Source organism: Grus americana, chromosome 1, assembly GCF_028858705.1.
Source record: "Grus americana isolate bGruAme1 chromosome 1, bGruAme1.mat, whole genome shotgun sequence".
NCBI lineage: Eukaryota > Metazoa > Chordata > Aves > Gruiformes > Gruidae > Grus > Grus americana.
In genome coordinates, this window is record NC_072852.1 from 58,990,481 (window position 1) to 59,103,701 (window position 113,221).

The window sequence follows — 113,221 nt, forward strand, 5'->3', positions numbered from 1 at the left end:
TTGCAACACTTTCAATCTATGTACCTACTGTGTACAGGATTTATACACGTTTTGTGTTAAGTAATCTGCATCACTAATCCTAATTTGGATTTACATCTTTCAAAATGATGGATAAATTTGGATTTAATTTAAACCCTCTGACACTTTGATTTCTCAGTCTGGTTTGTCAGCGTTTGGCAACATGTTTTTTGGACACGTCATCAAAAGCGCTGTTTGTACACACCAGTCAGAAAAGATCTCACTTGTTCAGAGTTTAGCATTTTTCAACTGAATATTAGAATGTTCTTTAAAATGCCTAATTTTCATTTGATATCTTTTTTAGTTGCAAGACATTATTCTTCATTATGTCAAACTTCAGTAATTTTCTCTTGAGCCTTTACAGATGACTGCCTTCCCTATTTGTCATTTTCCTCTCAGCTGATTATGTTAAACCCATAAACCACTCTCTCTGTATACCCTCTAATCCCTTTATCATCTTTGTTGCCCTTCTTGGGATTCCCTCCAGTCCGTCATTTTTAATGCTCTGAGGCACACACAACCGTGCAAAGTATTCTCATGTGTAACTGTTCCAAGGTTAGATGGAGTTAGGAGTTATAACCTCCTTGGGTAATACAGTATTCAGAGTGCGGTATGCCAGGCAGCTATTCACTGGGATACAAATGTGCCTTTTTCATGCTTTATCACCCTGCTGAAAGGCATTATGTATACCAAAGCATAAAATAACCCCAAACTGCAGATAGATACATTTATGTAAATATTATGGGTGTAACACTAATAAAAGCCATAGGGCAAAATCCTGGGCCCTCTGAGATCGCAGGAATGTTTCTCATTATCACCAATGTGGTCAAGATTGATAGGTAGGTTTGTGTCAGCCTTCTGTTTTCATAATCTGTCATTTTCAGTCAATTTGCCATTAAAAAATTGAGTTTAAATGTAATATATTTATAATATAGAGACATGAATACTCTGAAAGACTCATTAATGAGTTTCTTTGCCAAACTCTGATATAAAGGAAATTTATCTCACGGCAAAATTAAATTTCTAGTTCTTGCCTTCATCCCATTGAGAATTACAAAGGAATAACAGGGAACTAATCAAGTTCTTCAGATGAATAGTAGTGGACAGTCTTGACAGTCTGGCATGTATAGCATTTCTCCCTTACCCTCAAAAAATCCTTTCATTTCACAGTAAGAGTTCCCAAGTCATACCTTCCCTTTAATTAACTTGGATTTCTTTGTTCTTCTGTTACTGTGATCTTTCTGCTACACCAGTGACTCTGTAATCATTGTAATATGCTTCCTCCTTCTTTACATTTTCCTTTTTTAATATTTTCAAAAAATTTTTCCCTTCTCCAGAATTTGCAACTATGGTGGCTGAATCATAAAGGCTTTGACAAATGCAAACCCTTCACCCATCCTTCACTGCCCAATTCCAACCACCTCCTGCTGACTGCTTTGGCTCCTGTTCTATTTATTTATGTTATTTTATACTCCGGCTCTGTTCTCTCCAATCCTGCAACTCTGTAATTGTGCTGAAAGACACTGTTAAAATAATAAAGGTCACATCAATCTGGGCTTTATTCTCTCTCACTATAACTTGTTTCTTATTTCATGGAGGCTTGGCACACACTGAGAGAAAATTTTACTCTTTTTTGCTGACATCCCTGCTGCTTTATCCCTAGCTAGAGTAAAGTGGGAAGAAATTTAAAAAATTATTTGAGATAAAATATGCATATAATGAGTCATTCAGTCCAAGTTCTGAATTGTGGCAAAACTGACTGCATTATTTTTAAGCCATCCCTGCTAAATGGATGCATACTCATAGCCTGGAAAATCTAGTGATGGCAATTACCCAACTTCATTTGGCAGTTTGTTCTTTCGACTTAATCAGTGTTATAGCTAAAAAGTATTTCCTAATATTTAACCTACATCTCCCCTGCTGCATTTTGGTGATCAGTAAATCGATCCTGTCTGTATCATTTGTTAAATTTGCCTGGTGCAGGGGGATTTTTGAATAAAAGGTTTGACAGGAATATCAGTTGGTGCCAATCATGCATGGGGATAACTTCAAAAACTATTAAAAAGCGGTCACTTATGGAACACAGGATTTGTTTACTAGCAATGTTACACAACTATCTAGGACAGGAAGAACAGAATACTCACAAGAAACAACAGTATGAATTTCAGGAAAGGGGACACCAAGATTCAGGTGTGATGCTACTGTTGACACTCCCACTGTTAAAATAATATATTAAAAAAAAAATCCCATAAAACCCCATTTCTTCTAAAACTTTACCAGAGAAGTGAATATCTTCCACTGAGTTACAGATAGGTAACTGAGACTCAAGCTAAATAAATGACTAGCCAACAGTAAAGTTATGACAGAGCCAAGAGCTAAACACTTGTTTCCCAAATCCTGTTCAATAACCAGTAACTTTGGCACCAAGCTCATACTTTTTATTTTATTTTTTATTTTTTATTTTTAAAAGCAAAGATTAAAGCAGGAGGGGGGTGGGGGGGAATGATTTTTTAGGCAACATCTTCCTCACATCTTGACAGAACATTGATTGCAATAAGGAAGGAAGGATATTTGCCGTTTCTGTATTCCAAACTATTCCCTGCAGCACTAATACCTTATTCCATTCAGATTTAGTATCACTAATTTAGTATAAAGAAAAAGATAAGGCTGAAACCCTGTCACCATCACGTTGTACAGAATACCCTTCTCTGCCACAGCGATTACCCAATGCTACTCGGGAAGCCAATAGCGCTCCCTAAAGCCATTCTAGATTTTCACTCTGTAGTAACTTACAAGGAAGACTTTCTGCTGAAGCTGCTGTGCGTTCAAAAGAAATCCTTTAGTTTTGCACAATGTATATACAGATCTGAAGACTGTATTGATTTTTAAGTATTCTAAATAAAGCATATGAAAACCGATTGCAATGAAGCAAGACAGTTTATTTACTTCTTTTTCTCGGCGCTGCTGACCTCAAGTGGCAATAAAGCTAATTACAAGAGTATACAGGGCTACATGAAAAACATTAGGAACCCAGCCACGAATAAAGATCCATGGAATCAGAGGATCAACATACAAATCGCTATATCAACAAAGCCCTCTATAGTCTCTTTCTATTCTTTGAATCTGCAAGGATTTATATTTTAATGCTTCACTGGATGGCATGAAAGCTGATATTTTATCCAGGGTTTTAACAAAAAATAGCACAATAGAACAAATAGCAAATAAACACAGCCATTAATGAGTCTAAAAATTATTTATAGTACATTATGTGCAATAAAGTAAGTTACAGAAACATTAATGGGGATGTTTTACTGGCATAAAATTCTGAAGACCCCAATGATTCCTATATCGGTCTTTCTTCACATTATTCCCTCAATCACTCCTGAACAAGCAACACTGACTGCCTAATTTGGCCTGAAATTTTTCAGCTATATAGTAATGGCTAAGATGAAAAGAAATATCCTGTTACTTTCAAACTGAAAAAGTTACAACATGGGTACCACTTACAATGGGTAGAGACATCTCCAAAATACCATCTTTGCTTGCCATGGTGACAGTACCTGATATTCTAAACACGCATTTGGTCAGTTTATTCAAATATACAACTGGTATACTCAGAAACTATGTAATCAGAATTCTCATAAAATCTGTATTAAACCACTTTTTTCCTAACTGTATTTTAAATTCAAAGTTCAAATTTCAATATTTCATGCCTCTACCACTGAAGAAAAAAGGAAAAAAATTCAAATATGTGTGCAATATAAATAAATCTCTGCCTAATCATAAAATTACTGCTTTATCAATTATCATCAAACTATTACTTTTTTTCACTGCTGGCTTTTCAATGTTTATCTTAGATGCTTACTTTTCCCACCCAAATTCCTTCCAAACCTTCCCCAAATCTTGAATTGTTCCTTTTCCAATTAAGAAAAATTCTCAGAATTTTCCTGTTAGGTAGATGTTATCTAGTTGTGGCTCAAAATGCAGCAAACAAATGCACAATAAAATAGAAAATAAAACATTATACATACAATGTATTAAGTTATTCACTGTCATATCACTCTCATTTTAATGTCTTTAAGACTGTCACAGAAACTACTGTAAAGACTGCAGAAATAAAGAAAGCAGAATTTGCTACAAAATTTAATCAGGCTTTCAGCAGAGTGTGGATTATAGTACGTTTGACAAATACAAAAAATCCACATACCCTGCAATGTACTATTTCATCAAGAAAGCTGTTTTAATTTTCACATGCATAAGCAAAGTAGCAAAATTAAGTTTCTCCAAGAAACATTTACCTTAAATTTCTTAATTGACATCTTACATCTTCTTCTTTGTCCTGAACAGTAAGTTCCACAATTTTCTCCCCTGTTGTAATACAGTAGAAGTTACAAAAAAAAAAAAACCAAAACCCAAAAAACCAACAACTCCAGCCATCATGTTGAAGACAAAATTTTAAATAATCAATACACATCCTTTCCTTAGATTCATAGCCACTGGTTTGTAATGAGACACAACTGGATGATTTAAGATACGTATATTATGTTTACATATACAAAAAAAGACACTACTCGTTCACATTGGTATTATATATTGCTGGGAAAGAAATACAACTCTCTCTCAGCTGCAACTCAAAGGAAAAAGAGCCAAAACCCCAAGTCATAGACAAACTGTGATTTCCTGACAAATGACATTAGCATTTAACAAAAAGGGTTTGTACCAACAGACCATCACCAACTTTTAAAATTTCTCAGATCACCATTTACCATTACCAAACCCTTAACCAACAAATTCATAATTGTTTATGCTTTAAGGGTCTGCCAAGCTCTTAATGGAGTTTCATGGATCAGCAATTTTCCACATGTCTTATTTTGGGAATCAATGGACTGGAGGCCATAACACCTGTTCACTTTGCAGAAGCTGAGCTAGGATTTATATTTACAGTCTATCCACCAGTCCTGAGTTCATTACTGCCTAATGTCCTATGATTGCTTCCACTCTTTGTTCAATTCATCAAAGCTTCTTGTTTGCTTCTTTTGCCTTTTCTGACTTTGCATCTTTTGGGGGTAAGTAAGGACACTTTTCCATAGTTTCTGAATACTTTGGAAGATTGGAAATACAGTTCATGTTCTCCTTCCCAGCAACACACACATCATTTTATCAAAGCCTCTGTGCTATAGTATCTAAACATTAACAATATTCTGTCCAAAACAAAGTTAATATTGTTATTGAATTAAGAACTACAGCATTGCATAATATTTGCAACAAATTCTGCCTCAACAAAATAACATCAAAGATTATGAATTTATACAAGGTTCGCTGAAGACACAAATTACCCCATAAAATTTTTATTAATGAGTATAATGCACAAAGTATTTAATTTTATTCTAAAAATCCCAGATTGAGATTTAAGTGATCAGAGGATAGAGAACTCATTCTTTTATTTATAAAACAATTGCAAGTGAAAGAAAAATTATATGGTATGCATTAACACACCAAAATTCAGCTGTGTGGTTAGAGCATGTGCCGACATTCTTGTTCTAACACCACCCAGGAACCACGGGTAACACAAAAGCACAGGCTTTAGCAGATGCCAATGATTAAAATATCTCCTCTAGGTGCTGCACTCTCTCATTGCTAATGTGTGCTTGAACCTGAGCTGCTGCACCTTCATTCTGAGAGAGTATTTTGGCAGACTCTCTTTTCCAAACAGACACATCCCTTAGCCATCCCAACACTCTCTAGAGCTCCAACATTTAAAACAACTTTTCTCTTAAACAAGAGAGAGCGAAGCCAAATATGTCTAAAGACTGTAGGATCTCCTAATGTGGGATAATTACTTCACAAGGGAGGAAGTACATCTCTGGTTAGTGCTCTTCTGGTTACTAAAGTAACAAAGTTTACCAGAGGTTGCATACATTTTTAAAGACAGAAGCTGGTATGAAAACAAATATTAGAGTCTCTTCTCCAGCGACCAGAAAAATAGAAGGGACTCACTGCATGAGCTACAACAATAAATGGGTCAGAAGATCCAAATAAAAATACTGGAAGGCACTTAATAAGCATATGGACCATGAACATAAACATAAAAAAGATGGGTTTTTTTCATAAACTCATTCAGTCTTCCACCTAGGAAAATCTAAGTGAAAGGATCTTGTCAGTGCCTGAATTAGAATGTCCAACTCATATTGCAACAGTTTTTAATTCTAGGAGATGCTGGTCTGAGCAATTAATGGTTTATGTACAATAATACAGTTGGTTTCACTGGTGTTACAGTGGTACAACATGGGCATTAACAAATGGATACTTAGGCCTTCAGGTGGTAATAACACGGTAACTATCTATTAATTCCAACTTTGCCACTAGTGCTTCCAGACAAGTCAGAAGAGGTACAGGACGAGAGGTCAAATGCTTAATCGTTGATTCCTGGAGGGAAGGGCCATGGGTTGGTGAACAGCCAAATGATTCAGAAATATTTTCAGGTTTTGGAAACATTGCCTGGAAGGCTTTTATAAATTCTAACATTTTAATTGTTAATAAACTCCACTTCCTGCATTTTCACAATGCAAGGCAGTTTAAAAAATGTATCACTACAAAGATACGAAAATATATAGGTAACAGCAAATTATCAAGCACTTATTCCTGCTTTAATATAAAGAGGAATAAGAATGATGTGGCTGTGCTAATTTTATGCTTCCTTCTGCAGATGAATGAATATTTTCTGTCTTAAAACATTTGCATTCCCCCCCTTAAAGTAATTTTCAATTTTGCTGGATACAGCACAATTGCATCTACTCTTTCAGCTGCAATGGGCTGTTGAAATTGAGCTATTGCCCAGCACCTGCTCTTAGTCAGAGAGCTGAAATCAGAGGTTAGGGGAAAAAATAAAGATTTTATGTCATTGTAATGCAAGTCTCCTTTTAGCTTTGCGGCAGTCAGTGTTCAATTATGTTCTGTAACAATCTCCATTACTAGAGCCAGTGTTTTTCTGTTCCTTTCTGCATGCATTAACTTTCTTGTTCACACGTGATAGCCGCCTTAGCAAAGCAGAGGAGTCTTAAGAGGCATTTGTCCATAGATTTAATGAGCCTACATCTTGGTTGAGGATGTGTTCAAATGTATCTTCATTTTGAATGCTCCAAAGGAAGATAGCTGATATAATTTAAATTGTTTCTCACTGAAGGCCTGATAGGTCAAAATTAACCTGAAATTTCATCTAGTCTATTGAATACAAAACACACAGCATGTAACAATGAAGGGCTCCCATGTAATTTTTTTCCTGTTTGTATCCTATTTTTACAAGCTCAGGATCCTTCTCATTCAGAATTTTTATAAGTTCACTGTGTAGCCCAGATGTTTAAGACTTCATCAGAAGCAGGAACCAAGGCCCTACATCTGTAGGAAGAAAGCCACAAAGACTGACCAGCAACGCTCAGCAGCAAATGGGAAGGAAGTAGCTGGTATGAACAGCTACTGGGAAAGGAGGAGGAACTTTGCTTTTGAAGTAGGCGAGAGCAACAATACATGGACAGAGAGCTCTGAGACAGGGGCCAGAGGGTGAACAACACAGAAATTCAGGGTCTGGGACTTGGGGAAAAGGAAATCCAGAGCAGGAAGGACTGGAGATGATTAGAGGGAGGATTTGAAAAGCTTAGAGCACAAGAGGTTTTATTACAATATAAATACATTATAATAAACTGACCTTGAAAAGAAAGGACATGGATAAGGTGGAAAAGTTTACACCTAAAAATTAACCTGTTATAAAAGTGGAGATGATAGAAAACAGAGTGCTTTAAACTCTTGAAAATTTAATTAAGAGTCTCAAATATTTCTCTTCTCCTTCCTCCATTAAAGCTCCAGGTCCTAGAGTCACATGGTTGCCTCTCTGTTTTCAGAAAGGGGAAAAAAATTCTAGCTGTCATGCCTGCAGAGAAAACCTTGAACATTCAAACCCTAAAAACATAAATCTAAATATAACCTTTTATTTTTTAATAAATCTCATTATTTGAATGTAGTCTGTCTTGTTTTTTTTAACATAAGATATAGCATTAGTATAAACTTAGCAGCTGCTTTCTAAGCAGACACCAGCTAGAGATCCAAAAAGATTCCCAACTGGTATTATCATCATCACCACCACATAATGACTGGCATGCTGGAATTATGGGTAGCTCATTTAAAGATATCATATATTCTGTATTCGACAGATTAACCCCTTCCCCATGATGCAGAAGCATACTCAACACTCACTTACCAGCATCTAGTCACCCTGTGCAAAAGAGCACAGACAATGATTGCTCCAACAATAGCATACTCACACCTGAGAAAGGTTCAGGCCACACACAAGGCCACAGCAAGTCCTCAATCTGTCATAATACTCCCCCTTGCAGAGATCTATACAGCATTAAGACTTTCTGTATGAAGTTCCAGATCCCAGACCAACTATCTATGTCTAATGCTTTGGGTTATATTGCTAAAAAATAAATAAAGATTTAGGTTTTGTCACCAGCAGTTTTTCTAGCTTCCATGTGCAAGAACAAACAAATAAAGATTCAGGCTGGAAGTTTTCCAGACATATGCAGAATAATTATTCCCCCAAAACTCTCCTTATCTTTATCCTTGTGGATTTGAATGCATCCTTGAGAAATCTGTCCCTTATTCCATATTCATCAGAAGAGAGGACATAACAGTTACAATTAGCATACTCAAACCAAGTCTATAGCCTTGTTGAGGTACCTACCCTACATCTAATAATTTACCACTTTTCATTGATGCCACAACTGCCATTCATTTCTAACATCCACTTTCCCAATGTAGTAGATCAGAAACAAATGACAGATATGCCAGATCAGTCAAAAGCACTGTTGTAACTGCCAACAAATCCTTTGGCTGATTCAACCATTTCATAATCATCTTACATTTCAGTGCACCGAGTCTCAGCCAAAAAGCCTTCATATCCGTGTCTCAGCCCCTACCACAAAAGAGCAAAATCTGAAGACCTGGAACTATAATGCTGTTATCAACAGTGATATAGAAAGCATCCAAATTCATACTTCTGTGCTAATAGCCCCACTCGGAAGAGAAACAAAAGGCAATTTTGGGGGATGCCAAATGAAGTAGTCCCCAATATAGATGAAGTTTCTATTTATTGTACTACTTGGGGAAAGTGTAAAGAACAGAAATCTACAATAAAATTTACACATCCGTTCTTGCAGCTTTCAAAGCTCTCCAGACATATCAGTAAACACTTATAGTCCATTCTGTAAGAGTCTATACAGATTTAAAAAGCCGCATGAAGTCTGAATATTCATCCATTTGCAAGATACTTGTGATGTTGTTCTGTCACACTGTTTCCTTTTAGTAACATCAGATTTAAAAAAGAACTGATGAAACACTTTGTATTTAAGAGATTTCTTACAGAAAAATCTACTAATTCCTTTCCTCAACATTAACACCCTCCTGAAAAGCATTGCTTACTCCAACGAAAGCTACATTAGTTCCTCAGTAGCTTTTATTAGGCAGCATGTTCAAGTTACAGGTTGTAACCTGCTCAACTCAGAACGTATCTAGAATGTTTGCATCTATACATGAAGAACTATAAAAACAAGTCCTAGGAATATTTTTGAATTCTGCCTCACAAAAAAATCACCTTTTAACAGGTATATGTTGGGAAGGAGACAATTAAGTGATTTACATGGGGCCCGACAGAATCTGAAGCACAAGCCATACATCAGTCTAAAAGACTATATGACCTTGGTTTAATCCTCATTGTAAAGCCTTACCTTGCTTCTGAAATTCCTTGCCACTCCTACTGGAGCTGTAGTTCCACCATCGCTGCCTTCTGTGACCCAATGAAATGCAAGCTGCACATGGACACGTGCAGTTTATCTGCCATTTTGTGACCATTGCCTAAAGGAACGTGACTTCAAATTTCAGGGTCCTGTGCCTGTCAGGGCAACTTATCCTGCTCACATTAGAGAAAGGGCACTCCCCACTCATAGCAATCTTGCTTTATTTGAGGAAGAAATGAAATGTGTGAATAAAAAGAGTGCTTTATTTCTCTTAGCTGGTAAACAGAGGATTTAACCTAATAAACACTTCTGTAGGGTAAGGACATCATCCTCTGTTGTTGTTTCATTGTTTGTTTGTTGTTTTGGTTTTTTTTTTTTTAAATCCACAGGGTTTCTCTTCCCCTCTCCTTCTCACGTAATCAAGATGACAGAAGCTTCAGTGAGCACAGCTACCAGTATTCCAATTTATTCAGCAGCAACCCCTGTGGACTGCTAACAGCAGACCACGATTCTGCTTGGATTACAAGGTGTAGATAAGTAATTCCATCCTTAATCTATCACTGTCAATGCTGGTAAGGGAACAACTTTCACCTGCAAGAAGTCAGGCAGAAGAAAAGATTGAGACTGGGGGAAAAAAAGTGTGGAGCAAAAGGACAGCAGAAATAGAGAGGACACATGTCGATTAAGAGCTCCATGTGTAAGTGCATGCAGAGGTAAGTAGGAAATGAAGGAATGGGACGAAGGACCAGGGTGCTAACAGAAAAGTAGCAAACAGGAGGAGAAAGGAGATAGCCTGATTCCAAGCAGAATTTTTCAACAGCAACGAAAATCTCACTTCCAACATAATCTATGCCTTCTATTACACTGATCCTAGTGTAAAATGGTAGAGATGTTTGAGGCCTCAGTAAATGCTGATGGATACCGCTACATTACAACCACGATCAATAAATCTCAAGTACATCATAATGGAGCCTCAAAGCCTTCGCATACAGACCTGTCAGTAAACTGGGACAATATTACAAATAGACAACAAAGAATAATGCAAAGATTGCAAATATGGAACAACACAGAGACAAGTGAATTTCTTGGAGGATGGAGTGGAAGGCAGAAAAGATGAAAAAGGAGGTAAACTATTTAGACATAAGTGATGGAGAACATCAATAACCGCACACCTGTTTTATGTGATGGAAGATTCAGGAATAGAAAAGAAAACAGTGAAAGCAGTGATGAGACCTGGGATTAATTTTTCTTTTCCTTTTTAAAGGAACCCCTAGTAGTCATTCCATCACTATACTTCACTAGTCATCATCTATCATTAAAGTCTCTGCCCAGTCAGGCTAGAGAAGTCCCCTCTGTATTATCACAGAAACAATGGGGTTTACATCCATATAAAAGACTCCTTTGATTTTGCTATAGGTACTTATTATTTTTATGTTATTTGCTTGTCTGGCTAGATGTCTGGCAGATATATCACATAGTCCCAAACACATAAAATGGGTCATTGTTACTAGAAAAGACCAAAAAAACCTGCCTTCTAAGCAGGTACTACACTGAGGTTAAAAAAAAACTCAGAAAAATTTCTTTTCAACCAACTCTACTCTTGGAATGTCCAACCTTATAACCCAAATACACATGCATTATTGATTACTCTTTTCTTCCCAAGCTCACTTAGTGCTTTTCACAATAAGCAGATTCTGTGCTCCACAGTAAACCACCTAATGTGTAGCCAAACAAAGTTTATACACTGAAAAAAGTATTATTTGCTATTGATGACATGCTTTCTACCAGCGTAAGATCTTTCAAAGAGACTAGAAGGAGGGGAAAAAACAGGAAGCTTCACATTCAGCTTTTTCAGCTCTAACCCAAACCCATTACATTTGACTAGGACTGCTTAAGGAAGACAGAAATTCAGTTTAAAGATTAAGAATAGGGCACACAAATAGTTTAAGAGTAGTCAAGGGAGATCTTAGTAAAAATATTTGAAAAAGAAGAAAACTAATTAAGGAACCAACCTACTGCAGCATGAAAGATCACAAAACTAACAAAGAAAGTAAAAAAGGAACGAAAATCTGAGATGCTAACAAGAAAGCAACTAAAAAATTGTGAGCAAGAAGACAAGTCTCTCTGGGAGAACAGTAGTATAGTCAAAAGCAAGAAAAATCATGAATTGGAGGAAAGGATAACAGATCAAATTTGACCCAGGTTGAGAAGAAACATTGGTCAACTTCCACACTGGACACATAGGCCTCATAAAGCATCTATTTTAAATATGCTGATCCAACCCCCAACCAACATCATGAAATTCAGATTTGTGGCCAACTTCAAAGCAGCTGCATCAAAGAACAGAGTGGGGTGCAGACAGGAGCAGGGCACTTGCAATTCCTGCTCCAGTATGACTTCACCTCTGAGCCCTGAGAGAAAAGTGACCCAAATCAGGGGACTCCCACAGCCGGTGACAGGACACAGCCCCCTACCCCACAGCCGAACCCGCTCCTCAGCCTGTGTAGAAAACACCCACCCGCCGTTAACCACCCGCGCCTGCGCAGAGCGGGTGAGAAGTACAGCGCATCCCTGCGCCACAGGACGGGGGGGCGGGGGCGGGGGCGGGGGGGGAGGAGTAGAAAGACCAGCGTCCGATCGCGCGCATGCGCAGAAAGGCACTCAACCAGGCGTGAGAGTGAGGGCGCTTCGGCACAGAAGATGCCATTCCGTAGGATCACAGGGCCGGAAATGGAGGCTTGTCTCCCTCACTCTCGAGCCCCTGTTGCATAGTTCTTTGTTCGTCACTTTATTATTTTCTGCCCTGTCCCCAGTGGGTTAATTTCGAGTACATAGTACGGTCCCTTGTGTTCTACCCAATAACAAACCGGCTCCTGAAAACATACTTAGTTGCTGGGCAGAAACTCCCCCGTTAATACCGTAACACCACAGCGCCATTCGCTGAGGGCCCTGCCCCGCCTTAGATACTGGAAGGGGCGGGGAGTCGGGTTTGAATGACAGGACTCTTAGTGGGCGGGAAAAGACAAGAGAACCAATGACAACTCCAGGTAGCATTGATGAGCAGGGCTCACAGCCAACCGAGCTGGGCAGGCGGTCGCCCCATGAAGGAGGCGGGGCGTTCGGTTGCTAGGGCCGCGCTGTTGCTAGGGCCGCGGCAGAGCGTGGTAGCGGCAGCCGCTGCCCTCCTGGCCCACCACCGCCTTCCCCCGGGCCGGGGCGATGGTGAAGCTCGCTGCCAAGTGCCTTCTGGCAGGTGAGTCCGGCCCGTCCGGTCCCATCCGCCCCGCTGCGGATGGCTCCGTGTGGGTGGGGCGAGGCCAGCAGCGGGGCGGTGCAGGGACTCCCAGGCCCCCTGAGTGAGGAGGGAGCCCCGGGTAGGTGGTGGCAGGCCGCGCCGGGAGGAGGCGCGGAGGCGGCCTGGCTTCTCTCAACCCCTCCTCAGGGAATCGCCCCGACGGAGAAGAGGTGGGGGAAGAGGCGGCAGGAGAGGGGTGGGTGCCGCAGCTCCCTCGGGACGGGAAGGATGGAAATCACGTTTGTTGTTACCTACCCCGTGTTCTCTCCCTCCTACGACATGCGAAGAATTAAAAGCTGTGTTCAGGGAGGCTGTGAAGTGTAGTCAGACCAGCTGAAATGCGAGGACAGGATCTGAAAAATAGAAAAAAAGAGTATTTCTACAGCCTGGAAAGGTGGGCTGAGGATGGGGGAAGTGTGAAGGGAGCAGGGTAGACAACCGAGTCCTGCCTCTTGCAGAGGAAAAATTCATGTCAGAAATTGGGATGATTCTGAGAGTGTGATGGAAAGGCAGAGCCTTAGCAAAGAGTAGAAGGACGAAGAATGTGCACTTCACAGAGTCGTCTTTTTCCCCAAGCAAACTGGAGGTTAACCTGAAAAAAGTGAGGTGAAGACACCAGTTTATTTAGTCAGGATGGATTGCAGAGCTGTTGAAAGTAAGTACAGCTGACTGTTAACACTGCAGGAAGAAAACTTTCTCCTCCTTTTTCCCCTTCTACACTGAAGCTCTGTGCAGCCTCAGCAAGAAGCACAAATCCATAAAACCTTTGTGTGCAGACAACTCCCAGGTTTAACTATTTGCTCCAAACCTGTTTTCTTTTGTCCAGAATAAAATGCTTCCCTTTTTTAAACCTCAGAAGCAGCTAACCATCAACTCGCGCAAAGTTAGATGTGATCTTTGGCAAATGCAAAATGATTAATCTACCTCATGCCTCTGTTGATAGTTACTGTGGACAGCATGAGTATCTTGCCTGTCTTCTAGATTTGAAACTTACACATCATTTCCAGTTTGGAAGTTTCCTGGTCCCAGTGTAGGCTTTGCTTAAGTCTTTCAAGTTTAGTTTAGTTTTACCAAAGGTCAGTTCCATGACCATTTTAAATTCACATAGGTTTTCTTTGGATGACCCAGTTACGTGCTTAATGCTAATTGGGTCTGGAGCTGCCTTTTCAGTTCTGTTCACAACACAAACAACAGGAAGGTCCTGTCCTATATGTAGTGCTCCTAAGTGCTGCAGTAATAGTCATGTATTATTAAAAATAATAAAATAATGAAGCAGGCCAGGCAAAATAACTTCTCTCTTGCGGAAGAGACCAATATAGTGAAAGAGACATAAGAGATGAGTAACCACAACAACCTAAAGGGAACAAGAAAATGCAATTTCATAGGTAGGAGCAAAAATGTCAGAGATGGAACAGGGAACTCTTGTGTACCTAAGGAAATGGTTATGAAGAATAGAGTGGCTCGCAGTATTGGGAGCTGCACCAAGGTCAAAGAGAATAACAGGGGAAAAGGGCTTTTATTAGCAAAAGAGAGACTATTAACTTGACAATAGAAAGTGATTCCTGTGTTATCTCAAGGGTAATTTAGAGACACACAGTAAAAGCTATTGTTGTTGAGCTTACTGTGGAGACACTATGAAAAGGTTTTCATTGTAGAGACAGTTGGCAGTAGCAGGCGTTTTAGAGACACGCTACAGATTCTGGCAGAATAACAGAAATATGGATGGAATAAATACTGTGGGATGCAGTACTGGCAGATGAGACCAAACTAAATGAAAAGGGCAAGGAAACTTATTTTGAGAAAGAGTAGTGATGTAATGGGCTAAGAGGATGGCAAAGAATAGGAAGAGGGAAAGAACAACTGGGGCTGTCAAACTGAAGAAAGGCAACACATTAGTTAAGAATTTGCACTGGATGCTGCCTGCGCAGTTTGGAGCAATGTATGCTTCTCTATCTCATTTTACAAAGACAGATCTAATTGTCTATTGAAATACAGAATAGCTTGCACTCAGAACAGAGTGTTGTCTTCAGCACAAGCTTGAACTGATCAGGGAACAAACAAGCTGACTTACCAGATTTTCCTGTCTAAATATTATGAGCCCAACTCATCTCAAAGTAAGCAAGCATGCTAAAAATCTTTAAACAAGAACTACATTTGTTTAATGCATCTAGGAGCAATTGTCACTATCCAAAACACCCTTCCTCCTCTATGATATTATGTGAGCAGATAGCTTTCCCAATTTCCTTCAAAACACCATCTAGGAAGCTGTAATAGGGTCAAAATATACCCCTTTCTGGGTTTATTAACAACGTAACATAGAAGACTTGTATTCCAGGCTTGGCTGTCGTGAGTGTTTCTTTAAGGGTAAAGCTAGAACCACTGAGGTATTTAATTCCTGGTTCCTGTCCTTTGAACTATTCAGGCTGGTGAGACAATATGTGAAGAGAGGATAAGCCCTTTGGGAACATTAAGTTAAATCTTTGTTTTGCAAGGATTATGATATTTTTCATGGAGTGATATGGGCATATGTGAATTCTGCAGTTCTCTGCCATTGCTTTGGATCTTACAGAGTTTTGTAACAGCAGGCCAAAGCAGGCAGCTGCCAGGTTTGCCTGAAGTGTTGTGTAAGCCATACCAGAAATCCTTGGCTCTAGAAAAGCAAAAAATAAAGCCCCTTGGTTTTCCTTCCATGTATGGATGAATCAGCAGGCTCTTTCTCTCCAGCCAAGTGACATTTGCTTCTGTTATGGCCAGGATGCAACTAATGAGCCACCAGCAGCATTGAGTCACCAAGAGTTGCTCTCTTAGCAGGGTCAGCAAGAGGAGTTTATCGAGGAATGTTACCAGCTTAAGCAGCTTGGTAATATAAATGACCTGACTCTTCCCTAAATTCAGTATGTAACAAGGATTTGAATCTGGGCAAATGGGTAATCTAAGGAGAGGAAATAGTCTCCTATGCAGCCCAGTCTCCCTTTTCACATTGTGGTTTTCTCTACATGATAACATATCTGGGAAATTTTAATTCTTAGGTAAAGACTATAGGGTAGACGTGTATTTTAAAGAAACAGCAGTTCCACCCTACTCTGGGTCATTCATAAAGCAGAAATCTGATCTCATCACCAGTATGCATAATGGCAATATTCGTTTCTTCACTTGGGTATTACCTTTTAGATTGTTTTGTGCTTCTTGTGATAGTTGTATTCAGAGTTATAGCATCCAAGCTCTTATAGCACGTGATAGTAACAAAACCGAGGGAAAACAAGATTCTCTAAGATGAAACAAAAATCTTTTCTGTTTTTTGGTTTTGCAGGAGATCCAGCTGTAGGGAAGAGTGCTTTAGCCCAGATGTTCCGCAGCGATGGGGCTCATTTTCAGAAGAACTACACACTAGTAAGCATACGACAGGCTCAAACTGATATCTGACATTTTTCTAAGTTGCATGACAAAACTAAGAAGGTCTAGAACAAAATAAATAATATGATTTTAAGTTGAGGCATTCAAGGTGGGGTCTTACAGGGTTTTCTTTCTCTTACACCCTAGATTCTGAAGAGAAACCATTTAATATTCTGTAAGTCTTTACATTATGTGGGTGCTGGTTTTGAAACTTAAAGCAGAGTAATTTAGTTAATGTTATAATTTTCCTGCTGAACCAATGTTTTCACAAGCTTTTGTGGTGTTAGAGAGCTTCCCCCTTTAGGGAGTGCTCTATGAAAAAGCATTGCTGAAGGAGAAAGCTTTTAATTCCAGCTATTAAATGTGTGTGTGGACAGTGCGCTTATCACTATGCAAACACGAAGATGTGCTGCATAGCCCCAAGATAATTATAATCTAGAGAAACTGTTCCCAGATGAAGAGGATACAGTTTGTAGTCTTTCAGCGTGAGAATCAATGGTGATGACTAATCAGAAGCAGGATAAAAATAAAAGTAAATATAAGTAAAAAAAGGAAAATATGAATGTGGAGGAAAAAAACCCTAAAATATGTTAATTCATTGAAATAAAGATGGAAACCAGAAGTTAAGGATAGAAATAGAACAAACAAACAAGCTACAAAGCAAAATGAGATAAAAGGTGGAAGAGGCACAAATAACCTCAGTCCCATATGTTAGCTGATCACATGGTTGGTGCAAAACGTTCTAAGGCGCGCTTTAAAGCAGCAGTGTGATAGTGAACATAGCCCTGCAGATTTCAGCTAATACCCTTAGTTGTATATAAGCAAATCTCTGGACATTGATTCTTCTCTGTCTTTTTTCCCCATCAGAGCAAATCTACGTGGCTTTGACATGTAGGTGGGAGTATGTTAGGAGAGCTATGAGGAGTTCCCAGCTGTCTATGTTTGATAGGATTGTAATGATTCACAAGAATCGCCTCAATCCAATGCATAGTTACTATGCAGTCAGACAGGCTCTTAAAACTCTTCTGATCCTTGTTTTCCTGATTCTTCTTGACAGACAACGGGCATAGAACTGTTGGTGAAGGCTGTATCAGTTCCAGAGACAAGTGATAGTGTGGTGAGTTTTTCTGTGACATAAATTGGGTCAGAAAGAGGCATCCAGAGCTCAAACCTCACTTCAGTCTCATTCTGGTGGAAGATTGCTCTGCATGTTCATAAGGCCATTAAGTTGCATTAAGGAAACGAGGCTGATCATGTACAATTCCTGATACTCCAGGGGCAGTTTAATCTTAAAAATATAAATTTTACATACTTGTATTCAACATGACATCTTAAACGAAAGCTGTTGCCAGCTTTGTTAGGATTCTGTTCTGTCTTTTAGGGCACTCAGGTTTAGTTCATGTGTCTTAGAACTACAGAAGTTGGAACTTATCTGTTATTTTTTCTTAATGCCCTACACTCCCACTAGTGGAACGTGGAACGTGTGTATAATTTTGTATAAATAGTGCAGGTTATTGTCCCACTCTACATATTCTCTTTCCAGTAGGGATGGAAACCAGACTTGGGGCCTTGGAGGTAACCCTTTTATGGGTTATACACGAAAAATAGCTATTTCTTTTCTCATGCTACCTGAACTGGAGTATTCTCAGTGCAGGAAACTTGTCCCTTAGGGACATGACACTGCTGTACTGAACAAAATGCAGGAGTTACAAATTCCAGTATTTACTTCAAAAACTTTTCCTTACACTGCATTTTTCCTGGTGAGATCCTTCTTTCTGCTTCTGCTTTCAGGAATTCTTCATTTTTGACTCTGCAGGAAAAGATCTATTTTCTGAAATGCTGGAGAAACTGGTAAGTCTTATGTAACAGTCCTCTTCTTCCAAAGTGCTTTTGCTTTGAAGATCTGAACTCTCCAGTCTGGCAGATGTAGCAAACTTTGTCTTTAGTGTAAATGGGAGCAATTACCTCAGTTGCCAATGCATCCTGTTCTACCTCTCTAAAACTTGTACTAGAAGAAATACTTTCCAGAGGAAGTAAGTCAGATAGTCATTCAGTTTTCTTACAAAAGAAATAGGGATGTTTAACTAAGAATCACTGTGTACTTTTGGTTAAAGTTATTTTTATTTCTTAGAAAAACATCTATTTTGCTGCTACTCCAACAGTGGGGGTTTTTTGTGTTATAGTAAGGTGTTTGATCTGACAGGACTTATTCTTGTCCTTGAGCACAATACTGCCCTTGATTTTTTTCTTTCACACATTTGTGTCCTTCCCTGTACAGTTCTCCACTGTATTATCTCATTTTGAGACAGAGGATCAATTAATTGATGCGAGGTTTCATAAGATGACTAAGTCAACCTAATGGTTCATTGCTCTACAAGAGGCAATTCCACTTTTGCTCTTGCACTAGGTCTGATTTGCAAGGGACGCCTCTAGAAGCTGGCTCAGCTTCTCAAACTGGAAGAAAACCTTTATACTTTTTTCTCTAGGATTAATTTTGTGCTGATTCAGCATGAAGAATTGGCTTCCCCAGGGATCAGATGAAAGCCAGAGCCGATCCAAGTAAAGGAGCAGGACCGTGCAGACAGGAATGGGCAAAAAGAGCAAGACCACCTTTCCCAGTGCCAGCTATCCATTTAGTCAGCTCAACTGAAATGTGAAACCTCAGCCAGGGCATAGGATTCCTGTATGTTAGGCCTTTTATTTTTGTCTTAGCATCTGTGTTTGCTGTGTTTACAGACTGGCTGTTGACCACATCAGTTTCATTAGAGCTGACAATGTTCCTTTCTTGCTGTGCAGTGGGAGCAACCCAATGTCCTGTGCCTTGTGTATGATGTCACTAATGAGCAATCTTTCAACAACTGTGCTAAGTGGTTGGAGAAGGTGAAGGCTCAAGCAGTTGCAGTGCACATCCCAGGTAAGAAATGGGTGAGATTCTTGTTATCTGCTCCCCGTCTTGTGTGACAGCAGTTGTTCCTGTTGAAATGTAGCAAAGAGCATTTATTTTAAGCCAGGGACGGGCATGGCTTCCTCCAACTCATTTGCTTTTATCACAAAGCAGATAAGGCATGAATATGTTTCCTTTGTGGAACCTTTTCTAGGTAGTTGTAAACTGTTCTCCACGCCTCCAACTTTTTCAGCCACTTTTACAAATGTTCCAGCATTTATTGCTAACAAGTCAGCATTTCTGGGTGGTTGTTTTTGCTTTGTTTCATGCTTTTTTTTCTGTAGGTGTCTTAGTGGGGAATAAAACAGACCTGGTTGGTCGTCGAGTTGTGGAGCAGAAACAAGCACAGGAGTGGGCTGAGAAACATGGCCTGGAATACTGTGAGATGTCAGTGGTGAGTATCTGCTCTTTTCACCATCTGTGGAAGTGGGTATTTGTAAAGTTACCATCTCTTTCAGGTAAAGAAAGATAATCGGGGGCTCTCTTCCACTTGTTTGTGATCTAACTCACCCTCAGTTTTAATCTGTCTTTTGTGAAGCAGTAAGAGCAGAAATAGTCAAATGCGTATTCCATCTGTCATTCACAACTTTCTTATTTCTTTACAGAAGGAGATGAAAAATTTTGAGGCCCCTTTCCGCATCCTGGCAAAGTCATTCCACCAACTGTACAAAGAGAAAGTGGAAACTTTTCACTCACTAGCTTGAGGGCTGTGACTGGGATGACTTATTTATCCTCTAAGCGTCTTCTAGTGCCCAGAATCCTGCAGGATGGAATACAGAGAAAAGGAAAAAGATGAGCTCTTTGCTTCTTCATGGTCATCTTCTGGTAATTCAAAATAAACTAGAAATAAGCAAGAGGAAAGACACTCTTCTGAAGTTGCTACCTCAGCATTCCTTTCATGTCCTCTAACTTGGTTCTCTGCTCACTGAAAGTCTGCTAGGTTGAAGGAGGCGGGGAGTAAAAGGGGAGGGCAGAATGGAAATTGCCAGCTCTTTGCTTTGATATTGTCTTGTCTCTTGTCTGAATAGACTTCCCGCTGCTACAAGCAAGGATTTAGAGGTTTCGAGAAGGAGAGAGGAAGCTGACAGGATATTTTTCAACTTAAGCAACCAAGTCTTGCTACATATGTTGCAGGGCAGGACTGATTTGGCCCTGCCACTTGAAAAGCATTTTTGGTAGGAGGTCTATGCCCTAAAATCAACACATGGGGACTGAGATGTGTGGGGACCAAGCTGGATTTAGGTGTGTTTCTAGAAGTGCCCAGAGCAGAGACCTGTTTTAACAGTGTTACCCTTATCAGTTGTAGGACTGATATGCTGATGACTAATATGTGTTTCTGACTTATAGAATCTGGTTCTTTTCTTCAATGTGTTTCACTTGCACTGCCTGGTAGGAACTGTCTTGCATCTGTACCGCTCTCACTTGGTAACGCAGTGCCCTCTGCTGGTCCCAGGTCACAAGATTTCGCAAGAAGCTACCTCTCGAAGTGAGCAGGACTTCCTACAGGCACGTCCAAATTGGCTTTTCTGCAAACCGGGGTCAGATAGCAAGAATACTTCTTTTATTCTAAAGACAAGTCCAAAATTTAAAACTAATTATCTTTTCTTCTTCAAGTCGTTGTCATCTTATGTGTTTTTGTGTCATTTTGCTTTTTGTCAGCTGAACTTGGCAATACCATGTTCTCATTAGGTTCAGTTCTCAATCCCTTACTAGAATCAAAGTCCTCTTTGTTGTTAAACTTTCTCTACTTGTCCTTGAATTTTGGATTAAAGACCACGATTCTGATGTCACTAGTGGAAACAGGAGTCAGGAAATGAAAGACAGCCTGGCTGAGTTACTCTGACTCAGCTGTATCTGGCTGGAAGTTTTGTATCGGAAAAGGTAAAAGCCTAGAGAGAACTGCTCTTTTGTGTGGAGTACTGATGTTGCATATGTGAGAGCCTATTTGCTAAGGCAGTATGTGAAAGCATCCGTGGTAAGGTACTGCCTTGTAACTGAGCCTAACACCAAGGAGTTCAAAACTGTAACCTTCCTCTTCTCTCAGATTATGTTAGCCGCCCTTGGGCAAGGGAAGCTGAATTCTGTGGAGAGTAAGCACTGAGTGATTTTTCAGGCAGGCTTTTCAGGAATCTGTGTTTCAAGACTTTTATACGTGCGTTTTATAACCGTTTTTATGCCCAGTGCTAGGAAAAGTACATTGGATTGAACATAAGAAATATGGCTGCAGATGTTGTAGCTGAGTTTATGAAGCACTTCAAGAATCTGGAGAAGCAGCTGGGCTCATTTCACTGGCAACAGTGTGTTGATGTTGGGAATTAGCTGGGGAGCATGAATACCAGCTAAAGAGGTTAAGTAGAAGCTCAGCCCACAAGAAAAGAAAATGAATAGATTCTTTTGCTAGAAGTCACCTCAAAAAATGACAGAACCAGTTGGGAAAGCTCTTGCTTCTTCCAAAGAAGGAAGGACTCCTCCACGGGCTGAGGGTAACTAGAAGACTCACTCTTCTTTCAATTGGATTAGCATTACTGACATTTTTATCTTACATGGGTTGTCTTGTTAATCCTGAGGGGTGTCTGTTGATTTACATGGGCTGAGTAGAGTCTTGCCTGCAGGTGCTCATACCTCTGACTATTAATAATAAAAGTTATTTTGGATGCTGTGCTGATCTAGTTAAAGAATTAAAGAAGGTTGGTTTTGATTTGGTAGCTCATTTCCCCCTGGTTCTATTGATGATGTGATTACAACACAAGACAGATATTTTTTGATATTGAAAATAGCATGCCAGGTGTGTGTGCCACCTGTGACGTGGTGTATAGGGGGGATGAACACCTCGGGAATGGGTGATGGAATGAATCCTATGCAATCTTTAACCGAGGAGTTCAATCTCTTTGCACCAGAAGGACCTCCCATAACTTCAAATAAACAGTCTAAATGCACCAGTAAGATGAAGATTGGTGAACGCTGTTTTATTAAATGAATGCAAAAGCTGGAGGATCTCATTAAGGGAATGCTTGCAGTGGTGATTTGTGATTTATAGGGAAGCTGCTTTTGAGAGGTTAGTGAAGAAAAATGCATCCCATGCAGGGAAAGATATATTGCCTGAGAGAGGAAATGTATGATCTAATTAGCTAGCAGTAGGGATTCACCCACTGCCCCTTTCCCTCTTTCCACAGGCCATGACTAGAATTAGAAAAGAGGTTGTGTCTAAAGCATGTTGCCCAACTTCCTTTTTACAGGACTATTTCAAGCACTAATGTAGACACAATTTAATGTCCTTCAAAATGGTATGTTTGACAATAGCCATTTCAGTCCTTCCGAATGCATTTTAAAAGCATAACATATTGTCCTTCCTGGCTAACATGCTATATACTACCAGCATGATGCAGGGGATGCTTGTTGCTATTTTCCTAGCTTATTTGGGACCTTGGTTGTAGAAGCTAGTAGTGAAGAGTGGGTAAAGAACATGGGAGCCAGATACAGGAAGGCTGTGGAAAATACTTTTGTGTCTGTGTGAAGGAGTTTAGGGTGGTGAGTAGGTGTGCTGGACAAGGAGGATGAGTAAGTGTCTGAAGCCGTTATTAAGTTTCTCTTAGTATGTTCAGTAACTGCTGCTGTCACATCTGTAGGGTGAAGATGCATGTTTGCTGCTTACAGCCTTAGCATCACTCTGAATTACAAACACCGTGGAGAACAGTGGGAGGAAGGCAGAAGGCCTGTCTGCTGACCAGGAAGCTTGTTGTCTTCTTACAGCTCCCCTACTTTGTCCAACTGTGCAGTGCTCTAGGTGCTCAGCATGGGTGTTTACAAACCAGAAGAGACCCAGCTCAACCAGAACTGAAATTTCAAAAGGAGGAGGAGGAAACAAACAGGCCTTTAACTGTTTTTAAGAGATACGTAGTCCTTTTTTCTACTTGCTTGATTAGAAAAAAAAATCTTTCCTCCTTGGCGTCCCTCCTTCCTACCTTTCCCTTGGTCCTCATGATTCTGCTGCACAGAATCCTTGTTATACTTGTGCCCTGCTTTACTTAGCTTGATACATCACCAGCTGATTTTTTTTTATCCTTCTAATTTCTGCATTATCTATTCCCAAGGCTGCAAGACATCTCTTCTTAGAGAGATTAATAGACGAAAGAAAACAAAAGTGGAATTTTTAGTCAAATTGTCTTGGAAGAAAGAACATTAAGAAGCTGACTGACATTCTGAAATTTTACTGGAAATTCATTTGTGTAAAGTTCTCATATTAAAGATGCTTTAATGGTTTTATTTTGTCTTGCCAGACACATTCTACTGTGTAGTGAAATGCAGGATGTAAAATTCCAGAAAGATCAGGTTTTATTGTGGGAGTTAATAGGAGTTTCAAAGCTGATCATACCGTGATAAGATTTGTTCAGTCTTAACAAGGGAGTGGTCACTGCTGCTCATAATAAAGCATTAAATATATTGAAATGGGGCTGTCAGAACAGTTTCTTCTAGAGATTTGTTCATTTTAGAGACTTAAAACTTAAGAAAGGACATCTTTCAGAAAACCAATCTGATAAATGACACCATTTGGTCCAGGGTTATTTCTGATATAACTTCAGTGACTTAAAGGGCTGGATTTAGTCTTTTATGCCAATTGAATCCCCTGGGTAAGCTTCATTTCTTTACCCGCTATACATCTTGGACCGATCTGACCTGATAGCAAAAGACACATGATGTTGTTGAAAATGAAATACTGCCTTGGGGCAGAAGGATAAACTGTGTGGCCTCCTGAGGTCCTCCCAGCAATACTTTCTATAATTCTGTTAGATTAAGTGGGGAAAGAAGTAGCATGGAAAGCACAAAACAGGCTAAGTCATAAACTAGCAATTAAACTGGGAGCTAGGCTGGGCTACAGCAGAAAACGTACAATCTATCCCAATTAAGAGCTGTATCTCAAGAGAAACCAGGAGCCTGACGCAGGTGCTGACAGCAGGGAAAACACTGCATTTCTGTTTTGTAGGCAGCGACTGCTTTCTACTGGCGCTTACACAGATCCATGGGGGTCCATACCTCACTCAAGACTCTGTTCTGCTTTTAATAATTACTGTATCTATGATGTTCAGGTGGCAACTGCTTGCAGTTGTTGTCTCATCTGCCTGTATAAAGCCAGCAGTGTGGTGGCAGATTATCTGCTAGTAGGAAGAAGACATTCCTATTCTTGACACTATCTGTAATAGGATCCCCCTCTCCCCATGCATTCTCAGTCCTTCTTTTTCTATCTCATATCCACTTCTAGATGGAGAGTATCCACCTCTGCTTGTTCCTAGCAAGTAATTTTTCCATCTTGCAGATGGTATTCCATGGAAGCTGGGGCTAAGGTACTTCTAGGACCTTCTGCAGCAGAGGTGGAGTCTGAGCAGAAGCTCTTCAAGGGCCATGTTGGCCCTTGCAACATCTCAGCCTAAGGGCATATCATCTCTCTGCTTCTCACATCCTATTTCCTCCTCCTGCTGTCATCTTGCCTTGAGAACAATGTCTTCTGTGCCAGTTGCCCTTGGCTCTGCTGACCCGGAACAGCAATGCTTGGGGGAGGGAGAAAGAAGAGAGCTACTCAATCTCTAGTCTTTTCAGGGCTCTTTAGGTGTTGTGACTCCTTGTTGAAGTCACCTGAGAGATGGGGATATTGCTCAGTCTAGAGTGTAATTTCCTGGCAGGAGACCCCCAGCTGAGTCCTGGCAGCCACATCTTGGCTCTTCAGAGCTTGCCGCAGTGTAACTTTCACAGACACTGGCTGTTCTCATTCTGACTTGGAGTTTTTGTTTGTTGTTGGTTTGTTAGGTTTTTTTACTCCTTGGGGGTCTTTCTCTCATTCTTCTGTCACAGCTTCACATATTTCCTCCCCTAGAGCTGTTTGTCAAGAGAAGCCTGGAATTGCTCTCTTTCCTGGTCTCTGAGATCAAATTCAAATCTGGCAATGTTTAAAAGGGAAATGTGACAGACCCTACATGTCAAGATGGGGTCAGGGATGGGGTCAGTTTGATGAGTTTCCCTCCAGCCAGATATGCATCAATTGGAGAAATGTGGAGCCTGTAATCTTTCTGCACAAGTACTGGAAAAATACACTATATGAGGACTTTGAGTTAGGGAATGTGAGCAGAGTAGGTATATAGGCAGAACTGATCAGCAGCTGCGTCCCAAACACGGGAAATGCAGGAGCAGTAGGGGAGTAGGAATATGTAGGAAAGAGTGGGGTTTATATCCCTTCATGAAGTGCCCAAAGTATTTGCTGAGGGAGAGTGGGAGGGTTGGAATTAGGGATGGGAAGACCTAAGGCTTTTCCTGGCTTGTAGAATGATGTATGGAAACAAAGTGGGAGGAAGAGTAATTTTTGCATGAGCCATTGAGAGAAAATGAGGATACAGAGTAGAGCTGGATGACGCTGCAGGTGGGAGGGCAGGTGGTAAGAATAAATAACTGAACACAGATTTTCAGGGCCAAGATCTTGGGGCCATAGTCAGTTTGGGGAATTCAGAGCCATGATGAGTAAGGTCAGTAGTAGCCATCAGTTTAGGTTCAAGATGTAGGGCCTGCGTTAGAACAAGGCAGGACAAGTTAAAGTCTGCATGACAGGGTTGACGCTGGGGTTTGATAGGGCAATAGCAAGAATCCAGAATGATAAGCCTAGGAGTACTGCGGGGAGATAAGAACAGCAAGCTGTGATGCTGTGAGGAGCAGAGGCTGGAGACAGCATATCCAGGTGAGACCAGAAAAAATAAAGTAGGTAAGCTAAGGACACTCTCAGACTGAAAGGGTGGAAAAGTGTGAAGAGATGCTGGAAATTCAGACTGAGTACAGTTCTTCCAAGGGGATTTCTAAGTGGAGGGAAATAGACGCCCACAATGTTACCCACACATCTTTGTATCATTCGAAACACAAATTAATTCCAGCACTATCTCTATTTTCTGTTGCCAAAAAATGAAGTGATCTATTTGCTTAAGCCTTTTTTTTTTTTTTTCCTGAGGAGGGAGGGAACAACACATAAACCTATGCCTAATTGTGCTGCAGCATCCTGAATACATTATGTTAATCTCTTCAGGGAATGGAAAGAGAGCCTGCACCTCACCTAACCAAGCAGAAGTGCCCCCTACAACTTGAGCATTGACATCTCACAACAAAACCTTCGTGATCAGTTCATAGAGCAGAAGACCTCCTCGGAATATCAATATTTAACCTCAAAAATAGAAAAATGCAATGTGTGTGAGGTCAATGTAAAGCAGATAGAAATCACTCTGTTCATGAATAAAATTACTTACAATAAAAAATGCTTTCAGCTCTGCATGTGAGGAATTTCTTTTATTGTATTGGTTTCCCTTCTCTGCGTTTGCTAATTTATTTCGATTCCTGTGAAGCATCACTTTTTCTTGGTCTAACAGTTGTGCGCGGCCATTGTGTGCTATTTGTAGGGCTTTGTTTTTGTGATGTTGGGTGGCTTCAGCTTGGGGACTGTGAAACTGGAAGTTTTGAAATTCAGGTTGCAGTTGAAGCATCAGGCATAAAATCAGCTTGTAAGGACAGCAGAGCAGAGTATCTAGGAAAGATGTCTTACAGGGTTAAGATAATGCTTTTCAGTGCTATTGTCAGCAGAGAGACATCAGGCTGCAATAAACGTGAAAATGTTAGATGGGGAAGGAATGCTGGTGGGTTTGGAAATGGTAACCAGTGTGGGTTTCTTGTAGCTGAGGTAAATGCGAGGAAAGGCTGCTGCGAGTGTCTGGATGCAGATGTCTGGGGAGGTAGTGGAGGAGGTAAAGGAGACAATGTCATGAAACTGGGTAAGGGCAGGAGGACAGTTCTGATATGAGCAAAAGGAGAGTAATGCAGAGTAATCTCTGCAATTGTGATATACCTCCCATACCAACAGCCCTCCCCATTATCCTACGACCACTTAGATCCTCCTATGTACTTTTTTTTTCTAGGGTTATAAGCTGCCATCAGGAAAAAAACACCGGTCTTTCTATCCACTACCGCACTCTCCTACTCCTCTCCTCTCTGACTAGGGTAGAGCTTGTGCCTTGTTCGGCTGGCTAGCTCTGGCACGAAACTGGACTGGTATAGGAGCAAGAGAGCTGTGCCCATGTTGGTTGTGTGTCTCTGTGCGGGTGAGGGGCATCCAAGGCAGGAACCCTTTCCTCCTTTTATCAGACTGCGCTCATTTATTATACCATCTGTTTTCCCAGTGCTGGAGATGATGCTGGGGATATGTGACTTGGGGCACTCAGGCAGAAACTGGCCTGCACAAGGCCGGCCATGTGTTTGCCTCCTAGCAATGCAGCGGTCAGCAGCAAATTCTTTGCCACCGCCTCCTCTCAGTATGGGAGAGAGCAAGCGTGGGCCTGGGTGTGTAGGAGACACAAAGAGATGAAATGTGGAAGGGAGGGGGTTAGGGGGACAAGGGGAGAGAGGTGGACTGGGGTACATGTGTATCAGTGGGACAGAACTGTGGGAAGGAGGGACAGACAGACAGATGGGCAGAGTGGGGGAGAAGGAAAGAGGAATGGATTGTAGAGAGGGAAAGACAGAAGGGTTGGGTGGGGGGAGACCAAAAAATGGACTGGCTGAGGGACAGCGAGAGAAAGGCTGTGAAGCAAGGAAAGACTGGCAGATTTGGCAGGTGTGTGGTGTGGAGATAGATGGATAGTCTGTGGGAGAGAGAAGTGTGTCAGCTAGGTACTACAGTAATAGGTAAGTGGATAACTACAGAGATGGAGATAAAGTGTGTTTGTGTGTGTAGGTGTTTATATAGGCCTGTGTAAGATGAATGAGACAGTGAGGAAGAAGAGCCATAAGGAAAGAGGAGAGAGAGAAAGCAGAGGAACAAAAGAGCAAGGCTAGAGATGAACCGTGGGGAAAAGAAAGGCATGGGAAGAAAGGCAAGGCAGCCCTCAGAGTGCAAACCAGAACTGGGATCAGGCAGGGGGGAGGAAGGGGGTTCATATGAGAGGAAGGGGGACTAACAGCACTGGTGTGTGGGGCTGCGGTTTTCTTACTGGGACCTGAGAGAGGACGTAGGGCAGAGATCAGAGCACAATTCCTCAGTACTAAACAGAAGCATTTTTATGTATGCAGGGCTTGCTGCCAGTACACAGAGAGACCCAGTGGACCGGGGAGTGTAAATGCCACTGTGCTAGCGCAGACTGTTTCCTGCCTGCTGAACTGCAATGTGTACCTGAGCATTTGCAACCTGTGGACTGGCTGTTTCCAGTGTACCTGCTTGACTGGTAGGAGCTGTTTAAGGTGGTAGCTCAGGCATTTATTTATCTTTTTCTTCCCCCTCCTCATTTTCCTCACAGTGTACTCTCAATGGAAAAGGAGACAGGAAAAAACATGCCCAAATTCACAGGCACCTTCTTAATTCTTCCGCCTCATGTCATAGACACCACCTTGCTTTGCTGCCTGACTTGACCTCTCCCCCTTCCCTTCATCCAGTTCTTTTCTGTCCTTTCTTCTGTCTTTTTTCATCTCCTTCTTTCTCTCTTCCTTCAACTTTCTATCATTTTAAATTTTTACTCTTCCTTGCAGCTCCATCCCCCTTTCTCTGTTGTGTTCTAGACTCTTAGTTTACATGCCTTCTCTTGTTGCAGCTTATTCCTTTTGGTTGCCCTGTTTCTTTTCTTCTGCTTCTTTTTATCTCTCCCTGATTCCTCCGTCTCCTTCTGTCTGTGCCTGTCTGCCTGCTTTCTCTCACTCACTGTCTGTCTCTCTTGAACTGGGTTGTGAATTCTGTTGGCATCAGAGCGGGACAAACTGTAAAACCAAGGTTCCCGGAGGGCCAGGTTGTGATCATTTTATTTTTACAATGTCCTTGGATGTGTAAAGGTGTTTGTTTGAGGGGGAGGAGCAGTGCATGTGCTCCATGTGGGAGAAGAGAGAGGAGTGCAGGCCAGAACGAATGAAATTTATAACTAATATAGGTCAGTTGCAGAGAAGAGTCCCAATGGTCTGTGAAACAGAGAAGTGGTTTGTCGCTTCAGACTGGCGACTGGAAAGACGGCAACTGAACAGTTTTATGTAAAAGACGCAAGCAACCTGGAAAAGTGCCCTGTCAAAGAATGCAGTAGTGGTGAGCGTGGGAGGAGGACCAGCTCTGCCCAGGGGACTGCTCATCTTCCAGCCACCCCTTTGACCCGGGGAATAACTAGCCTGAGATTCCCTTTACCTGCTCTGAGCTGTGCACGGTCCTGTGTCCTTGATATGGAGGGGGGAGCATGGCTGAGCTACGCTTCCTTGTGCCCCGTTCCAGACTTGCTCACTGTGTCAAAGCGGACAGCGAACAAATCGGATAAGCACAAAGGAGAACCATACCCCCACACCCTTGGAAGATGGGCTGGAGTGTTTGGCCAGCCTCTACTGGGGTCTGTGCTGCCAAGGAGACGCACGTAGCCAGCGGAGAGGCATCGTCAAGGCCCTGAGCCTGGTCTGGTGGAGCTGGATGAGCCAAGTGCACTGCTGGGAATTGCTTTGCTCTGCAGCAGACTTCTCACTTCCCATGATGTGCCACAGTACAAGTAAACTCTGCTTTCAGACTATTCCTGGAAGTTTTTACAAGTGGTCAGAGGCTGCAGTGAATGACTGAAAGTGGCAAATCCTGATGAGCCCAGCATTTGGTCTTGGGACTTCTGATTTAATTTCTATTAAGAATTTTGTTGTTATACAAGGTCAAAGTTAATCTGCTAAGGTGACATTTAGACATCTAAACAGATACCCAGATTTTCAGAGGTATTTGGAGCCTCTACATGTCTGCAAAATCAATGTGAGATGCTGACTGCTCAGCACAACTGAAAATCAGGACAGTTCTTCGATGTCTAAACAGGGAGTTAGAAGCCTAAACAGACATATGTGTTTTGTTTTCTTTTTAAAATAGGCCTCTATTCCCGAGGCAGAGAATATCACCTCTCTACAATTTCTATCTGTGATATACTCTTCTGTGCATCACCACAATGCTCCAGTCTAGCATCTGACTGGCTTAATCTGATGTGTTTAACCTACTTCCTCTATAGGAATTCACATTGGGAATCCTAAACCATTACAATGGTAATATAAAACCAAATCCTAGAAATTCAAATAATGACTGTGCAGACACAATACACCAGCTGTCTTTCTCTGAAACAGTGTCTAAAGTACATGTACATCTCATGGGATGCCTCCCTGACTATGTGGGACTACAGAAAGAAACCCTTCTCACATTAAAATCAGTAGCCCGTTACTGACTTCAGTGGGACTTATTGATTTTGAATTTTCTCTCACTGAGCTCCAGAACAGGTGTTGGGATATGTGCTTCTCTTGCTTTGTCCATCTGAAAAGTTAGAGGGACTAAATAACATATCCCAGAGACTAACCATTTCTTTTGTTTTGCTTAGGATGTTCCTTCAAGAGTTTCTTGATTTATTACAGAGCATGAGAAAAACTAAAAGTTCAATATTCCTCCCACGATACCCTAAACCATCTGACAGAAGAAGAGTTAGGGATATCCTAAGGAAGACAAAAGTGCATATAGCTGGCTTGCAGAAGGGTTACCTGAATCAGTACCACCAGACCTAGGAGAGCAAGTCTGCCCAATACAGTAAGCCCCAGTGATACCTCTGTGGCTGCTGAGGACCAGATGGCAAAAGCTCATGTTTGGGCTGGATTGTGGCTTTAAATGATGATACTGAATAGATGAGGCTGCACAGAATCCTCTTCTTTGTCCCCATCTGTGCCCTTTACACTGGAAGAAAGCCTGATATCGCAGAATATCGATCAGTGTCAACATGAACCATCCTCACTGTAGGCCTCACCTTTCCCTCAACATTTATCATTGTGCTGATGCTTCCAGGAAGATTCTGAAAACCTTCAGTTCAGAAAAAACACAAGAAGGCCTTTCTCTTTCTTGCCTTATTCTTTGCAATTATCTGATTGCTGCTAGGTTCACACGAATACAGTACTTTTTCTTCTTTAAGAACTAAACAACAGCTGCTGCACATTTCCTAACCAGAGTTTCATGAACCCATTAGTCAAGAAATGATGACTTTTTTAGCTCATGGGTTCCGAAGTTGAGCAGAGGAGGCAATCCCTTACCGTGAGAGACAGATCAGGAGTGAGAGTCTGTTCTAGTTACAGTCAGTGGATGGGTGAACAAAGGCTTTATTGGGAGCAAGACAGTTACTTGTGCCCATATTTAATGCACAATGGGCAGCGACACCCATTGCTTCTCTGATCCATTCTGGCGATCCTTTTCCTGTGCCTCGACCTTAGAGCAGATTCTGATTACAAAACCTGTGACATAACCTTTTCACCAACTTTTTGTTTCTTGGAATATGCTTGCAGGGTTAGATGTACATGGATGTTGGTGGGAACTATCTGTGCCTGATTTTGAATATGAATGGGAAGAAAAAATATTTCCATGAAAGATCTGGGGATGCAACAAAGTAGAAGGAATGGCTGTATGCTTGTGAATAAGTGGGGCTCAAATTGGATTTCTATGGTGTATGGTTTATGGAGTAAGGATGTATAGAGACATGTATTTATTTACATACAAGATGGTCCAGCATGAAGGTAGTCTGGGATTATAGATCAGGTGTAGAAAAATGTGTGCTCTGGAGTGGAAAAGTATGAGAGACAGCATCTGGGTGGGGAGAACAGTGTCTCTAGTTTAACATAATTGTACAAATACATGGGGATAGAGATGCTGGTGGGATGGGGAATGTTCTCATAACTGATTTTCTCTGCTAGTCTTATTCAGTAAGTTTGTGTTTATACGTATGAATATATATCCTCACTGAGGATACTTTACCAAATACTGGAATTCCAGCTAGAGTGACTTGTTAGCAGTCTGCCCTCTGATAGACCTAATGGGTTGCAGGCATTGATTTTTTTTTTTTCTATTCCTATTGATTAGGAGGCTGCTGTACATACAAATCTCAGCACAACATGGAAGGAGAAAGAGAGGCAAAACTGTTCACATCCCAGCAATTCATCATGGTGGAAAATTCATCCTGGGAATCCCAGTCTTTTCCCACTATCTCTTTCAAGTAAAGAAAGAAGCCTTTACCTTTTTCAAGAAATCAACCCACAGGGCTCATGAGCTGACACTTTTTTTCTCCAACCATCTTCAAGTAGCAAACATTTCAAAGGTTACCATTCAATGGAAGAAAAGGTTGTGTGAGAAAAGGGAGTCTTGCATGGAAAGAACAGGAGTTCTAGCTTCAAGACTCAATCTGGAATGGATTTCTTGGGTATCCATAAGTACCCAACTCATTTATAACAGCACCCAGATCCCGCTAAAATCAGTGCAAATATTTTCCCTTTGGTGGGCTTTGCAATTATGCTCTGAATTTTTCAGGCCTTCACAAAGTAGTGAACATTATTTTGAAAGAGTGTTATCAGGCTAAATGAATTGTTTGCACAACATTTAGCTTGGAAGAGGATATAGGTCAGAAACTGAGGGAGTTATGTATTGCAGCCTTATAACCTCATACTTGGTCCCTGCCAGAGTTCCACTCCTGTCTAACACAGGAGTTTTTAATGCACTCTCAGGGCAGCACCAGCACCAGCACCGCTTTTGCATGGCAACCTACTCATTTTAATTGTTAGACCTCTGTACCCTGTATGTCCCTTTTTTTTTTTCTTCCTCTCTGGTCACAGTGTTACACTAGAGATTAATCTCCTGTAGTATTTGAATATTTGATGTTTAAACTGCCTTCTATGTTGATCTTCAAGTTATATGAACCTGAAGATAAGGAGAGAGGACCACAGAGGCTTTTCCCATCTGTATTTATCTCCCTATCTCTATCTTTATCTCATCTCCATCTCCATCTCTATCTCTGTATCTGTCTCTATCTCTATCATCTCCACCTGGGATTCTCTGGCAAAACCACAAATCTTCTTTCTTCAGTTTGTTAAATTGGTCTGAGAAAACCACCAGCATGCAGATATAATGTGAACAATGTTTCTTAAGAGCTTTGGGACCCTCAGCTTTGGATGCCAGTGATGACTGCTCCTCTGCTTGTCTAATCATATAGATATGTGACTTTTTTCAACTTTCTCCAGTGAAATCTCTTAAATATTAATTCTCTTTCTGCATCATATCTTGCTTTTATCTTCTCTGCCCCATTGGCTTCCAGTTCTATAATCGTCACCCTAACCCGAATTTCTTTTTCCTAACATCTCCTCTGCTGGTGCATTTGTCTATTAACACCTCTACTCTGCCTGCGAATACAGCTGCATCAACTCCATCTCTTTTACATCTCATTACAGCAGGTCCTTCTGAGCTGGCCTCCCCGGGATGAAGATTCTTAGACACCAGTTTTCATATACTATTGTGTCTGATTTTGTCCTGTGTGCTGAAAACTGCACACTCAATGCACAAGCACTCCATTCATTTCCATTACCATCCCATGGAGTTGCTTCTGACTTCCTGCCCTTCATCTCCCTTCCTGTATCTTTCCTGTGCCCCTTTTTTTTCCCTACAGCACTGCCCCTTCTCTCCACAAATAGCAGCACTCTTGGTTTGCCATTGGAAGCAGACTTCCTGCGGCTCCCTGTCTCATCAGCTTCTCATTTCAAGTAATTTAAAATGTAATTTAAAATCTCTCTATTTCCTCCAGACTATTAATTTCTCTCTCCTTACTCTTCTATAGATGTCATTCTGCGTTGCACTATTCAGTAAGATGCGACTGTTGTAAAAATCTGCCACAGTGTTTTTATTCTGTATTCTTGTTTTGTATTATCATTTTTAATGATTCTTTGTAGGAAAGATGAAGTCTCAGCACAGCATCTAGCCACAGCACAAGCAGTCACACAGGACATTCTGGCATTTGCATTGCCTTTGTTCCATTCTTCTCCTGTGGCATTTAGAACTGTAGAGGGATTATTGTGAATGGTCTAAGAGTGTATAAGTAGGGTAGCAGGAAGAGATTTATTTCTGGAAATTGGGAAGTGTGAGGCAGGAAGCCGTGTTTAGTCCTGATCCTGAGATGTACTGAGCCCTCATAGGTCTCACTCCTCTTAGCCAGAGATTAAAGAACTCCCCACGCTGCAAACCTGGCCTTCTTACACTGGCAGTTTCCCTGGGGAAAACATGCCCCTATCCTGTTGCTGTACTCACTTCAAACCATACTTATCAAAGCTGTAGAAATAAAGGCAGCAGTTCTGGACTGGTTTGAGGGTCTTTGTTTTGGCCCAGCTGCTGCTTCATCCTCTGTATCTGATTGGATTTGTTAAATGTAAAGATAAGTAATGCTGACATTTCAGCAATACTTTTCTTGTTATAGATGAAATCTGTCATTTCTCACAATGCTGGGGTCCCCTGCAAGCCCAAATACACAACTTCTGCAGTGAGTGATCACTCACCCTGCTAGTCTCACTAGACTCAAACACCAACAGAAGCAAGCTCCTCAACCTAGAGACAACCCCTGTCTGCACAGCCCAGCATACCCTTGACCCAAAGTTGCACTACCATTAGTAGCAGTAAAACAAACCACACGGGCTACACAGGTGAGCCCTAAGTGAAAACACATAGCATCATCCCTTCTCTCCCTCTCCTCTATGAATGACCCTGCTGTGTAAACATGGGTGAGCTTTCAAAGCGCCTGAGACCTTTTTGCTTCCACTCCAGCCAGGTTGCTTGCTGCACTACACTGTTTCAAGAATACAGAGTAACTGAGGAGCCCACCTTCCTTGGAGCTATGAGGTCCACAGATTTCCAGAGTGCCTTTCATGTCCACACATGTGATGTTGGTGCCTGATGGGTTTGAGTGCCAGAATAGCCAGCTGAACTTTTTTCCTCTTCAGGGTCTTTCAGGCTCCTGGCCCAGCTTCTCTACCTTCTTTTGAAGAATGAGAAGACTTGAATACTGGGGTGGGGATGGAGGGGCAAGACCACCAACACAAAAAGAAAATGGCTCAGAGTCCCAAAAATTACTTATTCCTCCTCCTTTATGCCTTCCCTCTTCAAGGCCCCTTCCTTCTTTCAGGGGATATGTCTCAAAAGGGAAGGAGAGGTCCTCGAGTGATCTTCTCTAGCTTCCCCAGTTAAGATGCTCACAGAGCCTTCTCCTCACCACAGGCCATCCCTGCAGAGCCATATCTTCTACCAGCTTAGGGGTCTTATCTGCATCTCTCTGCCTCTCAAATTCCTTTGAACCAAGAACAACAGTTCAGAGAGTCTGTCAACAGCTACCATCCTCCACACTCTTGCAACAGGTTGTACTCAGAGTGCTAAAGGTGCATTGTGGCCACCTCCTCCCTTGCCCATCCTCGTCACTTTAGCAGCTCAGTGAGTGCAGAAAGAGACCTCCAGCTCCTGTGGCAGAGGACAAGGCCAGGAGTTCCCCAGCCGAGGCTAGGGACTGTGGTTGGACTGCAGCCTGGTCTGTGCCCTCCAAATTGGGGAAATGATCAGTGGTCTGTAGGGCAGCCAGTGGTCCCCCTTGCTGCTTGCTATAGAGCCCTTCACGTCCAACAGTCCTGGGGGAGATTGTCCTGAAAGGGCGGTCTCAATCTGCGCCCAGAGAGAGAGAAAGGAGGAGAAATAAATGGAGTTACAAAATTGCAATGTGGCTGAAGCCCTCCAACTGGTTCAACTTCCCCGCAGCCCCTTCCCTCAGCCCCACTCCCCTGCACAGAACAGCAGTGAACCTAAAGCAGCTCTTCTGGTCTCTTTTTCGCTGAACAATGAATCTGATCAGAGAGAAACAAAATCGGTAGCATCAAGAATTAGATTATTTCTTTTCTTTATGATTGTTGCATTAATGAGCAGCTACATGTATAGAACCAGGAGGTGACTAATGTAATTAACCTGGTGTAATGATACTGCTGAGGAAGAGAGAGAGGATTATGACATACTTAGATGTCAGTATTGCACAATTTTGTATATGTTCCCAGTACTATTGGGTTGTGTCTGACACAGGAAACTTAAGCAGTGATAGATTTCAGTCTTCATCCATTCGGCTCATGCATCTTTCTGTGTAAAATGACAATATGAAAGGTGGATTGCTTTCTGGGGTTGGTGGTGGCGGTGGGATTCAGTTTGGTGGTTCCTTTCCTTAACAAAATAATAGTAATAATAATAAATCATCCGTTCTCATGAATAATCTTCCCAAAATGTCTGCTTCTTGGAGCAGGCATTGGGATTTTACAGAAAGCTATAAAGACAAAGTCAGAACGCAGGGATTCACACAACACTGGTCAGGGGGAGACAGAGGGACGGAAAACGAGCAACACCAAAACATATGCAACTTGCAGCGAACCTGAGAAGAGTGAAGAGCAAGCACTTAAAAATCATAACAACAGCAATGATAACAGTAATAAATGCTTATTTTTAAATTACCCTTCCACATTACATTTCACCCTTCTCCTGGGGAAAGAAACGGCTGACTGAAGTTTTGTGCGGGTCTAACTGCGGTGTGCGGGTTGCACTTGCAGCTCTGGGCACGTACGGCGGGGATGCGAAGGAGGCTGAGCTGGGGGGATGGGGGGGGAGGGGAGCGGAGGTGGGGGAAGAAAGGCAGAAAGCGAGAAAGAGGGAGAGCCCCAGCTACGCCTTCCTCTGGGCTCCGCGGCAGCCTGGGGGAGCAACCCTTCCCGGGGCTGGCAGCGGCGGGCTAGGCGCAGGGAGGGGGGAGGCTGCCCCCTCCGCCCCTCCCTGCCTGCCTGCCTGCCCGCGCAGAGCGGAGGAGGGCGGCTGCCGCCCGCGGATGCTGGGGCGCGGGCGGCGCGGGCAGGGCGGGCGGCGCGGGCAGGGGAGCTGTCCTTCAGCACCGCGGGCCGCGGAGCGCTCCTCCCGCACCGCCGCCCGGGGAGCTGTCCTGCAGCACCCGGGGGCCCGGGAGCGCTCCTCCCGCACCGCCGCCCGGAGAGCTGTCCTGCAGCACCGGGAGCCCCGGAGCGCTCCTCCCGCGCCTCCGGCCGCGGAGCTGTCCTTCAGCACCGGCGGCCACCGCCGCCTCTGGGGAGCCGTCCAGCGCCGCGCCGCCGCCGCCGCCGCCGCCTTGATGCAGTAGCGGGGCCCGGGAGTCGCCGGGGGCCGTCGCGGGGCAGGGGGTGCCGTAGCCGGGCTCCGCGCCCCCAGCCCGGGAGGGGCGCCGCGCCTGTCCCCCTCCTCCTCCCCCCCCCTTCCCCCCAGGAGCCCCCATCTCTCCTCGCCCACCTCCGCCGGGAGTGAGCGCCGCGGCTGTGCGGAAAAGCCATGGGAGGCAAGACCTCGGCACCTGTTCAGCTGAAATCAAGGGCTTACAGTATACTGGGCAGTCTGGCTTGGTGGTAGGAGCGAGCGAAAGGAAGGAGAAGCAAGCAAGAAAAAGTGAGAGAGGATTGGAGCGACTGCCGCTGCCGGGAAAAAAAAAATAAAAACCCAAGGAAGATAACTGGGAAGGAAAAGGATTTTCATGGCGCAGGCTGCAGAGCTAAGCAAGAAGACTGAAGGTTGCATCTCTGCTCTTACAGTCTCTAACTGTCTAGGTCCAGATAATGAGAGATTGTGTTGAGGATGCTGCTGCTGCTCCCCTGTTCACTGTGGAAGCCATCTCCAAATTAGCCATTACATATGGAAACTGGAGACCAGAATTTTAGAAAAAGGGATTAAGGCGTCTCGTTTTGGGGGGGGTTCTCTCTTTATTTGTTTGTTTTTTCTTGGTTCTTTTCTCTCTTTTATTTTTCTTTTTCCTTTTTCCTTTTTTTATATTTCAACCAGAACGTTTCCGATTTAAAAGGCAAGCCTCTTCCCGTGTGGTCTTTCTAATTTACACTCTTTTCCGTGGGCTTTCTTACCTCCCTTTTTTGATATCTATCTCTCTATATATACCCATTATATTATTAGGCGGAATTATTATTCTTTTATTTTATTAAACACACACACCCCAAGAATCAGAAGGCGGTTGGGTATTTGTATAATGAAGAATTATGGGGCTCTTTGACAGAGGTGTTCAGATGCTTTTAACCACCGTTGGTGCTTTCGCTGCCTTCAGCCTGATGACCATAGCTGTGGGGACCGACTACTGGCTTTACTCCAGAGGGGTTTGCAAGACTAAAACTGTCAGTGAGAACGAAACCAGCAAAAAGAACGAGGAAGTCATGACCCATTCTGGATTATGGAGAACCTGCTGCCTGGAAGGTATTTGATTCTGGATCTCCACCCCCCCAACCCCCCTTTCCTCTCCCACCACCCCATGTTTCTCCCCCCTCTAAATAAACCCCTCCACATTCCACCATTTTCTCACTTCATTCCTTTCACCACGGATCGAGAACGGTGGGCTCAGTTACTCAGGGCACAGAGGCAAGAAGACAGGCAAAACATTCTCTGCTCCGTTCCCTTCTCCCTTCCTCTTCCCCACCCTCCCACCTCCCCCACCTTCCCCAAAAATTCACTTCCCCACTCCACCTGGAATAATGTGTGTGTTACAAAAACACCGAGAGACCCTTTCTAAAAACAACTGTGCGGTCTGTCTGTCTTCAGCTTGTTTGTATTGCCTGGGAAAGCAATGCCAAAATGCTGTATTATTGCTGTGCTCCGGCTGTAACCACAGAGTGAAATAATTGCTCTCTTTGCAAATGGCTTATTTGCAAAGACAAGACTGGGAGCGAGGGGCAATGTGGGGAGGGGGTGACTGCAAAGCACTTTGGATGCAATTATTGGTTCACTTTAGGAGGGAAAAAGAGAGAAAGGGAAACAACCCTGTTATGTCCAAAATGCCTCCTACAGTAAATCTAACCATTCCAGTCATCTCGAGCAGAGTTCAGAGCATTTCGTAATGTCTGTAAGCAACCACATCTCACTGGGCTGGGTGCAGAGGGGTCTAGTTGGTGGCTGATTGCTTTGGTTTGCGGCTGGGATTTTTCCCCCATTTGGTTGTTGTTGGTGAGTGGGTTTTTGTTTGGGGCTTTTTTTTTTTTTTTAAGGTTTATGGTAAAGGCTAAAAATAAACAAGTCTCTGAATGGAAAAATCAGCCTAAGTCTGATGTGGTGAAACTGAACAGCAACTCAGTGACACGTCTGATGGCAGAAGAGACACCGCCGCAGCCAACTTCTGGAATCAGACGTTCCTAAGGGAGGGGGAAAGAAAAGAGGGGCCAGTGATTCGCTTTTAAATATGTGTTGCTCAGTACTGCTATTGGCGAACGTGTGGGCTGGGGAGGTGGTCTTCAGCCTGTGCTGGAGGGATAGGGGCAACCGATGTAAATGTGCGGTTTATGTTACACACGTAGCGAGGAGGAGAGAGCGAGAGCACAAGAGTGCACATTGCAGCCCATTGTAAAAGCCCTGTTTGTGAATCAGCTCCCAGCTGGAGGGTGGGCTGCCGGGGGTTTGTGGACATCCAGGGATAATGTCTGTGTCTGTCGGTGTCCACCAGAGCTGGGTGTGCCTGGAGCTCCCCGATGGGAGAGAACGGGGAGTGGGTACCGCAGAACTGATTTTCTAAGATTGGCACTGGGAGATGGAAGGCAGGGGGGAGGGGGAATAAACTATGTATGTCCTGATGTCTCTCACCAAAGCAAGCTAAAGCTGCTGTTTGGAAATGGTTGTGCCCGGGAAGAAGCGCGATTTTCCCCCCCGTTCTTGGTGCAAACGGTTGAGTGATGGCTGGACATGTTTTGAATAGCTAAGTGACTTCATTGAGCGATGGTCTATTTGACGCATACTGCATTTAGTGCCCTTTGTCAACCCAAACTGCTGCCTTTTAACATATCCTGCAGAGGAGCTCTATGCTGAATACTATATGCTGTCTCCACGCCAGAAAATCAATAGCAGTAAATTAATGGGGGATGTTTTAAACACATTCGCTCACACACACGCACACATTTCCTCTAAATAGATAAATATATACAGGTATATATTAATAAAAATGAAAAGCCTTTCACACAGCTATTTATTACAACTGGGGAAGGAGACATCTCCTTAATTAAAAATTAATGAGAGAGGGAAGGAAAAAAAAAAACCCCACAAAAGGAAGCCCAAATGCAAAGCCATGCAGGGAAGGGAGGCTGCGGGGAAGAACTCCCTTCCTGAGCCGTGTCCCCAACCTGGAGGGTGGAGGGAGGCTGGGGTGGAGACAGGAGGTATGAGGACCCTGGCTGGGAGAGGCAGTGAATTCAGATCATGTCTATCTGCCCACAGAGCCGTACCCAGAGGGACGCGGTCTGAGGGGGAGGAGGAAGGGGCGGGTGAGGTTTGTCAGATCGGAGGAGCTCAGGGCTCCTTCTCCTTTACATCTGACAGGACCCCACAGGCACTGTGGAGAAGTGGCTTGCATGGCAAAGGAAAGTGCCAGGATGCTTCCAATTAAAAGCTCTGAAGTGCCCCCAGCCCCCCCGACCCTGCGCTGCCAGCCCAGTCCCCCTGCCCTCCCTGCTGATGCTCTCCAGTGGGCTCAAACTGCAGCCCTGCACGAGGGGTGTGAAATTCAGCCCGAGCGCAAGCTGCACGGCCCTGGCAGGGTGCTCTCGCTCGCCCCAGCCGTTTGAGGGTTGGGCTGCCCTCTTCCCCCAGCCCCTGGACGCTGGGCAGAAGTGGCGAGCGGAGTAGGAGGGTGCAATGCACCACACAGGAGCTGAGCCCAGCTCTGAGTCCCTAGCCTGAGGGCACAGGTTGCACCAAAACTTGGATAAAGGCTCGGTAGCAAAAGCATCTCAGCGGGAGGCAAAACCGGCCCTGTGGCCACATGCTGAGCAGGGCCCGGGCACGGGTTTGCCTCATGGGGCGGCACGGCACAGGTCTGGCACCGCTGCTGCCGGGATTGCCTCCGCTTGGCTTCCCGCAGCCCCACAGCCTGCGTGGGCTGGTGTCTGGCACTCTCTTGTTCCCAGGACAGCACAGCTAAATATCCCCACCATCCCCTGGATGGCAGGCCTCTTACTGTCGCGTCTGATCACCTTAGAGGGGGTTACCTTCTTTCTCGGGTGAAGGAATCAGAAAGGTGTCCCTGGTTGACTCGCTCTCCCTTGTGAAAGCTGCCTGCTGGTGAGCAGGAGGGAGAAGGGTGCAGCAAAGGCTCCTTTCCCCCATGATGCAGAGGGTGTGCAGATTTGTGGAGGGAAGGGCTTGGTCGCAGGAGGTTGTAAAAAGGGCAAAACCCTTGGACTCTGCTCACACCCTGCCCACAGTGTGGCAAAGGCACCTGACAAAGAGTCTGGGGCAGACATGCTTCTGCTGCCCGGGGTGGGTGTCAGGGCAGGTCTGTAGGGTGAGGGGAGGTACTGAAGAGGAGGTCAGGAGGCTTTGTAACAAGAAAATAATCAAAGAAGGAGCCCAAACTGCCTCCTGCTACTGGTAGGAAGCCTCTGACGAGGTTGCCTTCATTTCTGAGGATGTTGGGGAACGCTGGCATTAGTCAACACTGTAGGCTGTCAGAGATGGTGGACTCCTTGTGTTCAAAATATTGTGCTAAATTGTGTTTTCTCTTCTTGGCCAAGATACCCAGTAGCAAAAATGGATGTGGGGACTCAGTCTTGGGCTGTACACACAGATATGCTGTGGTCAGAATTGCAAGTTCCTCTTGGAGAATTTGGTCTTCGGGCTTTCAATTTTCAGGTTCCCTTCTTTTCAGCCATTCTGTTCCCCGCAGTGGACTTTCAGTCAGAATTTTCAGATCTTTGTATTGCTCCAAAGAGGAGTGTCATTTGGGATATTCCTCCTCTATAAGGATTTCTTTCCCCTCTTTCTTGTGTCCTACAGTGAGCCCTTGCTCCATGGTGTGGCTAAAGCAGAAAGGTGGTGTCGGTTCACATTACTGCAGATCACACTTCTGAGTTTTTTTCCCTAATCTTCCTTGAGATAATTCTTTCTCAGACTTTGGGGTTGCTCAGATGTGTCCCTAGGCCATTAAAAATCTCTGCCCTTCAAGAAAAATGGCCTTTTTCAGCCCTTTAACTGCATAGGCACAAAACACACGTACACCAAGCAATTGAGATCTGCAAGCTCATGCCACACATGGATACTGCACCTCTTACAACTTCGAAATGGCTGCGGATCTTCCAGCCTAATTCCTTCTTGGCACCAAATGCTTTAAAACCACTTTTTATTATGAGTGATGCCTTGTCTAATTCTTTCATTAGCTCCTGTAGATCTCCTACAGGATCTCAAAAAGTGAGCGACGATGCCTTATCAGGGTCTTATGAAGCAAGCAAATGAAATGTATTTTATATCTGTAGGTTATTGGTTTTGTCATGTTGTCATTATTATTAGGAAAGGGATAGGTCTGGGAGGCTTTTATACTGAGAAGGAGGGAGAGAAGAGTCCAGGGCAGGCAGGCAGGCATGAGTGATGCGCATGGGGTTAGACATCCCTGTAGATCTGACTGGTGTGAAGGCAAATAATTGAATGGATGCTGGTGCAGAAAATAATTCCTGCCTAGAGACCCTTCCCAAGGAAAATTAATGAGCTGATCTGTTCCCTTTCCAGCTTGTTATATCTGAACAGCGCATGAGAGTTAAGTGCAGTTTCAGTGTTTGCAAAAATGAAGAGCTGACAGCAAAGTGAGGCAGGGCACAGGCAGTGGACAAGCTTCTGCCAGACAATTCTGGCGCTGCGTTGCTTCCTCGCACTGCCTTCTCCCACTGCTGTTTGCTCCTGAGCCACCTCTTTCCTTTCATACCCATCTTATGAGTGGTTTTTTCCTTATCTCTCCTCTTACCTTTCCCGATTTCCTTTCTTTTACCCTTCCTTTCTGTCAGCGTCCCTTGTTTTGTGCTGCGGAATTGCCTGCCGTCCTACTTCCAAGGATCCACAAATCTACCCGGGTCCTTTCCCCTGACTCTTGCTGTCCTAATCCAGGGGCTTTTCTGAACACACAGTGAAAATAGCAGTAGATTAAGACAGGATCTCCACATCTTCGTGGTTCAGGAACGGGACCAGTCTAGCACAGCCCTGAGATGCAGCAGGAGGCAATGGCCCGGCACATAGCTGATTGCTGCTGGCACTGCATCTGCCAGCAAGAAGGAGGATGCGGAGCTGGACAGGCCTTGGATGAAGAGGAAGACAAAGGATTTTAAAAAGTGGGGTGGCAGATGGTGAGGGAGAATTACTCGGGATCCCAGACTTGGGTGGGTTTGGTTCTCCTCTCAGCTTTAAATGCACACCTGACTGTAAGTCACTGAGAAGGTAGGGGTTTGAGGGGTTGAGACCTGCAAGCTCAATTCCTTTGAAAGATTTGACAAGGCAATGCTGTTCCTCACCAGTGAGTTGCTAGAACCAACTTTTAAATTGCTTTTAAATTATGAATCTTCCTACTGGCAGAGAAAGAGGAATGGGTTAATATTGTCCTGAAATGCACCAGAAATTGTCTTGCTGAAGAGAGTGAGAGCGAAATGCAGTGGGAGGGACATGGAGATGCAGTGTGGCAGCAGTAATGTATAAAGAAATTACACAGAGATAGAACAAATGTCTCTTTGCCAGGGAGACCAGGAGCTATTCCTATCCAATGTTTCCCTTTTAACCCATCCCTTTCCACATGCAGCCCGCTGAGCCCCCGTCTTACTTCGCTGTGGTTTGGTACGATCTAAGCAAGAGTTTTGGGGGAGGAGGACTGCTGAGGTTTGACAGCAGAATCTCCGTATTTATTTAATTTAAAAGCAGCAACGAGGAGGTTGCCGGGGGGAGCAGGGAACATTTCAGGCTCTCAGATGGCTCTGCCCCCTGCCCCTGTTTTAAGAGCAGATTCCCAATCAAGCATACCCGGTTTATCCCAGGGGGAGCCCTCGCTGCTCCGTTCTGCGCTGCTTCTCCCTTCCATATTGCACTCGTTGTCAGGGGATGTGCTGCTGCCTTTCACGGGCACGAAACCTTCCCCTTGCAGGGGGGGTCTCGGGGAGGGAAGGGGTCTGCTGCTGGGCAAATGGGTTAGCAGCGGGGCTCTCGCTCCGTATCCTCCGCCTGCAGCCCCCATCCCAGGGCAACAGCTACCCAGCAGGGGAAACACAGATCACAGAACAGGTCAGGCATACGCAGAATGTATTGTAAATACGATACACCTAAAAGTTATTTTTCCCTTGCCTGTATGACCCTAGCTTTTTCCTTGCCCTCCATCTTTGACTCATTCTATCCATCTCCATTTTAATTTGCTCTCGTTTCCCTCCCCTGTTTTTCCTCTTGATTTTTCTCTTTCATCCTCATGTCTCTTCTGTGCTTTCTCTGAAAAGCAGCTTCTCCTTCATTATTTCTCCCTGTTTCTCTCCAAGTTCTCCGAGGCCCATCCCCCTTGCTCTTTCCTCTGTTATATTATCTTGTCCTTGCTCTCCTCTGTCCCCTTTGCTCCTGCCATCTCACCTCTCCGTCCTCTCTCCTCTTCTCCCTGCCATCATTTACCCCTGCCTTTCCCCTATCTCACATACAGTCATCCCCCCCTGCAGCTGAAGGACCCCATCCATTTGGAGCTGTGTTGCCTCTATGCTCTAAAGCAACTCTTTTCCAACCCCTCTCTGGCTCTCCCCCTCCTGCTTTCTCTGGCCAGTGTCCCCCCTCCTCAAAGCAACGTATGACACCAGTTGCTGTCGTTGTCTTCTCTTGCCCCCAGGGCAGCCCGGCTACCTCTGAGGGGGGTGAGACCCAAACCCCTCCTTCTGCTCCCCTCATTGCTCGTTGCCTGTGGTCAAGCCAACAGCCGTCCACTTCACTGCCTCCAACCTCCCGTGGCCGGAGGGCTCACTGGCAGCTCGGCTGATGAGCTGGCTCATCTGCATGCAGCCAGCAACTGGGCTGGAAGGAGCTCACAGCAGCCCTAAATACCCTCCCTGGCAACCCTCAGACATGGATCAGGCCAGGATCCAAATGGAAAATAGGGGTCTCTGTAGCCATAACCCTAGGGCAGTTGTTGTGCACTACAGTGAAGGATCTCTGGTTGTCAGGAAGAAGTGTCTCAGCAAGCAGTCGTCCTTTTCAAGCTGTTTACAGGGGGATGATTTTCTCTGAGATTCTCAGGAATGCCTTGGGGGGGGGGAGATGAATGGGGCTGGGGTCTCCAGGCCCAGTGGATTTAATGATCGGCTAAATGAACCTCAGTGAGTCAGGTCAGAGGGTACCGCTGGCTGGTGGGAAAAGGGGGGTGGCGTACCGTGCAGGGCTCTGCACGAACCACGGCGGCTCACTGGATGCCAAAAACAGGGATAACGCTGTTAGTGCAGCACACGGCTGAGAGAGAAAACCCAGCACCAGCAAGTCCCCAGGCGTAAAGAGTAGAGCAGGAGGGATAGCAGAGAGTGCAGGAGCAAGGGCCATGCAAGTGGTGGATTTGCAAAGTCAGAAGAGGGTTCATAAAAGGGGGACAGGGACAAGGAGCAGGAAAGACCGTGTGTATGAAGGCAGCCTGCAAGACTAGACGTGCTTGCCTAGGAAAGGAGGTGAATGAGAGGGAAAGTGATTGGATTGTATTGAATAATGAATGGGTTAGAGAAGATGGATCAGTAGCTCTTGATTTCCCCATTTTGTAACTCACAGACAAGAGGACCTGACGTGAGTCACCGGAGACCCAGTTAAAGCTTTCTCATTTGATGCGTATCAGGGCTGTGGAGCTCATTGCCACCGGAGCTCCCGTGGCCAAGATTTTAACAACATTTAGCAAGCAAGCGGGCATTTACAACAGAGTTCACGAAAATTAAGCATCCTCCTAATGGATGTGAACAGCATTTTGGGTGTTTCGTAATTCAGCAATTAAGCCAGTCGCCATAAAAACTAGGATAACATTTCACAAGGGCAGTCTATCCCCTATCTGACTGCCATGTGGTTCTTGCCTCTTCCCTGAAACATTTGTCAGGGATTAAACGGCACTCAGATTTACTTAGTCTGGCATTTCTTTTGTTTCTAGATGCTACGCTGCGCAGTTGCAATATAAGATGCAAACTAGGCCTGCGTTTCTGCTGGTGTCAATGACTGCCCTAATTTGACAAATTAACAGCGAGTTTAGGTATTTCTATCATATTTTTCTAGGAAGGATCTGGGATAGAGAGCAATTAAGAGCATATGGAATTAAGTGGAGTCCTTTTTCTTCACACCCCAGGGTATAAAGTAAGTAGCTAGCAATGAAGGTGCTATATATGTGCGAAGAATTATTATTGTTGAAGTCCCTGCTTCCCAGAAAGCAACAGGCTTTGGGTCTCTTTGATGCTATCGTGACTAAATTAGAAACGAGGTTGTCTCTTTTCTCTTGTATCTGTGGAAATGATTACTGAACTGGCATCTGATGACGTACAATACTGTAGTGTTTCTATGCACAAGAGATGAAGGCCCGATTCTCCCCTTGATTGCACCGGTGCAACCTCACTGGCTCGGATGGAGGCACGCTGCTTACGCTGTCCGTGTAGGCAAGGGGAGAATGAGGCTGAGGAAGGGCTGTGCGTGCTTTAAACGGCCGTACCCACAGGGTCACCGCGCATCCCCGCTTTGCCAGTCCATACCCGACAAACCAGGGGCTAAATTCACTTCCAGTGTGAGTGTGTGCGACCGCCCTGAAGTTAATGAGATTCTGCACTTATTTATGCCAGCTGTTCATCCACTCCAGCAATTCCTTTTTTAAGTATTTCCATTGTCATTGTCTTTCATTTACATTAGAAAAATTCAACCTGGCTGCCCTCCCTGTGGGGCAAAAATCCTCTTACGAACTCCTCACCGTGGGTTGGTGAGTGTGTAAAATGGCAGAGGTGACCATGAACCCCCTGGCATTCACCTTTCTCTTTTTCTTCTTTCTGCATTTCTATCTTATATTGAATCTCTTTTCTTTACTGACAGCTTTCCGTCTCCCAGCCCCATTTATCCTCTTTGTGTTACAGAAAAGCTCTCCCGTAAAATCCCAAACAACGCAATCAGAGTTTTCATAACAAGCCCTGCAGGATAGGTGAAATCCACTTCTGCTTCTGTGGCGCAGGCTGCTGAAGTTTTTATACTAGCTTCCTATCAAATGTATAACTCCCCAGAGAAGCATATGGACTTTATCCTGCACCTCCTATTCCCCCAGAGCATATACTCCTACCTGCTAGCTGTGAAAAACAGAAAATGAGGATGGTATACAAAAACTTGAGAATGCAATGCCATCCCATCCATGGGTAGGAACGTTTCTGATGTGTGTTTTTGCTAGAAGCAAACAACTATAAATTTCTGATTTAGCTTGTTGTGTAAAGTATACATTCTGTCAAATAAAGAATAACACTATCCACCTCCGTCCTCTGGATTTTCTATCCCTTTCTGATTTTTCTCTTCCTATTTCTCAGTTTTCATTCTCCTCCTGAACATGATTTTTTTTTAGTGTCTGTTTTATTTTTCTCCTCCCACTGCTTCATAACTACATTTCATTCTTAAATTTGCTATCGCTCAGAGAACTCTCTTTCTTCAGGTCTTGTTTATACCACCAGTGTAGCTGCAGAGCGATGGATCACACTTGAATACTGAATATTTCCCCGGTTTATGGTCGTGTTCATTCAGTATCATAGACCATGCACTGTCAATCAAAACACTTTTGATCCAACCTTATTTGCTCTCTCCTGCAACTTTACTGTGACATGTCCATTATAACCAGTAAATTTCTGAGAACCTGTTCCTGGAGATTTATTTCCTCCTGAAGATGTTGCCTAATAATTTTCTTCCTTAGTTTCGATTTTTTTTTTTTCATTCTTAGTTTCAATTTTTCTTCGTTCTCCCCATCAGTCCCCTTTGGAATTTACTGTTTCTTCTTTTCTTCCCTTTTTCTCCCCGTCATTTCTCATGTCTGCCATTTTGTCCCCCAGCCTTCACCCCTGAGGACATTTCTTTTCTTCCCTTTACATTTCTAGCCCATAGTCCTCCTGGGTAGGAACTACTCCCCTTGATCCCATCCTGTTCAGCTTCTAGGGAAAGGTGGTGGAAAAGGATTGACATCTAAGTTGTGTTCATGTGGTGTGTGCACACGTGTGCGTCTCCTTCCAGATAGGGTTGGTATGAAACCTTGGTGGTTGAGATGAAGTGGCCTGGCTCTGAATTCTGCCTTTCAGACAGCCATGAGGAGTCATTTCTGAATGCAGATGCTCCCCAGAATTGCCTTCAGAGTACAGGGTCTCGAGGGATCAATCACCAAGAAAATCTTCTGCTTCCTTTTAGATTCAAGCATTGCCCTTTTCCTTAGGCTGAGGGTCATGGGTTTTTGAAGGACAGTGGCAGAATCATGAAAGAAGACATTTTTCTCTTGCTCATTTTTGAGTGAGGGAGTGAATGAACTGTGATAAATATTCTTCTGTATATAGCTAGAGCTGTCTCAAAGAAGTGGCAGAGGAAACAGATGGCAGAGGCCCTTTATAGGCAGCTGCTGTTGTCTCTTAAGGTGTCACCATCACAAGAAAAGTGGTTGTAATTGGGGAGCTTCAAGATCAGTAGCGCCTGAAAGGACTCGAGCAGAAAAGAATGTCATCCTGCGTGAAAGGGAGAGGGGGGGAAGACAGAAATCAAATATTCAGAGACCAAAGAACAGTGCTTGAGAGGTCAAATAAAGTGTAGGGAATAGGTTGAAGGAACAATGAAGTTTTACTGAATGACGTGACTGCAGGATGGACGGTTTCCCTGTGTTTGGGAGTTCATACTTGGCCACAGACAGTGGAAATATTGTAGGCAGGGTACAGAGCTGGTTTAGAGTATTTCGGGGACAGCAAGAGGGGCTGGTGCCCAGAGGAAACAACTGAGTGAGGGACAAAGATCCCCAATGCACTGTGGAAATGCAGCTGGGGGAGAGGAAAGGTCTGGGAATAGCTATGTCCAGGCTCCCAGCTCCTCCAACTCACTTCAGAGCACCCCTGCAGTGTGTGCTTTTGGGATGGGGCGTGTGTGTGTGTGCTACAGTTTGGTGTAGAAGCCTCTGTCCCAGATATTCCTCAAATAATTTGCCTGCCTGGAGCCCTATCATCTCAGTGTGTGCAGCACAAAGAGAAATTGTAAGTTGATCTGTAAAACAACAGAAATGAAGATGTGTAGCTGCTCTCTCAAGAAATAACCAAGGCTAGGTTCCTTCATATCTTCCAGGCTGGGAGGGATTGCACAGTGGACCAGATCCCTAAGTCTTCCAGTCATGGAGTTGTTTAAATCTCTCCTGCTCCCCTTGTGTCTCCAAAAGTAGGAGCCACGTATTCCTTTCAGGGAAAAGAAAATTCACAGAAAAATTCAATAGGAGGTTTGGGAGGAACCCAGGGAGGATGGCAGGGTCTATTATGAAATGCAAGGGTTTGGGGTAACAGAGCAGCTGTGAGCAGGCTTGGTGTTGGAGATTAATTGGAGCTGAACGTTGCACAGTGTCCTCCAGCTGAGATACCTCCATTGTAACTGTACTCAATAGTCTCGAAGGAAACAACTGCCAAGAGCAGAGCAGAGCAGTGCAGCTGTTTTGCTGTTGGGAAAGGGAGCCACAGAGAAACTAATATGTCTACCCTGCCGAGTGAACTGCAACGCAAACAGCAGCATAGCACACAGGAAAAGCATGGGATCGACAATTTTCCTAAATTTCAGGTGACCGCCTAATCATTGCACCACTCTTCCCCAATCATCGCTCCACTCTTCAGTCATCACTTTGCCCGTGTGTTCGCAGGAAAGCATAACTCAGAAAGGCCAAGAACGGCTTTCCAGGAATTAATTCCAGGGGCTGTCTAAGATCACAGGAGAAAGGTGTTTTTCTGCGTGCTGCATCATTACAGCTTGGCCCACATTTACAGGAACAGCGAAGGGGAAAGCACTGAGAGCAAAGCAAGACTGCGAGAAAGAACACTGTGAGGATGTAAAGGCACCAGGGCCAGGGAGGATTTACACTCTTCTGCAGAACCTGAAGGGACAGGTTGTTTCTGGGAGCAGACTGATTCAGCTGTGGAGGAAATCATCTCTGCATGCTGGAAACAGAGGGGCGGTCGGGGCTGGAAGGGTCTGTGGCAGCTGGAAAGCACAGCTGGCCAGAAGGAAAGACTAGGCAAGAGGGTACCCAGGACTTGGCCACGGCATGGCATGGCGAGGTGGTAATAGGAATGTGGTGTGAGTGCTGGAAAGAGATAATTGAGAAATACGGTCTGAAAGAGGAGGGTGAGTCAGGAGAAACCCTGGGACTCAGAGGTAGGAGAGACTTGAATTGCATGGACCTGCAGCAATTTGGAAAGAGTGACCAGTGGTCACAGCTCCATGTCATAAAGTATGACAAGCGAAATCTGGGGAGAGGAAGAATAAAAGGAGCTGGAGTGTAAAATTTTTGTCCCAACTTGGTGATGCCAAGAAATTTATCCATGTAAGCAACTTAAGGCAGGCATGGCCACCTCCTACACCAAGGCTCTCTGCTGATCTCATAGCTGTAAGCACAAGAATTTGTCCATCTTCTGGAGGCACAGGGTATGGTTTTCATGGCAGAAAACCCATGGTTTGTTCAGATTATCTTTGGTAAAGCAGGGAAACCAAAACTTAATGCTCTTCTCTGTCTGCTGCTCTTTGGCAGAAGGTTTCAGAGTTTTTCACCTTTTATTGCCATTGTGCCATTGCAGCTGCACCAAAATGCTTCACGTAGGGTGGAAACACCTTTCTGCCAGACACCGTGCATACACAAAAGCTGTCGTCCCTGCATCAATTCAGTGACAATCTAAGATGACAAACGACATATGAAAGGCAGCAAAGCAGAAGACAGCAAATGTGTAGAACTTGTTTCTGCATTGTGGCTTTTGACATCAGTAAGAGGGTATTACACCTAGAACTGACTTCATCTCCTTCTCCAGGCAGAACAGAATGCAGAACAGGTCACGTCTGCCTAGCGCCAGGCAGTGCCAGAAGGAGATACCCGAATAATTCCAAGCAAGCTAGCTTAGGTATTTCAAGCCCTAATGGCTACTCAAGCATGGTGCTCTGCACAGGCAAATTAGCAGAGTGTCTGAGAGCTGTCAGGATGCAGCGCTTACTCAGGTGTGCTGCTTCCAAGACCCATGCAAGGTCACATCACATTGTGCCATGGGGACTTGTAGTAAGAGCCTCTCTCAGTTCCCAATCCAAGTCTAATTCCCATATCCACATACGGGCATGCCTATGTAGTTAGAGGGGTTTTTTTTCCCCTATACTTGGTAAGCACAGGTGGTCTGAAGGGAATGAATGATCACATCTCATTCTGTTCCTATGGGAGGGGTACTGTATTATTTGGGGTTCTGAAAGGGAGCTTGGTCCCAGACATGTCTCTGAGTGCTTGAGAAATCTGGAGCCAGAAGATGCCATCACAGCTGGATTCCTCCTTTGCAGTTTTAGCAGGCAGGGCTGAAGGACACAGAGACTAATCTCCATGTGACCTGCAGATCCTGTCCTTTCACATGAGGGCTGAAGCTTGCTGAAGGGGCAATGCTGGAATGCTTTTGCCCGTGTGGTATCTGCCCTGGGGATACACGGCCACTTCCGTCTCTAGGGTTGTCACTTACCAGTGAAAATTCATTGGATTCATGACAAAACTGCAGGATTTACCAGCAAAGAAATAGTTTGTTCTGAAAATAAATAAAATCTGATCCGGAGGTGGTAATTTACTCAGACACCCAAGAGATCACTTATTTTGAGTATCTTGTTTAATTCTCACTGAGACTGCTAGTTTTCTGTCATTTTTGATCTCAGTTTTCTTGGGAAAAGGTGTAATATGTTACATGGCTTCTTCCCCAAAATAAAAACAAAGGAAAGGACTCAAGGAGAGGAAAGCTCCATGGCCATCACTTCACTGAGCTGCACCACAGCAGGGACAGAGGTTGAACCCACATCCAAACAAATTCTTAAGACCTATATGAAGCCCTGCTCTTCTTTGGGATTCACTTGAAGAATTAGATCTCTGCAACAGATACACAGTCAGTAGCTTTTCCCAAATAATGAACTAATCAGAAATACTAAAAATAGGCTGCATTGGAACATCAGTTCAGCCATTTGGAATGTAGAGCAAACGGCACTGAATGTGTTTAATGAAGTGAAAGACCTTTGTTTTTAATCACTGAGCTATTGATAAATTGTTGATAGGTGATCAAATGTGGACCTTGCTTTCAAATGTTGTGACTTTATGAACCTGCCAAGACCCTCTCGAGCCACCCTTGTTCCTTTCACTGCTAATGTAGTAGGACTTCCTGCCCTTTTCAGGACCTAAAATAAGAATAATTGTAATGTCATCTGGTTTTTTTTCCGGATAACAAACATTTAGCCTCTGGGCCAGTGATCAATTTTCAAGAATAAATGTTCATAGTTGTACAAAATCAGACCCTGGGAACTGGGTTGGATATGTGAGAGAAGATGACAAGATGGGAGGCAGATCAGTTCACATCTCTACACGCTGTTATGAGAATAACACCAGGGCATTAGATTAGAGAGATGGTGAGAGCGAATGAGTGGGAATAGGGTTTTTAATTGTACAGCAGCAAAATGAGTTGGAAATCGGGGTAGAGCCTGCGGCTGAGGGGAGATTTAATTTTCACGCAGGGAAGGAAGTGAGCTGGGACCTCATGGATGTTAGACCAAGGGACACGCAAAAGGAGTAAGGGAAACTGAGGCTCTAATAGGAAAAATTATGTCTATTATGAGGGTTGAGACAATACTGTTGAACCAGTTTAGTTCATGACAGACCCTATTGGCTGTTCTTCACATGTGGACTAGATCTTCCAGCGTGTCTGGATTATACTCAGTCCCAAATGACAGACGAGGAGAAAAGAGTATTAAACTACCATCACATTCACATGTCCCTGAACTTATGTCACCCAGGACTTCACATACATACAGAATGTCTTCAGATGGAATTTAAGCAAAATTCTTTGTTGTTTTTTGTTATTAAATGGGGTGAAACAACTGGAATGAATTTGAGGACCGAGCCCTATATCTATGCTCTGGCTGACATATGCTGATACCTTAGTGATGGTAGTGGGCAGTTTGCTATGCACCTTGGAGGTATCTTTACTTTTCCTTCCAGTGGAGAAGAATCACAGTGACTTTCTCATGGTCTGCAGGAAATCTCAAACCATATTTGAGATATAGTTTACACACTTTACAATAATGTTTTAAGACTGGCTTGCATAGTACACACAGTCCTTAACAGTTCTATGTTAATATTATTTGGGTGGGGGACATCACCCAAACTGTGCTAAGCCAGGATAGTAATTAATTAGCTGACTGAACATTTGTATTCTGATTATAAACTCACAAATTATTCAACTCTATCCTGTTAGGAAGCAGGTTTTCCTTTTAACCTCAACTGCAAACCAGCTGTCCATCAATTATGATGTGCTCATACCTTAGGGTGATGAGAGCAGCAGAAAAGCCTAAATGGGTTGCTAGAAAGTGCTACAAGAAAAAGAGAGATGTATTTCATTAGCGTGGGGAGGATTGGTCGCTCTTTAATTGGATGAATCACCCAATGGGTGTGTTCCCGAAGCCAATCAGAGCGTGCCAGTTCAGTAGAGTCACAGTGAGCAACGCTGTGCTGCGTCATTTGGCATTCTCCAGTGAGTGATTAAATCCATGTCATTTGTAATAAATCAAACGTTGTCACAGGGTCAATCTTGTGGGTCATGCTAGGTTATTGTGGTGATTTTGCAGTGGTCATATCAGGTACTGCTGTGTCATACAGGATTTTGCTGGGTCATGGGGTCATGCTGGGTTCCTCAGATACCATCTCTTGAACTCACCAGGAGCCCTGCTAGAGTATGTCAGGGGAATGATGAGAAGGACTTGCTGTGTAGACTTCTAGTGCACCTGGTTACAGCCTCTTCTCATGGCTGAAATGCAAATGGAAAAATGTGCATTTGTCTCGTTTATTAGTTTAAACAGACACTGTGACTTTTGTGGTCTGGCCCCTCCAAAACAACACCTACCCAAGGCCCAAAAGAGGCAAGATCTAGTCTTGAGCCAATGACTTCTTTTTTTCAGAACAGAAAACATCATGCTTTTTCAGTCAATTGTATTGCTGCCTGACTCCACAGAGTCAGAAGGAGATCCTGCCCTCTGCTAACATCCCTGCACATTGCTGGTTTAAGTTCCCTGTTATAGGGAAACCCCCACACAGCCAAGAACTGCATAAACCTCCCCTCCATTAGGGGATGTGGCCAAAGGACGAATAGTACAAGTAACAAGACATCATGTTCCAGGAGTCCCCTGCTTCAGCGGTAGCTTGTTTTGAGTTGTGATTTGGTCAGGTATATGTTGGAACAGCCCTGAGGTGACTCTAACTTGCATCAGAGACTAAGCCAATCTCTTCTGGTCTGACGGTCAGAAAAATACAAATGCAGCACAAAGCCACCTTTAACCCCCACACCATTCACCCTGTTTCAGACACCACCGAGAAAGCTGGAAATCCACAGCTTCCCTACAGAAGTCACTTTGAATGGCAAGAGTTTAAAATATTGACATTTTTATGTATAGGAGGACTATTCTGGGATTTTTTTTAAAGATCATTATCGCCTCCTATGAGGTCTGTGTGGTTAGTTGAGTAGTAACTGATGCTTGCTTTCACAGAGAAGGAACATAAGAATAGTTTCAATAACATTTTTAAGGCTCTCAGAATAAATTTATTTTCCATGACACAAATGGCACCCCCAGAATAGAGAGTGGCAGATTGTGGCATGAAAGTTTTACTGGTACCAATCAGGATGACATTCCCAACCCACTGGTGCCATCGCTGGTCAGGTAAACAAAGTCTAACAGATGATTTACTGAAGGAAATGTCCCATTTTTCATCAGCAAAAACAACGCTGCTGGTGAGTTTTCAACTTGTGCTTTCTATACATGCCATCGCTCTCCTCTGCTCGCAGCAACAGAAGTCATTCTGCTAGTGCATGGTTTTTCACTCCTTGATGCATTTCATCACCCAATGTCCCTGGAGCACAAGAAAGTGCTCCCATGCCCATTCTATATGTGGAAAATTTCGGACAAAGGAAGGTTAAGCGGTTAGCCAAGTATGCACGAAGACTGCGGCAAAGCTGAACTCACTTTTCGCCAAGTCTGAAGTCCATATCCAGATTACTCCACCACCCTCCCAGAGCACTGTTTACCCCACTGCCTAACACACCACAGAAGGGTATGGCCTGTTTTCCAAGCGTGAAGTACATAGATGATCTCTAAAGCACCACGGAAATGTCACGGATTGCAATCAGTAACGTATTAGAGCCGATTCAAACTCTACAGTACTTCTCGCAAGCTCCCAGATTCTTTGAACATGGGAGGTCTCTGCAGGAGCTGCATCAGATCTTGCTGGTCTTCTGTTGGAGTCAGTGAGTGAGCCAGGAAAAAAGTTATTCCCTCTGCAATTGGAATCAAACTCATCTTTTCCTCAGCAGAGCTATTTTAAGTCATTCATTATTATCTTTTTTCTCTCCAAAGCAAAGGCCGTTTGATACTCAGAGGTTGTTAGAACCAAAGGGGAAAGAGAGAACACTGGGGTATTGTTCTTGCTATGATTGCTGACTTACTTTGTACCTAAAAAAGATTTTATTAAAAAACAAACCAACTCTACAACGCTTTGAGTAAGAGGAAGAAAACAGCGAAGGACAAAAGAAAAAGAAAATCCATGCTGTTGAAGTCTCAGGCAGTGTCAGGGAAGTTAGGCCTGAAGTTGACATATTGGGTCAAATCCATAGCTACTACAAGTGAGCATAAACCGCTGATTCTTATGTTCAGCAATGATGCATGTGAGGCTAAGATGCAGATTATCTCATTTAACCTTTGTGATGTAAGAAGGATCCAATACTGAGTTGCTGTGTACTTCTGTGACAGATGGTGTTTAATAGCAACAACAGTCACTGTGGGTATGCCTTTCCACGTCTTGCTGGATTCCAGCTTTCTCCTCAGGCTTTCCATGTCAGTTGTAACTCACCTGGAGAAATTTTCAGTTATGCTTTTCTACTGCAAAAGCAAGACATGGAAATTCGTCCACATTAACTTGCCACTGCAGTGCAGCCTCGTGTGTGCTACGTGATGCAGGCAAAGACACAGTTTGGCACCTCATATTGCTTGCTTTCTTCCACACACCAGCACAAGGAATCATCTCACAATCATCCATTCATTTCTTTTTCCACCTGCTTGTCTGGGTTTTTTTCCTTCTTAATTCCTGTTCAGCAGGTGCCTTCAATTCCCAAACATGTTCCCAGATCTTTTCCAGCTGTGGAGCTAAAAAGGGATTTTCTGAATTTGATTGATCAGGTTGTCATAAAGCTGGCTGGGAGCCATTTGTTGGACGCTCATCAGATTGCTGCTGCAGAATCCAGCTGCTGAGTTTCCAATGTGCTTTTAGCCTCTGGAGCGTAAAGAGAGACAAAAGCACTACACCTGACTGGGCATCTCCAGGGATGTTTGAGGGACACGGAGCCTCTATCGACCCTCCCTTCATGAGAGCTTGACCTCCTACTGCAGCTGCCTCTCCCTGCAGGCTCGCGCAGCTTCCCCAGGTAGCTTTAGTGCAGCTTTTCACAGAATCCTATCATGAGGCATGAGCCTTCTGGCTTGCACTTTAATTCATCAGGCACTGCTAGATGTAACACGTGTGATAAAGATGAACTTTGCACATAATGTCTGAACCCAGCACCTCTCAGAAAATAAAGATCATCAGAAAACAACAAGCACATGTCCCCACCCACTCCCCCCACTCCCTTTGACTCAGTGGGGAATCACCAGCTCATAATTGTCTTTCTGAACGTGGTTATTGCCTTCACTAAATTAGGCTTTTTTCTTTGAAAAACCATTCACTCCCCTCTCTGCCATCCGTTCTCACCTGTCTCTTGATGAAGTTTCCTGTTTTGTTCCTCACCCAAGTCTGTCTTTAATCCTTTCCATCTTTACCTGGCTTTGTTCAGTCCCACCACCTTTGTGTTCAGTCTCAGTCATCACCCGCCAGGATTCAAGGACCAACTGTTGTCAATGATGTATGAAGGACTCTACTGCCTAAAAGCGAGCAGGCATTCACACTGAAGCTATTCTCATCGTTACAGCAATGTAATAACACCGTGACATCAAGGAGAGTGCACAACTCATGCAGAGGTCCCACATCAACATGAGGCTCAGGACCAGCTGTTCAACAGCTGGCACCCAGGGAAGAGGCATTTAAACCTAGTGCTGTTCTAGTAGCATCGCAGGCTCAGTAAGTACAATGACTTTGAAAGAGGGAGAGGTATTTATCTCAACAAGTTGATTGGGACCTTCAGCTGCTCATCTGGCAAGTGTTCAGAGCTGCTGGTTCTGGAGGACACTTGCCCACCTGGATCTTCTCCACCCGTTCAAGTTCCCTGCGCAGGAGCTTGGAGCAAAAAGACAAGATCAGGACACAGATTAGCTTCTAGCTGTTACATGAGTCAGGGACCCAGTGCACAGCATAACCTGCATGTTTTTATAAAGGGAAATAGGTCGAAGCATCACACTGTCTGTGGCTGCAGCTCAGCAGGTGCTCCATTTGCACACTACAATTTATGAGCTGTGCTGCGGTATGATTTAGAGGGTAGAGGACAGAGTGCTTTGGTTTCAACAGGGACATGGAGGTAAGGGAAGGCTTCCCATGAATGGGCTGTGAATACAGCTTAGGGTATGAGACAGAGTCTTCCTACACTGACATGCCCACACACAGACCGAGTAAGGATGACTCGATGGGCTTTTATTATAAATGATCCTTGGCTAACAACATAGACAAAGTAATTTATGGCTCTTCCTGCATTTCTGAATAATCTTTAGTAGGTTGAATTGTCCATAAATCTATTGCTTTGGATAGAGGTGTGAATCCAAGGACTCTCTGACTCTTAAAATGATGAAGTTTGGCAAGCAGAAATCACTTTTTAAAACAAGGATTCATTCTTCTCTCATTTAAATACTGCAGGAAGTTGTGACACACTTACAGGAAGTAAGGTCTGATTCTGGTAAACTGGGCTGAAATAACTTGCCATTTTCAGAGCAGGATGAAACACATGGCAATTATAATGCAAGAAGCTTTATGAGGATGTAACTGTTTAAAAGCTGATTAGGAAAAAGAAGGACTTGGCATCCAATCTGGAAGGGTAGTAGAGGGAGGGATGGCTGCATGGCAGGACTCCTGTTGGTGTATGAATGTCTGCGCCATGGTGGCATTGTTATCCCCTTCTTGTCCTGACAATATACAGTCAATGGCACTTCAGGAGGTGGGTGGGGGACATCTGGTTAATGAGGAACAGATGGACATCATCGGACGTGCGCTATACCTGCTCTTTCCTTCACTGCTCCCTCCCTCGCTCTCTGATTTCTCTATTCTCCCCTGCAGCTGAGCTCTTCCTTCTCCTTCCTTTTAAATGGGAGGGAATGCTCGTGTGCTCCTGAGAAAGAGCAACAAATGGCTCTGGTCAGAACCCAGTGCAATAACAGCAAATGCAGTTAGGAAATGTCTCAGCTGTAGCATGTGCCTTTCTCTGGGATCCCTACATGCTGTACTGGTCCCCACTTACTGCATCCCTTCCCGCTCCAGTTCCTGGACCCGTCATGGCAGTGGGCAAGAGACCACTTTCTCGTGTACCATTTCTTTGATATGACCTGCTTCATGATTTGAGAAGGACTTTCTTGAAGCCCATTCTTTGGGACTTGGCAGTTTACTCTGCTGTGAAAAGGTATTTGTTTATCCATCCTGGCTCTCCTCTCGTTAGCTCGTGGAGGCGACTTTTAGAAGAGGTGCAATAATTAGAGCTGGCAACCTGAATTTACCTTCCATCCTTCTGGTTCCCTCACAGCACATAGCTGGGATTTGTGTTTGTACTCGTGTGTTCTCATCCACTTAATGGGTGCCAGTAAAGTGGGTTTGCTGGTCTCCCATAAAAATCTGAAAAGCTGAATACAAACCAGATCCTGAGAGTAATACAAATTCCCAAAGGCTTGTGCATCTCACAGCTCAGAGGAGACAGCACAGTGTTCCTAGATGTGCTTCTACAAATGAAATCTTCCTAAATCCCTGTGTTCCAACCAACACTGACAAAATAGCAAAATAATTCCTATCAAGTTCCAATTGGCTTTCATTAATACTGGTGACTTTCACTGAGATTTTCTCCCTGAGAGATATGACAGAAAAGTCAGTCCCTAAACCCCTTCTCACTCCTTCTTATAACAATTTTACTTCTCTGCAGTTATGCCTGCTCACAGTTACAGAGTCGAACTGATCCCTCCGTTTAAGTTACACGATGTGCTTATGTAACACCAGGACAAGGTTTTCCACCTTCCTCTAACTCACCAAGTATTTTAGTGTGGGTGAGCAAAGTCCCCTGAATCAGTCCCTTTCAAAGGCAGCAAGCAGAGGTATAGTGAGCAGTCCAGCTGTGCTACCTTCTTCTGTCTCTCTTAACCTGAGAGCTGTTACAGTGTCCAAAAACAGGATTAATTTTCTGTGTAGGTCTGTTTTGGATAAAAGGCCTCTGTGTCCCTTCTGTGGTTTCTACTCCAGCTGCCTTTGAGACACATTGGATTTTATATATAGGGCAAAAACATATCATGAATGAGGAAGGAGAACTTCAAAAGAGGGTGATTTAGGTTGGGTGAGGTGGAAACCAAGTTAATTTGCTTGAGTTGATCATTTCAATGAGGAAAATGGACTGAGTCCCCATGGTATTCCCACCATAGCACACAAATGCTGAGTTAGCATCCAAATCCATCCTCTGCCAGGATCTTGACTTTATGGGCAACTCAGAAGTATTATTCAATATACATCCCAGCCAAAGCATCATGACTACATCTGATTGTCCTTGGCTTTCCTTCCAAGATCTTTTCCATACTCCCTTTCTTTCTACCTTTTCCCAAACAAGCCCTCCCTCCTCTCTTATATCCACGGGGAGTTAACAAGCAGATTCTAACACAGTGAGTTAGCAATACCTCAGCAGCCTTACGGAGTCCAATAGCTACCGGCAGGATGGGGCAACATAAAAGAAAAGGTTGTTCATCCATCTCCTTTTGCCATTCATCAGAAGTTGAAGCATGCTCGTCTTAACTTTACTGTGCATGACACCCCATCCCCCCACCCCACACACACACCCCCATCCCACACACACCCAACTTTCTTCTACCTGGGACATTTCTTTCATTACAGCAGAGAAGATCTTGACCCCAGCCAGAGTAACCTCTGAAGTCCAGAGGGGCATGACTGTCTTTACAGTACTCCTCTCCCGCAAGCTATTGAGCAACACAGTCTGGAACTGGTGTATGCTTCATTGAGTTCACAGGGAGATCCCAGTCTAAGGATCCCATCCAGAAGTCCTCAGGGAGAAAATGGGCTCAGCCATCCCTGGCAGCTCATCTCCAGGCTTCACCATGCACATACAAACGAGTCTGTCAGGCCAGTCAGTGCTACCACTTTCCATCTGCTTGCATGGCTGTACATTTCTTGTTTCATCTTAGATTCTTTCCTCAGACACATCTCATATCTCTCCTTGGATACATTCTACAGGGACAACAATTCTTTACGAAGCCCTCTACCCCCATAAAAGAAGTATCTCCTCAAGGTCACTGATCATCCAATCCTGCTGCAATGGAGTTGGAGTGGTCTGGGAGTTTCTTACCAGCGCAATGTGTCTGTTTGACAGCTCCCTTCCCTTCAACCCCAGGGTGAACGTCTTGGCAATAACGCCGTCTTCAGTGTTCCACCTCTAAATAGGCTTCCATCTGCTGAAGAGTGAAAATCGGTGTCGGTGCACCCGAACCTGTTCCTTTGCAGGGAGATTTTCTATGCACTGCCCCAGATTTGTCAAGTCCATTATGAAGAATCCTGTTGTGCAGCACTTCAATTCGAGACACATTGCTTTGTAAGATAAATGCAGGTTGAAACCGTGCAGCTGCATTCCTAGAGAAAAGGGCTGCAATTCCCCAGAGACCCTCGAAGGTCCAAGGTAACTGCAGTCATGACCTCATTGCCAGCACCAGTCTCATCAGTGCAGTAATGGAATGAACTTGTACAAGCCCCACTGGAGAAAGGACACAACTTATAATCCCAATCCTCTCTTACACAGCAAGTGCATGCCCAGAAATTACTTGGCATGCCTCTGAGGAAACCTTATGCCCAGGGAAGGAATTGGAATTTACTGGTAGGTTTAAGAGTCAGCAGATTTTGGATTCTTGCTGTGATTTCTTGTGAACTGCAAGCTGATTTTTTACTTTCCACCAGAACGCAGCAACATCCAGTGAAGTGCATTGCTTTTTGGCTGTTGAGACTGTGTCATTGGGATTTTAGGATTCCAATGGCCCTGCTCCGTGCACAGCACTTCTCAAATGTGGTGGGACCCACGGCCTGAGTTAGAGTTCAGTTTCAGTTCTTTCTCTCTGATTCAGTTTCACTGGTAGGTTGGAAATAATAATGCATCATAAATCTTAGATGAAGTCTGGGTTTCCATCCCAAAATGTTCTCTGAAGCTTACCAGTTATGAAGAACATCGTGACCAAGCCAATGGGGTGGATCCACTGGAGCGCTCATCCTTTTCCTATGTTTAGACTAGCATGGAAGTTTCTTCTACTTTAATATATGATGCACTGACAGAAGTCTGTCAATATGTTGCCACACTGGGAAAGTCTGTTCTTCCCTATACATGTTTTTCAACTTGATTCCTTTTCTCCTTGTAAGTTCTAGTTATAACACAAGTTTCAGCAGCTGGATCTTGCGGTAGGATGAAATTTTACAGTTGCTCCGTAGGTATTTATAGCCTGGTCATTATCATGCTTTGTATGTATTAGCACTGGCTTGCCAGGCTTTGCAATGACATAGCACTGGCTTTCACCTCCAGTTGTGCTTGTTTATATACACCCTCCAATCACAGGGCAGGGGGTGTTGGTGAATAAAAGTTTGGTCAGAAAGTTGTGTTAGTTAAGTTTGAATCATAGGATGACTGAAGCATTCAGGTGGCAAGGGACTGCACAAAGTCTCTAGTGCAAGCTACTGCTCGAAGCAGGGTCGGCTGTGAGGCCAGGCCAGTTTGCTCAGGATTTTATCCAGCTGGGGCCAGGTTTGATATCATATCCCAGCAGAACTTCAGATGAACGTAGTATATTGCTGAAGAACAGCCATCCCCAAACTTCCAGAGGCGTACGGTTTTTTAAAAATTAATACTTTGGTCTTGTGGTTTGTGCATCACACCTTTGAAACTTATCCCAGCTCCTCACTCCAGCATTCCTCAGTAGGTACTGAAAGCAGCCCATCTTAGATCTCAAATCAATATAAGCTGTAAGCTCTGCTTGGGCCATATACTTGTAGAAAAGCCAAAGGAAGCAGCTGGTATGACCTTTCCTAGGTGGTGCACACAAATAGAGACAAAACAGTGCTTCATCTACCTTATCACAATAACTAGAGAGCAGCCAGACAGTAAGAGATGTAGGAAAATGTGAACTGCAGTATCAAGCTCCTTGGGAGTTCACTGTGTGCACGTTGGGGGCTGTGAACCCATGGAAACATCTCTGAGGCTTCTCTGCACCAGTATGTGAAATCCCACGCACCCTATTTCTAGTTCTTGCAGTCAGATGTACATGGGGCTCCCCTCTGTCCTGGGGATGAGTGGACTCCTCTTTGTGACCCACCTCTTACAGGCTTCTGTGCACGCAACAGAAACTTACTGCCTTTCTGTTGGCAAAGGATTAGGCTGGAGGAATCACCGTATCATAACCCATCCAGGCCATCCTCAGAGTTCTGGGAGCAGGGGTGGGTGTATGAATCCAGTGAAGTTGTCTCTGGTCAGCATGGATGCTATTAGATTTGGACTACTGCACTGAGGTATAATGCCCTGTCAGGAAGGACAAGGAGAAAAATATCCCTCTGGAATTACATTTATTTGGCTCCTTATTCAGGAAATTGTACGACAGCTCAGGGAGTATACTAGTCTCAAAGTGGACAGGGAAGTTTTAACAGCAACACCAACCAACTTAGCTGTTTCAGATTAAAACTACTTTTTTTCCCTAAACATGACAAGGGATCACAGTCCCCATATGCTGAGGATGTACTGCTGTAGGTCTCAGAGCTGCAAAACTGTGTCAGCCAGGGCTGCTCAATAGTTCAATGGTCTATTGGACAAATGAGAGGGTGAGAAACACAGTAAAAGGCAATCTGAGACCACGTGAATGTCTGTCAGCCATCGCCACCATTCTGGAAAACCCTGGGTTGTAATTAGAAACAGTAAGTATTTCATAAAGCAGTATCTCCCACTGTGATACATGTTAGATAAACACACACCAAAAGGCTTTACGCTCTCCTACTGTGAGGCGCGTTAGACGAACACAAAAAAAAAGACTTTAGGCTGGCCCACTGGATCTAGTCCAACCTGCAGCCAGAGGAGCCCCCCCCAAGCTCAGGGCTCCCGGGAGAGGCTGCACGTCTGGGTGGTACTGCACGCTGATGCTCCGGAGACACCGGCCGTAGGGCTGCAAGCGGCTTTGTGCAGAGACCCCTGCTAACAGCGCGGGCCTCTCGCGGGGTCAGAAGCTTCCCCCTTAGCCGTAGCAGTGGCTGCATTGGTCTCAGGCGTCTCCTCTTTACTGTCACCTCCAGTAATTCCTCGCACGCGCACGTATCGGTCACCGTTAATCCCGCTTTCCTGGAGCCAACTGCCCAGGCCAGCTCGGAGATGGGGCTGTGTTAGAGAGGGATACTGTACACCAAACCTAATGCTGTGCAGCCGGAGGAACCCAGTCAGATGACTTTGCAAACGGCCCCAAATTTGCTTGCTCGTATTCACTAATACGCCCCGTGGCACGGAGTGTCACTGCACTACATATGGTAGGTGAGCACTTGGTGTTTTGTTGGTTTAGAAATGTGTGTGATTCCCAGGGCTGCTTATCGGTTTTATAGCTGGCTTATAATCTATATGTTAGGCGTGTAATGGTGTACAGTAGCACGATTGATCCAGAGCTAGATGTGGTGACACTGCCATCTCTGTCATCTCTCTTTTAAACAGTTCATCAGATGTTTGCAATATGAGTTTCCAATACCAACTTTATTTACCCGCAGCCATTACTTTGCGCTGCAGCCATTTCACTGCACACAACATCTGGGATTTAATTTCAGGACTTCTTCATTCAGGAGCAGAGGCCTTTCATCCAGCGAGCTACAAGAGCAGTTTCACTGGCTCGGATGGAGAAGATGGAAGTTTATAACTAATAAAAATGCCAGCAAATCGTATACATTTGGCTGCATTCACAGCTTGAGCTGAGTGAATTGGAGGCAGTGCGAGCCGCTGTAATGTGTCATTTTCTCTGTCCTGCCAGCACATAACTCAGACAACTTAAACTATCTCAACTACCGCTGGACTCCCCCGCACTTGTCCCTTGCTGCCCAATAAACAGGATAGCGATGTGGTGCTCCTAATAGCACCTGTAAGACTACCCCGTACTACAACAGTAGCATTCCTGGAGCAGCCAAGAAAAGAAACATAGCTGAACAGAGCAGTAATTGAGAAAGCTGATATATTTCTACCAGGAGAAGGTAGCAATTCATACCTTCTGCCTGTCATTATCCTTAAATATTGATTCTCCAGTCACATTTTCTTTGTTAAATGGCTTATTTCATCAAGGAGGGATTCTGTGGTTGCAGTCAAACTGGGACTGAGCGTATACGTGCACTTGGAGTAAAAAGTGGATGTGACTTGAATGTTAGACTAACCTCTAAGACTACCCTTTTAATGAAAACTCAGCACGCTACATCTCCCACTGTTGGTTAACTCCCACCGTTTGAAGGGACGAGTTATGCTCTGTGGGCCTGTTGTCAGGATGTTGTATCTTACTTTGCAAAAATTATGTGGTGGTTATCAGATGGGCAAGGAGATCGGTTTTAGTAAATATCACATAAAATATTTGCGTGTCATCATTCAGTTTACTTTAAACAAATTTGCTTCAATTGTGTTCCCACTCCATTTGTCTGCCTTCTGTGGCTGTTCCAGCAACATATTTACTGGCACGGATTTTCACTCAAACAGCAACATCTAAGCGAACATGTCTGTAAAAAGCAAATGTTGAATCTATAATCAAAAAGTATTGACTCTGATGAGACACTACTATTAATGAGTTAAAGCCACTACCAAATTGGTACTGGAATTTTTTGTCTGAGGGAAACAGAATTTACACACAATGACAAGAGCTGCAAAATATCTGTTTTTCTGGACATATTTTTAATATGCTCTTCCTTTTGGGGTGGCAATGGAAACTAAAACATTTTCTATTTCCAGTTGATGGCATAGGATAAAAGTCATTTAGTGTATGTGTCCAGTCAAAAAAGAACTGAATTCCAGATCTGATATACTTAAAGCAATGCTGGCAGAAATAGATTAGCAAACAAATCAGAGGTTGAATTGCCCTTGTGTTGTCAAAAAATGTCAGTCAACAAACAAATTAAGGGAAATTATTCTTTTCCTCCAAGAATTATTTGAAAACAGATGGGAGTGAGGGTTAATAGTTTTGAGGGAGTATATATCTCCCAGGCTCTTCAAAAGAGAGAAGGGCTTTCCATTGATCAGGCATGGAATTCTATTTTTACATTGCTTTTCAAGCCCATCTTCTGTAACATTTGTGCTGTGTGCTAGAGGAACGCAGGCTGGCCTGGGTTCACAGTGGAAAAATACAAGACTGAAGTTTTAAAAAACAATTGAAAACAGATCTGAGATCAATTGAAATCAAGACAGAGGGGAAAGAGAGAGAGAGAGTCCGAAAAGCAGAGGGACGGAAATGTTAGTCCAGGCCAAGGAAGCAGTATTGGAAAAAGATATGTCAACAACTGGGGCTGTGGGACACTGAGGAAACCTGTGCTAGCAGAGAAATGTGAGTAATGGCACAGACTGGAGCAAATCAACTTGGAAAATGATGGAGAGGAATTTGAAAATTTGCCTCAAAACAAATGGGAAACCAAGAGTTTGAGGTGAAAAGGCAAAGGTGTAATACCAGTTGTGTTTAGTTGCACACACAAATTTGGAAAAGCCCTGAGTAAGAACATTTCAAAGGTCAGACCATGCTGTAGATATTAGGACTGGTAGATTTGCTGTTGTGACATACCTAGGTAGAGAAGATGAGTTAAAAATTCACAAAAAAGCCCAGGTTATGCCTAACATATGCAGAATGGATTTCAAAGAGGGACAGGAAATAAATATGGATTATTTGAAGCATTTTAGATTAAGAGGAACTATTCTACCTGTGAAGGAGTTAACTGAGAAAAGTTGATACAAATCCAGAAGCTTTCTTAGGCAAGAGAGGCTGCAGGTAAGCAGGGAAGAGCCAGTGCAGTTATAAAAGGTATGTGTATTTGAGTATTATTGACATTAAAGTGGTTGGTAATGCTCACAGGAGTTTTTCACTGAAACACATTTTTTGTCTGTGAATGTCAGTTTGTTGAAGCTGACACTCTGCAGGAACATACTTTCTAGTCTCAGCAGAAAAGGTTGCTTAGATCTGAGATGGGATCACTAGTCAGACGGAGAGAAAGAGAAGAGGCAATCAAAAGAGCCAAATAATTAATTAACTCATCTAGAATACAGGAAATCCAGGGTGAAGTCTTTGCTGGGTGAGAAGAAGAAATTGGAACCACTTTGCACCATTTCAGTAGTAAGCCTAGCTGCAAAACCACTAGTTCTTCTAGGGCAGGGCTATTTTCTCCCTTCCTCACAGAAAACAGCTGAGGAGGTTTGGATATGTCACAGCACGAGCTGAAGATTTATTCTGAAACTTCTAAAATACCCTGATGCTTTACACCATCACATCTCTCCACCGCTTAAGGCAGAAAGAGGACCCTGAAGCAGCAGTATCCTCGTGAATGGAGGTCTCTGGCTCTGATGCCAGAAGTAACTGAGCTCTGTGTGGCCTTGATCAGATGGTATACAACTACATTTTCATAGGTATTCATTTCTCAGTGCCTCATCTGAGATATTTTGCACCTACTGTTCTATTCTGTATTGTTCAAAGGTCCTGAAGACCTACTGCTCCCTTTCAAGTCCTATGGCAAAGCAATTAGGTTAAGTTATTTCAGACTGGGTTCCCAGAAATGAAGATGCATAAAATGAATGAACACATGAAAATATTGGCCCTAATATCTCTGTGACTCAGCTTTTCCATCTCTACAACGGAGAAAACGATTCTTACTGATTTTGCAAAATGCTCTACGGATGAAAAATAGTATGAATGTTAAGTATGATTATAATTTTTATTAGAAAAAGATTTAAAGGATCATTTATCCCCGGAGAAGGGATCCCAGCACAGAAGAGGCATCCCTGTCCGAAGAACTCCTTGAAAGTTGAGCAGTTGCTAAGACACCAGAGTACCTTCATCGCGATGAATACCCGCAGACGGATGGAGTGGGCAACCATTTCACAAGGCTGCCACAAGGTAAAAAAGAAATGAGACCGGGCGTCATTAGCAGAAAGGAGATCATTAGATTTCTGTGCTACGGTCTGCATGAACCTACAGTGAAAATGGATGAGGACAGTCATGTAGGAGAGATAAGAGGGATTGACTCTCTTAAGCGCTCTATGAAGAATAAGGAGGCTCTGGGTGCTTGTTAAATGGAACGGCGGTGTCAATGGAGAAGCCTGAGGACACAGCAGATAATGGCTTATTTTCAAAGAGCTGAGCAGAGTACCAGAAGCTAAGGAATTACTGGAAACAGGAGTAAAGTAAAAAGCCAGAGTAAGGAGATAGGCCTAAATGATGAGAGGTACCAGGGTCAAGAGAAGTAGTTGTTTTCTTGAGCGACTGAATTATGTCAGATGTTTCCAGGGCTGCAAAGAGAGTAGGAGGAGAGGCATGAGCAAGGCTCAGGAAAGAGGGGTGTTAAGTCTAAGTGAGATAAATCAGGGCAATCTGTGATTGAAAGATGAAAAAAGTATATTGTACTTGTCTGGAAAAGGGCTAGGAGGTGAGAACAACATTGGTGCACTGGGAAGAAAACCAGTGTCAGAGAAATAAGGAGGAAGAGCTAATAAGATCTTGAGAAATGAAGAAGTAATGGGAAGAAGATTATCCGTAATAAACTGCCCTAAGTCTCCTGCTGGATATGGAGGAGGGATTGATACTGTTGTTTCTGAAAGTATAACCCAAATGATTGAAAATCAGAGACTGGACAAAGTCTCCTCAAGAAGATCTTGAATGGATGGATTTTGTTCGGTTTGGGTTTTGGGTTTTAATGTAGGTGGTGTTGGACAGAAATGGAGATTAACACAGCACTGCAGGTATTGCCATAATGGGCTGAGAGAGGAAAGGAGGCAGCCAGTCAAACTGCAGATGAGCACTAAAAAGCATGTGGGGAGAATGCTTGAAGGGAATCAAAGGCTTACTGTAATCCTGAGATGAAGAGACAACAGGGATTGGTGCAAATTAAGCAAAGATGGGTTCATTAGGACAGAGTCCCAGAGATAAGGAAGCCTAAGGTGAGAAACTGCATGCCAATAGTCGGGAAAGAAGGAGATGAGGAAGGGGCAGCATGAAGAAAGAGTTGCCACAGTTGGAGTAATAAAGCAAAGACTGTAAGAGGTCTGAAAGATCACAGAAGGTAGAAAAATAGAAGAAATTCACATGCAAAAAATCACTTCAGGAGTGAAAGGTCAGATGAGCTGTTTAAAAAAAAAAAAAAAAAGACAGTAACTACTCAGGGTTTCAGAGATGGGAGCCACAGGAACAGGAATGTTTCTTGCTCATGTTGGCAGTTCTGTCCTGCAGGAACTACCCTTGGTAGGACATGATCTAGGGAAGCTGCAATAAACAATAGAGACAGTGGTATTGATCTCCTTGGGAACCTGCAGAGTGTGGGAAATGCTCTGCTGCTGGGATTATCCCTTTGGTGAGGTCCTGAGGTTGGAGGCAATCCCACTTTCTTCTCTGTAGAAATGCTCTGCACCCTACAACCTGTGGGCTGGGCTGGGAGATCCTCAGTCCCTCAACGTCATGTTCTTCTGCTGCTGTGATGGCACCCATCCCACTGCTCATAGACAGCCCTTTCCCTGCGACTGCCTCCCCTTACAAATTAACACTCCTGATGCATGGCTGATTGATTAGACAAAAGCAATATAGAGACAACGCTTTACCAAGCTATTTAGACCAGATCACGAAAGCACAAAGCCACTCAATTCTCAGAGCCGGAGAGGCCCAGCAGGACTATAGGGGAGGCTTAATACTCACACTAAAACACCCAGTGTGCAGCAGCTACATTATATTTTCCTTACTTGCTGTTCCACTTGTGTCACTCTCTCTTCTCGAATCCCTGTGCCGACTTCCAGTCTCCTTCTACATCAAAGTTCACTTCCTCATTTCATCTTCAAGGCCTCACGTGGCTCTGTCAGAGCTTGCTCCCTCCTTCCTCTCCCACCCTATTCGGTGCTCTCTCAGCACATCTCCTCCTCCCCGGCCCCCCTCCATCCCCCTGCAGCAATGAATCTGCTCCTTCTCTCCTGATGCCCTCTCCTCTCCTTTCAACCTTATTCACCTCCCTCGTGCCTGCCCTCAGGACTCATTTATTGCAGCTAGTCTTCCTGTGTTAATGACTTCCACTTCTCCTACGCCCTTGGCAAGCTTTGCCCCTTCTGACTATTAACTTTGTTTACTATATTACAGCTTTAGAATGAGGAATGATTCAGAGATACCCAGCCAAAGCCAGGAGCAAATAAGACATGAACATGCCATCGCTCAGCTTGTGACCTTTCTCAGGCACCTCCTTCCCTCATTCCAGCCTGCACATCTCAGACCTAATCTTGTGCCCACTGTTTTCCCACTGGCCTCACCAGAAGCAGGATCCAGCCCTCGTAGTTGCTGCCTAATGGCTGCCGAGAGCCTCTTCTGAAGAGCCGAGCATCCCCACTTGCTAGTGCCCCAAAGGCTGGGGTCTTTGTACTGTGAAATCCTGGGGGCAAGGTTTTGCCTTTTTTAGCTGCCAGTAAAACACTGTGTACACATGGTGGCACGTGGAAATGCATAATAATGCTTAACACTACAAGCAGACAGCATTAGCAGGGAAAGGCTTTCCCCTCCCACTCACCCTTTGTCTATCTGTTTCTTTCCCGTTGTCAAAATTTAGCATCCTCCACTGAGAGACTTGGTTTTGCTCTGATGCTTGGAAGGCATCCAGTCCCAGCTCGCTCGCTTTCCCTGCCAGTCTCCACAGGTATTCTGTACACAGGGCTTCCAGCTAGTCAAGAAATGCTCTCTCTTCTCCCCCCCGCCGGGGAATCTCTGAGTGCCGGGGTTGTTACAGGATCCCGGTGGTTAGGCAAAGTCATTCATTCTTGCTCTGATGTATTAACCACCTCTGCTCCGCAGCACACCGTGAAGTGCACTACAGGAAAAGAGGAGCGCTTCAGTAGGAATGGAGGGCAGCCCTGAAGAGGCGTTTACACAATGCATTTATTATGTCAGGTCACAGAGGAAGCAAGAGGAAAATCCGCGTGGTTTTGGTTCTAGCTTGGCTGAAACTCATTTTGGTGTTCACTAGAAGTGGCTCCAGGAGAGACAGTTTGGACCGGAGACTAATGCATAGAACGAATTTCATGTTTGAGGTTGACATGACAAAACCCAAGGCCGCAGCCTTCCAAGGCTTTGCTGATCAAGAGGGCCAAGAGGACAAGGTCTTGGTGCACAATGTATCTCAGAGGTCGGTTTTGAAGAAAGAGACATAGACTGAGATGTAGCAACCGTGGGTAGAGTTGAGTGGACAAGTGGTTCCCAAGGAGCAGCTGGCCAGCTGTGCCTTCAGCAGCCACAGCTGTCCCAGCAGGACCCAAAGAGAAGCTGCAAACATTTGCTAAGTAAGGTGTATGGTAGCTGACATAAAGTCAGGTAGATGCACAGACCAGGCTGGAAAAACACGGAGAACTATTTTCCTGTCCCACAAAAGTCTGAAATGATAAAGCTTCCTGTTCTACACTGGGGTGGGACAAAGATGGGTTTTAAAGGCTTTTTTTTTTTCAGACCAAACCCATAAGTTAGATGCACTGAAATTGTCAGTAAGCCAATAGTGCAGGTATTCACCTTATTCACCTGGGATTCAGGTGATCAGGTGAAAGTCTCTGAATCTCTCTAAGAAATTTTCATTAAAAACTGACCAACTTCAAGAGAGAAAGACTTTCAGCAGTGGCTGTAGCATGGGCAAAAAAGGGGATTTACTCGTGGAGAGACAAACACACAGTGAGACTGAAATGCTGCCATTCTTTGATCTTGGCACATTTCCTGACTGGCAACTGCAGTTCGAAGGTAAGATAATGAGGTTAAGATCTAAGGTGCAGCACATTTGTTGTTGCTTCGCAGACTGCTGTAGCTATAGCAGCAGATTAGGAACTGAGGAAAGGGCTGAAATTTCAGACCAGTGATTCCAGTGGAGAACTGGTAATTTTTTCCAAGGAAAAGTGGGCAAATCTGGAAGGAGTTTGGGTTTTGGCAGTCTTTACAAGACAAGTTCTTGTTTTACAGACTTTAAAGCAGGGAAGTTTCAGTTCTGAAACTGACATTACTCCGCGTGTAGGGTAGGTGGGGAGGTCCAGTTTGGTGTGAGAAGCTCTGATGGGCGTGTCTCCAGGTAATACAATCCTGGCCACAGAAGGTGGCTTGGTACCTGGCTTGGACATGATTCAAAACCCTGAAACAGCCTTTCAGGTTTCTAACTGAGTGGAACTCAACCAGATCACATTAGAAATAATATTCCCTAGTCTAGTGTTGTGAGTAAATTTTATCCCATTATGAATAGCCTCCTCCCCAGGACACAAGAGTAATGTTATGTGTAGAGTAGCTGAAAACGCTTCAGAGATTAGCCCTTGCACATAGCTCACACCTCCAGACTCTTCTGTAATAAATTAGCGTGCTCAATGGATGAAAAAATATTGGTGCAGCACCACGGCTTGCAGTCAAGCTTCAAAGGGGTTATTATGACTGAGCAGCAGCACTTGCTCCCCCATATGCTTTCTCCGGCTGTGCCACAGGTAGTTTCACACTCCTCCTTCGCAGCCTCCCCTTCAACCTCCCCTTTCCAAATCATCCTTCCCTGGATGACCTCCACTCACCTTTCTTGCAGGCATCATCCTTAAATCTAGCACACTTTTCTCCTCCACTGTTTTCTTTTTAAAAGCCAGCATAAACTAACAGGATACACACGCGCATACAACCGTAAATGATCCTGTGCTGCTATAAACCTCTCTCTTCCAAACACCCTGCTGGCACTGTTTGCTAGTTAAATAAGCCCGGTGCTGTGCTTAAGTCTAACTTTTGTTGTAAGTGCTTCAGGAGAGGGCCAAGTCACTTTGTTTCCTTATAAATCACTGGGGTACCTGCCACGCAGAGGAAATAACAATAATAAAATTATTAATGTTCTAATACCAGCCTCTAAAAGCTAACACTACTCGCAAGGCTTGGCATTTGTTTTTTGCTCAGCTGCATAAAAGGGGACCTAAAATCAAATCTGTGCAATATCTACTTTAACACCCAATGTTTGATGTGGATTATGAGTAAAGCAGCAAGTTGAAACAGCAGCAGCTCGTCTGGAGACATTGAGAGCCACAGCATAGCTGTGCTAACGCAATTTGATCAGGCTCACACGGGCCAGCTACCCTGTTCGGCCCTGTGGGATACAGACTGTGTTTACCAACACTTTCTGCACTCCAGCGACCCAAGTCAAAAAGAAGCATGATGTTTGTTTCGCGTATAACAAAGCAAACTTTGACTCTTTTAGCACAGAGGGCACTGCTTTCCAAAAGCTTTCACAGACCGGTCCAGTTGTTACTCTGGATATTAGCCCTACCAGTAATTGCACCAAAATAATCTCAGGGAAGTATGACCCTAAACTTGTTTGAGCCCCGTATACACAACATGCGCAACTCTTCAAATTCCGAATCTCAGCATAGCTGGGAAATACGAAAACCAATATTAAGCCACGGTTTGATTCAGTGTTCAGGCTGTTTGGGAAGGGGCTGCAAGGCAGTCAGCTCCTCTTTCTGGGATAAATGGGAACACCAGTGGCTTCCTCCCCAGGTGTCTGTAAGAAGGGGCTTGGTGTACATCAGGTCAGCCCTCCACTCTTCCTGCCCCATCTTCCCTCCAGTTTCTTATTCTTTATTACTTTAGGAGCATTTGGGAGGCTTTGGATTGTTTTGTGAGTGAGGTCCAGGTCAGGAGTGGATTTACTGAGGGTGAGCATCCTAAAGAGGTTCGGCACACTCACGTTCCCCTCACCCCAGGGTGCTCCCCAGAGCACAGCGCTGGGTAGCCCTGGCCCGGCTGGGGAGCATCTCTGGGTTGGGCTTCTCCCAAAACACTGGTGCTGCAGGGTGAGATGCAGCGACTGCTAGAGGAGATTGCAAAATTATAAAGTCCTGGCCTCTTCCTCAGGGGTTTCATTTTCTGATTGTAGGTAGTGCATTTCAGGGCAAAAAGGGCAAGGGGCAGAACAGCTCCATGAGAGCATGGTCCTGCACGTTACAGCTCAACCTGAAGCGCTGCAGTCAGCAGGGCTTTCTGCCAAGGAAATCCTACGCCGAGTTCCCCCCGGCCATCTCTGGTGGGCTGCCTGAAGGGACAGCAAAAAATCCCAGCGCGCTTTCTGAACGGAGTAAGGGATAACCAATATTCCCTGCCTGGGTAGAGCCGCCTCCACTCTCCGAGGGCAAGCCTGTGCGAGCTCAGTGAGCGCGTAATGGCTGCCATGCTCGTCTGCAGAGCCACCGCGCTGGGGGATCTTTCTCAGTGTTGCATGAAGGGCTTTGGGTTCCCTGGGGTATAAAAAGTGCTAGAGAAAACCCAGCCCTTCCCTTGTTCTATTTCCTTGCCTAAAATAAAATTCACACTCATCTGCTGGGCTGGAATAGACAAAACAGGTTGTGCATCCCCAGCGGAGCTGCTCATCCCAACTCAGGCGACCACGGCTGGACCCCCAATTCTCAGCCAGAGATCATTAAAGAAAGCAAGCGGTGCCTACCTGCCCAGTCCTTTTTCCCAGGGGAAGGGAGGGCAATGAGATGAAAGGCCCTGAGGACCACTGGCGCAGGGTTGCAGTTTTCCCATGGGAAGCAAGCTGAGGAATTCCCACGCCCTGCTATTCCCTATAATTTCTACTTCTGGTTGTCAATTATGTTACAGATTTGACAATTCCTACTGCAGGCTGATGATGTTGTGTGGGAGAACACAGGAGACTTGCTGAGACTGCCAAATTGCTAAACGCGTGCAATGGGGATCTCTCCCTTCCTCCATGTGTCTGAGCCTTGGAGGGGAAGGGGGAGGAGAGCTTAAGTGGTGCAGAAGAGGGAGGATGGGTTGAAAGCTGCCTCTGTCATTGACTTGCTCCATTCTTTGGATTATTTCCCTGGGGTTCTCAGGTATTTTTATTATTAATAACTAATAATATTTTTTATATAGCGCTTTGCATCCTGAAGGACCCTAAAGCACACCACATACTTCATAAGCTAATTACCAGCTGCGAGCCTAATTCCTCTCCTGGTTGTGACCACATCTGCTGAAGGAGCAGCTCAGAGTCACACTAGATTTACACCAGTTTAACTGAGGACAGCGTCTCCCTGTAGATCCGGCTGGATATGTCAGAGACAAATGCAGTGCAGAGTCGGAGATGAAAGATTTGAATTGCCTTTTCTCCTCCTTCGTAATTTAAAAATGACTAAGGAAATTGCATTCAAAAAGCCTTGTGAACATAGCATTACAATTGCAAGATGCAACATTTGGAGTTTGGGAATAGCCAAGTCCAAATTCCCACTGGTGTAGGGGCTCAGCCCACATCTGAACCAAGACACTGTAAGCTCGTGGCTGTGTCCCAGGCTGCACAGGCCATTTTTCGCAGTGTAAGGAGGGCTGGTTTCCCCTCTTTTCTTGCCTGGTAAATCTGTGCCTGTGCATGTTAACTTTCAATCATCCTACCACTGACCCAAAACATGACTTACTGTACAAGGTGAGCCTGGCTCTGATGGATGCTCACAGAACATCAACACAGTTATATCTGAGGAGAAAAATGCAACCCAATAGAATGAGTTGAATTATAAATTTTCTGGCCCATGAATTTCCTCTGCGTACTTCTGGGGAGAGACTAACCCACCTAAGCTCTGGGTCTTTGAGTTCAAGTTTGAGATGGTTCAGTCCCTATGTCCTCATCCAGCTAGGATGTTGTTTACATGCTCTGATTTCTGAGAGTTTGATGTTGTAACCCTATATGCAAAATCTGTCCTAGTTACAATATTGGTGCCGTGATAGGGAAAAAAATAACAGAAAAGAGAAGCAACAGCTCTTAAATACTCCCTTCATCCCATCCACCCCATTCCCTTCAGGCTTACATTAGTGTCTCCTTTCCTCTGACATCTGGATGTGCAGCCGCAGATTGGGATTGCCTGTGGTAGTGATGGAACATCTCCTCTCCTCCCACACCTTATGCACATCATTTCTGTCTCACTGCAGATAATTGCATCACCCTTCCTGTCACTCGGCTCACAGTTGTAGTGTCACATTTGACTCGTTACACACACACGCAAATGTTCTTGCTACAAATTGCCAGATTTTTTTTTCTTTAAATCCTCTGTAATATCTTGATTTCTTTCACTTGCCATTTCTGATCTGCTTGGACTTCTCTCCATGTTCTGATCAACTCCTATTTTCACTTTTCCGTCCTCCACCCCAGCAGCTCCAGCACTTAAGTTGTGCTTCTAGAGTTTAAAAACCACATCATGCTACAAAATCTGAGCACAACTATTTACAAACCCTTTTCTCAATTCTCTTTCTGGTTCCTAGCTCATTTAAAGACCAGTTCTGCCTCTTCTTGCAAGGCAAAAGCAATAGCTTTTACTGACTCAGCTGATATACCTTGAAAACTCTGCAACAGGGTTCATATGCCAGAAAGTTCATATGTTTTTTCTACCTAGACTGACGCTAGTCACTCTAACAATTGTAGAGATATTTTCTAACCTCTCTGCTGGGGAATCAGAGATATTGTCAATGTTTTACACATTCACTGAATCACACAGGAAAATATCAGTTAGGAAAAACCAAATTATTTCACTGACATATATCATAGAACCATAGAATGGTTTGGGTTGGAAGGGACCTTAAAGATCACCTAGTTCCAACCCCCCTGCCATGGGCAGGGACACCCTCCACTAGACCAGGTTGCCCAAAGCCCCATCCAGCCTGGCCTTGAACACTTCCTGTTCCTTGAACACATACATATGAACTCATCACATGCATTTGTTATACATGTATATATAAAACTATTTTCAATTCCAGAATGCCAGTACAGCAGGGAAATGCAAGAAATACAGCATTAGGAGGAACAAAGTTATCCACAGCTTTAGATGATTTAGATGAGCCTAATACATTTTTGTGTTTAGCACTATTTTCAGAAGAAATTCAGCTCAGGTTTGATTCCGGCGAAGTCTAGAAAATAGAGGCAATTTTTACCAGGAAATATGTTTGTACTGGATGTATGCAAAAAGGATTTTTTGAATGATTTTTATTATTGCTGTGTTGAGGTTTTTCATTCGTAACTTGGACAGATGTCTAGCAGTCCCTGAAAACCAGCCACCCGCAATGTTTCAGCTTGTAAAGCTCAAACGTGCTGGATTTGTGTTTGCACCAAAACGTGTTCAAGAGCCTTTGCCCAATTTTCCTAGCCAATCTCACTCTCTGCCTGTGACAAAGCATGGGAAATTTCAAGCCACAGCGAGGATATTTTTGAAAGTTACAACCCTGTAAAAAGAGGGTGTTTATAAATGGAAACCTTCATATAATCTTAATAATAGGTTTTGCTACCACTGCATCTCCACCCACGTACAAGGAATAGCTATAGCCAGCTCTGAGGCAGAGTCTATCGGCTACTTAGCAGCACGCAGCAGCGTTACGGAGCGGGTTGGGAAGGCGAGGAGCCTGCCGCCTCCAAGGAAAAATGCAAAGCGATTCAAGGCTGAGAGCAGGCGCAGGGTCCGGCCGTAATGCAGCGCGATGCCCGCAGCTGCAGCGCCAGGCAGGCGGAGCGCTGCAGGGGACCGTGCGGGTAACGCCGGGACCTGACGGGGCTCTTCTGCACGCCCGCACCGCCGAGGGCCGGTTGGGGCGGGGGACACCCTTGGTGTCTTCTGCTGTCATCAGCCCCCTCTCCTTCACCGGGTGACTGTCAGGGAGGGCTGCAGAGAGCAAGCAAGGAGTAACAGCTGAAAAAGGCAGAACAGGAGCTTCGTATTGGCTTGGATGGGACTTCTCCCCCCGGTGCTCGGTGGCCATTCACTCTACCTCTCTCCTTGCACCTTGTCATGTCCTCCTCAGTGCTATCTTAAACTGGCTTCTCCCAGGTTTTTTTTTCCCCTGCCCATCTGTGTCTGCATTTATTTTTGTATTTATTAGCCACCTCCTGACTAAACTCATCTCTCCAGAATTAGTATTATCAGGCCATTTTACTGCTGTAGCTTTGGTCATTGCTAATGCGCTATGATATACCCCTTCCTTCATGTTCATCAAGGCAGCAATGGTCTGTAAGGCAGAGTTTGTACCATTTTCACTGCAGTAAACTCCCTTTATCATCCTTGGCAACAGCTGTAATAAACATGATTGTTAATAATAAGGTGAGGAGAGCTGGTATAATGGTTCTACCTTGTAGGCAGGGGGGGATATTCTTTCATAACTATAAGATCAATTTCTATTTTGCATCAGTTCTTTTACAGGCTTCTTCACCACAATATCTGAATGATTTCCAGTGGCACATTAAGTGATGGGGCTTGATATCAGTCACATGTGGTTTGTTCTTTTATCCTCTCCCCAGGGAGAGAATTATGTATGCAACATACTGGTTATGTTGCTAGGGTTTGATTTGGTTTTTTTATCATATGCGCTGCTGCATGTTTATGTTGGAGAGGACCACATCAAAGCAGGCACGTTGCATTTAGATGGGAAGGTGGTCCTTTATTCCCAGGATCTCTACTATTGTCCCAGGCTCACCCCCGCAGACCCCATTTGCTGCCCCACCGAGGTTTACCTTGTAGTGGAAAGTTCCTCTTATCCCAAAGGAGAGCTGTGGACTCTTTGGTCTTAAAATTACCCACCTGAGTCAAAAGGTGTTGCCACTGGCACAGCATCCCCTGCCGCTGTGCAGGGTCAGAGCTGCTAGAGCAGCACCTGCTCAAGCCCCAAAATGACCATCCCTTGTGGCACAGTGGCTACGCTTGCTGGTATAACCCTACACCCTGTAACAAAGGCCTTTAAATGCATACTGAGGCACGTGAAAAGATGGCCTAATTTTTGTAAGGTGCTGTCTATGGAGAGATTCCCTGAGAGGGATAATGAGTGCTTTTGAAAAGCCAGCCTTTCTTTTGGGCACATCAGCACAGGTGGGCAAAAGCAGATGCCTGCAAGCACTGTCTGTGCTCCCTGCCACTGTGAGCTTCATCAGCTCCAAATCCCCCAAAATGATGAGTGCTCTCGAGTGCTCCATTCTTGGAAGAGTGGATAGCAATCAAAACGCCTTCAAAGGGCTTTTCCTGTGCTTCCCTTGGCGCTTCATGAAACCTCATTCCTTCCTCTTGAAGTCATGTCAGGTTGGGCATTAAGAACTCACTGTCACTAGTGTCATTTTGTGACAGGGATGGCAGACCCACTCTCCTGGGTTGGAAGCTCTTTGCTGATATATGTAAGAAAGACACACCAACAGTTTGCCGCGTAGCTGTGGAATTTGTCTTTCCAGCCCAGAGGCTGGATCTGAGCCCCACTTCACCATCTGGTTCCAAACGGACTCTGCTCAGAAACAAGGTCCTGAAGCAGAAAGAAATGTTTGTGTTTGTGTCTGAGTACCCACCCGTTGTGCGATGTTTCTTGCATTTCTTTCATGGGTAGACAGCAAACATTAGTTTAAACCACAACAAAGATTACTTCTAAGGCAGGAATCATTAAGTGTGAATTTGGGAGAGCTTTCACGTGTGCGCAACCTTTGTGTTTATCTGGGAGATGGTCACATCAAAAATAAGCACATTACATTTGAACAGGTGGGTGAGGAGAATTATCTGGCCCAAATGAGCCAGTGCCTGATCACTTTAATATTTTTAATATAAATACCCTCAGGCTATTTCCCTGAGGCAGGGAAATACCGTTATTCCCATTCCGAGTGAAAGAAGAGGGGGGTTAAGTGACTTGCCTAAAATGATACAAGGGAGCGTGTGGCAGAAAGAGGTACTGAATCCTTGGCCAACACCAAGCCATCTTCCCGAGCTTTTAGAGACAACAGCTATATCCACCCCCCTTTATTTATTTCTCTAGAAGCTCTCAAGCCAAAACCTCTGCTAAATTAGAGAGTGAGACTGAAGGAAAGCTTTCAGTGGATTGCTTTTTTCCATAAATGGAAATACCACAAATCATTCTGGGAAAGCAGGTCCTTCTGTTCTCGTCCCTCTTTGTCTGCTTCTCTCCTTTTGGACGTCTTTTCCTCTGCCTCTGGCTCCCAGTTTTCAGATGTACAGTCCTGACCATTTAAAAGTGTTCCTACCCTGCAGGAAGGGAGTAGCTTTTCATTCTTTGGAACTTACTATTTTGCAATGGATTGCACTCTGCAGGCAAGCGAGACTTCTGATAGAGACAGAGCTGCACAAAGCGGCACAAAAATAAACCGTATCACCAACAATACCGAGCCAGGTTCTCATCGGGGGTAACTCGGTCTGACTCTCGCTGCAGCAGAGCTGATGGCTGCCAGCTGTCCTGGATAGACAGCATGTACCCAAACGATGACCTGGCCGCACTGGAGGAGGTCTCTCTGAGCAGTTAACTTTGGTTTTCATGCATCTTAGATATTCAGTCGCTCTTGGCAGTATGGCAGGTGTCTCTGTTCTTAATGCCCCAGCTGGGCAACTTCTGTCCGGGTCCAGGCACTGAGGGGCTGCCCGTTGTACCAGTCCTAGCTCCTCCAGACCGCATTTTCCAAAGCTTGGGCAGGGGACAAGCAAATGGTGGGATCTCATCCCAGTAGTACCCATGGCAGTTGGGGGCTGCTCTGTGATTTTCCACGGACCTGGTCGTCCGCAGCCTTTCTGTCCGGAGACAAGTCTGAGCTCCTCCCCGCCTCCTTTGCAGCCTGCACATCCTGAAGCGGGCTGCTCGAAGGAAGCCCACACCAGGGAGAAGGAGGTGGCTGCGATGAATGAGAGAGACTGAGAAACAGGAGGAAGATCTGGTGGGTGAGCACAAGAGGATGAGGGGAGAGCCCGAACTGCGCTGGGAGAGCTGCAGGGAAGAGGTGGAAGCACATGGCTTAAGTTTCTCAGAGTGGCGTGCAGGAGAAGCCAGAGAGCTCGACACCTGCCTGTTTCAGGGTTCGCAGCATGAAACAGCTCAAGTCAGGAAGAACGGGAAGGGCAAAGGGACACAAGTGCAGAGGAGACATTGCTCTTACAGCTTTGAGGGGCTCTCAGAGCCCTACATGCCCTCCCAAATAATGATTTGCTCTTGATCAGGCATTCAGGAGTATTCACTACAGGGTGGCACATGGCTCTTCCCTCCCTGGCTCCGCAAACCGTGTGTGCAGCACGGGAAAAGGCTGTTGTGTCAGACCTCGGCAGCGCTGCTGAGCTGCTCCATCCCCCTCCCCGCGTGTGGCCGCGGCACTTCCACCAGCGCAGGTGCCAGGGAGTCTGCTGCACCATCTCAGCAGGCCACAGATGTCCGTCAGAGAATTGCCGAGTGACCTTGCTGCAAGAAGTGACATCGAGGCCTTCCTCGCACCGAGCGGGTTTCTGAACCACCGCTATCCGTCGCTCACCTACTCCGTGCGCTTGCACAGCCGCTGGCACCAGCGCACCCACACCATGCCCTCTTTAACACGTCTCCGTACGGCACGAGGCAGAGGAGTGCTGTCACCCCCATTTTACAGGGTGGGACTTTAAGGCAGAGAGAAGTGGTTTAACAGCATGCCTGTGGCAGAGCAAAAACTGAATCTTGTTCTCTTATATTCCCAGTTAGAGCATTAATGACCTAAATTCTGCATCCTTTCCCCATCCATCGCCCAGAGGAGCTAGGAGGCATTGGAGGAGAGGGTGTGGTAGCACGGGCGAACAGTCAGCATCCAGAGTCACGGCGCTCTGTGCTGAGCACAGACAAAGCAGGGGCTAAAGTGGGACCAACGCTGCACGCCCTGCCCTCACGAACCCCGGCAGGGTTGAGCCAGGGAGGAGGATCAGCCTGGCGCAGCGTATCATCCTGTGGTGAAGGGCAGCTCCTCGATGCCAGAGCATTTTAAGCAAGCCAAGGCTGGACACCCCACTGGCGAAGCACCCTGCTGAGCCAGATCAGTGAGGCCTTTTGGACACTCAGCACTGGGAGCAGATTTTCAAAGAGTCTGCATGTCCCCTCACCCCGCCTAAGCGGCTGAACCTCTAACTAGCTATCCCACACAAGTCCATGTAAAAGACACCCTGCACAAGATGCAGCTTCTTTCCCAAGCAGCTTGATTCTTCACCTAGTAATTAATCAGGCTCAAATACAGCAAGAAACAGAATGGGGGAGAGGGAGAAGAGAGGAAGCAGGGAAAGGGTGGCACAGAGTGAGGGGTTTCCAGATGCAGTGCCTCTTCCCTCCCTGGCTGATTCCAACAGGGGGGCTCTGGTTGCACACAGGGAGCCTCACCTGGGAGGTGCACGCAGGCTCTGACTGCTCCCTGAGCGTGTACGGGCAGGAGACAATCAGCGTTCAGGATGTGTTGGGCAAGGAGCTGAAATCTGAGGCTGAAGACTTCGGTGCCTCGGAGAGTGGCAGTGTTCACGTGCGCTGTACAGCAGTGACCACAGCCAAAGGACCAGGGTGATGAGCTGCTCATCTGTCGTGGGCAGATGGCCCCAGGCAGTCAGGGGCAAGCAAGGGAAAGGACTCCCTTCATGTTGTATCTGCCTTCCTCACAGGTATTTAAGTGGGCAAGTAGCAGGGTGGGAGTGTGGTAAGGGAATTTGCTTGGCTATGAAGCTTTCCTTCCAGAAGAGCCATGGCTGAGAAGCAGACACTTCTTGAACAAGGTAACTGGATTGGGAATGGGTGATTAATATCTCCTTTCATAACCCACAGTTTCAGTGTGGGAATAACGCTTCAGAGGTACATGGAGAGGCTTTGTTCCTACTTTCTTCTCCTATTACTTACCTCTTACATGCGCACACACGCTCCCCTCTGCTGTCTCTAGCGTCTTCATGGAAGCTCTTTGAACTAGTAGTTAAAGGCAATAGGTATCTCAGAAGCATCAGACACCAGCCGACTGGATGCAGAAGGAGCCGAGCTTGGGGGCTGACCTAGAGGAACCCACCTACCTGCCTTCTACAGCTATTTGCCCAGCACTGCTTCCCAAAGCATTCCAAATCTTGCTCCAGCAAGGCTTGGCCTTGAGAAGAAACCCAGGGAAAACCTTTGAGCTTAGTGATTCTTCCAGCTGTTCCCAAATATCTGAAAGATCATTGGAATTCATCTGGAATAAACCTTCCAAGAAATTACTTGGGTACCTGACCTGGTCCCTGCAGGTCTCAGCCGGGGTAGGGTTGGCCTGGAAGATCATCCCTTTCCAGAGGTAACAACCACAAGTCTGGCGGCTTCATTGTCCCCTCACCCTGCACACCCAGCTGGTCCAGAGGCTGGGCTCAGGGCCGGGGTGGCAGGTGGCTTTCCCCGGATGCCACAGCATTGTCCAAACTCAGGCTCCAAACTCTTCTGCTGAGGGATCAGTCAGCCTGAGCCACTTTAGTGGCTGACCTCTGTTGAGGGGGCCCATGGGATCACCATGCCTATCCATGCACCTCATGTGGGCACTGCATTCCTCCTTTCTAGGCAGTCCATCCATGCCGTGTTAATGGCCAGTGAGTGCAAGAGTCCAGAGGGAAATGTAAGGGAAGGCAGGAGAAAAAGTTTGGGAGAACCCCAGGAGGTATAATGAAATTGTCTTCCACATGGTCACCCTGTACAAGCATGAACAACCTGATCCTTTGAGATACTCATCAACCAGTGGTCATGTTGATGACATGGCTTGAGGATTACCTCTCTGGAGTGGTATTCCTGATTTCAAGAGGAGAGAGACATGAATGATGAAAATAAGAGCCTGGTAGACATCTCAGAAGACAAAAAACTGGGAAGATGTCACTGGCCTCCTGCTGGGATGCCTTTGCTGGTCGTGGAGCATGTGAAAAAGGATGCCCCATGACTAAAGCTAGCAGAAGGCCCTGTACATAAACCAGCCTGACGAAACTGAGTGTGATCAGCCCAGCTTCCCTCACTTATGGTGAAAGATTTTGCTCCCCCAGTGCAAAGGGTGTTTTGCTGCTGAGCTGCATACACACACTTGCACCGAGCTTCTTGTAGCCTTAGTCTGAGAGGACACAAGAGGAGGCCTGATAAAGGTATACAAAAACAAGCAGTCATACAGAGAAAGTAGATTAAGAGCTTTTGTTCTTCTCGTACCGCACCAGAGCAACGGGATGTATCCTGCCCATGAAATGAATAGCAAAGTCACAGCTGAAAGAAGCAAACACTTTTCCACCCAAACCTGACTGCCCTGCTGTACACAGCACTGCTGGGATCCACCGAGGCCACACCAGGTGAAAGACAAACACCCACTGGTCGATGCTGAGGGAAGGGACCCCAACTCTCATGCTTCGCAGCGTGACGCAGACTCTGGCTCCTCTTCCCATGCCACCTCCCTGAGAGGCAGGCAGTGCTCTCCTGTCCATCCGCAGCAGGAGCCACTCCTGCCGGCCAAAGCCTCCGGTGCTCTCCACCATTGAGCAAGGGGCACTGGACTAGGTGGGCGTCAGGCTGGATCCAGACGGCAAATCCCATGCTCCTGTGCAAATAAGAGGGAGATACGTGTGCAAGTGTGTGAGGAGAGTACCTAGGCATTAAACAGGCATCCATACACGAGTGGGCATGCTGCCTGGGAGGCCGGGCGGGCACAGAGGGCGATGCAGAAGGCAGCTGTTCCTGCGAGGCAGGTTTTGGTGTTCTCATTTGTTCTTTTTTTTCTCTTGTTCCCTAGGGAATTTTAAAGGTCTGTGTAAGCAAATCGATCACTTCCCTGAGGATGCAGATTATGAAGCCGATACAGCAGAATATTTCCTCCGTAAGTCCGCAGGCTCTTCTCCTTGCAATGGCTCGTAGGTGCTAGCATCGGATGCCTTTTGCTTTCTGAAGGTAGGGTGGTGGAGACGCTGGGAACTGTGAGGCTCAGCAGGCCAGAGGAGGCGATCCCAGAACCTTGCCACCCCCCAAAAATGGCTCCACTCTCGCCTCCCTGGGGTCCTGCCCATGAGACAGTGCAAGTTTCGAACTCATAGTAACAACCAGTGGCATTTTTTTATTAATGGCAATTGATTACGATATAAATACAGAGTCTTAATTCAAATCCATTGGAGAGCTGCTGAGTGGGCATAAGGTCAGGACTGGGCTAGCTGGGGCACTGTGAGTGTGTGTGAGTGTGTCTGTGTGTCCTCCTAAAGCAGAGGAAGTTTATATTTCCTTACCTGTTACTCGAGTTGCATCAGATTTAAGAAACTAGCTGGACTGTGTCCGAGGAGCACCTATTTCTGTCTTCATCAACACTTGCCTAAAGAGGCTACAGATCTGATCTTTGCTGGTTTTAATGATTTTAGTGATGGGAACGGGAAGCAGGTACAAGGACAGTCAGAGCATTTCTACCTGCCCCACTTGCTCTTCCTTTAGCACAGCCGAACAGGGATCACCCCTCTTAGGTCCCCACCTTGCTATCCCGCCCTCCCTCCACAAGCCCAATGCCTTTTGACATCACGAGAAGAGTTCTCCCTTCAGAAATCTGAGATAAGAGCTTTTGACCTCTCAAGGTTAAGTATCAGAGGTCTCCAAAGGCCAGGAGTCTTTCAAAATAGCTCCTTGTCATCCGGGCGTGCTCCAAGCCAGATGTGGAGACCCAGCCCTGCGGCAGGGATGAGAGAGATAATTTAGGCTCTGCAAGGCTCATTTGTGTGTGAAAAGAGGCGGATCTCATGCTGCTTCCTCTTGGTTTCTCAAACAGTTCTTCATCCACTGTAAATTGTAAATAACCCAGGGAGACTGCTTCTTTCAGATGCCTTTCTGCAGCATCGGTCTCTAATTCGCTGCATGGCCGCTGAACGGCAGAGCTGAAGACTGGGGTTTGATCCAGTTTGGCACAGCAACTGTGCAGGCTGTCTCTGAGGGCAAACCAGCTCTTGCAGAGTTGTTTGGGAGCAAAGAAGCTGCTTGCAGCATCAGCTGCACTTCAGAAAGAAGAGTTGGGGGAGGAGAACGAACATCTCAAGAAGGATGGGTCTGTTCCCTCAGAGGGAACAAGATCTTAAGACAAAAATTGGCCCTACGTCAGGGCCTGATGGTGTTCCCAGGATAGAGCCCTTTTAAAGAAAGAAGCAGGTTCAAAGAGGGATTTGGCAAGTCAATAAAGGACTACACGGGTCACTCCTGAGGGAAGTGGGATTTCTGCTGGCTCAGACCTGACTGGAGAGGGACCCCACTGAACAGCTTCTTCCCAGGATTTCTGCCAAACCGGAGTCCCAGGATGCTCTGCATGGGTGATGCCTGGAGGTACTGGCAAGAACTGCTAGGAAGAAGTTGTTTATTAGTATCAGACTAGGCGATTCCGTCATTCAGGGGACCAGGAGGATTGTGGGGCAGTGTCCGTGGCCTGGCTAGAAGGGCTAAGACTTTATTTCTGCCAGCTGTCCACATAAGGTGTCTTAGGCTTCTTGAAATGAAACGCCTGTTGTCAGAGAGGAAGCAGAAGCATCCCTGCATTTCTTTGCTGGAAGACACTCAAGTTAGAGAGTAGACAGATGATACGAGGGAGCATCCGAACACATCATGAGTCCTCTTCTCTTTAGAACAAAGGCTCTGGACCCAGGAAGACTGGGTGAGATTCTGCCCCTCTCTTGCTGGCATGGTCCTCCTCAGGGGCTGAGCGAGGCTGCTGTCCTCCCCCATCACATAAAGTCCACAGCTCCCCACGTCTGACAACTTTGTGTTCTCCCAACATACACGAATTTCAGAATTAAGACCCAGATAAAACTGCTGTGGTCAGGGCCAGGCTGTGGGACTGACTGAGCATCCCTCTAGAAACCTTCCAAACAGCGGGCGTCTGCTTGATGTTTGCTTACTGCCATTTAAGCTTTGCATTGTCAAATCCCGCCTTGCTTTCCAGAAGCTATTAAGAAGGTTATTATCACTATCCTGTTCCCTGAAACATGGCCAGGCAGAACTGGAAAGCAAGCAAGAGAGGTTTCTCCATGCCTTTTTCATTCCTCATGCACAGGCAGTGGGCTAGGACCCCCCTCAAAGAGCCGATTGCTTGTGCCTAGTAGGATCCTGATGCCAACAGGGTCTTTGAAGCACGGTCTCTGCGCACTTAGGAAAAAGTCCTGTGCTTGCTTTAGTAGGGTTCATTCTTGCAGGCAAGGAGGGATTAGCTTTCATCCCCCTTCCAGATCTTTGCTCCACAAGCAGAATTGCACCAGCCCATCTGATACCTTTCTTTATCAAGCAAGGCTTCATTTCACATTTTAACAGCTTATTTTCTCTTGGGAAGGGGGGAGGGAAGGCCTTCCTGCTTAAAAAATATGAATATTGGCAACACAAACTCAGGCAGACTGCTGGTACCCACTGAACAGCCCAGCAGTAGTGTGTGCGTGTGTGCATGTGTGCATAGGTGTGTGTATACACAGTCCTGGCCTTTCACTGTGTAAATACGAGAGAGAGTGCCCCCCCAGAAGCTTTGGGGTATGTTTTACATGCACATATGAGCATATATGTGCATCTGTGCCATTGCCCTCTGCTGGCTGAGCTCTTCCCGTATCGACCGATGGAGAGCGTGCGTGTGGGGAGCTGGCACATCCAAACACATCGCTGCCCTCTGAAAGGAGCCCAGCCATTTAATCACTAGGATAAGCCCTCCGTTTCAGCGCGCAGGGCTGCGACTTTCACTTCTCAGTCCTCACTGCAGCTGCTGGGCGCTGCACAGCACTAGGAGCTCCTTAGCTTCTTCCCAGCTCTAAAAAAAAAATAAAAAATCTCCTTGAGATGCTCATGCCCTTTCGGGAGGATTCGAGATTGAGCAGCTCCACGGGAAGCATTTGGGTTGCTGCTCTTTGAAGTGCCCTGCAGGAGAAGCCGGATGGTGCTGGGGCTCCCCCTCCAGCTTGTAGTCCCCCCGAAAGCAGAGGAAAAGGCAGCGGAGGGGGGACAGGCAGCACAGGCAGGCTCCCAGCTCAGCCACTGGCCCTGCAGTCCCCTCCACCTCCCCGCATGGGGCCACCAGCTTCGTGGCCGCGTCAGCAGTCAGGGTACAGGAGAGCTGCTTTGGACGGCTCTCTTTTTCTGACACACTTTGTTTCTCTCTCCCTCCCTCCGTCCCCTAACACTTTTATCCTTCTTTGAATTACTCCCCCCCTGCACGTTACCCTCTGTCTCTCTCTCCCCTTTGCCCCCGCCCACGAAACATGCTTGCGTCCCCCCCTCCCCTTGCCCTGGTGCCGTTTCCGTGCCCCTTTTTTCCTCTTTCTCACATCCGTGCTGTTCTTTCTGCCCCTCTCCCTCTCTCCTCTGCAGGGGCTGTTAGAGCCTCTAGTATTTTCCCGATCCTGAGTGTGATTCTGCTTTTCATGGGTGGACTCTGCATTGCAGCCAGCGAGTTCTACAAAACCCGACACAACATCATCCTTAGTGCCGGCATCTTCTTCGTGTCTGCAGGTAAAGGGATGCACAGGGCCTGACGCCCCGGAGATGGGCTCTAGAGGGTGGGGGGGGCTGCCCAGGTGGGGCATCCTGCAGGAGCACGGTTGCCTAGGCAGGAGTGTGTGTGTTTCCCAGCCCTGACGAGGGATGAAAGCAGCCCGCCAAGGATGCCTCTCCTCCCTGCCTGCTGGCCTGGCAGAGGCAGGCAGCAGTGCCCTGCAGGCAAGGGCTTTCCTGCTGCTTGGGAGCTGCTGGAGGCAGAGGGTTCCCCCACGTCCAGCGTCTCTCAGGGACCAGCCGGGAGCGCAGTCCAGGGATGCAGCAGGCACGCGAGGATGGTCTTGCCCAGTTTTCCCATGGACAGCTGCCCAGGGAAGGGGATGGGTGGTGGGGGGCCCCACTGTTCCCCCTCCCGGGGGCAGGGGCTCAACCCCCCGGCCCCCACCACTGCCATGTGTGACCCTCCTGACATCTCCCTCTCTCTCTCCCGCCGGCCGGTTGGCAGGTCTGAGTAATATAATTGGCATCATCGTATACATATCAGCCAACGCTGGAGACCCCTCCAAGAGTGACTCCAAGAAGAACAGCTACTCCTACGGCTGGTCCTTCTACTTCGGGGCCCTGTCCTTCATTATAGCTGAGATGGTGGGAGTGCTGGCCGTCCACATGTTCATAGACCGGCACAAACAGCTGCGTGCCAACGCTCGTGCCACGGACTACCTCCAGTCCTCCGCCATCACCCGCATCCCCAGCTATCGGTACCGCTATCAGAGACGCAGCCGCTCCAGCTCCCGCTCCACCGAGCCTTCACACTCCAGGGATGCCTCTCCTGTCGGGATCAAAGGGTTCAACACCCTCCCATCAACAGAGATCTCGATGTACACCCTGACCAGGGACCCGCTGAAGGCAACCACCACCCCCACCGCCACCTACAACTCCGACAGGGATAACAGTTTCCTCCAGGTTCACAACTGTATCCAGAAAGAGAACAAGGACTCTATCCACACCAACACAGCCAACCGCCGGACCACCCCGGTATGAAGCCGTCGCCAGGAGCTGAAAATGGGGCAGGAGCGGGCAGGAGGAGACAGGGTGGGCTGCGGGGTGGGGAGGGTGGAAGGGGGCAGGGGGCAGCGGTGGGGAGGGGGGGAAGGAGGAGGTGGAAGCACCCCTTTGGGGGGGTGGGGACCTTCCCGACGCAAAAAAAAAAAAATCCACAAAAAACAACAAAAACCAACAAAAAAAAAAAAAACAACAAAAAAACAACGAACAAGCAGATAAGCAGACAAACAAGCGAGCGAACAAAAAAACCAAACAAACAAACGAAAAGGAAACGCGAGGAAAGAGACAACAGTGAAAAAAATTCTTTTAAAAAAAAAGAAAAAGAAAAAAGGAAAAAAAAGAAAAACTTTAAAACTGAGAGAAAGAAATTTAAAAAATAGAAATAAATTTAAAAGAAAATGCATGATTTCCCATGTACCATTATTTTAACATTTAATAAAAACAGACTTAAAAAAAAATAGAAGGGAACCAAGAAATAACAAATGACAATAAATCAAGTGGGAGGAGGAGGAGGAGGCAGCTCTTTGGATTTTGTGGGGGGGGTTATTCTTTAATTTTATGCTTTGTTTCCCACTACCTTTAACCCAGCACGGGCTCCTTGGGGAACAGGGGATGGGGGTTTGGCCAGCAGTGACTTCGGTGTTCTTGGGCCCGTTACGGAGGATCCCAGGGTGTCAGGGTCAACCGCAACCTGCTCTGTTCCCCCCGAGATCCGTGGGGATCCGCTCGTCCCCCGTGGGTCCGTAGGGGTTATGAGTGACTCCTGTCCCTAGGGAGCGCAGGGGCCGATGCAAAGTCACCCCTCCGCAGTGTCCCCACGGGGGGTCCCCGCTTCCCCGGCCCTGGGGACCCTGGGGTTAATGGTGACAGTGCAAAAAGCAAACAGACACAGTAAATAAAGACACACACACAGAGACATAAAAAAAAAAAGGACAAAAAAAGGTTTCTTAAAAAAAAAAGTGGCAATTTTTTTAATAAAACAACAGCTATAAATAAATGTAAATATAATAAGTGGATTTACTTGCAAGAAAAACAGATAGTATTTTTTTCTTTTCATTTTTGTTTTCTCCAGCTTTAAACTGTGAAAAAAAAAAAGGAAAAGGCAGCAGGGTGTGGGGTGGGAGGCGCAGGCAGAGGGCGGGGGGCTGGTAGAGGGAACTGGGGCTCCCACCCCTTCAAGTGGGGGGGGATACGGGGGGGCCAAAGCCTAGGGCAGCGTGCCAACGTGGGGCGGGGGGGGTGGCACTCATGCACACGTGTGCCCATGCTCGCAGATGCGTGCCCAGGTGTGCACATGCTCTCCTGTGAATGCTCCGGAGGCTCCCTGGGGTGGCCGTGGGCCCCCCAAGTCTGCCCGGACCCCCCTTAGGTCCCACCAGTGGGGCTGCAGCCATGTGGGGGCATGGCAAGGCCCACTCAGCCGCTCCCTGAAATCGCTCCTGTCCCCAGCTGCTTGGCCTGGACACATGTACCCTCCTGGCCCCCATCCCAGGCAGCCCCCCACTCCAGGCCTGAGGCCCCCGAGTCCCAGCGGCCACGCCAGGGAGAGGTACAAAGCCATCGGGCATCTCTACACCCGCTAGGTTTTGTCCTCGTCCCTCCCTCGCTGGGGGGTCCCAGACTGCTGTGGTCTCACCTGCAGCAGCGAGGCGAGCTGGGCCCCCGCCATCCTGCCCTGAGACCCCTGGCCTGGCAGGACCCCCATCCCTCCCTGCTGTGCCGGGGAAACAGGGCACCGGGGGTGGCAGGAACCACTTTTAATCCAGCTCCCCCCATGATGGCCTCCACAGATACAGGCAGAGGGGAGATGGCAGCAGGGGAGTGCGGGGGCCTCTCTGACACCCCATGAGCCGCCAGCCAGACTGGGGCAAGGACAGGGCCCCTTTGGGGGCTGCTCCACGAAAGCAGCAGTGCCCCAGGCAGGCACAAGGCCGAGGGTTGTCTGGATGGGGCCACCGAGCCCTTCGGCAGCTCAGACCCACTTTTCAACTTTTTTTCCGTCCCCGTTCCTCCTGCTCCAGTTTTAGGAGCCGCGCAGTCCTCCGCTTTGGGTCCTACCGGGGTTTCTGCTTAAAAGCAGTCTGATCCTCCCTGCACCATATCCGCCCCTCCACCCCCACCCCCACCCTGCTGTTTTACCCCCCCTCCCACTCCAGAGCAGGGCAGGGGGCAGCAGTAAGAGGGGGTCACCCCCAAAAACAGCATCACAGGGCAAGAAGATGGGTGTCCAGACCACCCCACACCACTGAAATCTCCTCCCATGACCCCCCCAGCCCTTTAAAAACAATTCACAGGGAAACAACCGCCACCACCACCCCCATTGCCCTTACCCCCAAGGAATAAGTTAAAGCTGGTTTCCCGGACCCCGGCATAGAGGGAGGACGGCGTTGGGGTCTCCATCCCCAGCCACCCGATGCGGCGCAGAGCTGGGGAGCATTCACAGGGCCGAGCACGCCCCCGGGGCCAGGCAGGAAGGGGAGAGTGGGAGCAGGAGGCAAGGGCTGGCGGGGAAGCTTTTTTTTTCTGAGGGTGTTGCTCATGTCCAGCTCAAACCAGTACAAGAAACAAACCTCCATTTTCTTTATTTTGTGGTTTTTTTCAGACTGTTAAAAAGAAAAAAAATTTTAAAAAGAGAAAATGACAAAAAAAAAATCCTGGTACATGAAATAAAGATTTTTTTTTTTATAAATTGGTCCTCGTTTATGTAGATTTATTGGGGAGGGGATTTATTGTCCCACTGTGCCAGAGGAGTACCCGGAAACCCAGCAAGAGAGTCAACTATTGCGGACAGTTTTGTCCTCTTTGGTGATTCAGTGGACAGTCTTGCTTCAATTGCTCTTCTCGAATCAGTCTTCAAGATAACGAGGAGGAAGGACGTGGCAAGAGGAGAAGGCTTTGCCACAACTTTTTTTGAAGTAAGTGTGGGTAAACTCAAGTCACACACATGGGCTTTCCCTGCTGCCCTCCAAAACATCTGCTCCAGCCCCTCTTTAGCCCCCAGCATTGCCCCTCCTGTCCTGTTCTTCCCGGGGTGGTGTTACCACAAGGGATGATGCCCCAACTCCCACCCGAAGACAGCGGCTCTCGTGGCAGCCAAGAACCGATGGCGAGCTCAGAATTCACACAGGCTCCCTTCAGAAAGGGAAGAGAAAAGAAAGGGGGCCTTACGTTGTTTTGGGGTTTTGTTCAGCCATTCATGGGTTTTCTGGTGATTTCCTCAGTAGCTGGGCTGGCAGCAGCTGCCTGGTGGAAATGCTCAGCATCAGAGCCTGGAGCGGGGGGTTAGTTACAGCCAGAGCTGCAGACCCAGAAAGGGGTGAGGTGGCAGCAGGGCAGGGACGGGGCTCCCAGCAAAGGGGACGGTGCTCCCAGCATGTCCCCTCATCTCCCACCCCACCACCAACACGCCGAGATCCCTTCGCCCTTCGCTGGGCTCCCGCTTGCCATGGGACCCTCCATGGCTTTCTGGAGTGGACCAGGATCCCCACCAGACCCGGTCACCACCAGCTCAGAGGGGTGACAGGGAAGGGCAGCCATCTGAGTGACAAAGCCGCTCTGAAGTGCAGCCAGGGTCTGACCCATAGCAGGCGAGTGAGATCACGAGCTGAATGAGCAGGTGGGACCAGAAGGGTTAATTTGGCAGCAGCGGGGAGGCAGCGGGGTGAAGGCACACCGAGCTCCAGGTGTCCTGGCAGACACTGATGGGTCGTGGTGTGATCACAGCACTGCAGTCCTCCCTGCCGCCCGATGCACCTCGCACAGGTTGATACCAGTTCTCAGCATCCAGATCCCCCAGCTGGCACCTGGGGGTCCCCACTCCAGCCCTCCTCAGCCCCCGCCCCTCCAACCCACCCCCCTCCAGCTCACCCCTCTCCTTTGGGCCCCCCATAGCACCGCACACCCACTCTGTGCCTCCCCAGCGTGCCTGTCAGCACACACATTTCATGGGCCAGCCGGCAGGACGCTTCACTGCCGAGGGGATTGGGGGCGCCTGCCGCCCCATTTCTGCTTCTCCTCAGGGGACCCTTCCCGGGAGCAGCCTCACCAAGAAGGAGGGCACGAGGAGGGGAGAGCCAGCAAAGCAGGACAGGCACTGGCTCCGGGGGACATCAGGGAGCTCCCAGCCCCCCCACACACACGTCTAGGGTGCAGCTGCCTCCCCGCCCTGTCTAGCTCACAGACCCCAAAACCTTCTCACCCCCTCCTCATCCCCTTGCCCGGCTCTGAAGCCGCCACCAGTGCTGGGTGCCCCCACCCAGGTATGGGTGGGATGAGCTGGAGAAGCCCCCCCCGCATCTTCTCCATCCTCCCTGTGATGTTTCCAACCCCAGCCCACTGCAGAGCTGGGGGCAAGAGGGTGCTCCCTCCCCCTACCCATGCCAGTGGGGCACTGGGGAGATGCAGCTCCACTTCCCATGCGATGCCCTGCCCAAAGTGGAGGGGGTGCATGGCTCAGCCTCCCTGCACAGCTCCATGAGATGCTCCTGCCTCGCAGAGTGCAGATGGTCTTACTTTTTCCTCTCTGCTTCTCCCCTTCTCCTTCTGGCTTTTACAGGATAGGGACATGGAGCGGGAGAGGCAGGGAAACTGCACCAGCCTGAATTTAGGTGTGGGGAATGCTGCTCAGAAGGGGCCAGCTTCCATGCCATAATAATTAATACTAATACTCAGCACTTATACAGCACTTTTCATGTTCAAAGCACTTTACAAACATTAACTAATTAATCTGTCATATTAAGTGATGTCTTAAAGGGGCGGCATTGAAAGCAAAGGACTTGTGTGTAGGCGGGAGCCCTCATTCCCTCTCTCTCCCAGGGCGCTATTAACACTTTGGAGGGTGTGAGCCCCTAAAATGTTACCCTGTGCCCCTCCTGGGTCTCAGTGCTCCCCATGCCACTTCCTTGCCTCTCCCAGGACTGGCTGCATGCTCTGGCAGGTCTACCCCGGGGTGAGCAGGGCACCAGGGTCTTCTCCACAGCACTGAGCTACTGAGGTCCTGGGGATGCCAGAGACTTGTGACTCAGAGGTCAGTTAAAATATTTGGGTTGGAAAAGTCCCCCTGCCCCAGTCCTAAACCCCAGCAGTGGGGGAGGAGAGCCAGCGGACCCTTTGCAGTGCAGCAGGAGTAGAGATGCAGCAGGCAAAGTCTGTTCCGATGCCTTCAGCCAGGTCCCTGTCGCACCCCAGCTCTGGGACCTCTCTGGGGGTAATGGCCGTTCCCTGCTTTCAGGCACCAGAGGCAAGCAGCACCTGGCCCTGCATGGGGCTGATTTCTGACAGCCCCTCCCTCCAAATCTGAGGACACACTCTCAAATGCCGGCTGGGCATCTGCCAGGCAAAGTACTGCCCCCCTCAGATGGAGCAATCCCTTAGGATGGCTCTGGCAAAGGATCCAAGCTCAAGAGGGCATGCTCTGCCCAAGGGACGCCAGCCGGGACTGGCAGCAGTGCCCGGTGTTCCCTCGCTGCAGAGGCAGCATGGTTGAAGAGGGGGCTCCCTTTGGGGGACGGTATGGGGCGAGGGAGTGCTTCCTGCTGAGTAATGGCCACCTCCTGGTGCTGGTGGGTCTGCTGTTAAATGTGTGCTCACCGCTCCTCTGCTGCCTCTCTCGTATGGATTACAGCCAGGGCTGGCTGGGTTTTGCTTCTGTGGGAGGCACTCTGAGAGCTCCTCATGTGGGGAAACCCAGATACTTGACTATTAAAGTAACGCCAGGCATTTAACAGCATCACTGAAACGGTTTAAACACCTAGGAGTGGTAATTAGTAATAATGGTTTGGTGAGGGAGGAAATTAAGACCCAGGTATGGAGCCCAGTAGTTTTCTCTGCAGATAATTTTTAGTGCCAAATGACTACAGAGAGAGGCCAAGTGTCAGACACACAAGCCTACTGTTTTGCTTGTGTGTGAGGACTGACACGGGGGAGGAAGACAGCCACATATCTCACCTTTCAAAAGCCACGCACAGAGGCCAAGGATAGAGAGAGGCTCGAGAAGGAGAGCTGATGGAGAAAGGGGGTCTGTGAGGAGGTACGGTCAACCTAAGGAAAGCCCCTAGGTGAGCAAGGCTGGCAAAGGGCAGGCCAGCTGAATGGCCTGGAGGTCTGACCAAGGGAAGAGGTGGCTCCGGATGACTCAGGATGCCCTCCCCAGGTGCCTTCCAGCTCTCCCCAGGCTCTTCTGGACACCTCCTGGAGAGACAGAAAGAAGAGGCAACAGTTTTGGTAGGGAAGGGAGGCAGAACGAGGGTAAATTTTAAGAGTAGCCAAGGACCTGTACAGATTAAGGGGATATGAATTAAATGTCACCAGCCTGACCTTTCCCTCCAAGAGCAGACAAAACAAGTCATCCCTCTTGCTAAGCTGAGGCACTGAGCTGGACCCCATGGGGGCTGCTGCCCAGTATGCTGCTCCTCACCCAGGTGAGGCATTTACAAGAAGTCCTGACCAAACCGAGCGCACTCACACCATTTTGGTGGCTCTGTGGAGCTCCAGAACAGCCATGCAGCCAAAATGCCCCATAGAGAGTAGAAACTCGCCTTTAGCCCAGGAAAGGGGATAGGGAAAACGTCTTTTCCTGGGGATCTGTGCCCACAAGAGTAAGGCAGACATCTGTGATGTCCCAGTGCCCATGGTGGATACTCCACCTAAAACGAATAACCACCAGCTGGTAGAGGGGTGCTAAGGACCCATCAGCCATGGAGCTGCAGTGAGGACCCTGCCAGAGGAGCCGGGACCCCAATGGGCCATGCTGCTTCCCATGGGCGCAGCAGCAGAGGCAGGAGACTGGTGGCTGGGTGCTCACCCAGCCCTCATCTTCCCAGGCTACAAATCCCAGCTTTGACCTGGCTCCGGCAGAGCCAATGCAGACGTGAACCATTCTGGCAGAGCGTTGTCATTTGTGCCAGTTTTACACCGCGGAGAGGAGTAACGTGCGAATGACGCCAAACCCTGCTGGCCTCATTTCACTTGCCCTTTATTGAAACCTCCGAGCCTTGCAGCCCAGGCATGGAGCGACAAGGGTGCAACGGCTCGTGTGTGCAATGAGGGCTCGGATGAGGCAGCCTCGGCTCTTGACATTGCAGAAAGTCCGCAGTGAAGGAGCCCGCTGGCCTGGCACTGGCAGCTTCAGCAAAGGGGTCAAGATATACGAGTGTGGGCTGAGTCCCAGAAACAGATCTACAAGGGCAAAGCACTGGGCTCGGGAAAGGCTTTTCATTGCTGCTGCTCCTCCTGCTGCTCCTGATCCCCTCGGGGATGGAGAAAACAAGGGACTTTGTTCTCTAGGGACCTGTCAATCAGAATCTGCCACCACCGTTTAATTTGCTGAATCTATGCCTGCCAGGAGCGCCGGCCTGGCTGCCTGTTCCTGAGCAGGCAGTGCCATCCCGTGGGACAAGCTCGGCACAGCAGTAGAGTCTCAAAGCCGCACTGTCTGGGATCCGGAGCAGCCGCACGGCTCCCACAGGAGACACAGCAGTGGGACCCTTGCCTGGTGTCCTGCTGCTGCACAGGGGTGGCCGAGGACCCTTTCCAGTCTGCCAGGACTCCTCTCTACCTGCTCCCCCTCATCCCTCCTTTCCTTCCAGCAGGAAAGCTCGGATGGGACACAATGACGTAACTCACCTGGACGTGGGGGTTTGGCTCACTCCCACCTGGGACAGGCTCCAGCCAGCCCAGGGGCAGCTATGATTTTAGGAGGGAAAGGCAGACAGCAAAGCTCTTACCCTGAGCTTGGTGCGGCCGTGATGTTCGAGGCAGCATGTCCCAGCAAGTTGCCTGCCATCAGCAAGCCTCCCCACCTCTCCTCCCCTAAACGCAGCTCCTCTGGTCTCTGGCTGGTGCCAGGCCTGGGATCATCCAGAAGTGTTTAGCAGGGAGACACCTCATGCGTGCAGAGAAAAGAGCAATCCCATGGAGCGGTTCCCAGGTCAGGGAGCCCCACAGCTGCCCCACATCTCCTCCTGCCCCTGCTGCTCTCCCCCAGGTGACTGGCACTGCTTGTGGGCCCTTTTGGGGAATGAGCAGTGCAGGGAAGGTCCCTTCCCAGCCCTAGCCCCTTCCCATCCTCTCCTGCGGAGGCCACAGCAAAGCTTGGACTCGACCTTGGGAGTCAGCTGTGACCTTGGGAAGTGCCTCATCCAGAGGGACAGGTTGCAGATAGGGAAGAGGAGAGAAAGAAAGACCTTGGGCTGCTGCAGCAGGAGCTTTCTGGAGCAAGGCTGAGATTGTGCATCCTTGCCGGCTGCCTCAGGGTGCCTGACGCCCTATGGGGGACGTACGCAGCATGGCTTTGCCAGAAGGGACAAAAGCGCCCGGCTGACTCCTCCAAAGACAGAAGAGAGCAGATGGCGCTGAAATCTGCTCAAGAGGAGAGGAAGGAATAGCCCCGAGGCTCTGCACTCCCTGTACCCTGCGAGGGACATTTGTCCCTGGCCAAGCGTGTTGACCAGCCCCATCTCTGACCTACCGAGGGGCAGGGAAGAGAATGGCAATCATGGGCTTGCTGGGCTGCTGCGTGTTCCTTGCCTCTGTTCTCTTTTGTGGGGGCTTTCCTGAGAGTCCCTGGGAGGGGAACAGCATGTTATACATAGGTAGCATCTGCATTCGACTCCTTACTGCCTTGATAATTAGGTCTCATGCAAATGGGGTTTGACTCTGCTCCCTAGCAGAAATCACTTGGACTCTCTTTCTGCCTCCTGATGTCCTGTCCTCTTTGCCTGGCTGGCATAAACAGTAAGCTTTCCAGAGGAGGGACCAGCCAGGCAGGAGCATCTGCATAGACATGCAGAGCATGCTTAGCCCCAGAAGATTCTGATTACCGTAACACTGATGATGTTGAAGGAAATAACTGTGAGTGCTTCAGTGCTGGGCAAGGGCCCTTGTAAAGAAAGCCTGCATTGCCTGTGGTTCTGCTCACACACACAAGGATACTTTTCAGGGCAGCGCTGAATGTAACTCAGGCACTGGAGAACCACAGGGCACAGAGAGGGGCTTCTGCAGCTGAAAAGCAAACTGCTAACTCAGTGGTGAGAAGGCACGGTGTGCCTCGCACCTTCCATCACCCAGGGGCCCATCCTCTTCCCCGCTGTTGGTCCAGCTGGATCTATGCAGCATTTCCCAGATGCAGCAGCCGTGACCTGCTTCTGCCTCTGTTGACACAGTTCCCCGTCACCACGATAGCTTGAGTCTCTAACATATTTCTCCTCCGGTGAGGTGGAGAAACGTTGTCCCTCCCTGCACAGCACGGAGGTGCCATGCTCCCACTGGGGAGGCTCACCGGGGTGGCTTGGAGGACAGCCGCAGAGCAGGAATTTGCAGCTCAGCCTGTGGACTCCCGAGCTCATACCCCAGCCACTGCACCAGCCTTCCTCTCCTTCTGCAGGCTCGGAGCCAGCAGGGATGCTGCCGGCGCCAGCTGCTCTAATTGAGCTTTGTAGAATAAACTTGTGGAATTAGCCTGTTGGCTGCTGGGATAAAATCCAGCGCTGAGTGCAGATCAAAGGAGGCAATCTTGCTGACGGTTTGGGGGGAGACAGCCGGGTCCAGGCTCCTTCTACAGCTCCGGGAAGGGCAGTGCTCAGCAGCCGAGGACAAGGACCGCTGCCTCTTTGACGATACATGCGGTCCAGGCCCTGATGCTCAAAGCTACAGAAGCCTTGGGCTGACATCAGTGGTAAAAACAAAGCCAGGCAAGAGAAAGCACTAATTCAGGGAAAGACAATTTTTGAGTGTGCCATGTATTTGTGGCTTTTCCAGATAGCATGGAAGGAGCAGACAGTGCAAGGCCAGGCTCTGAGCCCAGCCTGCAGAAGCAACATGGTTTAAGAAAGGGGAAGCCTGCCCTTGCCAGGTTTCTGTCTGTCCTTGCGGGTGAGATGGTCCAACCCAGCAGCCGCGGGGAGAGCTCAGCATGGCAGGAAGAGGAAGAGGGAGAAAGCTTCGCAGTGAAAGCACTATCTGCTACCAAGAATAATAAACTCAGCACATTCCCGGCGTGGACCTTACTGTATGGACATGGCTGGTCTGAACACACGCAGCAAATCTGCCAGGTGCCACCTGCTCCCAGCCCCGCTAGATCGCACAGGCAGCAAATTAAAAATCAGATTCGCAGCACGTGCACAGTAAAGTTGCTTTATGGCCATTTTTCCAGGGTTCCTGAAAATCCGATCAAGCATTTCCCCGAAAAAGCTGGTGAGCAACTGCCAGGCAAGGAGGGCAGGTTTATAGTTCAGCCTCCAGGGCACCCAGGAGAGGGATGAAGGCGCTGGCAAGGAGGCCACACGTCGCAGCGAAGCACCTGGCCTGGGAGAACAGCAGACTGAGAGGGCAGATGAAAGTGCAACGGGAAAGATGGGATGCAAAGGGGAAGGCCAGGGAAGGACAGAGGGCTTCCCAGCCTGTGAACACCAGCCTGTGGCAGGAGCCAGTTCATGTATGGCCAAGGTTGGTTGCAACAAGAGCCCAGGAGCCAGAAGTGAGCTTAGCTGCTTTAAAGACGACGACGATGACTTCGGAAGAAGGGTCTGACCTGAAAAGGTGAGCAAACGTCAGGCTTTTCCACAGGGGGAAGGCGTTAAGGCTGGGGACTATTTCCCTTGGTTTCTGGGTTTGGCAGTGGAGACTAAGCATATGGCACAGGCATACAGAGTGTTTGGTGTTTAGTGAGGAAAAAAACCCACAACTGGCTATTTTTGATGCATTTATTACAAGAACGAGAATAGGAACTACTACAAAACAGTGTTTTAATGTGAACATTAGTCTTCCAATCCTCAGCTGCCTCTTTGAGTGGAAGTACAGTTACGCAAACTGGAAAGCAACCCCTGTCTTAAGGCTTTCCAAGGCATCTTCGGTCAAGGCAGAGGTGATCTATTTTCTAGGAAAGGCCCCTAATGGGTTGGGCGTTTGGACTTGCCTTCCTTCATTTAAACCTGGCAAACCCCTGGTAACACTCCCCGAGCTGCAGGAGGAGGCTGCCGCTCAACACAGAGTGAACTCGCAGAGCGACAGCTCTCCAACAAGTCCCGAACCACGGTGGAGGCTGATGGCGGTGAAGGTTTTGGACTGGAACAGCCACGGTGCTGGAACGAGCCCCTCTTTTAGGGATCTGCTAACACCAGCACACAGCCCAAAAATGGAGAAGTGGGAGACAAGAACAGAAAACCAGATGGGAGCAATTTATCTTGGCTGTTCTCATGAGCATCTTCCAGGGAAGAGTGATTAGCCTTATTAACTGATTAAGTGATTAATTAACTGATGAACTGAAATTATGGATCGAGGATCAAATGATTGCAAGCAAGTGTACTTTGAGTACTTTTCCGGGAAATGCCGTATCTCACGTGCCTTTAATGAAAGCTAGAGGCTGGGCGGTGGAACCGTTTGCGGCAGCGGTGCATGGGGTAGGCAAGACGGGACGAGAGGCGCACATGGCTGCGGGGCCCCGGCGGCAGCACAGCACAGGAGACCGAAAGCGGGAAGCGAGACAGACCCACTCCCTCCCCTCTCCTAGTAAATGTGAGCTAAATGTGACAGCAAATCTCACCTGCTTCAAGACTGGATTTTTTTTTCTTAGAACCCTTCTTCCCATTTTTAAGAAACTGGAAGGTTACGTCCATGCCTGGAGGAGCGTTTATCCTGCACCGGGCACTCCCTATGCATGCTCTCTCCTCTGACCCACGCCTATACCCAACCCTGTCCCCAGAAAAGGTAGTCTGATGGGCTAAGCCCAAACTGCACAGGACTTGTCGTCTCTGGGAGACAGCAGCAGTGTTACATTCTCTTTTAAGCACCTCACGCAGGCTTGGGAGCGAAGAGGAAGCCATGGAAAAGAAGGGCTTTCATTTTATTAGTCTGTTTATCAGTGCTTCTCTTATTCATTCCTTAGTCCGGTTTTCTCTTCAGGATTTCTTGCTCCTTTTATCACCATCTCCTACGCAGGACATGAGCGTAGCAACTCCTTCCACCAGTTGCCCCGGCTCGGGAGGGTGAGGGACGGGCGCTGCAGGGGTTACCTGGAGCTGGGATCGCACTGAGCCACCGCCAGCTATCAGCGAGGCAGTTCCAGCACTAATGATGTTTGTCTCCAAAAAGGCTGTTTAGGTGAGACAGTTACAAATTGTATTTTATAAACTGTATTTCTATAAGTGGATTTTTTCGCTGGCAGGGAAAAGCGCTTTAATAATCCCACTCCTGATTAATGGCAGGGTGTCTTGGCAAAGCAGAGACTGCTGCAGCTTCAGTTCTTTTTCAAGGAGGAATTGCAAGCGGTAAATAAAGGAGAAAATGCACACCTCTCTGCCTGGAAAATATTGATCTAGACACTTCTTAGGTAAAAGATACCCAGTAAAATTCTCGAAAGAGTTTTTAGCCTGTGAGCTGAAGAGATCTGTAAACTGGATCCTGCTCTTTTTAGGGGTAGAGAAAATTTCAATCACTCTGGCATGTGAACACCTGAGATTTAATGATTTATTGCCCTCACTCCCTGAGAAGAAACACAATCCCAATTGCAGAGTCAGGGATCCGAGGCACAAGCTGTATTAAATGACTGGTTCAGGGTGTCCTAGAGAGGCCACAGGGCTGAATCTGATCTTCCAGCCCCAGGTCTCCCCTCCAGCAGGTCAGGGAAAGCGATCGGGGACAATGCAAAACCCCGAACACCACATTGTGAACACAGCAAAGGCAACTGCAATTCCCATTCTTTGCACATCTTTACCTAAGTGTAGTGTTTCGTAACAACGTCTAAACCACAAAGTCGGTTGAATGATCACACAGCTACAACCTTAAAGGTACCTGTTTTTCTACAAAACCATTGCATAGTTTGGGATATATTTTTATTGCAAGAGGCTGTGTGTGAGAGAAAATTAGAAGGCACAGCATTAAGTCATGGTTCCTGTCCTGACACATGGCTTTATTGATGTACTTCTTGTTCAGAGCCCTGTAAGTCTGTTCTCTATCAAAGTCATAAATCTCTCAACTTCCATCTCCATTTTTATCTGTGGGAACAGGAATTTACCTACCAGACTTCACAATAATTCCATCTCATGGCTGTAGAACAACCTGGCACACCCAGATGGGCGACTACATGCTTGTAATTGAAGTCTTCATTTGACTAAGCTGAAGATCAGTATTCTTCCAATACATTATTTTAGGCCAAATAATTTCAATTCAAGTTCTTCCAAAGGGGGAAAAAAAAAATTCTTGAGATTGGGCAGTCCCTTGTAGAGTCATGAAGCCCAAACTATCTTCATGAGATTAAAGGATAAACAGGAGGAGGAAGTTTGTTGGACAACTTATCCCATCCCGCTGCTATCAGGCAAGTCAATTACACCCAAACATTTCCAACAGTCATTTGCCTACCGTAGGCTTAATTATTTCTGCTAAGAGAAGTTCCACATTTCTAGTAAGTTTAATCATCATTACCGCCGGAGAAGATGTTTCTGACACCTCGCCATTGTTTGTTGGAGCTGCCGTGCTTTCAGGAGACAGGGAAAATAATGTTTTCTTCCTCTTTGTGACAGCTGGGTATGAACCGAACAGTTTTGTCATGTGTCACCCCCGGCTCTTCTACTTAAAAAGCCGAACCCAAGCTGTTTAATCGATAGGGCAAATTTACCATCATTAACATCACTCCTTTCCCACTCCTACTCATTTTTGTTACTAAGCTGTCATTAGGAAGGAGCGAGATTTCGGGAAACGATGGCGTCACGACAGAAGGCACGACAAAACCGGTGACACACCAACTCGACCGGGCACACATCACACAGGACGCAGCTTCACGGAGCGTGTGGGCCCCCCGCGCCCTGCCCGCCGGGCCGGCACCCCGCGGCCCCTCAGCAGCAGCGACAGGCGGCCTCGACGCCCTCGGCTACGAGGTCGGACACGGAAGGGAACTCCGGCCGCCACGGATGCCGGGGACGCCGCGGGCAGCGGAGGAGGCACGGAGACCCCGCAGCCCGCCGGGCCGCTGGCGGAATGCACCACAGGGGCGCTCGCGTCCACCGGCCGCGCGCCGCGGCTTTTCTAGCCCGGCTCTCCTGCAGCTCTACGGCCGTGACGTACTGCGTTCCCTGGAAGGGAGGCGCTTTACGGCAGCCGCGCTCCGCTCCTCCGTGACTTTTTTTTTTGTTTTACGACAGCGGCGCTCGGTGGCGCTGTTGTCGCGCGGCGCTGACGCGCAAAGGGCGGGCCGGGGTTGCGCGAGCCCTCTTTCCTCGCCCGCCGCCGCCGCCGCCGCCGCCGTATCCGCATCCGCTGCCATCGGGGCCGTGCCGGGGCCGCGCAGGTGAGAGGGGCGTTGGGGCCGCCCCGGTGTCGGCCCCCTGTCCTACCGGCACCTGCTCGCGGGCATCGGGACCCCCGGCCCCGCCCCGGCGCTGCCACCGGTTCCGGTGTGGCCGGGTCCTCGCCCCTCCCCCCCCGCACACACAGTGGCAGCGGCGACCGGGACTCCCCGCACCCCAGCCAGGCCGCTCCCCTCGCTGCGGGCCCGTCTGGCGGAGGTGGCCTCCCCGCACTCCCTGCCCTTCATCGTGGCACCGCGCCCTGGCCTGTGCCGGGGTGAGGGCCGCGGTCCCCGGTGCCCCATGGCAGCGGGCGTCACGGCCTGCAGCAGAGCTCACCGTGCGGCAACTGAGGGCTTGGGTTTTGTTTGTTTTCATTTTTTCCTCTGTAGAAGTTTAAAATATGGCCAAGTTTGTGACACCCGTGATCCAGGACAACCCCTCCGGCTGGGGCCCTTGCGCCGTGCCCGAGCAGTTCAAGGATATGCCCTACCAGCCCTTCAGTAAAGGAGACCGTCTGGGAAAGGTACTTAGTCGTGCCACGGCGCGTTGGGCTGCTGCCGAGCGAGCCCTTCTGACATCCCACCTCAGCACGCCGCCACCGCTTTTCGCTTCTTGCTACCGCGGCTGCTCTTCTGACACCATTTGCAGCATCTCCTAACACTTAGCGTGGTTGTGAACAATTAGCAGGGCTGGTGAGCAGAGGTGGGAGTTGAAAGAATTAGTTCTGGAGCGTGCAGCAGTATTTGCTTTTGCTGCTTTAAGTCCTGCCTATATAAAGTCAGAGGTGGGGGGGATCTGTCAGTTTAATAGTCACTTATTTTGACTGTTTATGCTTGTCCTTAGGTGGCCGATTGGACAGGAGCCACGTATCAGGATAAAAGATACACAAGTACGTGTTGTCTGGTGGCTGCTCCTCTGGCTTTTCTCCTACAAAGTTTTCTTTGAGCGTCATTCCTGCTTTCATGTCTCACACCCGCTCTGGTGGTTACCTGCACACCTCAGCAAGAGGCTTCTTCAGTTGTGAAGCTCCATGGGGCTCTCCCTGTCCTTAGGGCATACTCCTGGTTTTTGTACTGCCCTGTGACTGGGGCTTCTCAGGGAGGCTTGGGGGGGCGGGGGGAAATGTGCTAGCATAAGGCAAGAGTTCCAATTTATGCATCAGACTTAGGTGAAGGCAGTTGGAGGGAATTTTGGGGAGAAGGGGGCAAAGTGTCAGGGTTTTGTTCCTAGAAGCTTGGTGTCAAGATGCTTTGTTATATTTCCAGACAAGTACTCGTCACAGTTTGGTGGCGGAAGTCAATATGCATATTTCCATGAGGAGGATGAGACAAGCTTCCAGCTGGTGGATACAGCACGAACGCAGAAAACAGCATACCAGAGGAATCGTATGCGATTTGCACAGGTAACATGTTCTCAGGAACAGGCTCAAAGGAGAGCTTCAGCAGCATGGAATTATTTTGCAACTAAAGCGTTCTTTTTTTTTTTTTCTTTCCTTCCTTCATTTCTGCAGAGGAACCTTCGGAGAGACAAGGACCGTCGGAACATGCTGCAGTTCAGCATGCAGACGCTGCCAAAGAGTGCTAAGCAGAAGGAGAGGTAAGGCCACAGATACAAGCGTACCGTACTTGGGTTGGAGTGTGAACATACTGTTGATAAATTTGTTAAGTTACTGTAACAGAACCCACTAGAGTGAACAGTCAGAAAAGAGGAATTCAGGATATTCCAAGTCCGATGTTCTGCTGATGTCATCAGTAGTTATAAGCACGGGTTTCAAATGGCTGTCTAAGAATTTAGAAGGATTTTTGAATTGTGTTTAGAAAGTAAACATGATGTATTACAGCAGAACATACCCTTTCTGAAAACTGTGTTGTGGTCTTTGGAGGTAAAAATATTTAAAGAGCCACTCAGAGTAGAGAACAGAACTTTTAATGCCTCGAGCATCTTGATCAACAGACAGCTCAGCAAATGTTTCAGTGGCTCGGTGCCTAAAAGCATTGCTCCTCTGGTGGTAATTTGGAAGTGTAGGAACGGTTGTGGCACGTAGCGATCAAGAACTTCTGTCGGTGGCTTTTCACGTATTTGCCATTTTAGAGATCGTTTGCGCCTACAAAAGAAGTTTCAGAAGCAGTTTGGAGTGAGGCAGAAATGGGACCAAAAATCACAGGTAAACAAGCTTTCTGCTCCCTGTGATGGTTTGGTTTCTCTGGCTGCGCTCACGGGGCAGTTCCTCTTGCACAAGTCCTGATGTGCTGTGTCTCTGTTTCTCTCTCTCTCTCTGTCCTACCTCTGGCTGCACAGCAGAAGCCTCGTGACTCCTCTGTTGAGGTTCGCAGTGATTGGGAGGTGAAAGAAGAGATGGATTTCCCTCGGCTGATGAAGATGCGCTACCTGGAGGTGTCGGAGCCACAGGACATGTGAGTTCCTAAAACAGCTGTTAGCTTGCTTCCTGAACTGACTGGATTTTTGGAACGCAGGAGGGCAGGGGTCTCCTGGCCTGGTCCCAGTGTTCTCACTGAGGTGCCCAAAGCAGGGGGAGGTAATGGAACACCCAACAGGCCCCTCTGTCCTCTGTGGTCCATGGGTGGTGGTTATCTGTAGGGGGGGGTATGAAGATGATCCTCTTACCTCTGCAGAGAGTGCTGTGGAGCCCTAGAATACTATGACAAAGCCTTTGACCGTATTACAACAAGGAATGAGAAGCTACTGAGGAGCATTAAGCGCATCTTCCATACCGTCACTACTACTGATGACCCAGTTATCCGAAAGGTATGTCTACTGGTTTGTAAAACCCAATAGCGTGTTTGTCAGACTGTGCTGTTGTTACAGACCCGCTGTCGCCATCAGACCAAGGTTAAGGGCAGAAAAATTCCAGATCTCTGTGTGCAAAAAAAAAAGTAAAAACTAGCCGATGTCATTATTTTTCATGGGTCCAAGGCAGAGCTAGATTAATGCAAAACTAGGAATACTGGCCAAGGAAAAGCTGTAATTCTGGAAAGGCGAGCGGGCCGGTACTTGAGCTGTGTTGGGAAAGAAACTTCTATGTCAGAGACGTGGTTCTTGAGGTTTCTTTTGGAGATGAGGAACACTCAGAGATTTCTCTCTCTGACCCGATCAGCAATAAGGAACCAAATCTTCCCAACAGACTACATTTTGTAGTGGGTTTCTTACTTTTTCCTTGTTTGGGTGAGGGTGAGTCTGGATTGCTGGGTAGTACCTCACGTTTTGTCTAGCAGTCAGTGATGTACCTGCCAGCCTGGCTTCCTCAGCGTGAGAGGAGAAATTCATGATGGTGGTTGCTAACACTTCTGCTCTTGGCTGGGGAAGGGAAGGGGTGATGGTTCTTGTTGCTGAAACACAGTTTTCTCCTCCTCCTGTGTCCGTAGCTGGCAAAGACCCAAGGGAATGTGTTTGCCACAGATGCCATCCTGGCCACACTGATGAGCTGCACTCGCTCCGTCTATTCCTGGGACATCATTGTCCAGAGAGTTGGATCCAAGCTTTTCTTTGACAAGAGGGACAATTCAGATTTTGGTGAGGAAAAAGCCTGAAAGAAATTTCTGTTACAGTAGCTAAAGGGTCTAATTTTCTTTTATGCTTTTTTCTTTTTTTTCTTGAGTTCATTCTATGTCTCAGTGTCCAGACTGAGACCCCTGGAACAACCTGATTACTGCAGTACCCTTGCTGACTGGGGGGGTAACTTCAGTATTGATCTGCTCCAACGTGGGGCGAGAGACTCGCTGAAGCTGACAGAGTTACGTCCCGAGTATAACCACTTGTGTCTGGTTTTCTTCCCAGACCTCCTGACAGTGAGTGAAACAGCCAATGAACCACCACAGGAAGAGGGCAACTCCTTTAATTCTCCACGCAACCTTGCCATGGAAGCTACCTACATCAATCATAACTTCTCCCAGCAGTGTCTGAGGATGGTAAGGTCGGGTAGTCCTGGGTAGTAGGGTCTGTGTTTTGGAGAGCCTCAAGAAGAGGCTTCACTAAGGCTGGTTTCATACAGTACAGAAGCATTTTAATTGACAGAGGTTCTTTACACCGATGTTCTTTCAGTTTTGAGAGTTGGGATTACTTCTGGTGAGCAGTGTGACTTTGTTGTAGAAAGATTTTCACCTTTACTCCACAAAGCGGAAATCCCACTCCCATTAGTGAAGCAGGCAGGCTTCTGAGTACAATTAGTGAAGCTGAAGTGCCAATAGAAGTAATGCTTTCCGCAAAGTGACTAGTGAACGCGAGGCTTCTCATCAGCTGTCTTAATAATTCAGCCTTTTTCTATATAGGGGGAAGTGGCTACTGTTGCTATAAGAGAATTTTTATCCAGTAGGGGAGAGCTCCCTCAGGATTTTGTCCTAACATGCCCTTCTGTTTTCTTCTGCAGGGAAAGGAGAAGTACAAGTTTCCCAACCCAAACCCCTTTGTGGAGGATGACATGGATAAAAATGAAGTAGCCTCTGTTGCGTACAGGTATGTCGATCTGTCTGATGCCCAGGTTTGGCAAGGGCACAGGATGTCAGCGTGATGCGAGGCAAAACGTGTTAGGAGTGTTATTGATAGAAGCTTTACCATGAGAGGGATTCCTGGATGTCCTCACAGTGAACAGATAGAGGGAGAAAGGATTTTGCTGAGTACTTGGATGGATCTGGAAGAAAACAAGGGTCAGAAATAACCCGCTGGATTATTTGTTGGCAGATACCGAAGGTGGAAGCTGGGAGATGACATAGATCTCATTGTCCGCTGTGAACATGATGGCGTGATGACAGGAGCTAATGGAGAAGTGTCATTCATCAACATCAAAACACTGAACGAGTGGGATTCCAGGGTGAGGAAGGACGAGATCCCAAAGCTAGCTCTAAGTGCTTCACTGCTGCCTGACACGCCAGGTACAGCAGGCAAGATGAGACAAACATCTGGCGGTGTTCCCCGGGTGCTTACATTCCACCAAAGGAGTAGAACTTTGGTGGCCAAGCAGTGCTGATGAGATTCTCCCCTAGGTGTGAGGTAGCTGGTTTGAACCCTGTTCTTGTCCCCAGACCTGTCCCCATGCTTCCCTCGTGAACTCTTCCCTCACAGACTTCCCTTCCTAACCAGCGCCACAAACGTTGGCCAATCCCCGCTGTTTGCGTTTCTCCCTTTGCTGTGCAAGGGCGTTCTCTGTGAGGTGCTGTTCACTTTCCTTCATATGATATAATAAGGTAGATAGAAGAAACTTCCCTACATGATGTCAAGATGGCTGAAGAGGCAACTGCTGCTGGCTTGTTGAGTTGACCCTAGTTTTGATTCTCCTCTCAGTATTGCAATGGAGTAGACTGGCGCCAGAAGCTTGACTCTCAGAGAGGAGCTGTGATTGCCACGGAGCTGAAAAACAACAGCTACAAATTAGCCCGCTGGACCTGTTGTGCACTGCTGGCTGGATCGGAATATCTTAAGCTCGGGTAAGACGGGGTTTTCACACCAAACATCTTTCAGGTGCGTTTTCCATGATTTAGCGCAATATATGTTAAAGTGAACCATTTGTAGAATGAGTAATTGGAAAATCACGCCATGGTTTGAGTGGCAAAGCAGGGAAAGCTTGTGGTGAGCGTGCCAGCCTTGCTGTAAGCCACTTCCCCGCAGCATCCAGCCGATGCACCCCCGCTGTGACCAACCTCGTGACACCACGCGCATGACAGGCAAGCGGCCTCCGTGGTGCTCGGCCTGCTTGCCGAGATTGCCAACAAGGGAAATAAATGCGGTGACTGTACCGCCTGTCAGGAATTTGATCGAGATCCTCAGTGCCCCGTTACTGAGAAATTGGGTGGAAAGGAGGTATCACTGTAGCCCTTCTTGAACCATTGGCTTAAAAATCTGAGTCTGTGCTGTGGATGATGAACAAGAGGCGTTTACTAACTCGGTTCTGGTGGTTCTGCAGTGCTAGGTTCTGTCCTTGGGTATGGGACTGATGCATTTGCATCTGTTTTAAGTCCAAACTCCCTGCTATTTGTGCTATTGCTTAATTTTTATCTGTGGGACTAATTCTCTGTCTTGTGTACCTGCCTATCCAATTTGGGGTAGTGGTATGTTACTGATTGACAGCTCATAGCCAGGAGATCCTCTTAGCTTTCAGTGTTGGAGCGTTGGGATTTTTCAGCCTAGAAAACAAAACTAAGATGATCACACTGCTTTTCTTGGTGGTGTTCCTCTGCTGGTTGGGCTTAATCTCTTGATAACCCTCTGGTTTCTTCTTACCACCTCCTAGATATGTATCCCGTTACCATGTGAAGGACTCTGCCCGCCACGTGATCCTGGGCACGCAGCAGTTCAAGCCAAATGAGTTTGCCAGCCAGATCAACCTGAGCATCGAGAACGCCTGGGGCATCCTGCGATGTGTCATCGACATCTGCATGAAACTTGATGAGGGGAAGTACCTCATCCTCAAAGACCCCAACAAGCAGGTGATCCGGATCTACAGCTTGCCTGATGGCACCTTCAGCTCTGATGAAGATGAGGAGGATGAGGAGGAAGAAGAGGAAGAGGAAGGTTCGTAGCGTACTTGGTGATTTATGCTTTTAAGTGACCTACTGGTCTGGATGAAAAGAGGTGGCTTGTGATAAAACTGGATCTAAAGGATGAGATCTGACTAGTGCAATGATGAGAGGAGCGAGGCTGGAGAACGTGTGGTCCCAAGGGTGGGACTCGGTGGTGGGAAAGGTGTGAGTGATGTTGGGAGTGCTCAGTTGGAAGCAAAAAGAGCAGCAAGGTAGAAATGCAGATATTGTGCCTCTGCATGGATACTGAGCCGATTTTAGCAGGGGTAAGGGAGAGGAGCCAGGTCTAGAGCACAGAGTGGGAAAGTGGAGCTTTCCAAGGAGCCCTTCATTCAACGGCGCCGGGATTTGGGGGGGTGGGTGCTGGGGTATTTTTTACTACAGTTTTAGAAATGGGAGTGACACATTTAAAATGCGTGGTGACCTAGCCTGATTGAGGTAACTCAGCAAAGGCTTTTAGAAGGTGAATGTTATAGTTGAGCAATCACTAGTTGGTCAGTCTGGGAGGGTGGGTGGTGCCGCCATGGACACCTGCTGTCTCGCTTCACCACCTAAAACCACCTGTGATCCCCGACGTGTCATCTATGCGCGCTCTGTCAGCGGTGGGAAACCATCCGACCTGGGAAAATATCTTCCAGATTTTTTTTTTTAAGCTGTAAACTTAGCGTGGCTGCTCTTTTTTATTACGGAAATTTTAGGTTGCCGCATAACTTGCTCGAGCATGTAAATTGTGTAATTCCAAATGCCGTGTGTGTGTTCTTGGCTGAGGGACAGGTTTGGTGAGGACGGGCATGCTGCGGCGGGATGAGCCGCGCTGTAGTTCTCCTTGTTCCTCGGGGGGTTGGCTTTGGTGGTTTCCTTCCCCCCGCTGCATTCGTTCATCACTGTTTCTCTTCTCTTTCAGAGGAGGAGAGCTGAGCCCCACGCTCAGACAAGGGGGGCTGCACCTTCCCCCCGGCCTGTTCTGCAAATAAATCACGAGGGGGGACAAAGCGGAATAAAGTGACGTTTGTTGAGTGACGCTGCTGTGTTGTGTGTGCCTGGGTTCGGGTTCCCTCCCCCGGTACGGGGCTGGGGCGGCCGGGGGCGGGAGAACGGCGGGGGGAGGCGCTGGGCGCCGGTGTGAGAAGCGACAGCCCGTGCCTTTAAGCGTCCGGCTCCGCCCCCACCGGGCACGTGGTAGGCGCGCGGCGGCGCCATGGTGCCGGCGGGAAGCGGCAGCCGCGTCACGTGAGGCGGGGCGGTGGCTCTGCGCGGGGCGCGCACCTCCCCCTCACCCACCCCTCGGCGGGCGGCCGCGCTGCCCCCCCCCCCCCTCCCCGCCCCCGACACCCCCCTTCCCCCGGCGCGTGCGGCGGGCGCCGAGCGCCGCGCGGGAGGAGCGGAGCGGCGCGAGCTCTATGGTGCAGGTGCGGCCGTTGGCGGGACGGGTCCGGCCGGCTCGCGGCGGCCCCACGCGCCAGGTGCGCCGTGCGTGACGCGCGGCGCCTCGTAGGTGATGGCCACGTGCCGCACGCCAGGGGGCGGGGGCGGGGGCAGCGGGGCCGAGACCGGTCCCTATTGGCGGGGGAGCGAGGGCAGCGCGGGGCACCCCATCTCTCATTGGCTGATGGGCTTGCGCCTCTCTTTCTTATTGGCTCTTGGGGTGCGGAGGCACTGTAGGGTCTGTCAGCCATTAGCCCACAGGTACTGCCCTTGCCTTCCCACCCGCTGGCCCCATGCCATCTGCCATTGGCTGCGGTGGGGGGGTCTTGTATGCCCATTGGCTGGAGAGCCTGGGACCCATTTTGCTATTGGCTAGCAGGGAGCAGGGCCCCACCTCAACACCTTCACCCTGGCTTTGGGGTCTTGAGGGGTGGTGGGCGCATCATGGTGGTTGGGTCTTGTTAGAGGGTGGGTAGGGCCACACCAGGCCGGTGGTCTCTTGCAGGGAGGCCTCAGCTTGCCCCCTGGGTGATGCCCCTCCGGTCCTCTCCCCTGCAGGGGTGGCTGTCACGGCCTGGCCATGGCCCCAGTGGTCTGCAGGACACTCCTGGGGCTGGCCTTGTATGCCGGCAGCCTGTGTGCGGCGAGCGGTGCAGCTTTCCTCTACCACGACTACTGCGTCATTGGAGCCGGCCCCTCAGGCTTGCAGGCAGCCTATTTCCTCCAGCGAGCTGGCCGGGATTACATTGTTTTCGAGCGGAGCCACGCGCCCGGCAGCTTCTTCGCCCTCTATCCTCGCCACCGGAAGCTCATCAGCATCAACAAGCAGTACACGGGCAAATCCAACGGCGAGTTCAATCTCCGCCACGACTGGAACTCACTTCTTAGCCACGACCACCAGCTGCTTTTCCGACGCTACTCCCGTGACTTCTTCCCCAATGCTGATGCAATGGTACGTTACCTAGAGGACTTTGCTTCCCTGCTGAAGCTGCGGGTTCAGTACAACACGGCCATCATCCACGTGACACTGGAGAGGGATGAGCAGGCCTGGAACGGCCACTACTTCCTCCTGACCGACCAAGACAGGCAGAACTACAAGTGCAGGTAATGAGCGTATCCGGGGCTAGCTACACCATGGGTGTCTTCGAAGTCACAAAATCACAGAATAAATTAGGTTGGAAGAGACCTGTGAAGGTCATTTCATCTAAGTCCCCTGCCCAAAGCAGGACCAGTGATGTGAGGTTGCTCAGAGCCTCACCTAACTGAGGCATGAGTATCTCCAAGGATGAAGGTTTCGCAGCCTCTTGGAGACTTGACCACCATCACCAAAGCTTAACCACCATCACAGGGAAAAACATTTTGCAGGGATCAGCAGGCGGGGTGGGTGGGTGGAATAACTGCTCTTGGGAAGGCATTGCCTTTCGTGAGCCACGTTGTCCCTCGGATGGCTGAGGACCTGGCAGGGCAGACACAGACTGGCTGCGATTGGCATCACTGCAACTTCCATGCTTGATATGTTTTATCACTATATAATTGCTCTCTGTGAAAAAAAAAAAAAAACAAACCCCTTAGTTGTAACCACTGGTGCCTTTATTACAAACTCAGGTGAGACAGTGCAGTAACACCTCATCTCCGGTAACCCACGCTTGCTTAGAAGAATCAGTATTTAAAAGTATGTCCCAGCCAACTGAAGCCCTAGGTTAGTACAGAGCTGGCAGGAGGGAACCAGAGAAAAGTGGGGCTGTTGCAACAGAGGGAACCAACTGTGAGGAATAACCCTCAAGGCTGATGGTCCCTGAATTCCCCTTCCCCTTGTCATACTCATGCCTGTGTATCTTGCACTGCCACTGAGCTATATTCCTAAAAACCGTCTAGAAGCTACTTGTGTGAACATACGGAGTATATTTCTCACCTCTCCTGAGAACCTCAGCTCTACAACAGC

At 47.0% G+C, this 113,221-nt stretch overlaps 5 protein-coding genes across 24 annotated transcripts in view; all 5 read left to right on the forward strand.

The window, feature by feature from the left end:
* Positions 1-2,936, forward strand: part of PVALB (parvalbumin) — a 10,035-nt gene extending 7,099 nt beyond the window's left edge. For all 3 annotated transcript variants that reach the window (XM_054813127.1, XM_054813126.1, XM_054813128.1), the window contains exon 5: positions 1,356-2,936. In XM_054813127.1, the coding sequence (XP_054669102.1) occupies positions 1,356-1,384 (29 nt within the window). In that variant the 3' untranslated portion in view covers positions 1,385-2,936. The remainder of the gene's footprint in view (positions 1-1,355) is intronic.
* Positions 2,937-12,924: 9,988 nt separating this feature from the next.
* IFT27 (intraflagellar transport 27) lies at positions 12,925-26,646 on the forward strand. 12 transcript variants are annotated; one of them, XR_008574627.1, is made up of 9 exons: positions 12,925-13,059; positions 16,412-16,491; positions 17,552-17,611; positions 18,286-18,345; positions 19,291-19,408; positions 19,723-19,832; positions 20,044-20,263; positions 20,786-20,944; positions 26,496-26,646. XR_008574627.1 is itself a non-coding variant. In XM_054809359.1 (8 exons), exons 2-8 carry the CDS (start codon positions 13,735-13,737, stop codon positions 20,140-20,142), a joined length of 549 nt encoding a protein of 182 aa, XP_054665334.1. In that variant the 5' UTR covers positions 13,166-13,271; positions 13,678-13,734; the 3' UTR covers positions 20,143-26,646. The 12 variants fall into 12 exon arrangements, 2 of the variants coding, with proteins under 2 accessions (XP_054665283.1, XP_054665334.1); XR_008574628.1 differs by having other exon boundaries at positions 20,892-20,976; positions 23,065-26,646; XR_008574631.1 differs by having other exon boundaries at positions 20,892-20,976.
* Positions 26,647-36,986: 10,340 nt separating this feature from the next.
* CACNG2 (calcium voltage-gated channel auxiliary subunit gamma 2) lies at positions 36,987-89,068 on the forward strand. 2 transcript variants are annotated; one of them, XM_054843575.1, is made up of 5 exons: positions 36,987-37,858; positions 38,401-38,546; positions 84,286-84,369; positions 87,858-87,998; positions 88,489-89,068. In XM_054843575.1, the coding sequence occupies exons 2-5, from the start codon at positions 38,405-38,407 to the stop codon at positions 89,022-89,024; spliced, it is 903 nt and encodes a 300-aa protein (XP_054699550.1). In that variant the 5' UTR covers positions 36,987-37,858; positions 38,401-38,404; the 3' UTR covers positions 89,025-89,068. The 2 variants fall into 2 exon arrangements, with proteins under 2 accessions (XP_054699550.1, XP_054699541.1); XM_054843566.1 differs by having other exon boundaries at positions 36,987-38,546.
* A 14,102-nt stretch (positions 89,069-103,170) lies between these two features.
* Positions 103,171-110,875, forward strand: EIF3D (eukaryotic translation initiation factor 3 subunit D). Of its 4 annotated transcripts, none has more exons than XM_054810292.1 (15): positions 103,171-103,323; positions 103,714-103,847; positions 104,168-104,213; positions 104,590-104,726; positions 104,835-104,920; positions 105,416-105,488; positions 105,623-105,738; positions 105,958-106,090; positions 106,708-106,855; positions 107,120-107,250; positions 107,709-107,794; positions 108,020-108,149; positions 108,620-108,762; positions 109,566-109,846; positions 110,759-110,875. In XM_054810292.1, exons 2-15 carry the CDS (start codon positions 103,725-103,727, stop codon positions 110,770-110,772), a joined length of 1,647 nt encoding a protein of 548 aa, XP_054666267.1. In that variant the 5' UTR covers positions 103,171-103,323; positions 103,714-103,724; the 3' UTR covers positions 110,773-110,875. The 4 variants fall into 4 exon arrangements, with proteins under 4 accessions (XP_054666267.1, XP_054666297.1, XP_054666277.1 ...); XM_054810322.1 differs by having other exon boundaries at positions 103,173-103,323; positions 105,626-105,738; XM_054810302.1 differs by having other exon boundaries at positions 103,195-103,306.
* A 212-nt stretch (positions 110,876-111,087) lies between these two features.
* FOXRED2 (FAD dependent oxidoreductase domain containing 2) overlaps positions 111,088-113,221 on the forward strand; it is a 9,269-nt gene continuing 7,135 nt past the window's right edge. The window contains exons 1-2 of one of the 3 annotated variants that reach the window (XM_054813164.1): positions 111,088-111,263; positions 111,838-112,383. In XM_054813164.1, coding sequence (XP_054669139.1) covers positions 111,860-112,383 — 524 coding nt within the window. In that variant the 5' untranslated portion in view covers positions 111,088-111,263; positions 111,838-111,859. Of the gene's footprint in view, positions 111,318-111,837; positions 112,384-113,221 lie in introns of all 3 variants that reach the window. The other 2 variants (XR_008575454.1, XM_054813165.1) reach the window with 2 other exon arrangements.

Bases quoted from the DNA above. Each gene is read 5' to 3' on its own strand.
- IFT27 (XM_054809308.1), top strand. From the start codon at position 13,026: ATGGTGAAGCTCGCTGCCAAGTGCCTTCTGGCAG. The intron at 16,492-17,551 runs GTAAGCATACGA...TCTTCTTGACAG, and splicing joins TTCAGAAGAACTACACACTA to ACAACGGGCATAGAACTGTT. The intron at 19,409-19,722 runs GTAAGAAATGGG...TTTTTTCTGTAG, and splicing joins AGTTGCAGTGCACATCCCAG to GTGTCTTAGTGGGGAATAAA.
- CACNG2 (XM_054843566.1), top strand. From the start codon at position 38,336: ATGGGGCTCTTTGACAGAGGTGTTCAGATGCTTTTAACCACCGTTGGT. The intron at 38,547-84,285 runs GTATTTGATTCT...CTTGTTCCCTAG, and splicing joins GAGAACCTGCTGCCTGGAAG to GGAATTTTAAAGGTCTGTGT. The intron at 84,370-87,857 runs GTAAGTCCGCAG...TCTCCTCTGCAG, and splicing joins TACAGCAGAATATTTCCTCC to GGGCTGTTAGAGCCTCTAGT.
- EIF3D (XM_054810292.1), top strand. From the start codon at position 103,725: ATGGCCAAGTTTGTGACACCCGTGATCCAGGACAACCCCTCCGGCTGG. The intron at 104,214-104,589 runs GTACGTGTTGTC...TTATATTTCCAG, and splicing joins TCAGGATAAAAGATACACAA to ACAAGTACTCGTCACAGTTT. The intron at 107,251-107,708 runs GTAAGGTCGGGT...TTTCTTCTGCAG, and splicing joins CCCAGCAGTGTCTGAGGATG to GGAAAGGAGAAGTACAAGTT.